At 33.6% G+C, this 125,701-nt stretch overlaps 9 protein-coding genes and 1 long non-coding RNA gene across 23 annotated transcripts; 3 read left to right on the forward strand and 7 right to left on the reverse strand.

Moving 5' to 3' along the window:
• The first annotated feature begins 2,317 nt into the window (after positions 1–2,317).
• LOC133293992 (LOB domain-containing protein 40-like) lies at positions 2,318–3,740 on the forward strand. Of its 3 annotated transcripts, XM_061492648.1 has the most exons (4): positions 2,318–2,658; positions 2,763–2,994; positions 3,142–3,232; positions 3,332–3,740. In XM_061492648.1, exons 1-4 carry the CDS (start codon positions 2,469–2,471, stop codon positions 3,515–3,517), a joined length of 699 nt encoding a protein of 232 aa, XP_061348632.1. In that variant the 5' UTR covers positions 2,318–2,468; the 3' UTR covers positions 3,518–3,740. The 3 variants fall into 3 exon arrangements, with proteins under 3 accessions (XP_061348632.1, XP_061348626.1, XP_061348618.1); XM_061492642.1 differs by having other exon boundaries at positions 2,763–3,079; positions 3,173–3,740; XM_061492634.1 differs by having other exon boundaries at positions 2,763–3,740.
• A 16,202-nt stretch (positions 3,741–19,942) lies between these two features.
• LOC133294024 (cytokinin hydroxylase-like) lies at positions 19,943–23,685 on the reverse strand. The gene is made up of 5 exons (XM_061492672.1): positions 23,400–23,685; positions 23,077–23,303; positions 22,715–22,956; positions 22,167–22,545; positions 19,943–20,839 (listed from the first exon to the last, which is right to left on the reverse strand). Exons 1-5 carry the CDS (start codon positions 23,677–23,679, stop codon positions 20,420–20,422), a joined length of 1,548 nt encoding a protein of 515 aa, XP_061348656.1. The 5' UTR covers positions 23,680–23,685; the 3' UTR covers positions 19,943–20,419.
• A 16,384-nt stretch (positions 23,686–40,069) lies between these two features.
• On the reverse strand, positions 40,070–44,857 carry LOC133293905 (uncharacterized). Of its 2 annotated transcripts, none has more exons than XR_009749125.1 (4): positions 44,761–44,857; positions 41,108–41,189; positions 40,581–40,688; positions 40,070–40,472 (listed from the first exon to the last, which is right to left on the reverse strand). It is a non-coding gene; the product is annotated as an uncharacterized LOC133293905 (long non-coding RNA). The 2 variants fall into 2 exon arrangements; XR_009749126.1 differs by having other exon boundaries at positions 40,566–40,688.
• A 3,355-nt stretch (positions 44,858–48,212) lies between these two features.
• LOC133293851 (ubiquitin receptor RAD23d-like) lies at positions 48,213–54,802 on the forward strand. Of its 3 annotated transcripts, none has more exons than XM_061492477.1 (12): positions 48,213–48,376; positions 48,559–48,720; positions 49,340–49,393; positions 49,988–50,067; positions 50,173–50,220; positions 50,490–50,667; positions 50,978–51,118; positions 51,291–51,350; positions 52,186–52,233; positions 52,335–52,438; positions 52,984–53,052; positions 54,382–54,802. In XM_061492477.1, exons 1-12 carry the CDS (start codon positions 48,311–48,313, stop codon positions 54,500–54,502), a joined length of 1,131 nt encoding a protein of 376 aa, XP_061348461.1. In that variant the 5' UTR covers positions 48,213–48,310; the 3' UTR covers positions 54,503–54,802. The 3 variants fall into 3 exon arrangements, with proteins under 3 accessions (XP_061348461.1, XP_061348469.1, XP_061348454.1); XM_061492485.1 differs by lacking the exon at positions 50,173–50,220 and adding an exon at positions 50,114–50,127 and having other exon boundaries at positions 49,340–49,403; positions 49,992–50,059; positions 50,502–50,667; positions 52,974–53,052; positions 54,382–54,801; XM_061492470.1 differs by having other exon boundaries at positions 52,974–53,052; positions 54,382–54,796.
• Positions 54,803–58,439: 3,637 nt separating this feature from the next.
• LOC133294008 (UPF0329 protein ECU05_1680/ECU11_0050) lies at positions 58,440–59,750 on the reverse strand. Its single transcript, XM_061492654.1, has 2 exons — positions 59,292–59,750; positions 58,440–59,028 (listed from the first exon to the last, which is right to left on the reverse strand). Exons 1-2 carry the CDS (start codon positions 59,673–59,675, stop codon positions 58,858–58,860), a joined length of 555 nt encoding a protein of 184 aa, XP_061348638.1. The 5' UTR covers positions 59,676–59,750; the 3' UTR covers positions 58,440–58,857.
• A 1,335-nt stretch (positions 59,751–61,085) lies between these two features.
• On the forward strand, positions 61,086–62,828 carry LOC133294033 (uncharacterized). The gene is made up of 5 exons (XM_061492683.1): positions 61,086–61,253; positions 61,347–61,450; positions 61,585–61,756; positions 61,837–61,959; positions 62,052–62,828. Exons 1-5 carry the CDS (start codon positions 61,086–61,088, stop codon positions 62,826–62,828), a joined length of 1,344 nt encoding a protein of 447 aa, XP_061348667.1.
• On the reverse strand, positions 62,459–64,531 carry LOC133293938 (small ribosomal subunit protein cS23-like). 3 transcript variants are annotated; one of them, XM_061492580.1, is made up of 3 exons: positions 64,247–64,531; positions 63,670–63,959; positions 62,459–62,697 (listed from the first exon to the last, which is right to left on the reverse strand). In XM_061492580.1, the coding sequence occupies exons 1-2, from the start codon at positions 64,481–64,483 to the stop codon at positions 63,678–63,680; spliced, it is 519 nt and encodes a 172-aa protein (XP_061348564.1). In that variant the 5' UTR covers positions 64,484–64,531; the 3' UTR covers positions 62,459–62,697; positions 63,670–63,677. The 3 variants fall into 3 exon arrangements, with proteins under 3 accessions (XP_061348564.1, XP_061348555.1, XP_061348547.1); XM_061492571.1 differs by having other exon boundaries at positions 62,459–62,706; XM_061492563.1 differs by lacking the exon at positions 62,459–62,697 and having other exon boundaries at positions 63,491–63,959.
• Positions 64,532–66,181: 1,650 nt separating this feature from the next.
• Positions 66,182–67,875, reverse strand: LOC133294015 (uncharacterized). The gene is made up of 2 exons (XM_061492662.1): positions 67,761–67,875; positions 66,182–66,735 (listed from the first exon to the last, which is right to left on the reverse strand). Exon 2 carries the CDS (start codon positions 66,733–66,735, stop codon positions 66,538–66,540), a length of 198 nt encoding a protein of 65 aa, XP_061348646.1. The 5' UTR covers positions 67,761–67,875; the 3' UTR covers positions 66,182–66,537.
• A 1,683-nt stretch (positions 67,876–69,558) lies between these two features.
• LOC133293956 (NADPH-dependent diflavin oxidoreductase 1) lies at positions 69,559–77,093 on the reverse strand. Of its 5 annotated transcripts, XM_061492605.1 has the most exons (13): positions 76,825–77,093; positions 76,606–76,683; positions 76,390–76,494; positions 75,908–75,999; position 75,722; positions 74,990–75,200; positions 74,649–74,746; positions 74,101–74,175; positions 73,786–73,905; positions 73,303–73,425; positions 71,564–71,683; positions 70,357–70,573; positions 69,559–70,260 (listed from the first exon to the last, which is right to left on the reverse strand). In XM_061492605.1, exons 1-13 carry the CDS (start codon positions 76,966–76,968, stop codon positions 69,731–69,733), a joined length of 1,914 nt encoding a protein of 637 aa, XP_061348589.1. In that variant the 5' UTR covers positions 76,969–77,093; the 3' UTR covers positions 69,559–69,730. The 5 variants fall into 5 exon arrangements, with proteins under 5 accessions (XP_061348589.1, XP_061348583.1, XP_061348575.1 ...); XM_061492599.1 differs by lacking the exon at position 75,722 and having other exon boundaries at positions 73,795–73,905; positions 74,990–75,174; XM_061492591.1 differs by lacking the exon at position 75,722 and having other exon boundaries at positions 74,990–75,174.
• Positions 77,094–85,162: 8,069 nt separating this feature from the next.
• LOC133293870 (protein SWEETIE-like) lies at positions 85,163–121,215 on the reverse strand. Of its 3 annotated transcripts, none has more exons than XM_061492507.1 (39): positions 121,126–121,215; positions 120,949–121,017; positions 119,941–120,066; positions 116,785–116,888; positions 116,068–116,200; positions 115,596–115,702; positions 113,875–113,985; positions 113,622–113,789; positions 110,870–110,956; positions 108,195–108,288; positions 106,235–106,303; positions 106,024–106,146; positions 105,875–105,943; positions 105,655–105,759; positions 105,133–105,221; positions 102,754–102,910; positions 101,969–102,118; positions 101,073–101,122; positions 100,841–100,940; positions 100,702–100,758; positions 100,550–100,617; positions 100,184–100,277; positions 95,242–95,447; positions 94,891–95,035; positions 94,701–94,769; positions 92,382–92,438; positions 92,041–92,127; positions 91,693–91,821; positions 91,399–91,602; positions 90,816–91,280; positions 89,463–89,528; positions 89,155–89,252; positions 88,954–89,053; positions 88,623–88,767; positions 88,013–88,317; positions 87,798–87,932; positions 87,507–87,674; positions 87,308–87,433; positions 85,163–87,083 (listed from the first exon to the last, which is right to left on the reverse strand). In XM_061492507.1, the coding sequence occupies exons 1-39, from the start codon at positions 121,177–121,179 to the stop codon at positions 85,416–85,418; spliced, it is 6,357 nt and encodes a 2,118-aa protein (XP_061348491.1). In that variant the 5' UTR covers positions 121,180–121,215; the 3' UTR covers positions 85,163–85,415. The 3 variants fall into 3 exon arrangements, with proteins under 3 accessions (XP_061348491.1, XP_061348487.1, XP_061348480.1); XM_061492503.1 differs by having other exon boundaries at positions 87,507–87,671; positions 88,013–88,320; XM_061492496.1 differs by having other exon boundaries at positions 88,013–88,320.
• Positions 121,216–125,701: the final 4,486 nt, after the last annotated feature.

Raw genomic sequence — 125,701 nt, forward strand, 5'->3', positions numbered from 1 at the left:
GACAGTCAAATTTTGGGAACGGAGCTCCTTCCCAATCCCATGTTTTTGTTGCAATTTTTTGCAAACAGCTTGGCTGTTAAACAAAGTACTTTCCTTTCTTTCAAGCTATAAGCTATTAGCATTTAGCAGTCGCCCCCGTTCCAGTTTGCATTATTTGAAAATATATATGGTCACATTTTAACCTTTTAATTTGCAAATTTGTGATTAAATAACAAAAATCCAAGTCAGAGTCTTTCCCACTCGACCTACCTTGGGGGTCAACAATGTGGGACTCTGACCATGTTGTCACATTTTTTCAAAAAATTACCTAAAAGGTTACATATATTGCAAACTTTTGCCAAAATGCTACATATTATAGGCAACGAATTTGGTGATTTATCATTTCGTGACACTTGACATAAAATTTTAAAATTTTTATTATAAAACTTTAAAAAGTCTTAATTTTTACCTTTGGAGTTCGAATAAGTACTTTTATTTTATTTTATAGAACTTTTCGAGATCCTTGAGTTGACAATTAATCAAAGAAGATTTGGTCAATTTTTTTTTTCTAAAAAATACTTTATTGTATCTCGTTTGATACAATTTATCTATGTGAATAATTTTATTTAATTTATATTTTTATTTTAACTCTACAATACTAAAAAAAATAATTTTTCAGTGCGTAAAAATCAAAAAGATAAATAAAATTAAAAAAATATAAAATTTGATCATCCGAGCTAGAAGTAATAATTTTCTAAAAATAAATTAACTTTTTGAACAATATAAATTTATCTCGTTCTGCTACATGGCAATTGAAACTCGGAATTTGTCACCATGTCAATTTGACAAAGTTTTGCATTAACGTGACTTTCAAGTAATTTTAACGTCCCTACCAATGTTGCTGTTGTCTGTTGATCATTAAGGTATGAGAGAATCGCGTAAAACTGTTAACGATGCAATGCAAACTAGCACTTACCTAAAGATGTAAAACTATTGCTTATGTTACTTGTCATCTTCGTCAGCTGACATAATTATCTCAATATTTATATCGATAACTTCGAACAATAATTCAATAGATCACGCAAAAAGGAACCAATAAGCTGTGTATAGAATTTTGGGCTCTAAATTTAATAAAATATACATTGAATACAATATAAACTGAAAAAAATTAAAATTATAAAAAGTATGCATATTAATTTAAAACAATTTAAAATATTAAAAAGAAACCACCATCAAGACAATGGATGATTTCTAGTTTAATATATAAAAGCGAATCATCCATTATACAATTTTACTTATTTATGGTGGTAGTCAAAAATTAATATTTAGGTAAGAATTGAATTTTTTTTTATATATACATATAAGATAAATCAAATGTATACGAAAAGTTATTTAAGAAGAAGACAAAAAGAATGCCAATTGGTTTGGGAAAATGTGTACGAAAAATAGTAGGCGCTAGTTAGATCGAATTTTGCTATATATTTCAATATATATTCTTTTTTTTTTAAATTTTAAACAAAAAATATAAAACTAGTATATCAATATTGACGCGTAATTAACATTTTCCTAGTACCTGATTAGTGATTTGATTAGAACTAAATCTAACTCACCGCCCACACTTCTCTTTCTCCACCAAAACCATTGGCTTTTACCCTTTTTTTTCTCTTTCATAAGCGCGCCCACAGTCCTAACACCAAAACCGGAAACCAGTCTCCAGTTTTTCTCACAAAAACCACTTTCCATCCAATTCCCGAAAACCAGGAGCTTTTCCCATTTATTTGTTTTTTAATTTATAAAATTCGGAAAACCGCTTCCGAGTGGAGACAGTGGATTCTTACTCCACAATATGTGGCGATTCGACCGCACTCTGTCACCTTATCGTGCCCGCCACGCGCCCCATTCTGCTCTCCTCTATTTTTGTACCCGTATGCATGTACCTCACCCACTGCTCCTCTTACCCTCACTTTGTCCATTGGCAATGGTAGATTCCGTAATATACGAGTTCTTCAGAGGGCAATTTCGAAGGCACCAAAACCAAGACGCCCTCACGAATTGCATGAGATGAGACAGTGGTGGGTTAGTGGCTTTTAAGGGTAATCCCACGTCAGCTACGCCCCAATGGCAGAGGGATGAGTGTCCCTATGATTGGGAATTTGAGTCCACGCGCTTATCATGAGAGTGGGTTTTTAATTTTTTTAACGTGAAAAAAGTGGTTTGTTTACTTCTTCGAACCTCAACCTCCTTGAATGTGGAAACCATGGTTTGTGTTTATAATACTAAGTACTATAAAACAAGTCTTTTAAGAAACAGCTGCCAGAAAATCCAGTGGCTCATTCTCTCTCTCTCTTTCTCTCACCTCCAACAAATATATATCCTTCTTTCCCCCATTAACCTTTGATCACAATATTCTCTCCTACATCTTCGCCTTCTACCAAATTTCTCATCTTTCTTTTCCTATCTCTCGGATTCTCAATTGGGTCTTTAAAAAAATGCGGATGAGTTGCAATGGATGCAGGGTACTCAGAAAAGGTTGCAGTGAGAATTGCAGCATAAGACCTTGTTTGCAGTGGATCAAGAGCCCAGAATCTCAAGCCAATGCTACTGTGTTTCTTGCTAAGTTCTATGGTCGTGCTGGCCTCATGAACCTCGTCAACGCTGGCCCAGAGCATCTTCGTCCAGGTTTTGCACCATTTTCTCTCATTTTCTCTTCCTCTTTTAATTTTCTCGGGAACCAAACAGCAAGTTAGTATTAAAGTTTAATTTTTTTTCTTGTTCTGTTGCAGCGATTTTTCGTTCGTTGCTATACGAAGCATGCGGTCGAATAGTGAACCCGATTTACGGTTCGGTGGGTCTGTTGTGGTCAGGGAGCTGGCAGCTCTGTCAAGCCGCCGTTGAAGCCGTCTTGAGAGGCGCGCCGATCACCCCGATTACATCTGAAGCCGCCGCAAGCGGCCGGGGCCCACCGCTGAAAGCCTACGACATACGCCACGTTTCGAAGGACGAGAACTCCGCCGCGTCAAATGAAACTCAGCAACGAGTCAAGACTCGGTCCCGCGTCAAGCGAACTCTCGGCGTCGCTAAGCCGAAATCCAGCGAACATGTGGACAACAATATCGGAACCGGGTTGGGTTCGGGTGAACCGGATGGTGGTCGGATCACGAGTGGATGGACCGGTTGTTGCGCTACGGAAGAGGTGTTGAACCGGTCGGCGAGTCACGAGTCGTCGCTCAGCCACCAGTCGGAGGCGGCGAATGCGGTGGAGGGTGAGAGCAAAGAGAGTGAAAGCATGGTTTCGGTGGAGACAGCGGAGACTTCGATCCTCTTCCGAGATGAACCGGAGTCGAACCCAAAGAGCGGTGAACGAACCGATGAGATTGGCGATCATGTTGGTTTAGAGCTGACGCTTGGGTTCGAACCGGCATCACGTGCGCATCACGTGGTTCCTGTTAAGAAGAGGAGGATAGGATTAAATCATTATGGTGGTTCGGCTGAGAATGAGTCATGCAAGATGGAGCTGAGGCTTGAATACCCGGCTTGAGGGGTTTGAATAACCGGCTCGACTCAGTTTTGACTTAATCGGCTTTCTGTGACTTGTACAAGAGATCCGAACCGTTTGGTTGTTTTTTTTCTTTTTTATAACATTTTGTAGTTTTTTTAATTTATTTATTTTTGCTTTGTTGGCTGTGAATGCGATGCTGTACAAACTACAAACATGGATGGTACGTAGAGGAAAAGGTACAATTTCAAAATTGAAAGCATCAAGTTGTTACCGAGAGGGATGGCAACCTTTGTTGGTATATATGTAAGGTGGATTTTGAAAAGATGAATAATAAATCTTCATAAAAATATGAAAAATAAATAAATTAAAAGAGCCGTGTATATTTCAATAGGTTTTATAAGATTTATGTCGTAGAAAAAGTGACTATCTCATGTTATAGAGATTTGTTTTTCGTATCTTAGTTTTTTTTTTCTTGCTTCAAAACATGCGGGTCTTACAAAATATTACACCTGTAAGAATTTTTTTTTTTTTTTTTTCATATTGCATGATGAATGCAAACCTCTATTTCAATATTTTTCAATTTTGAAGTTATAGCACACGTATAACTGCTTATTACTTTTGAGAAATAATTGTCTTTTTCCTTAAAAGTTTATTAAAATCTGAAACTTTTTCTATAAATAAGCAAATTTAAATGGGTTTGTTTTTTCCACGGTCAATGTAGATAACTTATCTACAGTGAGTCCAAAACGACGATATTATTTTGAGGCGGAAATCAAGGTATTTTTGTAATTATAATTTATTTCAGGTTATAATAATATGAGGTTGTTTTGAGACCGAACGTTGAAACATTAAAGCCAATTTAAATAAGAATTTATCCTTTTCGTTGCTTTGGCTTTTGGAAAATGATAATTGAACCGTATGTGAAATGTTATATTTACGAAGACCTTATTGTTATCCAGAAGGAAGAAAAAGAAAGAGAAAAATAGCGAAGATGAATAATACATAAGAAACATGCATGATAAGACGACAGGTCTGCATTTGTGTGTGTGCTGTGGGGGCCTGAGTGTTTAAGGATTTAGGGGGTGTACCCTTTATATGTGATCTGTATTGTGACGACAATACTGTTTTCAGGAATGGGACGTGGTGATGTCTCACGTGCGATGTTCGAGATGTACACTTAGCTAGGAGAGAGGCCCAATTGAATAATATAAAATCATGTAGTTAGGCCATTAATTCTTTAATTGTTGGGCATGGGAGCTTAGGAGCTATTGGGCTGGAAAAACCTACACATTGCAAGTGTAATATTTTTTATTATAAAAAGCTAACATTGGTAACTTTAGTGAAGATTTACAATGAAATTACACATCGGTTATAAATAAATAAATAAATAAAAATTCAGATTGGAACACAATTTATACTATTTTTATGATGTAAAGAACCAATTCAACCCAAAAGCTTAAGCTGGTGGGTGAGGACTTTTTTAATAATTTTATATATCTCAACCCTCACACGAGAGTCCGCTGGGTTTGAAGGGTGGACAATGCACAGGTCCACCTACCTGTGCGAACAAAGAAATTTCACTTGAAAGAAAGTGGGAGGCGGCGAGGATCGAATCCGGTACATGAGGCTCTGATACTATGTAAAGAACCAATTCAACTCAAAAGCTTAAGCTGGTGGGTGAGGACCTTTTTTAATAGTTTTATATATCAGAGTCATTAAATATATAATCTTTTTGCAAATATATAAGAGTATGACTGCCTACATGGATTATTCTCACCCTTACCTTCACTAATTGAGGTTTAACTGGGAGTAATTTTTTTATTAGGTTTTTGTAGTCTTATAAGTTCATTTAGTTTTAGATGGAGAGATTTCATGTCTGACTTCAATCTCACATTTTAATCCTTAAGATTCCAAAATGTATCTTGGGAGAGACAGGATTGCTTTGAGGTGAACCGTGAAGGACGATTGATAAATGCCATTCCCTGTTTTTTGTTAGATCAGGTATCTATTTCTTTATTTGTATCTGTCAAGATTGTTGTCTTTATATTCTAATAGCATATTATGTTGTATGAGAAGAGTGGACAAGAATTACCTACTTACTGCTTGCTTTTTAGTGTTTAGAAGTCCATACAGTCATACATAATTTGTGATGCTAGGCTTTGGTACTGTAAAACTTATTCCAGTGAGTTGGGAACGTTGCACTTTTTCACTATTATATTTTCATGATTATTAAGCATAATATAAGTTCTTATGTTTGTCTAGGGATCGCAACCAAGTTTAAGATTTCATTAGGGGTGGCTCTGAGAGGGATAACTTGCATTAAGTATATTGGATTTCAGGGTTTTAACCGTTTAAGAGTTGCTACTTAGTTTGTTCTGGACTCGAGTCATATCTTATATCTTATAATTTTTTAAAATTTGTTATATTTCCATGTCTGTGTTATATTATCTCTCCTTCTTAGTTGGCTTGCCGTGTGTTGAGTCTGATGCTAGGAAGAATAAAATGGACTTCACTGCTCTCAGTGTTTTTGTCTGCAATCACCTGTTGGAACTCATATCTCATATGATAATGGATTTGTGATATCTCTTCCAAGGTGTAACGAAATTTGAATGTCCATTCCTATTTCAGCCTGGACCATTCAGTTCGAATTATTTTGTAAGAAATTTTAAAGGAAATGCAATTATAGATATTTGGATTAAGCACACTTTTCATGTCACATATTCAAAGCCCATTACATTATATGAGAAAGATTTGGACCCAACCAAGCCTAACCTAAGACATGAACTAGTTCTTCAATTTCTCAATGTAAAGTTTTAGAAGTTTATCACACAGTGAACATAACACAGATTAATTGAAGGTACGATTTTGCTTTTTGTTGATTTTAAAGTTTTGACTTATGTCACTTAATTTTTTTTTTTTTTGATACAAAAACAAAGTATGATTGCATAATTGTTTAAGTTACATTGAGTCCTAAACCACTTAAATATGATTTTAGAAATCATTGTTTTAGTATATATGTAAATGTTGCAAAGTTTTTCAACACAACAATTGTGTAAATATGTGAAGACAGTTTAAATTTTATACACCGATAACATCAAAATTCAACTCACCAGTCTGTAGACCATGCTTATACAAATGTTGTGTATAAGTTGATATGGTACCGCATAATTGCTCGAACAATTAGAGGGTGGGGAAGGTTTAAATAAAGGTTTTAGATTCATATTGTAGAAGTAAATATTATTGATATCAAATAGCTGGCCTTTCAACCCCTTTGGGCTTGTCAAATTTACTAGAATATGGTCGTTATAAAAGTATGTTTTAATAGTTTTCAAAAAAAAAAAAAGTATGTTTTAACAAAGGTTTTTTTCTTTTTCATCCTATACTACTCTTTTCCGATTAAATTTTGGAAATTGCTACTGATTTGTGAATCAGTGGATAGTATTAACTTATACCAGTTAAGTCTAATTTTTTTTTATTATTAGTCATTAATTTGTTGAAGATTTAAGTACGATCATTCGATCAACAATTAATATAAAAAAATAACAAGCTCAATTCAAAAGTTTAACTATTGAAAATCATAAAAAGTGCATAATAGGAAAAAGAATTGATAAACCACGATATGAAACTCGGTCCGACTCGGAATCTAACGACTTGGTCTCATGATCGGTTCGGGTCAAGTATTGAATCGGTTATACATCGAACATGGTCAAATCCGATCAAAACCCGACCAAAATCAGACAAAATCGGCCAAACTCGGTCGGATCATGCTCTTTTTAAAAAATATTTATCAAAAAACTAAAATTGTTTCATCTTGGCAGAAACAATGTTTAAATTTTTTGTGTAATTTTATTTGCTAGTATACTCTTCTACAATGACCTTAAATTTCAGCTTCCAATACTGAAGTAATTTGCGAAACAATAAATTAAGAGAATGTGATATATATCATTTTAATATAGATAAATTTAAAAAATACGAGTTCAATGTCATTGAAAGGTATGCTTATAGAGAGATCAGTGGCGGAGCCACTCCTATGCCAGCAGGTGCCTTGGCACCTGCTTGGTTTTACAAATTTTTATTTATAATATGTAAATATATAATTAATTATAATTAACAAAGATTAAATTTATAATTTGGCACCACCTAAATAAATATAATTATATTTATGTTTTTCAATCATAAAAATAAAACCCAATACCTAAATCTTTTTACCTGACCCATAAATTAAAATCACTTTCAAAGTCCTAATTTGTGACTTACAATTGCAATCAGATTTCTCTCTCTTGCTCCTTTTTTCATCTGACTTGTTGCACAACTTGCTAGCTCTGCGAGACTTCGATTGAAATAGCAATGGCTTACGAAATGAAAAGATGGAAGAATCAAACAAAAATATATTTTGTAAATAGAAAAGTAAAATGAAGGAGAATCCCTTTGACTCTAAATGTTGTCTGTATGCTTTAATTTATAGTTAATATCTCAATTATAAAGTGAAATTTATAGAAAAGTATTAGACAATGCTTGGTTCATTACTTATCATGCTATGGGAGAAAAGTGAAATTCTTATGTTTGAAATGCTTACCCAAAAGGTTAGTGTCTTTTTATATGTTTGTTTTGATATATAATCATTTAGAAAAATATTTCTGCACTTAATGTATATAAGTTATCTGCATTTACTCTCAAAATAACGTCGTTTTGGGATTGAAAAATTAAAAAATTATAATTATAAAGACTATAATAATCATAGAATAAAATAAAATTACAAAAACACCATGATTTTCGTCCCAAAACGACGTCGTATTGGGCTTACTGCAGATAACTTATCTACAACGACGGCAGAAAAAGAGAACCCATAATCATTAACGATTGTTCATTTGAATTTTCACTGTTATCTGATATTATTTAATACATAATTTAAATAACTACGCTAAAATTCATAATAATAATTTTTTATTAATTTGTATAATTACGATAAATATCTTGATAATTTAATATGTTAAAATTTTTTGGCACCACCTAAACTTTTGGTCTGGCTCCGCCACTGAGAGAGATTCTAACTTACAATTTAAATTGACATAGTAATAACGTGCATTTTCATTTATTTGTACTTAATGAATTTGTAAAAGTGTGATTGGATAATTTTTGAACTTATTTAGTGAATCTTGTTTAACTCATTTTAGATATGAAGAATATAATTAAATTTATATGTTCATATTTATATATATCCAGGTCAATTGATCTGACCAATGACCCACTGGTTTGATCAATGATATAATAACCCAATACTCCAATATGGTCGATGCTAGAGTCAAGTTTAATAAGAATGTGATAAACGGCTTAAACACACATTCTTATTTTCTAAAATGAAAAATGAAAAATAAAAACACATTCTTATCCTTACAATACGGTGGCGTTATATAGAATGACGTCACTTGATTGACAACACACTAGTTCCATTTGGTACAGAGAGAAAGTACAACTTGGTAATGAACCCGTGTTGTAATAGAAATAGAATGTCACTTGGGCACACATGGTCCAAGTCTTACTCTCATCGCCAACAGTGAAGTGCTCATCCACTTTGCCCACTTTATGCAAATTGGTGCCAACCCCTGTTGACGAGTATCATAATTTCTTGTTTGTCTCATCATAATGTTTATCGGGTTAACTTTTCTTCAGCAGAAGCAGAAAAAATCCCCCGCCATTTTTACAAAAAAATAAAATGAAAAAGGGTCCCATTAAAAAGAAGTGGATCCCCCATAATAAAATTATTTTAAAAAATTATACTATATACTATTGCTAGTACATAGTTCGTGGCAAACAAAAAATTCTACGGAGACTGCAGAAATGATTTTCTAAATGATGATATTACATTTTCCATTTTATCCATTGAAGGATATTGGGGTGGTCACTAGCATGTTTTTGGGTTACTAAGTGGCTTGTCAATTCAATGCAAGTTTATCAAACACACTCATCCACGGGCAATACCTTACCATCTTTTCTGAGTCGTCACTTCTATAAATCTGAGTGCTCCAACCATGTCTATCAGAACCAACCCAACAACTTGCCTGCTTCATCGGTATATGTTTCAGAAGTTTTCTGTTGGATGCTTACTATACATGTAACAATTTTCTCTCTTGTTTTTTTTTTTTTAATAAAGAAATTATATTTTGTTGTTTTCTCCCACCATTCTCATTTTCTTTCATTTTTTTTAATTACCATATATTGTATCACATTTTTAATTTGAATGTAGCAATGGCAAAACCCAAAAAAATCAGTGGTTAACAATGCATTTTCTGACTAATGAAAGTCTTCCACAAACGCATTACAAAATGTTGTTGTTTCCAATACCATGCTTCAGTCAAGCACTAAACGGCACACGGCAAGATAATTGGACCCTCTAATAGTATTATCTACCATTAACGAGGTTAATTGGAAAGCAAATCGCCTAAGATCCGATATGATAAGAGCAAGTTTCTCCAAATCAATTATTATGCAATGCATAATTTATTATTATTTTTCCAAATTGGCTTGCAAACTTTTATTCTTAATATTTTGGCCGACTCATTTGGAGTAATTTTTGTTGAAAATTGAGAGTCAGAAGAGAGAAATGGAGATATAAGACCATTAAACTGTAATCTTCCATATAATAAAAAAGTCAACTCAGTACAATTCTGTGCCCATCAATTCGTACCGACACCAATTACTGTTTAACAAATAGATTAGGGGTGTTTGGTAGAGGAGAAATATTTTTTTACTAGGTAAATAGAATTCCTGGGAAAATTGTAGACTGACCAAATCGAGCCAAGCCGGACTGAGGCACGCGCATATAGGGGACCAATGGCCACCTAACTCATCTCTCTTCCACAAAATGTGTAGTGCCCCAAGGGACAATCTAAAGAGTGTGAGGGAAAAGCTTATATACCTTTTCACTTCTTAGTAGTTGTCCAAGTATACGAGACTTCTTAGTTTATCACTCACACATCCTTTGATATTCCCTTTTTTTTTTTTTCTTTTAAACTACTTCTTATTTATAACCCATGGGATTTTATACATACATTCTAACATTTGATTAGTCAAGAGAGATATTGGTCTGGCCACACATGTTCGAAATGAATATGCAGCACGATGAGCTTTGATGCAGGTTACTCTAGCAGGATTAATGTACTTGTGCTTGAAATCTTTGCTTGGCTGGTACAAACGAGGGATGTACTTGCAAGATGATGTAAATCTTTACGCGTTTGAGATGGATTCCAAATAGAGTTGATGGTATTAATGAAAAATACAATTAAATTGCATAAAAGTAATAACAAACATAGAAAGAACAAAAGGGAAAATTTCACTCCAAGACAACAACCTAGCTTCCCTATTTCCTCTTTTTTGTGTGTGGATATTTCTATTTCCTCTAATTCTCCATCCTAATTCCCGAATTATAAATATCAATCAGCATAAAGAAAACTCACCCTAAACATCTATATATAACTAATTCCTTACTAATAGGCTTGAATACTTTATTAAAGGCCCATCACAAGGCACCCCGACACTCAAGTTAGTGTATTTGACCAATGAGCTTAAATTATACCGGAGGATGATTATATTTGAGCATTGAGCTTTCCTTATATAGTGATGACATGACCTGCTTATGCCACCTTAATATGGCGGCATTTAATTCCATTGGTGGGTTAAGTGGCTTTTGCATTTTAACTCGTTTGTAAGATGCTTATTTGTGAACTGTGTTTTTTAGATTTAGTTGAAACCATGTTCCTGTCATTCAGTCATTGGCAGTTGAGGAGAACCTGAAACTTTGTATTGCTGGGGTTATAATTGTATATTTGCGGGATTATGTATACGCGAGATGAACACGTTTTCTTATCACTTACACCTTTATTATTGGGCCTAAATGGGTTGGATCCTCTGTGTCGGTTAATATAAGTCTAGATAAACAACCATATTACAAAAATATGTAGAAATTTCTTAGGACCAATATTCAGAGAAGTGGCAAGAATTCATGTTAATTTGGCGTTTCCCAGCACTTAGCTTATATAGTCCCATCATTGACCTCTTTTTTAGGGTCAAGCCATATGTGCTCCATGAAAGCTGTGTGGCATTTAAAAGTCAATGGATGTGATAACGGAAGGATTGCACCCCATATGATGCATGAGGAGGATTGATAAATGCTCTAAAAAGCAAGTCTATACGTATAGATGGGCTAGAGATCATGTGCACCATTTATACGGAACAGAACCATATTCATCATATTTTTTTTCTTTGGATAATGAAATTTCAGTATGCGTGGCCAAGCTTTTTGAATTGTATGGCATGGTAGCTGAAAAGTGAAAACTATACGAAATGCTCTAGCAGGTCACGTTACACTCAGTTACCCTCAGAGTCACAATAAAATCAAAATTTGCTAGGAATACTAACATAAATGCCATTATTGGACCATAGAACACCAAAATTTGCTAGCAATACCTACATGACCTTTCACTTTTTTTCTGATGCCATTATGAACTAAAGATTTCTATGCTATCTAGCTTTCATACCTATTTCGGAGATGGTGGAAATAACGACAACGATCAAACATTTGAGAGATTTTGGATTTAGAGGAAACCTTAATGACAAAGAATTCCAAACTCCAAGGAAAACTACACTTGCTTTTATTCTTATGTTTGGTTTTCTTCACACATGCCATACTTACTTGGTTCGGTATTTTATGAAGGAGCATAAGTGCCTCCCAGTAGATACACCTTTAGTTGAAGTAGAAACAAGTGACACTCACGCGATATTAACCATAGAATAGGGGTACGTGGAATAAATATTATTAGGTGTTTATATATATATATATATATATATATATATATATATATATATATATATATATATATATATATATATATATAATTGATGAGATGTGATATTATGCCTATTTCTTTTCTATTTCTACCCCACTTATCTTTTTCTAACATTATTATATCATAATTATAAAAAAAAGAAAAAAGATAAAATTTAGTTGAGATTTAAATCTAACTGTGTTGGAGAAAAATAATTAGGATAGGCATGGAAAAAAGTAAGTATAATATCCTACCCTTTTATAATTTAGTATAAGTGCTATACTAAACTTTCGGTGGGAGTCTTTAAAATATTTTCTTTATCAGGGTTCCAACCTTAATTATGCAATCAATGACAGAATAGAAAAACATTTTTCTATGTAGGTTAGTACAAAACAATTGGTTTATGTTAGTTATTTTTTCACACAAATGCAGAGTGGACTAAATAAGGATGCCTCGAGTTATCTAGCTAGGCCTATATATAAATTATTTCGTGAAATTATCTATTTGTTTGTTTGTTTGTTTATTTATTTAGGGAATCCAATACATTATTGTGTATATATTTGTCAAGAATTAACTTTTTTAAAAGTTTATGTTGTTAACCAAAAGTAGGAAATACGATGTTATGTCTATATTTTTTTTATGTCTATTCTATTTATTTGTATCCACATTAATAGATTACAATCTCAATTAATAGTAAAAGAAAAGGGAAAATGTGAAGGTCAATTGAGATTGTGAAGTAACTATGTATATAAAAATAGGTAGAATATGCATAAAATGAATTGTAGATACTAGATATAATATCATGTCCTGTAAAAGTCAATGAATAACTTTTTATGTTATATCTTTAACCATGATAAAAATCTGATCACCGATTTATATCTGTAACGATACCATACTAATACATGTATTTGATAAAAGCTGTGTAGGACACTACATTCATTTGATATTATAGACTTAGCGGGTAGGAGACCTTCGCGCGAAGGCGATTGCCCCCTAGGGGGAGGGGGGGCTACCAAGGAGGGTTCCCTGTTGGGAAACATTGATGTCCAAGCTGACTGTTTGACAATTTGTTAAAAAAAATAAAAATAAATTAAATAAAATAAAGAAGAAAATGAAAATCTCTGATTTATTTATTCAACTATGTGCTCTGTGTGATATATTCATGTACAATAATTAAGGGCTTAACATGGATCCTATAATTTATTAAATCTTACTTTTGAACATCACTAATGGAGATGCATACTTAATTGTTGGTGTGAAAATCCATCCAACAAAGGATGATTTTCCGATTTAGTTGCGCATGTGATTCTACGAAGTCAGAAGTTTCTATGATTACGTTCAATATAATTGATTAAGATATATACCTTAACGGACAATAGCCGTTGAAAGCAGCTAAAAGTAAATTGGTTAGACTCATTTTGATAATGTTTTTTAATTAATATAAATTTTTATGTAAAACTCATCATTAATTAATCAATTAATTTTAAAGGAAATGCCAGTTAAAAAGTAGTCATGCGTGAAAATCAAGAAATAATTTAATTGTTTTTAAGAAGAAAAAAATTTCTTGTTTTCCATCCTTCATTATTTATTACATTACTTGTAACATTAAAAATATTATTAAAGTATGAAACAATTTAAATAGTAACAATTTTTTTCTTCTTAATTTTAAAATATCTAAGAATTTCTTTTGAAAATCAGTGTATATGGCCCATGGGAAGCCTAAAAGGTGTTCCCGTACCGCACAGTGGCACGCAAGATTGCGAGGATGATTCACGTAATCACATTCAACTATGCATCACCATGCGTATAATTATCAAATAAGCATAATCACTTTATTGATTTTACAGCACTAATCCAATCTATTATTGCCCAAAACTCAATGAAGATCAACACCTCTTTCAATCATTATCTTTCAACTCTAGCAGATTGGTTGGTGAGATTTGCTGGGATTTTCTCCTGCGTCAGTCAAAGAAGATATGTATTGTATATATATTAAGGAGTGAGTAACATTTCTTGCACATTAATTTTTTATGCAAAAGTTATTCTGTACCTCAGAATTAAATTAACATAATTAAAAAGAATTTAGAAATATCACAATCCTTAGCATTTGATCAATTTGTAAATTCTCATTATAATTATTTAACTGTCGCATCATTCTCTTTTGCTTTTTAGACATTTTGCCTAAATTAGTTCAACATATATATTATTGTAACACGAGGTTATATTTATAAATTTTTTATTTATAAACTTTTATAAAGTTTAGTATGTATTACCCGTAGTATATAGTATAGATTGTAAATAACAAATTTATAAATAAAAAGTTTATAAATATAACCTCACTCTTGTAATATTTTGTCTAAAATGGTTCTAGTTATTATTAGATATGACTCATACTTCCTATTCAGACGAGGACTCTAGTTGACGGGGTCAACAGAAAGTCAACTGGAGTCCCTCTCTTTGACGACTCATTGTTGATTTATTATATTTTATCTTTTTCTTAACAGTTTGGGGTTGAGCTTATGAATAACTATTATTTTTCAATTTTAAATCCTGTTTATATTTCTTTGTAAATCGAGTGACTTGTAAGTTGTAACGAGTGACAGTGAGATAAATATAGTACAAACAGACTGGACATAACTTACATTGGATGAATCGAGATAAATTTCAGTATGAATTTATCTTCCTTTTCTCTTTTCTATTTTTTCGATTTGTGCGATTTGTACGTGTGGATTTCCAACCGTTATTTAGAATTTTGATTGATGAATTTAAAGTATATGATTCATAATCAACCACAAATATCTTGCGGTAAGAACAGACTAAATGCTTGAGCAATAATGTTGAGTAATAATCATGGGATCTAGCTTAAAAATAAAACAATCCATTCCTAGCTATATGAGTTTTAAATTTTTTTTAGAGTGAGATAATTTTATATGTATTATCTTTTTTCTTAAAATATACGACTTCATTGTTGTTTAGTACATTTAAAAAAAATAAAATCACATTATCAATTACTTTCTATTTTTGTTACATTAAAAATATTTTTGTAACAAAATAATTTTATGAGTTTGTGAGTTATTATGGACGAAGATTATATTAATTAGATGACCTTAAAATAAAGTATGAAACTTCTACAAAATCATTTGTGACAACAAATCAAATATTAGCATTGCACATAATCTAATCCAACATGACATGACAAATTTATTTAGAGGGAATGTTGTAAACATAAAATGAATAATTATATAACTATTGTAATTTTTTACTTTTTGCATTTTATAAAATAGATTCGTGACATATTAAGGTGAATTTATTTTTTACTTGTTTATTTAGGACTCAGTCTTTATTAAAAATGTAATACTGACGTCCAATTATATATTATAATACTTTGTACAAGAATAATTAAGTACATGTTACAACCTGAGTAACTTAAATCGATGGCAGATAATAAAGATTGAAGAGTTTTCCAAATTTAAACACCACTATATCTATTATTGCACGCCATATATAGCTTTTGTCCTTAATTTCGCATATAATGAGAAATCCAATCTTCAAGAAAGACTTTCAATAAAATATTAATGGAACTAACGCGCGTACAAGGACTTCATGATACACAAGTATTCCAACGGTATAAACGTATAAACAGGTAGTTCAATGTGCAATTATAGAATTTTCTCTGATGACTGATCGAGAATGTGATATTTAATAGCACAGACGACTCTGAGATAGTTTTTTAATCATGAAATGCTATTGACTTTATGCATATTCGAGTGGAGCAAAATATAAAACCCCTCTTATATTTGAGATTCTTGAGTGAAATATGATTTTCTTCTAGAAGAAACATAAAACGATGAATCATCTCTTTCCATATAGCTAATGAAAACTTTGGCAATTGGCTTCTTTCTCATTGATTTTGATTTATAATCCACTACTCCAATTGAAACATAACTCTTATTTTGTCTTATACCTATGCCATAATATTGCTTATGCAATGGTTCATTTCATATCAAGAAGAAACCAAAATAGAAGTCAGATAGCATGATTATAATTATTAAATCACTTTCTGTTTCCATATGAAGCATAAACCAAATTTGTAGTTTAGAATTAAATCACCACACATATAATTGTCCTAAGCATGTTTAAGTTAGGGACTATATGTTAAAAGACAAAGTGGTCGAACGAGGCATTGATTAGATAATAATAATGATCAACCACCTAATCAAGCAAGCATGTAACTGAGGAAAGACAGAGTTTGGATTTATATATGAATTCAAATATTCTGATCAGAAGAAACAATGTGCGTGGGCATGTGGATCAATTTGTTTCCTTTGTCCTTTTGAACTGTGAGGCACTATATGGGTCAGTACAGAATGCTACATTATTTAGTGAATTTCTTAAGGTTTTGTTGTAATGAAAGTGTGGGAGGAAGATGATGTGGTGGTGGGGTTGATATTAATGGTGGAGCGTGATTTGATATCTTATAGCAATTTGATCATAAACAAATTACATCAAACCAATATTCATATTTAAAAGTAGAGACTTATCATCTTACTTTGACTCCACATGCCTTTGTTAGAAGAGCCAAATGATGCTAGTGTCATTTGATGTAAAAAAAATTCCTACCAATCATCGAGTCAATCATTTAAAAAAAAAAAAACTGTGACTAAAATCCATAATCCCACAAAATGATTTCAACTAATTAATTAGAATATAGAGTTACCTTAATAATACACATTAAGGAAATAATAGTGCTTTTTGAATTGAGTGTATGGTCGGGATGATATTTGATAAGGAGTTATGTAACTGGGAATCTGGGATCAGAATGAACTCAGGTTACTTACTAATAATATAAGGTTATATATCTTATAAGAGAGAAAAACATAAAATAAAATTAATAAACCAAATATAATAAAGACAAATGTAAGATAAAATTTCCATGTGTTTTTTTTATGTTGCTCTCTCCAATAAAAACATAACATGTATATTCTTTTTTAATTGCATTTTCTTCCTATTTCAAGTCTTTATTGTTCCATGTAAAAAGAATATGGGGAAAACACTTCTCCTTTCACAGGAGAAGTGTATTCTTATGCCATAGATACATAATTATTTTTTTGTTTAGTTTTTTATTTTATTTAAAAAAAAAATGATGGGTCCCATTATAGTTTGTTGTCTGAGGGAGAAGGGAAATCATTCCCGTCGCTAGAGAGCCTCAAAGCCCAAAGAATATACATATTATCTTTTGATTATTAGATAACACTATAAAAAGTACATGTGGAATTTTATCCAAAATGTTTTATATAAATAATAAGGGATTAATGTTTTTCATGTTGTAGGAGATAAAATTATTTCGTACACACACATAAAACTGTGTGAAACCCATGTGGGGCTATGAGAAAAGAAGAGAGAGAAAAAGAAAATATGGGTCCCGTACATTTTTATGTGTGTATAAGAGATAAAATTATCTCCTATAATATAAGAAACATTAATCTCAAATAATAATGAGTTTTTCTATAATTATTTTTAAGAAAATAATTTTCTTATGTTGTAAGAAAAGAGTTATCTCATATAGTATAAATAAAGTTACAAGTGAGACACAAGTGTAAGAGGAGAGAGAAAAAATAGAAATGAGACCCATTCCTCTTTTATGTGTTTGTAAACAAATTATTTTTCTTAAACAATATAATATAAAAAAAGTAGGGGAATGATCCATTTATAAACTTTTTTACAAATTACACTAAGTATGATTGGTCATATACTCTTGATTTAAATATGACCAGTCATATTTGTTGGGAACTCGGTTCCCTCAAATCGGCTCAGGGGCCTTTATGCGGAAGTCAATCAACAAGATCCTCGATCTCGGATCTCGGGCCTGAATTTCACCAGGTCGGGCAGCGCAGCGAAAAATCAAAACGCAAAACAGGAGAGAGAAGGAAGGAGAGAGAGAGAGAGAACAAAAACAATTTTAACGTGGGAAAACCTTCTCCAACGAAGAAGTAAAAACCCACGGGACCTAGTCCAGATCAAAAATCCACTATGAAAATAATGGTTACAAATAATCAGAATCACCAATGTGGTGGTTAACTCAACCTCTCCAACAATGGTGATAATCAAACCTCCCTAGAGATGTTTCACTCAAACTCTCTCTAGAGATATCTCAAATACAAAGCATAAAGCTTTGCTCTCAAATCTCAAACAATTTTTCTTTCAAATATCAAATCTCTCTCTTAATCTCTCTAAACTAGCCTCCACCCACAACTAATAAATATACAGAGGAGGTGAGATCTAGGGTTTAGGGTTTTTAAGAAACCCCTCAATGGGCTTGGGCTTAGCATTGAAGGAGGAAGCCCAACAATATTTAGTGTAGTTTGTAAATAAAAAATTTGTAAATATAATCTTCTCGAAAAATTATAACCCTTATTTTTATGTCATGATATAAGTAGGGGTGTCAATATAGGTTTTGACACGCGGTGGACCCGCAACACGACACGAAAATTTGTGTTCGGATTGACTCGTAAAATAATTCGTGTTGGAAAAAAGTGACACGCAAAAAATTCGTGTCGTGTTCATGTTTATGAATTCGTGTTCGTGTCGACCTGTATTTTTTTTAATTATTTTATTTTTATTTTTTAAATTTTTTTATTTTCGATATTTTTTTATTTTTGATATATTTTTTATCAATTATCGTTTTGACCCTTATTTTGCGTGTTATTCGGGTCGTGTCGTGTCAACCCGCAAAAAATTCGTGTCGTGTCAGTGTTGAAAATTTTGACACGAATAAAAATTCGTGTCGTGTTCGTGTTGATGTATTTGTGTCGTGTCAAATTCGTGTCGTGTCAACCCATTTTGACACCCCTAGATATAAGACGAAAGCATGTGATGAGCCAACCTCTTGGCCTTGTTGGGCTAGGTGGGCTTCTTTGGGATGAATGCAGTTCAAGTCCCAAGCTAGAACTCGGCAATCGATAACTTTAAGCAAACTAAGTCAGCTTGGTGAATCCTTACCATACCACGTGTTAAGACAAGAACTGGAGTCTCTAACTCTAACCCATATAAAACGTTTTTGCATGCTTCCTATATTTTAAATATGTACACAATTTATTAGATGTCAAACAGTGTCTGCAAGAAATGATGGTTGCAATAAAAGAATGATAAAAACCAAGTAGTGGGAGAAGCAGAATCGAGGTTTGGTGGAAGCAGATGATAAGGTGGCTTAGAAAACAACCTCTTTAAAGCTCCAAAATGGAGATACTGACCCTACATTAGTTTTTGTCACAAGCAAGTTGGCTTATTTTGTATTGAGGAAAGTAGAGCACTTAGTTAAATCATCTTATTAGAAAGAGAAAATCATTATAAGAATCAAACAATTATTCTAAAGTCTCAAGGGTCATCGATCAAAGCTAAAAAAGAAGCCCCTTTGTACTCATCACATGCTACTTGGATCATTTTTAATCTCTATGGGCGTATGTTTAAAAGCTTATCTTATACAGCTCCTCCAATTTCTTTATAACTTGTGTTACATCTGAGTGCCAGTTTTTGACCTACTAAACTCAATTTATGTATTGTCGAGATAAATTTGTACTTTCATTCGAGTTTTTAATTTACATATCCTCATCCTTGCAATCATTATTTCATCTCTTATCTCTCCATTGTAAAAAAGTTGAAAATGAAATAAAAAATTACTAAAATATGCTCATCAAGATCAAGATGATCACAACTTACAACTCGCTCTCCGCGTCATAAAAGACAAAAACTTTCTCAAACTCTCAAATCTCCATATTTGACAATGACCCACTCATGTGAAAAATCCAGAATACAACCGGTGTAGGTGTGATTAGTCAATAGAAGTGCGCCACGTCAGCTGCTTTTGTACTGGAGAGAGAAAAAAAAGTAACTTTTATAATTTACATTATATACTACAGGTAGTACATAATGTAAATTACAAAAATAACACTTAATTTAGTATCACCGTGGTACTGAAAGTGCGCCACGTCAGCTGCTTTTGTAGAGAGAGAAAAAAAGTAACTTTTATAATTTACATTATATACTCCAGGTAGTACATAATGTAAATTACAAAAATAATACTTAATTTAGTATTACCGTGATACTGAAAGTGCGCTCCTACTCATGGCTCCAAGGGCTTCAAACAAACTTGAACCCCATGCTTGGGCTTAATTGTGAGTACAACCACAGGGGCATGACGGTAATTCTCAGAAATGGTGAAGCTAAACTTAGAAATCAACATGGCTAATATAATCTTAGCTTCCATTAAGGCAAATGCTTGTCCAACACAATTTCTTGGGCCCAAAGCAAATGGTAAAAAACGGCCAGGAATAAATGACTTTGAAGTAAACCTCTCTGGGTTGAACTCATTTGCATCTTTACCCCATAGTTTTTCACTATGATGAATAGCCAGCACAGGTATCCAAATTGATAACCCTTCAGGGATATAAAGGTCACCCAATACTATGTCTTCAAAGGCCATTCTAGGAAGCACAGATGCTGGGGGATACAGCCTCATTGACTCGTTGATTACCATATGCAACTGCAAAATCAAATAACAACTTTGGTTATAGCTCAATTAATATTATTGTGTTGGCCACGGTAATCAAATAACAACCTCTGACCATCTTTTGGAAAATCTAGCATTTTAGTATAATAATTACGGGATCTATTAATCTCATGTTGCATGAGATAATTATCTCATGTTGCATGCAACAGAAATAAAATTGTGGGGTCTAATACTTTTTAAAAATAAATAAATAGTGGACTCCATTATTTTATCTCTGTTGTATTTATCTCATGCAACATGAAATAATTATTTTCCAATAATTACTACTGTACTCTATCAATAGAAGAAAAACTGAAATTTTTGAAGTGGCTAGTCATGAACCTTGCCACTGACAGTAGAATAGGGTCAATTTATTTTCTTTTTGGTATTTTTTTCCAAGAAAAATGCAAATGTAACGCAAAGACTGAAACTATATGTGTGAATTTTTCCTTTTTGTTTTCTAAAATGTATGGCTGTAACGTTATTTCGAAAATGAATTAATAGCTTTTAACTTTTGTGCACTTGGACACTCTGAAAAAGAAAGATGACCATTATTAATATTATTTAAAACAAGACCGTCAACCGGCGCACGAGTGCTAAGATAATCGGTAAATAAATTATTCTTTGTTTGTTTCTTTGTACAGAGATATCTTAGTTAGACTAAAATATTTATAAACTGTCCTTTCTAAACATCGTGCTAATAATAACTTAAAAGCCTAGGATCTTTAGATTAATTAGGCTTTTGGCCAAGAATCTATAGCTTAAATTTATACAACACTAGTTATTAATAGAAAAAAACTGTTGATTGTATAATTTTTATATGAGATTAATACTTCTCAAGTTATAAGAAATAATTTTATCTCTTGTAGACACATAAAAATGTGTGGAGCCATATAACAAGAAGAGAGAAAAAAAAATCATGAATCTCGCGTACTTTTATATGTGTGTATAACATGAAAAACATTATTACATTTTTATATGTAATTGTACTAAATTGTATGGACCATTCTATTTGAGTTTAATGACCGAATTAAAGTTTTCCTAAAACTGATTCCGGCAGAGTAGTATTTGACTAATAAAAGTAAACTCTATGAAAAATAGAAATACAAATTTGACCAACTTGCCGCTTCCCAATCCCCTGAAAATTAGCCTAAAGTGACTTTATGCTAAGCAAAATACAAAATGGTTTTCACCTTCATCATAGGGAAGAAGAGGGTTTAAAGAGATAGTAAATAAAATGTGAAGTAAATCAAGAGAATTTTAATTTTTTATTTATTTAAAGAAGAAGAAAAAAAAAAAGGTAATTTAATTTGTGACTTACAAGAGTGAGCTTGGAGAGTTGATCCACAGAGGGAATTCCCCCATTGCAGACCCTTTTGACCTCAGCCCTGACTTTGTGTTGCCAAGAAGGATTAGTGGCTAATAACATAACTGTCCAAGTGAGTAATAAGGCTGTGGTTTCATGTCCAGTAAAGAAAAATGTTTTGCATTCATCCATCACTAATTGCAGATTTAAGCTATTTCCATTCCCTTTTTTCTTCTCCATCTCATTCAGTAGCATACCCAACAAATCATTCCCATATGAATTACTTCTACCAATCTCCACACAATCTTTCCTGCTTTGTATTATCTCCATCAACAGAGTCTCCACCTCTATCTTTAAAGACTTTATCTCTCTGTTATACTTGCTTGGAAAAAACCTATACACACACACAAATTGAATCATAAATGACAAAATCAAATAAAATAATCCACTGATGATAGTTAAAACATTGACATTTTTTATAACACACATAACATATAATAGAATCACACAAATAATTAAGAAAAGGGTGATTTAGAAAAAGAATTGTAAAATCACATACATACCTGCTTCCAGGAAAGCAAAGATGACGACTTGCTTGTGCACAACGACTCTGAAGCAGTGTGAGGAGATGGAATATTTTCTTTCCCTTTTGATAGCTTGTACCAAACTCAGTTCTAGCAACAATATCTGCAGCGAGTTTAGTCATATACTGCCCAATCTCAACCTCAGTTTGGCCACACTCCAACGCATTTTGTAGTGATTGAAGCATCTCCTTAGTGCATTCAACCATATTCCCAGCATAGCTCTGAATCAAATTTTTTTTTTAGACCAACCAATTACTACCCAAACAATCTTTGATAGCCAAGATTTTAAAAGTTCTAAAAACAGTAACACAATTTTTTATAGTTATGAATAAATAAAATACCTTAAGTCTGTCTCCCATGAATGCAGGGGCAACGATGTGACGTTGGTGGTACCAATCTCCACCATTTGCCATCAAAAGTCCTTGACCAATGAAATGTTTTGAACCTTGTCTTTGCTGCCATGATTTCCCAGATACCATACTGTATTTTGAAAGAAACTCTTTGATCAATTCAGTCTCTGCTAGGCACAACCTTGGCTCTGTACCATTCCAATATAGAAACCTCTTTCCTGAAAGAATCAAATTAACATGTTCAATTAAGGTAAACTATGAGGAAAAAAAAAAAAAAGAGATTGAGATATGCATATATGCATGTATGTGCATACCGTATTGACTGGACCAGACAAGAAAATGTGGCATAAGACGACCAACAATGTCATGGCTTATGGTTTTCATTTCTTGGGAAGTTGCTTTTGAGACAAGGGAAGCTATGTCTAAGATGTTACCAGTGAAGAACCGAGGTTTTGGGCCACGCACACCTTGCATCTCCATGATCTTCTTGATGCGTAGTGGAGTGAACAAGTAACATGAGAGGTTGTCATAGACAAGTTTAAATAGCAGAGTCAAGAGTATGGCCAAAAGGGTTGTTAAGATCACCATAGCCATGGTGGTATAAATATTAGGTTGAGAAGTGAAGGTGGCTATTGTGTAAGTAAGATTATAACAGGGTATAATCTTCTAGAGTGATATCGGATGGGAATTTGATGCGCGACTACACCTATATATATAGTGGGAATTTTATGGGGATACCCTTTTAAATAGGTAGTGAATCGTACAGTTTGGTTTTCTATATGATATTCATTACCTATGTATGTCTATGATACACAACATATTATGTTAAATTTATCGCGAAAAATTTTTTGTGTCTATTTCTCTCTTCGTATATTAACTATGTGAATTTTCAAAAAGAAAGAAAAATAAAAAAATTTCAAGTAGCAAGTTCATATAAAACTTTATCATGAGATCAACTACTTTGTTGTAGTTTAGGGGAATTCATTCATTCAACTATCTTTCTATGGGAGTTGGTATGTTACAAACTTGAACTTTTTTAGAAGTCTTTGGTCTTTTATGATACGCAAATTCACATGAAAATATCCTTTAACGGGGCGTTTGGTAGAAGAATTATTTTTTATATCCAGGAATCATGATTTTTAAAAATATGATGAGAAAATGAGTTTTCTGAGAATGTTACCAAAAAGTTGTTTGGTAGACTAACATATTCCCGAGAATATTGAGTTAATTTTCTTATGCTATGTTTAGTTGTATTAAATTTTCCTTTGTCATAGAAATCCTAAAATACCACCTCCTGGATAGTATTCCTGGATGATATTTTTAAAAAAAAATTACACACAAAATAAAATTCCAGGAAAATCAGATTCTCGAGAAAATTTTAAAAATTCTGTACCAAACGATGTATTCCTATTTATCCAACCAAAAAATCTCAGAAAAACAAAAAAAATCGTGCTACCAAACGGCCCTAAGCGTTCAAGAAAAAACGGCTGTGCATTTCCCTTGAAAATAAAGGACGGTGTAGTGTGTACAGAGAAATGAGAAAATCTTAAAGGGCCCAAGAATATTGCACATATTCAATGAGATCAAAATAACATGTGACGATGTATCCAAAAAAATTAACATGTGACGAAAAAAAGTTGAACATATAGTTATGAATTAATTCCTAAGTGAAATCTTGATTGCCAAGGTATAATACTATAGGATTATGTAATTATAGGGGTATATGAGCCAACTTACCCACCTTGTCTAACCCGTTTCGCCGCGAGTTCCATTTATAAGCACTTAAATTATGATTGATCTTTTAATTTACATAAATTGTGGGTTGACGGGTTAATTCACAAGCTGTAACTCATTTATGTTGCTTTACATGTGATACTTTTTTTTACATATATGATATATTTGAGAATAAAAAATGAATTTGTACATATAAATTAATTTTAAAATAAAATTTCGATTGCTGAATATAATACTATGAGGTCAATATTTAAAAATCTTTTTAATATAACACACTGCCACTATCAGCACCAGCCAATTTTTTAAAATATAACACACAATGCTCTCGTCAAAGAGGGGATCACCACCTCTTCATGTTTCCTACTTTGTGTTTTTAAATCCTGCTGATTTAGCTGCAAGGGGTTGTTCATTCCATTGAATTACCATTTATTGAAATAATAAAAATATGATTATTTATTTATAAATATTATCTTTCAAATTATTAACATCAAGGATAAAATTTTAAAATAATTAATATGTATTTACAAATGACAGATAAAAAAGAATAATTTCCTATATCAAAAGTCATAAAAAAAAAACAGAGGATATATATAGTATTGTTGTTATTTAGGGCACATTAATTTGGTGCGCACAATAGGATAAGATCTGATAGAATAAAACTTAATTGTATAAAATCAAATTAAATTTTAATATTATCAAACGTTTGATACGATATTATATAAGATAATATATTGTATAAGATATCATCCAGTGTTTCATAATGCACTGCATAATACTAGATAGGATAAAAATAAATATTTTGACAAAAGTAATCTTTAATAAAGTATTTATATAATTCTTCCAAATATGTCATTTAATATTAATTTTTATAAAAATTTGTTGATCAGAGTGTCCAAAAAAAATATTAATTTTTATAAAAATAAAAATTTCCAATATTATAAAAATTAATATATTGAAAAATTATTTTTTATTTTAATATATTAATTCATAAGAATTACACTTGTCAACGATCTAATACATCAACCCCTCATCATGCTTAATCTCATTCATTTAGACCTGATTAAGTTATATATCTAATGTATAAGCTTATACTATACGATAGTCACACCAAATAAGTAAAAATCTCATAATGTATAGTATAAACTTATATTATCAGACGTTATACATCACACCAAATAGGCCTTAAAACAATAAGATTTAAATGAAAGAGTAAAAACATTTTATGTCTTGAGAACTTAAAAGTATTTACTATTGTTGAGATATATAGTCCCACATTGGTTGTATATGCAACTAATGTGGAGTTTATAAGACCTTGGGCACTCCCACCCTTTGAGTTAACTTTTGGGGTGGTGTATCCCAAGGTTCTTTACATGATATCAGAGCCTCGCCGTCCCACACTTTCTCTTGTGGAGTTTCTTAGCACAGGTCCCACTAGGGGTGTAAATGGGTTGGGTCGGGCTTTGCCCTTCATGGCCCAAGCCTACGTAAAAAAAAATTCAACCTATCTGGCCTACTGGTCTATTAAAGGCTTTATTTGTAGGCCAAGTCCGGCCCATTTTTTAAAATAAGAAAGCCTGACATGACCTACAGGCCTTGTTGGCCTTCCACTGTAGATACTAAGCGAAAAAAATAATTGTATAGAGGAAAGAAAGTTCCATTCATGCATGCACTAGTACTTCTCATAAAAAAAATGACAAACAAGAAAGAGTCAACATAATACCCCAGCTCTAGAATGTATATCATAGAAGAATAAAGTCAAGGAAATGGGAAAAATAAGAAAAATACAATTACTGGATGCTGAAATAAAGTCTACAAGAGAATATCATTCATCTAAAATTCTTTAAATCACCATCAAGACAAGGAAAAAAAGAGTATTATTGAAAGATCTTCATCAGTAACATCATAATCCAGCAAGGTACCCATTGCTCGATGGTATTAAGCTGCAACAACATGTAAAATTTGGAGACATTAGACAAGTTTTCCTTTCATAAAATAAAATAGCACAAAAAGTAAGAGATATTGGTATTTGGTACTTTGCGTCTTTGCCACATAAAATAAATATTATTTTATTATTTTATTTTAATAAATTAAATAGACCAGCCTACAAGGCTGTAGGCCGGGCTTGACAAAATTGGCCTATGGCCTATTTGTTAAAAAAACTTTTTTATAAACCTAAGCCTACTCTACTTTTCTGAAAGACGGGGCTTGAGCTGGGCTCAATGTAGGCCGGCCGTAGGCTGGGCTTGGCTGGGCCAGCCTGACCTATTTACACCCCTAGGTCCCACATTGGTTGTATGTGCAACTAATGTGGAGTTTATAAGGCCTTGGGCACTCCCACCCTTTGAGCTAACTTTTGAGGTGATGTACAAATTTATACTATACGATAGTCACATCAAATAACTAAAAATCTCATAATGTATAATATAAACTTATATTATCAGACCTTATATATCACACCAAATAGGCCTTAAAACAATAACATTTAAATGAAAGAGTAAAAACATTTTATGTCTTGAGAACTTAAAAGTATTTACTACTTTTTAATAATTGGGAAGAAGATCATTAAAAAGATTTATTCGGGAATAATCATATATTTCTTCTAAAATATTTTCTATTAATTATAAAAAGAAGTATTAAATTAAAAAATCAATATACATAATATCTCAATAATAAAAAAAAAATATTTTCTTCATTATATGATTAAAAAACAATTGTTAAAAAAAAACTAGTAGGAAGATGTAAAATCTCTATATTCAAAAGATATAGAATTATTCTTTCAATTTCCATTTCTTATTATTTGTTTTTTTGGTAAGCTCATTTTCCATTTCTTAACCAATAGATATCACAAACTCTTTCAATTCTATTTTTTTTTTGGAAACTGATCCTAATTATATCTTTGAGGGAAATCAGAACCCCTGGTATCCCCATGAGTTCGACTCTTTGAGCCACCTATGGGACTAATCCAGAGTTCGGGTGTGAGTTCAAGGATTACGGTACTTATGCCCCTCCTCCAGATGTTGTTGGTGGAATTTGAACCGAGATCTTCTCCCACCACTCAGTCTCATGCTACCAACTGAGCCACCACAGTTGGGTCAATTCTACCTTTTCTTTGTAGGCGTAGGTGAGTACCAGAGTCTGCATTGTAAAATATAATTATAATCCCTTATCGATGTTCACTTATCAACTCCACACAGAAATATTACGGGAACGGGACTTTCTCTAGATAGGACGGCGCATCGTGGTAGCCAAGAGCCTCCTCCAAACGTCCTTAAAATTAAATACTATATATTCAAGCTTTTTTTAAAAAAACAAAACAAAACCTTTTTAAAGATGATTCCACCCAAACTAGGTTTTTCTTGATTGTGTGGAAAACTATGCCTCTATATGGCCGAAAATAATAGGGACTCTGTTGTGTGAACTTCGAGAATTTCAATGAATCAATTCTCACCTCCAACAGAAAATTAGTGCAATCCATGGTTTTGAGTTTTCAACAACAAAACTCTAAATAATAGCTTTTTCCTTTGTTTTTGCATAACTTTTTTTTTTTTGGTAGACAATTTTTGCATAACTTAAACCATGGTTAAAAAAGGATAGTAATTTTAGTATATTTTGTGATGATAATAGTCGTCATTTAATTTTAAAAGTCGTCACTAAAATAGCTTTTGATAATATTCTTCAAGTTACTTTCAAATCAATAATATTATTTTTAGAATATTACTAAATAGTTGTGACAAAAATATCATTGATATTTGTAAATAATAACAATAAAAAGTAAGTATAAATGCACACAAACACAATAACACCAATGATTTAGTTGTTATTATTAGTTATTTATATTGAAAATATATTGACAATATTACTCTAAAAGTACTAACCAATTTTTCATCACGTACTGCTATCAATTATGTCCAATGATTAATAATTTTGTCATTGAAAATTATTTGAAATAATGACGATTGCCTAATTAGATATTTGTAAAATGAATTAATATTATTAATAATAATGATTATTGTCATTATAAATTATTATTAGTATGATAACTTAAAACTGTTAAAATCGTATTTGTAGTGTCTTAATATATAATGTTGTCACAATTACTATTTTTTAATAATTTATATAAAATTCTGTCATTAATATACTGAAATTTGAAATTGACTTAAATCTCTCATGTGATCATATTATTTGATCACAATCACTCATTTAAGAGTCATACACTTTTCTCTATCTTATGTCATCGTCAATCAGTGGGTATGATCAAATAATATGATTACATGACCATTTTTTTAAATAAAAAGATCCAAATCCAATAAATACATAAGAAAAGTACCGATTGTATAGACATTCACGACAACCAATGATGTGAAGAAAATATGCTCTATGATGTACAACATGACACGAGAAAGTAAAATTTTGAAAGTGCTTTTAAAAAGTGAAAGACAAGCAATGAAAAGTGTTTGATCGTTTCTTTCACCCAATGAGAGATAAGTAATTAAGTACTACTATTTATCAGATTCAACCTGCCAACATATCTCGCAGGTTTTTTCTTGGTCTGCTACTCTTTCCAATCAATGTGAAAAGCTAGTTTTTTAGTTGTATACAAAAAAGAGTGTGGTTAGTAGTGCATATTCACTCTATCTGTCAAATTTGTCTACAATTTGATGTTATATTGATTGATAATCTATTTTCTTTTTATAATCATAAAAAATTTGTACAGATTGTCATGTCAGATCTCATAGTTTTTTTTTTTTTAAAGGAGAAAAGTATTTAAGTTCTAACTTTGTTGGTAAAGGAAAAAAGGTCAGTATTAGGTAACAGTTATTAATTATGACCAAATGCTAAAAATAAATAACACATTAGTTAATAGAAAATATATTTTTTATGTTGTATGAGACAAAATTATTTGATGCACGTATGAAAAAGTGGATGAAATTCACTTTTTTGTTTTCTCTCTTCTTCTTAGTGAATCTCATTTACTTTTTCGTATGTATATGAGATAAAAAATTTTATGAAACATGAAAAATATATTCCTCTTAATTAATTTACTGTGTTCTCCCAAATATCAGTTGGGTGAAAAAATAAGATTATACCTCATTCAAAAAAATATCTGTACAGGCTTATTCCTCCTAACAAAAAGTGCAATAACTTGAAAAGGCATAAATTAGGGTGTGTTTGGTACAGGAGAAATTTTTTGGTGACCGGGAATCATGATTAATGGGAATTCAGTAGAAATTGAGTTTACTTGAAATCTTACGAAAGATGTGTTTGGTTCGCCAAAATATTACCGGGAATATGGGGTAAAAATTACTGATTCCATATTTGGTTTAGAACGAAATATGACTTGGAATATGAGGTTATTTTACAAAAATAACCCCAAACTATTTTTACTTTTGTAATTGATAGATTGGGTCTAGATTTTTATGTGTATTGGGGTATTTTTGTCTCAAAATTTATTATTGTGCTTTCCCTTTACTTGGTATTTTGATTGGTATTCCGAATTACCATATTATTTTTGGTAATCTGAATAGTGACTTTTCTTTATAAATCAAATTACCGGTAATCCTTGGATATCCGGGAATCGTAATTTATTCCTTCTACCAAACGTGGTAATTACATTTACCAAAGAAGGATTACCGGTAATCCTCTCCAAAAACTTGAACCAAACACCCAGTGGCGGACCCAGAATTTATTGTTTATGTCCGCACATTTAGTGATGGGGTTCGAAGGCAGTACCCCTGAAATTTTTTTTTAAATAAAATTTTAAATGCATTAATATATATATATATATATATATATATATATATATATATATAAATAAGAAAAAAAATTCAACTTAACATAAAACATTATTTCCAACACATTTTTTTTGTCAAGCTGATTTGTTGTATGACATCATAAAATATCTAATAAAATATATGTCATCTTATTCTATCCTAGTGTATTTCATTCCATTCTTTATTTTATATCTAACCAAAATCTAATCTAACCAATATCATACTTTACTACTATAAAGGGCCGACCCAGTTCAAATACCCATTTCGTGAGTGTCTGGGGAAGGGAATACTCTAGGCAGTCTTTCCCCTGCTTTTTGCAGAGAGGCTGATTCAAACCCGCGACCTGACACACCACGGCAAGCAAGCTTACCGCTGAGCCAAACCGGCCTTTCATCATACTTTACTACTATACTTAAAAAATAAAAAATCTGAAATTCATGTCCGCAAGTGCGGACACCTGCTAGCAAGCAGGTCCGCCTCTGCAAACACCCCCTTAAGGTAAACAACAAAAATTTGATGGTAAAAACAATAAATAGGTCAATAGGGTCCCTAAGACAGGCTAGCTTATTGGGGTAGTAGCACTCTTTCAGTCTCAGATATTTGTAATTTTAAGCACTACATCTACATGTTATGCTTTTCTGAATAGGCTAGCTAGAACTACAGTTCAAAACTAGCAGAGCTTTCCACCTTGCTGCTATGCTCATGTGCTTCTTTCCGATGGCTTTACAACTCATGATCGACTACCCTGTATTCTGCTAAGTTTTATTTATGGACTTTATTAATCTCATGCAATAGAAGAGAATTCTCTCATGTAATAAAGATAATCATGTGTGGAACCCATCCACTATAGAAAAAGAAAAAAAAAAATAACACGAAAATCGATGTATGTGTAGGAGAGAAAAATTCTCTCCTACGACATAAAAGTATATTTTCCCTTTATTTATTCTATCTTATGCAAGCTGAAGTTTATTGAAGAAAAAAAAAACTGTTTTGTGAAGAATACCCGCAAAACTTAATAAATGTAAGATTCTTTGTCTTTTTTGAGTAAAGACTTTTTGCCGTCCGATTAGTTGTGTGTATACAGGGATTCCTGTGTAATATTATAGATATGGCTGTCTTGCTGCTTGTTAAGACATAAAATCTATATATATATATATAAAATAATTAATATATTCTCATCCTGTGCTTTAAGATTTGGGTTGAAGTGACATTCGTTATAGTACATTTTAGAGCTGGAGTGATCAAAAAGTTATGAGCTCGATTCTCTCACCGCACACTTTCAGATAAAATTAAGAAAATAACAAAGTAAACAAAAAAATGGACTCATACAGCATAAATTAAATAAAAAAAGCCTCTTATCACTGCTTTGTTGCGTTCTTAGAAGAACCAAAAGAAAAAAAAGCAATGGAAAGGCCTTGGAATACCTTGCTTCAAATTTTTCTTTTGCCTTGGTACAATTGTAAGCATGATACAAAGATTGATTAAATGGCTAATAAAGAGAAGGTTAACAAATATCTAATTAATCTGAATGCTATTGGTGAATTTTGATTATTATATATGGAATATTCCATTTATTGACAATCACTGAATAATTTAAAAAATGTGCTTTCATCTTCAAGTCAAGTGTTTACATTGGAATAATTGGATCTTAACATCCAGTTAGAGAAATAAATGCAAATTTTATTATGCAACATTCTCAAAATATATATGTTATAGAACTCGCGTGTTATATTTAAAATTATCTATGTTATCTCTCCGAAACACTTTTCTGTTATTTAACGACAAAAGAGAATCCAGATATTCTTCACAGTAGACATATCCTTCACCTTAGAAATTTCTCGTGGCATCAAAGGCATTTCCACAAGGCATAATAACTACCACCCTTAAAAAGTTGATACGCAGCGGAGAAAAATGCATTTGAAAGGACATATATGATTCTAAAAGCAAACTACTAGAAAGTCAGTAAAGTTGAATATATTACGATTAAACTAGTCATACGTGAACAAATCTTATAGAGGAAAAAAAAAAAAAAAAACAGAAATGTGAAAGCTTTTGGAATTCTAATGATGCAAAAAGGAGGTGTAAAAGGCTTTTTATATTAAGAATTTTTTTTTTGAGGTATTCTTGTGAGTTCATCGTTTCACGACTAGTCTGATTCCAGGCGGTTTTCGGGATTAAGACTTTAAATCTTTCCCAAAGACGATATTGAAGAGGATCGAACATATACTCTCACCTCCACCTGTTCAGTAATTCTTTGGCACCAACTGAGCTACCATCATGGATCTAAAATATTTAATAGTTGTCAATTAAACATATCCTTTATACTAAACTAAAATTTAATCACTTATAATTAACATTAGTGTAGATAGATTGACAAAGAAGATTTAGAGGCTATATGATTTTTTTTAGAATTAATCCAACTCTAATTACCTTTTTAAGGTGAGTTGGCTTTCTCGATATTCCCACAAGCTTCAACTCTTTGAGCTAGCAACGAGACTAATCTGGTATGCAAAGCGGGTCAAAAATAAAGATATTTAAACATTTTTCAAAGGTGACATGTGGTAATCAAACAGAGGCAGAACATGGGGGCTAGAGTCCCCCCTTCCTCAACCAAAATAAAAATTTGAGAAAAAAATAAACATTAGGAAGTTAGAACAAGGGCATCGTGCCAGAGGCAGCATAAAGTGTGTTATTGAGTTTAGTTGTTGAGTTCAAGCGCTCTATTTTCCCCTCTGCCGCCCCCCCTCCCCTCCTTTTTATGTGCCATCCAACTCCACTCTTCTCTGACTCCAACTACAAGTCTGTTGTTGAGTTCCAATCATGGTTGGTGTTTGATTTTTCGCCCCTCACAGGAAAAAAACCTGAGTCCGCCACTGAATTGAACCAAATCCTTTTTCTTTCCGTTTAGGGCCCGTTTGAATGAGCTTTTTTTAGTCAAAAGTTACTTTTTTTTTCTTTCTGTTTAGGGCCCGTTTGAATGAGCTTTTTTTAGTCAAAAGTTACTTTTTTTAAAAAAAAAAAAACACTTCTATTGTAAAGTGCAATTGGATGCCTGATTTTAAAAAAATCAGAAATCATAAAATAAGCCAATTTTTCAGAAGCTAAAAATTTTAGCTTCTCAAAAAAGTAAAAGTCAAAAGTCAATTTTTTTCAAAAATAAATATTATTTTAAAAATCTAAATAATTTTAACTTTTATAAAAAGTACTTTTAAAATAAGCCGGGCATAAAAATAGCTTTTTTTAGAAGGACATCCAAAGACACTCTTACTCTCCTTTACTATCTGGAGGTGGCAATATGCATGGGTAGAGATCGGCGGATCAACCCGGGACGGGTTGGGTTGAGGTTTTCAACCCACCAACCCACTTCAATCCGTTCCGCCTAGAAGTGGGTCAAAACAGGTTTAATCCGCTGGGTTATAATTTTTTTTATTTTATAATTAGGTAGTATTTCATTTGTCATTAAATTTTTGTGATATACAATTTTGTTTTTTTATCTTAGTACTTCCTAGAAAAAATAAAGAATAACAATTTTATTTATGACAAATGTTATCTATATATATGGAGACAAATGAGTTCGTAAAGAATGTTTGACAAATATTAATATATATTTAAGATTGAGACTGAAAAAAATTAAGAGAAATGTGAAATAAACTAAAATAATATTAAAAATTCATAAAATATAATTTATTTTTGAATTTTATTAATTAATTTTTTTAATTTACGGGTTGATGGATTGACCAGCCAACCCGCCAACTCACCATAAAACGGGATGAGTTTATTTTTTCAACTCATATTTAATGACGGGTCAACCCGACCCAGCTTATTTTTGACGAGTTGATAACGGGACAGAGCAGGTCACCCCAAATTATCATCCCTATTACTATCAACTAATTACTACCTTTGGTAGATGCTATATGAATTTTGTTAGAAGACAAGCGTTAAAATGTAGTTTTTGGAGGGGGGAAATGTCTTGTAAACTGTGTTTCTCTCCACTGCTTTCGGCAAAAAGGTTATCTACACTTCCCAAGATGCCTTGACATTTTGTGTGAAACCGCATAGATAAAGAGAGAACTTTTTTCCCCCCGGTTAATTGAAGTTACATAATAGGGAATATTGTTTTATGCCAAGTCTAGAGCCTTTTTATGCCAAAAATAATAGGGATTATTTTTTCTTATTTAACACATAAAAAAGGGGAGAAATTTACTTATTTTTTTTCTCTTTTTTTCTTTTCAGTGGATCCATCCATTTTTTTATATGTTGTATAAAAGAAATTATTTCATGCAATTATCCCATAAAAATAACATATCACTCCCTCGTATTCTAATGAAATTTAAACATTCCACAATATTATTTTTTCTTTCTTTATTCCATAACCTTAATTACTATTTTGTAATAATGTCAAGTATCTCACAACCCGGTCAGGGAAAGAACTTGCACAGATTTGAATAAGACTAATCTCAAGTTGAGTAACATGACAATTATTTTCAAAGGTCATCTCTAGGATTCAAACCCATATTCTTTTGAAAATTTGTCTATATTGGGACTCATATTGCCATTTAAGCCAACCCTCAAGGTGTTAACAATATTATCCTTTATACCAGAAAAACATGTAGCTGTACACATCTAAAAAAGAAATAAAGTAATCTAGCTACGGAGCCAAAGGCCAAAGAACAATACTGCATGACAAGATCGTTTCATGTCTAAGGTACCCTTTCTCTTTTCTTAAGTATATTTAAAGCAGATGAATGAATTTCACCACAGAACAATATTGCATGGACACCAAATTGATTATCCCAGCTCTAATTAAGCCTCTAACATATATTTTTTTTATTATTATTATTGGTTTTGATATCATATATTATTAATTACTTTAAATATTAAGATTTCGCGTTGCAAAACTTAAAGCAGTGAGAATCAAGGTAGTCAAAATCAGGATTTTACCTAAAATCGGAAAATGAATAAAAAATCGTAAGTCGTAAAATCGTAATACAAATCGTAGATTTTACCTGCACTCTAAAATTAAATTTTTATATATATATGCTTAAGTATAATTTTTTTTTAAGAAAACTAGACTACTTGCCACCATCCTTATACATTTGCATACAATTGTCACACTCTAAGGGTCTAAGCTAATAAATCATTCAAGTTATTATCATCGAAGACATTCTGTTTCACATGATCTTCAACTACATCATTCAAAATTGTCTTCATCTAAATGTTCATCATGAGATAAAGTTCCTTTATTTTCCACAATCCATTCATCTTCGGATAAAACATCAACAATGTCATATTCAACAATTTTACTAACTTGCTTAACATCATTCTAATAGTTAAAATCGGGATTTAAATCTTAAAATCGGGACTTAAGTAAATGTCTAAATCGGAATTTTATATTGGAAAGGATTTTAAGTGAAATCTAAATCGTTTTAGCAAAAAAAAATCGTTAAAATCAAGATTTTAAGATTTAAATCTAGATTTTAACTACTATGGTGAGAATGCTTCTTTGTTTTTTGAAAATGGAGTAACAAGAGAATGCTGATACTATTATAAAATTGGCCAAAGCCTTCATTTGAAGCAATCCACGACTAATAATAATCTCACTGTATTGCACATGATCAGAGAAGTCAACGTGAAGAACATTTTCGTATACTTCGAATTGCTTTTGAATGCACCGAGTCTTCTAATTTCTTTGAGGCTAGCTAGCTAGGCCCATATACCCAAGTGGATTAAGAATCCCAACCGAAAGCTTAACGACATAAGAGTCCTTGGTATTAAAGATTAACAACTTAATCAAGGCTTGCAAATGTGATTATAAAAAAAGGGTAATCAGAATCCAGTATCCAAGAATCAAGACAATTTTGGCTTTGGATATGTTCTATCAAGATGCATGCACTAACAAACGGTGGTGATTGGCATGACGGTGCCTGAAAAATATCCGTAATTATAGTAAATTCGAACAATAAGAAAGGTAGTTAAAAGAAAGGTAAAAAAAAAAGGTATAATTATTAGATATGGTTGTAGTTTGAAAACTGGTTTCTTATAAAATGCATTTAGTCATCCTTGGCGGAAAGGGCTTAAATAGAATCAAAACGTGGTAATGATTAAAATACAAGTTTTTGATCATGGCATAAAAGTGAGAAGTTGTTTTTGACTGGATGTGTGTGGAAAAGGGTAGGGGACATATTCCCATGTGGGAATTGTCAGTCCTTAATAATAGTAGTGGTTCGATCCTGACCGTACATCACGATGATAGTCGTACGTCTAAGATGGGGACATATCCGAGAAAGCATGCACAATCTCTTGGTGTATATTTTGTTTCTTAATTTCCTTTCCTTCTTCTTTTTTTCCATCATTGAAATGGAAAGACACAAAGCGTAACTTCTTTTTCTCATGGACATATAAAGTGTCTTAAATTGAACATACGGGAGTTCTTTTTCATGAGGAAAGAAAGACTAAATAGACCCCCTTTTATTCCAAGCCAAAGAAATTTCATGGGACCCTGCTATCTGATTCTTGCTACCTCTTTTATTAGGGACATACCTACTGGCTACTATTCGACACATTTAAGGTTAAATCAGAAGCGACATGATAATTCATCATGATATGAGTAGGACTAATTAAACCACACAATACTTGTTTTACATGCAGATTCATAATCTAGTATCTACATGTGATACTCATTAATATTGATTATTTTGTATTTGTGAATTGTGATGTATGCAAGGTATATATCTTGGTCTTAGGAGCTGGTTTGTTACCAATTTGCAAATGGTTGATATGGTATGAAAATTTCTTGCACTCAGTGGCTCCATGCACTGATGCACACCTTACAAATCAAACTTAAACTGTACGTGGAAGGCGCCACCGTATATTATACTTTACTATAGTCATTCTTATAACGTCAAAGGTGGAAATCATTCAAGCGTAGTAACTGATTGGCTAAAAGGGAAAGCTACGCCACTGCTATTCGTAAACATTTTTTGGTATGTCATATTGCTTTACATCTTACAGGTTATGAGTTTGGAATAGAAGGATTTTGACGTGCTTGGTATCAAGTTTGAAATACTCAACATGCTATCTTCAGTTTAGTAAACCCTAAAGATAATGTAAGCTATTAGACTCCAGTTCATATGGATTCAAATAACTATATTTTCATTTATTAGGCTTGTATATGAATATATTATTAGATTATATTATTAATATATTTAACATATAATATATATTTGGAATAAAACCCCACTTTTCAAGAATTTTACCTCCATGAATTAAGAATGATCCATTTGCATGTTTCTTCCTCATATACATGTTTAATATCAAACGAGTTCTGATAACATTTTTTAAATGATATCTATTAAGTGCATATATTGCAAAAAAAATTAAAAAAAAATTGGCAAAATTTTCAAAAATAAGTTAATCTAAATACACACTAATATTTTATTAGTAGTGTATTATATTTAAGAATAAAATGAATATTTAATAAATACTTAATAACTAAATCTAAATACTATATCATCAATTTCCGTAATCTAGGGAAACCTGTCGATAAAGCAGGTAAATGATGAATTATTGGTCAAAGGTTTAAACAAGGAAGAGAGATGTCATAATGGTACCAACATGAACAGTGATGTAGCTGGACAAGTATGAGCCATGAATATTTGTCCCCCAACCCGAGCAAACAAGATAAGTGTTGGGTGTAATACTGTAGCGCACTTTGTGCCATAAGAAAAGGGTTAGGTCCAAATTCCAACATGAACATGAACATGAGCCAGTTCTATTTACCGAACGAGTCTCTCACAACTTTTAACCAGCACACCAACCTTATTATACTACAACTTTTGGATCCAAAAAGCCTTACCTACCGACATCAAGGTTGGCATCCAATTGGAGAATGTTATAAGCTGGTGTTTGGTTCCGGAATTTTTTTGAAATTTTCGAGAAAATGATAGTGGACATATTTGGCAACTCGGTTCTTTCAACTCGGTTCACAAATTTTTTTGCGGAAGTCAGTCAACAAAATTCTGTATCTCGGATCTCGACAATATTACTTCTGCCTGAACTTCACCAGATCGAGCAGCGCAATATAAATATAAATTTTTTTAAAAAATATTTGATTTTTGACTTTTGTTTCTTTTATAAGCTAAAACTTTTATCTTCCAAAAACAAGTAATTTTTTAATTTTTTTTATAGCTTATCGTTTTTTATTAAAGCTAAGTACTTTATAGTGGGAAGGTTTTTCCTCCCCTAAAAAACACAGCTTTTGAAAGAAAAAAACTCATTCAAGTGGGCCTAATTAAAAACATCAATTGATACATGCTTTCTTTTATAGCTTAGAGTTTTCTGCTTGTTTTTTCAAAGTAATGTACCACTTTGACGAGTATTTCCCACGTTAGTGCTCCAAAAACGAAAGCAAGTTATATAAACTTGAAAACAAGTTAAGAGACTTGTACAGTACCGTCATATATTATGTTTTCAGGTAAGTTTTGTTATGATACGTGACACAAATTATTTTTTTTCCTATTGTAAAAATGAAATCTGAGCTGTAAACTGTAGGATGTATTACAGCTAGAGCATGAAATTGTTAAGAAATTAGGACCATGTACATAATGGAAAAAAGAAAAATAATTCCACTACTCAACTGGCTTAATGAACGCGGGTGATCATCAATGATTAAGCTATTGGTGTTGATTCGAAATGGAGAAATTAAAATGTCAATCCATTTTTTCAGTGGGAGATGAAAGATGAACCCCTTATGACAAAAACTTGCATACCACATTCCTACTCTCTTGTTTCAATCTAATTGCGTAATTGAGATTTCTTTCATTTGAATCTTGATGTTAGTTGCAAATAAAGTGGACAAGATGAAAAATGAATAATTTCAAGTGGGGAAGTATCCGTTTATAATTTTTTTTTTTTATAAATTTTTGCAAATTATATTATGTATTCCTAGAAGTACATAGTGTAACCTAGTGTATTTTCTTGATACATAACTTAATTTATAAGAGTTTATAAAAAAAGTTTGTAAATATAATGTAACTTAGAACAGTTAAAAATAATAGAAGGATTCTGTGGTGCTCTAAACATTAAGAGCGTATTATCTGGTTAATGAATCACATACACGACTGAGACTAACATATATCGTTAGCTTTTATTGATATTACCGTTGTTCCACTGACCACACCAAGAAAATGTGATCAGCATTGAAAAAGAGTCGTACCTAACAAAAGTGTAGTCAGGAGAAGGAACTGTGACACCACACAATAAGTCAATCAGTCATTCCTGGAACAAGATATGTTCGAAAAATGTGGCTAGTACCATAGAAACCTCCAAAATTGTAACATCTCCACTACTGCATTGTAAGGGTAGTTTAGATTAAGGGCTAGCATGGTTCCATTGAATATAGAAAAGCCAACCAAACCAATAATATGATTTGATTTTCTGAATCAAATTGGTTTATTTTTTGTTAAACATTATAAGCACTAGTATTGGAAGGGTAATAGTACAACTACGAGAGCTCTCTATGCAAGAGTAACTCTGAACTCTCAAGAACATTAGACAACCCAGTGGTGTTCTTTCAAACATAGATACTTTGAATTCTCTCTAAAATTTTCAATCACAAGTTTCTGTCTCAATGTGGGCATATGTACTTAAAAAAATCCTTCAATTTATGGATTTAGCAGAAGGATCTGAGGACTGAAGGATCAAGCTTTCCTTGAATGTTACAGAAAAGACAGGTAATGCTGGATCAAGTAAAAGCTGCAAACCCAGATTACTTCTTCATTATAACCATGTCCTGTCTTCTATATTACAAATCTGCTCAAATTCAGTTTTTCTCACCAACCAACTATTCCAAATTGAACAATAAAGGAAGGAAGTTGAGCCACCCTGGAAATTTATATTATCAAATAAGCCAGTGAGAAATGAATCATTTGAAAGTAGAGCAAAATACTGAACAGTAATTCAAACTTTGTCAATTACTGAAAAGCAAATTACTGTTATAAACATCTCTGATTTCATCTCTGCCTTAGCCTTTTGGTATTTTTTCTTAGTCTTTGATGCTGAAACTTTCAGCAACAAATCTTGCTGCAAAGAATTGGATACCTGGATAAAGAATGTGACAGAGGATGATAAGTGGGAATTAATTAAAGCGGATTAAAATAGCATACCATATTGTTCTTTGATGATCTATTGCATCAGAATTCCAGTTTTCTTCTCTAATTTGGAAATTCTTTTTTAGACTAAAGTTTCAGATTCAGACGCCAAATTCATTATTCTGTCAGCAGCTAGTTGACATGTCAGGCTACAGTGGAATCTAGGACTTACTGAATTTCAGTTACATTATTGTTCAAGATTTATCATTTGAGTTGTTTCCTTTTCTGACGTCAATATCAATAATTTATTATGAAGTACGTTGTTTCAGCTTGCCTAGGCTTGTCTCTCCTGCTGGACCAACTTGAAGCCAGAAGCATACAAAGAATTCAACTCATCAAACTTGCTCAGAAAGTGCAAGATTTTTTTACCTAAATTTACAAAACATGCAGCCAAGGCCTGAGTAAATCTTCAAGATCTTTGATTTCCTGAAGTTCAAAGTCTTTTGAGTTCCTGAAATGATATGTCAAGCAGTGATCTCAACATTAAACAATTAAAGATATCAGCATTGTATCTGGTGATTGAACGCAGATCACAATTATTCTTGAGATCCCTTTAATAAAAGATACTTAACCTTGGACAGAGAAAGGAATCACCAAAGAGTTTCCTAGTTATCTTTTTACATATTTGAGAAAACATAAGCAACAACATCTAGGAATAGGAACCAAACAAATAATAGGGAGCCTTAAACTTCAACTTCACCGCTCTGGAAATCAGACACAGCCTTAAACTTTAACTTCACTGCTCCAGATAGACTCATACAAATACTCCACAAAGCCTCATGCTAATCTTTGAACAATGAAAACACAATGACAATTATGTAAAAAGAATGCAAAAATTCCATTCACCTTTATACCATACAAATATGACCTGAGGAAACAAAATAAGCAATTAAAGGCATTCTGCAATTTTTTTTTTTCTAATGCATGGTCAGCCTCAAAGATTTCTTAGGTTTAGTATTCTGCACTGGGAGAGAAAGTAAAATTATTTCTCTGGTAAAATGAAACCCTAAGGACTATATATAGCAATGTGTGAGCAATCCTCTCCCTAGATTGTGCTCACATAGGCAAGCTTTAATATCAAAATGCAACTGGCATTAAAAGCAGGCTTTATACTTTTAATGGTTGTCTCAGTTGCAGATCTGAGTGGAAGAGAAGTGAACCTCAAAGAATAAAGGTAAAATTTTATTGCTATTTCTCATATTGGAAAAAAATAACAGTAGGAAATTTTCCCATGTGACTTCTCCTTGAAAGTCAACACACTTGAACCAAGGTCTTGAAGAATAGGGAATTTGGCTAAAAAAAGAAAATACTTCAAGACAGAACAAGAAAAATTTGAAGTTCAAACAATGGATAACATGAAATTAGAGATACTTCAAAATTGTATGGAACTACGTAAAACCACAAGCTGGCTGCATACTGTTAAACATATTCTAATCATTTAATCATATTCTCAACCTGCAGTGCATTTATCAAATACTAAAATCATACTTAATATTGCCCAAACTGTTTAGCAGTAGACATGGGATGAATAGTCATCTTAAGTATTCTGTGACAAGAATTTGGCTCCTAGGTTCTTTGGTTTGTTGTATTCCCAATGAACTACTTGTGTATCATTCTTACTTACAGATGGGCTTCAAGATCTTAAGGGCAAACTGCTAATGAAAGATATTCATTAACCAGTTTTAGGGGGAGTGTTATAACAGTCCCACATTGGTTACATTTGTAATTATTGTAAATTATTTTGCTATTAGGATATATTATTACAGGGAAGGTTACACTTATCACATTTTCTTCTTAGCACCAATCTTGTTATCGTTGGATCAAAATCAAATCAACAGTTACAAAATAACATCAAGGGAGAGCCATTGATTTGATTTTGATCCGACGATATCCTATGCCTATTATTATTACTGCAGATTGAGATTTATTTTAGGAAAATAATTATTTAGTTTTCCATGTATATTGTAATGTAGTGTACAGTTTTTTACTCATCCAGGAACAATATTCAGATTTCACTCATTCAAGTATTATTTATCCACAAAACTACCCAGCCCAAAATCTCCTTCCTGTTTTAACAAAATGCAAACCTGGAGTAAATCATCCCTTTTAGAATATCTAAAACCTGACCATATCCATAAGAGATCTCCTATAATCTTCTCAATTTTCTCCATCACCACTCTGGGAACTTAAGCAAGGACAAACAAAGTACACGAATACTCTACAAACAAGCCTGGATAAGTGTGGCACACCTTCCTACAAAAAGGTATTTCCCCTTCAATTTATAAGTTTTCAAGAAATGTTCAGAAAAACAAGGTCCCAAAAAAAAAATGGACTGAGGATTTCCACCCAAAGGCACCTAAGTAGTTGACAGGCGACTCTAAGATCTCACAACCAACCAAATTAGCTAAATTGACATCTGCCTCAACATTTAAACCTGTCAAGCAATTCTTGCCATATTAATGCACTAAGCCAAAACAACCTCAAAAACTTGCAAAAGGGTCAACACATTCAAGAAGACATCCTTGCCCCCAAGCAAAGGCCCTTTAATTGAAACTCCCACATATTCAGAACCCACCAAAAGCCCTTTAATAGAAACTCCACTTGTTAAGAACTCATTGATGCACTTACAGTTGGCCAATTACACATGAATTATGATTTGTTTGGCAAGAAAACTTTTATTATGACTTAAGATCATAGTTGTCAATAGCAGTTAGCGGCCGGTAGCGGCCGACCCCGAAAATGGTATAGCGTTATAGCGGGTAGCGGTATTGCCGCTATGGTGAAGTATTAATTCCACATATATTATACTAACAATCAAGAAACGAGGCAACACCGCTTTTAGTATTAATGCTCAAACATAAGAAGTCACACAAAATCAAACACATAATTCCACAATCAATGTCAAATACAAGGAACATAAAAGAAGAATCCAAAACTAAACACAAATGAACAATAAAATTGTCAAATAGTCAAGTACAAGAAGTGAACTAATGAAGAAAATCATCATCATCTCCGGATTCTCCATCAAATTCCAACATGGGAGTGGTGTAGCGGTGTCGCGGGTAACGGTATTGCCGCTACGCTACGCTGCTACCTTCCGCTACGGCCAATGTCACGTAGCGTCGCGGTTTGTAGCGGCTAACCGCGGCTACCCGCTACAGTAGCGGTTTAGCGGCGCTACGGGCCGCTACTGACAACCTAGCTTAAGATATAATATTTAGGACGTGTTTTAAATGATTTAATTATGATTATTTATTTATTTTAATGTTAATTACCGTTATATTTATTTTAGATATTTTTCTTATTTTTAGGACTTTAGATTTTGAATTTTGAATTTTGGATCATTTTATAATTAATCTATAAAAGAGTGCTTATGACCCTTATTTGGGAGTTGAATTTTATTATTTTGATCATTAAAAATTGAAAATTGGATGATTATTCTTTTATCATATCATAATTTTCTGTTTAGCCATTTTTCTACGAGTTTTCGGCATCACTCACCAAAGGCATTTACCTAAGAGATGGTGAATAAAGCATGTGCAAAATATGCACTAATGACTAATCTACAAAAGAGTACATAGCAACAGGCAACAGTTGCCATATCCCAGGAAGGTGAAGGGGGGAAATATGCATGAAAAGGTGACTTCAGATTCAGTTCATGATTTTCTTAGCTTATATCAGCCATAGCTGCTTGATCCATTACTGCTATTTGTTATTTTCCTGGCAACTGTATGGTTCTGTCATCTAAAGACCATATTCAACTACACAACCAATAGAATTCATTGCCTCTTACTTATTGTAATTCACAGAACAAAATACCAAATTCACAAAGTCGTCAAGATTGATCTTGTAAAACATTTACAAATTTCATTTGATTCAAGCAAGTGTAGAGGTACATAAGGGTCAAATTCAGGACATAAAAATTAACTAACAAATTACAAGAATGGACCAAGCAGAAAATCTAGAAATAATAAAACTGATGAACGATAAGGTGTATGCAATGCAAGACGAAGGAGATTAACCTGTTTATGATCCAGAGCTACACAGTACAGAACACAAGGAACAAGATATTTCCCAGAGAGGACAGAAGAAACAGCATCAGTAGCAAAGTCTAAGCTGATGCAGTAGCAAAGGGAAAGAAAGAGATAAAAAATATCGCAAAGTATTTTTGGGTACTCAATAAAAATAACGGGCTTATTTTAATTGCTTAAAAAAAATAAATTAATTTGTGGCCCCACTAAAATTTAGAATAGACTCAGTTAATTAAAATTGTATTTCTCTTAAATTCAAAAAAGATTACGTTAATTCTTCAAAAGGGCTAACATAAGTTTATTTTGAATTTCAGATGGATCCTCGAGGGACTTAAGTCTTTTTTTGAATTTGGAATCACAAGTTGACTGTTTTTTTAAGTATTTAAATTGGATCCGTGATATTTATTAAAGAAAAAAAACACTTTACTCTTTACAAAAATACAATTATTTCTGATTTTTCTTTTCTTAAAATTGTTTTGTAAAATAATTAATGAAATAAGTATATTTTGTTTTTTTTTTATTTTAAAAATTAAAATACAAAATAAAAATAACTCAGATATATTATTTAAATTTAATTCTGAAAACTTGTCCGGCAGGCAGGTTCAAGGGGAGCTCGTGGCAGGAATCACCACCAATGGGCTAAACTAGACCAACCACATCAAGTCAATCCAATACTATGTTACAACTCAAAACCTTAAGGGCATGTTTGGTGCATAGTATAGGATAAAGCCTGATAGTATAAGGCCTGATTGTAGAAGACATGATTGAATTTTAATACTATCCAACGTTTGACACGGTATTGTATGAAATAATATATTATATAAAATAATGTCATCTAGTGTTTGGTAATGTACTGTATAATACTATATATGATAAAAATAAATATTTTTAATAAAAATATCTTTTAATAATGAATTCATATAATTCTTCAAAAAATATCATATGATATTAATTTTAATAAAAATTTATTGATCAGTGTTTCCAAAATATAAATTAATTTTTATAAAAATAAAAATATTCAATATTTTAAAAATTAATATATTGAAAAATTAATTTTTATTTTAATAGATTAATATTAAAATAATATATTAATTTTTGAGAATTACATTGGTCAACGATTTTAATACATCAATCTCTTATCAGGCCTTATCCCTCACCCGTAGGTCGGATTAAGTTATATATTGTTTTGATGTATTAAGGGATTGTGCTGTATAAGCTTATACTATACGATAGTTACACTAAACAACTGAAAATGTCATAACGTATAGTATAAGCTTATACTATCATGCCTTATACGTCACACCAAACAGATCCTAAGGCATTGAATTCATGAGTCTATCCATTTATATACACATCGTCTAGGCCATTATCAACCAATTTGAATCATCCTTGAATACTCCAACAACACACATCGTACGCTCATATTTCGACAGATGAGATTAATGATTGAATCAATTATCCATCATAAAATAAGTAAACCTTTTCGTAGTATCTTCTTATACTCGTGTCGCATTTTTTATCTTTAATTTTGCATATATTTGTATAAATTGAAGGAGAGGACAGGTATATTCTTTGCTGGTTGTTTTGTACTTCTCTTATAGCTTGTTTAATAGCTTTTTACAAAATAAGTACATTCCTTCCGAAACGAGAAAGGAATTTGAAATTTTTTTATTCAGAAGAAAAAATAATAAAATTTTTCCCGTGCTCAAGCTGAAATAAATATTAAATACCCTTCTCAATTATCTAGTCTAGGAATGAAGTGAATTTGGGAGATTAATCACCCGAGTTATACACAAACTAGTTGGAAAACCACCAAATTGATACAAAAAAATTGTTATTTCAACATTTTATATTTGTTTAGAGAGAAATGTTATGTTTAGAAACTTTTACCAACTCAACTATGTATTTCGAAGAATACACGCTTAGATGTGTATTTCTCAGAATACATAGTGTAGTTTGTAAAAAAAATATATAAATATAATTATTCTCTTCTTTATAATTTATTTATAATGAATTATTATAAAAAAATTTACATTTAAAAATATAGTTATCAATATCGTATGATACAGGACACGATACGTGTATTATACGATATGAAAATTAAATCAAAATTTATAATTTATAATATAAAAAATAAAGATTTGATTTATAATTTAAATTAATATATATATATATATAACTCCGCCTGTGTGTGCTTGCTTGCATGGTCTGTCCGAAGTCAGGATAAAGGAGGATGGTTCGCGTCAGGTATAGCGAACCAGTCACAAAAAGTAGTTATATTTATGAGATAAACCCTTATACTCCTTTCGTATCTTTTATTTGGATTCATCTACTACCGACCCCAATTATTTTAGGATAAATGTGTTGTTGATATTGATGTTGATGTTGAAATATTATTAATAAGAAAAAAATAAAGAAATAATTTGTGATTTAAACTCAAAAATCAATTAAAAAATTTATATTAATAAAGGGTATAATTAAATACATATTTTAATATGTATTTTTAAATTACTTTTTATTATATTTCTGTATCTTATAATTTGATAAGATTCACGATACAAAACACAAAAAATGAGCCAAATAATACACAATACATATTGTGATTCAAGAGTTTAAAAAATTCACATTTTGATGGAAGATTTACCTAATACCACCTCCCACCCAAGAAGTTAGTATGATAATTAAATAGACAAAATTATCGGGATAAAAAGTAATGGGCACTATCATAAATAAATAAAAATGATAATTTCACAGAAGAAAAATATTTTGTGAAAAAAATTTGGTATAAAAATTGACATACAGATAGATAAATGTGTTTAGTATTGTAGGTAATTATTATGTACTTCTTATATAATTATTAGTATAATTAAATTCATTAAATAACAGTGAAAAATTTACATTTACAATATATCAAAATACGGTTTTATATTTGAATTTTAAATTTTCTATAGTAATTTTTCAAATATTTTTATTTAAAAAAACATTTAATCAACTATTAATTAATACAAATTTAACAATAATAAACCTGAGTAGAAGAAAAAGAATAATATCTATCTAATAATATATTTCAAAACCTAACGCATTCAACAGAATTTCTATACGAGTGGATTTTCCTATATCTTATTTAATATGAAATAATTACGTAGAAATATTAAAATCATATAAAAATGAATTAATAATAATAAAAAATATTAAAATAAATAATTATAAAATCGTCACGGAGAATAAATTATGTATCTTTTAAAATAACCGAAGTTTAACCCCATCCAACTCCCGTTCGAAAGCGCGCAGAGTACCAATGGTTTAGGCCACGTGGCATTACATGGGGTTGATAGAGCCCCTCAAACTGTGGTCGTGTCCGCACTGGATAAGTCCCTGTGTTCTATCTGTGCCTATATAAGCGGAAGGGGGAGAGTAGTGCCTCAAATTCCAAACTTGTGCTGACTTTGTTACTGTGCTTTTCCTCCACAAGAAGCAAAACACTTCTTTTCCTTCCGCCGCGTACGGTGGCTACCGGTGATTGGAGAATCGAAACGGAAATATGAAGATTAACGTCAAGACTCTCAAGGGGACTCACTTTGAGATCGAAGTGAAACCACAAGACACGGTAATGCTCTATCACTCTTATTGGGATTGAACATTTTTTTTTAGGTTTTTGTTTTGTTGTAATTTTCTCTTTGGAGGAGTTTGTTGAATTGAAGGTTTGCATTTTGTGTAAAATGTAACTGAATATTTGAATTATTATTATTATTTTTTGAAAAATTAATTAATTAATTAATAAATTATTAGGTTGCTGATGTGAAGAAAAACATAGAGGTAGTTCAAGGTGTGGATGTTTACCCTGCTGCACAGCAAATGCTTATTCATAAGGGAAAAGTGCTTAAAGATGCCACAACCCTGGAAGAAAATGAAGTTGCTGAGAATAGTTTGATGGTGATCATGTTATCCAAGGTGATGATTTTATTTGGGTACCTAGCGATAGATTGTTTCTCTCCTCTTACCTTTTTGAATTTATTGGGGAATATAAAGCATTGATACTTCAGAAATGTCTGCCGCAAAGGTTTCGCACGCCAACGGAGTTCTTAGCTTGCATCCTTTATTTTATCCACTTTTTGATAATTTATATGTTTGTTTTATGCCACATTATGTGCGTCCTACGTTTTTAAGAAATGCCTTATCTTGTAAAAGTTTTTGATTTTGCGCTTATTGCGTGGTAGAAGGTGGAAACTCATTTCAATTTGCTTCCCAAGTTCCCAAAAGTTATAGATCGACCTGCAAATGAGCTACACTCCATTTTCAACCTTCCTGCATTTTTTTTTTTGGTGGCAAGAGTGTGTGAAACTTGTCGTGTGATAGTCCTCAATCACTATTGTTTTGTTGAAATTGTACCATTTGAAGAGGTGGTGATGGATGCATTGAAAATAAAAAGTGCTGATATGCCTTTCCTAGTTTCCTTCCATTCAAAAGAGGGAGAACAAAAGAAATAGAGGGCATGTTTTAAAATTGCTAATTTTTAGTGTTGTTTTCATTGGCTTACTGCTAAACATTTGTTGTGGTCTTTCCATTTCAGAATAAGGTATCATCAAGTGGAGCCTCAACTGCTTCACCTGCACCCTCAAACCTGGTAAGTACAAGTTTATATTTAAGATTTTTCTTCTTATTTATATATTTATTTTATTGCTTGCACTTTGTCGGGGAGTCTTGGGCACCGGGGTTTGTCCTTTTTTATTGCCTGCACTTTCATATGTTTAAGTTGACTTGTTAGAACTTAACCCTTCCTTGATGAAGTTTTTTATAAAACTTAGAGCTTGATGCCTTTACTGTCTCTGCAGTTGGATGAATGTTAATGATTTGAAGTATTATTCTTTCAACTAATCCTCTCAATGTCCATATGTGTATACATGCTTGTGTTGGCATTTTTGTCTAGTCTTATTATCCAGTCTTCATTTAATAGTGATTATTTTTATAATCTTTGTGTTGAGCATCTATATAGAAGAGCATGTAATAATATGTTTGATTCTCCAGATATTGGTTGGGGATTGTTTCTTTTGTCAAAAATGTCAGTGACATGTAAAAACTCCATATTTTTGAAAAAAATTATAATGTCCTCATAATAGTCAATTTTGCATGATTTTTAACATTTTGTTTTTGTTGATCACGGTAAAGTCTCTTTTCTCTGATTTTCTTGTTTCCTTTTATTTGCTACTTACATGTTTAGGCAGCCCAACCTGCAAGTTCTTTGCCTCCAACTTCATCAACATCTTCAGCATCTCAACCTCCTGCTTCGACTGTAGGACAGTGAGTTCATATTTATTTTCCCTGCCTCTAAGTTTCAGCATGATAGAATGTTCTTTTTGAGTTATCACGTGATTTTATTTTTATTTTTTTTCACTTTGTTTTCAGGGGAGAATCCAATTCTGAGCAAAGTCCTGTTATTACTCCTCCCACTACGTTAGTATCTGGCATTTTCTCATCTCATGGGATTTAACAATTTTTACTTTTTTTTCTGTACTTAAATATAGTTGATAAGTTGTAGCAACGTTAAAGCCACAGCTGCTGCAGCTCTCCTACTTTGTAAATAATGTATTATTGTTATCACTGCATAATATCTTATTCTTGGTCATTTGTTTCTTTTACACTGAATAGTATAAAACTTGATGTATTCTTTATTGGTGCTATCTGTTGTCATTGTGTGAACTTACATACAGTTTTTATTGCAGTGCAGTGCCCAGCATCTATGGCCAAGCAGGGTCAGATGTCATTGCTGGAAATAATTTAGAATCAACTATTCAACAGATTCTAGAAATGGGAGGAGGAAGTTGGGATCGGGATACTGTTATCCGTGCTCTTCGTGCTGCATTTAACAATCCTGAAAGAGCTGTTGAATATCTCTATTCTGTAAGTGTCTGCATAGACCATGGCTTCTTTCTCATATCAAAGTATGGATGTTTTGGCTGTTAATTGGTAGCTTGTTATCTACTCGATGCTTCCTTTAGAGACTCCACTGCTACCCACTTCATTTTATATATAATAATATTTTTTATTTTATTGAAATTTGGAGTTAACTTCAGTGGTTATAGTTTTGTATTAACTTCTTAAAATTAGGAATTGTAGAATGTAATTGTATATGGATAATACAGTTTTGTTTACATTGAGCTAATTTTTTTTTTCTTTTTTATCTAAAATTGATGTAAAATTTATCTGTTAGGGCATTCCTGAACAAGCTGATGTCCCGGCAGTTGCTAGATCCCCCACCATTGGGCAGGAAGCAAACCCTTTAGTCCAGGCTCTGCAACCAGCTCTACCTACTAGTGGGCCTAACACCAACCCGCTCAACCTGTTCCCCGAGGTATATACCTTCCCACGCAGTAAAATTTTAACAACATTGCCTCCCATGGAGGGCCTTAATTCTGGACTCGCTCCGAACAAAATTGCTTTCGTGGAGGATACTTGTGGTTTATCCAAAAAAATTTTTAACAACATTGGTGGGAAAAAAGATAATGACAATATTTTTGAATCAGGGCATTCCCGATGGTGCAAATGATGCGGGGGACTTGGATTTCTTGCGGAACAGTCAGCAGGTAGTTTAATTTTGTTTTCTATACGGGAGCTAGGTTTGCTTTTAGTTTTATGTACGAGTAAATTATACTCCACTACCTTGTGGTTTGTTTAAAAAAAAAAAAAACTCCGAACTTGATCTAGATTTACACTCCTCCCCATTTTTTTTATCTTTGACTAATTATTGACTAAACTCCGTTTTGAAAACAAAAATCTCTTATTTCTTAATTGTTAAATTATTATATATTATGATAAAACTATTTTAAAGATATATATATATTCGTATGAATTTTTGTTTATAACATTAAGTTAGCTTTTTAAGGTAAAAACAAAAATTATGAAGAAGATATAATTCATTTGTGTATTTATTTTACTCATATAAATAAGATATACTATAATTATTATAAAACAAATTATTATTTTTATCTCTTTTTGTGTTATTTATTTAGTCCCTTATCTTAATAACTTCAAAATTTGAAAATATTACTTTTTTTTATTTTTTGTGTTTTTTAAAATTTTCTTCATTTACTTATTATTTTTCCCCCAGCATTTTTAAATTATATAAACTTGTTTAAAAACATACAAAATATATAATATTGATCAAAATATTATGACTGAGCAAACTAGAAATATGGCAAATGAGTAAGTATTTAAATATAAATAATAAATGATTTTTCCTTTTTGAAAATACTTAATGGTGTTTAGTCGAAAGTTAGGTAAAAATAAAACTATGGGGTGGAATATAATTTTTTATTAAGTTTGGAATTTGCTATCATTTTGACAATCTTCAAGATAATGGAATGTAATTTATTCTTTATTTATGTATCCATCTAAAAGTCCTCTTCTTTAAAATTTCAGTTCCAAGCCTTGAGAGCGATGGTGCAAGCAAACCCCCAAATTTTACAGGTATTACTGGTAGTGGTACTAGTATATCCAGTTACTACAATTGGCAATTTGGACCTCACCCAATTAAAAAACATAATAAATAACTTTTTTTCCCATGGCAGCCCATGCTTCAGGAACTGGGAAAACAAAATCCCCACCTAATGCAGCTCATCCAAGAGCATCAAGCTGACTTCTTACGCCTTATAAATGAACCTGAAGGAGAAGAGTAAGATGACTATTTTAAGTTGGTTACATTTTCATTTTAGATTGTATGGACTTTTCAATGAGCTCTGAATTTACTGCATACCTTTCTATTGACAGAGAAAGTAATTCAGAATTGTATTTGTATGATGAATGTTTAGTAGAAAACTCTTGAATAAAATGAGTTCATAAAGAATTCACACGCACAAACCGACAAACAGATAAATAGGGCCACATATGTGTTCTATGACCTTAATTATAGTTGGAAAGGATAAAAATAAACCAGCTATTAATGCAGTGGAGACATAATATCTGGATATATGGGAATTCATCATTAAATTAGTGTTCATTTGTGTGAGATTGATTTTGACTCACACTCAAAGGATCTTAATCCTATAGGGGAGAGATAATGCAAATATTGTTGGTTTGATACTTTGAGGGTTTTGGAAAATTATGATGTTAAGACCCATGATGAGAGAGGGAGGGGATAAGGTTATAGGTATTGACTTTATATAAGACTTTTGGATGCTCATGCTGTTTTGTTGTAATTGTATGACTAGGAACCTACAGAGTCAGTTGGCTTCTGAGATGCCTCAAGCCATCACCATCACCCCTGAGGAGCATGATGCCATTCAACGGGTGAGCTACTGACTATACTTTTCATTCAGTTGCTCTAAATGTGACTTATTGTTATTTTGCTGTATTGGCTTGATGATGACATTCTTGGTATTGTCACCTAGTTGTTGAATTGTCAATAAAATAACCGTAGCCCATAGGAGTTTATGAAAGTTCTTCAATATTTGAAACTTGCATGTCATTCTCATAAAAATAGTCAAGATATAGAGAACAGATCCATTTGATGCATCAGAAAGCATTTGTGCTTTATGCCTTAGGACCAGGAAGTGCTGATTGCATACGTGCCTCCTTCATGCTTTATGCCCTGCTTATGCTTCACTTGGGTTCTAAATGTCTGTTACCTTCTGTTTACTTGTTTATTTAGAGGATAAGAAAATGAGAAACCAAATTATCTCGATGCATTCATTTTTATACGGATTTTTTTATTATCTAGAATTCTAGAAGAGGCATCCACAATGTTAGTGTAAAGCAAAAATCCGACTTTACTTTTAGTATGACAATTTTCTCTCATTTTAAATCTAAAACTAAATATAAACAGACTTCCAACTACACTATATAAGAAAAAAATAAAATAAAAGTTCATTAAAATTAGTAATTATTTTGTCATGACAATTTTCTCCTCCTTTTTTAGTCACAGTAAATAAAATATGGGGCCTTTAGGAAAGATAATAATACATTCATCCCAAGCATATCTTACACAGCAACAAGTATGCAAAATAATAAATAGTTTACAATATAAAAATGTGATTAGGAGAGAAAATATGGTGAAAGAAGCAAAAGGAAGATATGGATAGTAGAGAGGGAATGTGGAGTGCATTTATGTTGAACAGTTATATTGTATTTCATTTTAATTATTCAATAAATATTTTATTCCAATGTCTTTTATTATTAATGTAACAATATGCAAATGAAATCAGGATATTTTGAAATTTTGGGGATGAAAGGTCAACGAAAAACAATGAAGTGTTTTCTTATGCACTTCCAGGTTTTGGATCTATATATTTTGCCAAATTAGATGTCACTTCAGTTTGTTGCATCTGGCTTAACCTGTTTGACTTCATTTCTGTTCATGATAGAGGATGTTTTGGTATAGATTTTTTCATGCATCCTTTCTGATCCAGAAGGCTGGTTACTGGTGTTTGTACTTTTGATTTGTCCTGCTTGTATTTTATCTTTGTTCCTGTTACTCCTCTTTTAATTATTATGATGAAAACCTACATGGAAATTTTGTCGTGAATGGAACAAATAGAAGCACTATATGTTGTGCATAACCATGATATACCCCACCTCCCTTCCAAAAAACATAGATAACTGACCAGGATATTTTGACAGCTTGAAGACATGGGATTTGATCGAGATCTTGTGTTGGAGGTGTTCTTTGCATGCAATAAAAACGAGGATTTGGCAGCCAACTATCTATTGGATCACCAGAATGAATTTGAGGACTAGTTAAAATTGTAATTCATCGGGCATTTTTCTGTGCTGGTTCTTCTGTGTTATTTGTTTGTCTTCTGAATACTTTGGAGAAGTGCCGTAGTTAATATTTGTATACCTTTGAACCATAGCAGCTATAGATTGTTTAACACCATTAACTAGAAAACAGAATCGTGTTGGGAAAAGAAGGTTACTTAATTTTTCTCTGGCCATACATTTTCAGATTTTTATTTTATTTTATTTCATGGTTTATTATTTACGTTTTTCTTTTTGGGTGAAAGAGAAGGTAGAAATTTCAAAACCTTCAATCAAATGGTTATGTCGTTTTAATCTGTAGAAAGGAATAAAAAGCATTGATTATTGGAACATTTTAGGTGTTGAATTGTCTCTTTCCCCAGGTGAATTATCATGTTGTTCATCCATATCCAATAACATACATTACAAAAGAAATAAATCATGCGTCCATTAAAGAGAGCATACTCATTTGATTTACGACATCAATAGCTTTGTTTCAAAACAGTCGAAAAGGGTAAAATGGTTGCTGTGAGATAACGGGAGTGGATCTTCTCATGTGAAAAAATAGTTATGTAATTAAGTTATTTGATCACAATCATTCATTGATGATGAGATAAGAGAGAGAAAAATGTATAATTTTTAAATAAGTGATTGTAATCAAATAACATAATCATTTGATTATTTTTTCACACGAGAGAATCTATTTTCTCAAATAGCTAGTCTCTCCTTGGTATCGGTCTCTGGAACATTTTTGTGCATGTCAGATTTTGGCATGAAACTAGCTCTGGGGTACGAGCCTGCTTATCATGCTCCGGGAGCTTCTACTCTATTTCTAAAAATAGAAAAAAAAAATGGATTGAGATGGAATTTTGAAAAAAGATAAGGGCATAAATGAAAAAAAAAAACTTTTCTTTTTTAGAAAAGGATCTGGAATAGTTTTGTGCTCGTGAAGCACATTAGAAAAATCCATGGGGCACACGTTTGATAAGCAACGAGAAATTGGAGTTAAGCAATAATCTGTTTGTTGACAACATTCTGAGTTTATCACCCTCGTTACATTTAGATTATCAAGACCGCATGATTATTGAATTTGTATCAGAGAGATTTGAAATTTTGAGCTTTAAGTAGGGTTGAATTGGGATTAAATCGGAGTTCTGTTACATAAACCTATATATATATATATATATATATATATATATATATATATATATAGGCTTTTTGACTCTTTTACCCCTCATTAATTAATTAATAATCATTTTGCCCTTTAGGTGGTGTTTGGTTTCATTTTTTTCAACATTTTCCTATGCAAATGAAGTAAGGTTTTTAGAAAGCCAACGTTTGTTTCAACAAATTATGATCAAATCTCCATCCATGTAATTTGCATGGCTTTTTCAACTTTGCCTGAGAAAGAAAGGTATCGACACTGTGTAGAAAGCGTATTTGAGGGTGGTTTTTTTTGAAAACGCGAGTAAAGCACTGTTGACACACTTTGAGGACACCCATTATACCCTCCTCGATGATTAATAATGTTACACACAACAGAGAGCAGAACTTTTTCATCCATTGTATATCTGTGACAATAATTAATATTCAGCACTTATATATATATATATATATATATATATATATATATATATATATGGAAACAAAGTCCACTGCTCAATAGTGATTTTGTGAACAAGCATTTTTATTCCAAGAATAAAATAAATTATTTCATCTCACTACATTTTCACCTGCATTCTATTGCATCGTGTAGGAGACAAGCTTTTCCTCTTCTTGTAGTGACTCGTGAATCCTTTTTAAGTCTGTTTCCGAATTTAATTAAAGTTCTTTTTGGTTATAATTAATATTAGCAAACAATGGGTGATTTAATGAACGTATTTAAGATAAAAGCTTACACATATATAAACTTCTGTGACAATTGGAAATAAGTTAGGCACAGTCTCTTAACATTATAAGAAGTTCAAACGTACATTCATATTGTACAGAATGCTCTTAAATTCATTTTAGACTGCACTCGTCATACTAAACGTACAAGGTTATTTTCGTAATGTTGTATTATTTTCCCCATCTATATTTTACAAAAAGCAAAACATAGATTTTATAAAAGTTACCTAATTTATCCAGTAAATTTTTTTCCAACCAAACAACTTTTTTTACATTTTCCTACCAAACTCACTTTTCAACCATTTCCCTAGTAATCACATTTTCCTATTATTTTTAAAAATTTATCCTCAACCAAACGCCCCCTTATTGAAAACTATCTACCAATATGTTCCTCTTTAATCGATTAAATGGTCAAAACTGACAAAAAATTGTTGACTTGAAGATTTAATCAATTAAATCTTCAACGTAATCGATTAAATTTTCCTCTTTATCAGAAGGACAAACTTATGTATGTGAGATTTAATCGATTAAAGAGGGAGATTTAATCGATTAAATCTTCGAGTAAACCATTTTTGCCTATTTTGGCCATTTAATCGATTAAATATTTGGTTTAATCGATTAAAGAAGGGCAGATTGGTAGATAGTTCTGAGTAAGGGACAAAATAATTATTAATTAATTAATGAAGGGCAAAAGGGTGAAAAAGCATATATATATATATATATATATATATATATATATATATATATATATATATATAATGTGTAAAAAATAAACTAAAGAGAATATTAAAATGTATATCTAACATAAATAAAGTAATATATTAGTAAATAAGTATTAAACTAAAGCTATTACTCTAATACTAATATGATTTTTTAACTTACATTAGTCTTATATTGAATAAGTAAAAGGAAAGGTAAAAAATTTCATCTTATGCCAGCCCTACTCGTGGAACAAGTAAAAGGGAAAGAGCTAAAGCTTTTAATTATAAATAGATGTCAAATTCTTATTACATTACAAATTGTTATTTGTCTAAATTGAATAAATTAAAAGGAAAAATGTTAAATTTTGGTTGTATATTAGGAAAAAATAATCAGCATGGCAAAATTGTTTTAAAAATTTTATTCAAATAAATTATAAAAAAAGAAGAGAAAGACCTTTTCAACCGTATGAACCGGGTTGACCGGTTGATAACCAGTTCTTCAAAATATATATTTTTTTATCAATTTTTAGAAATTCGATTTTACAGGTTGCTTAGAGCAGTCAGGAATAGTGATACCATTTCTCCTGATTCGGCTCTAAAAATTGTTATTAAGCTGACTTCTCTTGCTTTGATGAACCGAATATAGTTAATATAAAGAGCAGATCGTAAAGTAGTTCATACTCTCTTTTTTACCTGTAATTTGAACATTTTACAAAACATGAGAGAAAGAAAAAAGTTATATACTATAAAAAATTTATTATTTCAAAAACTTCAAAAACAGTGACAGTATATAGTACATAAAAGACTTTAGCTAGAATGTAGAAATAGTACATTTTAAAGGCTCGGTCATCACCCGCTTAAAATCACCTCACAAAAAGAAGAGTCGCATTGTGCCTGGGCTCTCTGAAAATTTAAAGGTCTAAGTTATTCTATGAATGGTTCAGCTCAAATCCCCAGAATCTCCCACACCTGTTTTGTTAGGCAATGAAGACATGGGAAGACAAACTTGATTTTTTATAGAGCATAGTCTCAGCTTTCTTCCTTTTCTTTTCTTTCTATTTTCTTTTGTTGCATTCAGGTATACCAAACTACATGTTTAGGGATTAGGGAGGAGTAATATGGAGAAAGTCAACTGACACACAACAACATACTCAATAATCTGCATTTCAGAGTCACAGAATGTTTCTCTTTTATTTTTCTTGATTACAAGGAGGGCAAGGTCCAAAACTAAGCACTTGTACCTTTCTCTTTTTAGTTAATTTACGAGGATTTAAATTTTAAATTCATAAGCATACTAAACATTTTTGATTACCCGGGCTTTGCAAGTTCACTGATAATACATGTTACGTTTAAAAATCATTAACCAACCAAACTATGTGAATAAAGGAATGTCTGAAATTACACAAGCTAAACAAAGAACTGGTTCGATATGTTTCTAATCAGAAGGTTGTATCTGGATCAAATCCAATCACCACTCGCTTGAAATCTTTCTACCAAAGTCACTTATTAAAAGAAAGCAGCATTGTTTGCACTTGAGCATGCAATCTAGTTAAGTTAGTACTTCTTTCAAAATTCCCAATACTAACCAGCATAAGACTTATTTTCATACATTATTATCATGCAACTTGTATAGACCAGCAGGGCTAAAGCATAAATGTGATACTCTGAATGAAAGAACTATTTTTATGAGGTTGCTTTGAACAAAAGACTAGATTCCACTAACCAGATAAAACAGACCCCAACCCCATACAAATGTGGAACTGCAAGAGGCTCAAAGTTGTGTTGTAGCAACAATGGATTCCAGTATTTTCTTCTCGAGATCAGTTTCATCAACCCACATGGAACTTTGTCGACGCAATAACTCTTTCTTCTCTACCTTCTTCTCATCATGCTTTTTGACTTTCATCTTCCAGTTCTCTAGTTTCTCAGCTCTTTCTTTTAACTGAACCACCAAAAAAAAAAGGAAAAAATCAAACAATGACAACAAGCTGAAAATTTAGACTGAATGTAAGAAATTTAACCGAAAAAAAAAAAACTTAATCAAAAAGTTTCTTTCAAACGCATATTAAATATTAGTTCGGATTACACAATTTAATAAAAAAAATTACATTTTTAAAAATTAGTGTAATTAAGCCAAATCCAAATCCTTCTTCAAACAACAATTGGGGATGTTAGAGAGAGAGAGAGAGAGAAACATAAACATACAAGGGTTTCTCGAAATTGTTGTTCGACGATGTTGCGTTCTTGTGCTCTGAGTTGTGCAGCTTGAGCCTTGAGTTTCTTGCGCTCTTCGTTGGCGACTCTGAGGGCTTCCCTGCGAGCGTCGTCTTTGCGCTGTTTCTCCAATTTCATCAACTCCATCTCTGCCATGTACTCCTTTCGAACCTCCGTCATCTGCTTCGCGTACTCCCTACGCAGACGCGCCAGCTTCTTCTCCGCTTCCTTAGGGTCGCTCGGCGCCTCCCAACTCCCCACGAACGAGGTCGGTGATAGGAACTTGTGGTTCTCACGGTGGTTGTTGTGGTGCGAAGCCCTTGCCAATGTGGCCAATGAGCGTGTGCTTGAACGAAAACGGAACAAGGGAGCCATTGTTGCTGTGAAAATTGGAAACCCTAATCGTTATCGTTATTTCACAAAGGAATGCTGACACAACACAAGGGTGTGTTTGGTTAGATGGAAATGGGTAAAGAAAACATAAAAAAGGTTATTGAATGATAGAATTAGAATCGGTTTTTTTTTTTTTTTTTTTTTTGTTTAAAAAGCTCACAAGCCTTCGGTTCAGAATCATTTATATTCCTATGATTTTTTTTTATTACATATGCTCTTGTGTTTTGTAAAAAATAAAAAATCACAAGAGTATATATGATAAAAAAATATACTCTTTTACAAATCACAGGGACATATGTGATAAAAAAAATTACAATGACATAAGTGATTCTGAAGCAAATCACATAGGCATTGATAAACTTTTTAGTTTTTTTTTTAGAAAAATTATATTCTCGTGATGAATGAGATTCATCTCTTACGTCATAATCACATAAAAAGACGTGTCTTTCTTTTTTTTCTTTTTTTTTTAAAAAAAATTGGTGAGCTCCACCTTTTTTGTTTCAAGATAATTTTCTTTTACTTTATGAGAGAAGTAAAATTCTTATTTTTATTATTATTTTAAAAATTTGACCCCATATTATTTTTTTTTTATTGTTATTTAGTCGTTGTTCCTATTTTTTACCAACTCAAGTGTGCAATTAAATTAGTTTATTTTTTTATATGATTTTCTTAAAGAAATGAGAATGAATTTTCTCATGTATTATTTGACATGATTATATTATATAACCATGATGAAATATGTGACAAAAAAATTAAAATATAAAATGACAAAATCATTCCATTAATATAACCATAAACAATTTCCAGGTTTTTAAGGTTTTTCCATGATGATGGCTGTGGCAGCCACATGAGAAAATGCTATTAATACGCGCCTCAAATTTTCAACTCTTGGTGAACAAATGGTGGCTTACCGAACCAATTCTTTCCTATAACTTCTTCAACCAAATAAGATAAAATAAATTATTTACAAAACACAAAAGGATAACAATATAAGGTTTTTGACCATTCAAACTAGTTGCAAGAATCCTACTTGACATCCCGGCGGTGACCTTTTCATAGCCCCCATGCCAATAAAGTAATAGGTCTTTCTTGAAGCTAACAATGGAAATTGTCTTAGTTTCTGGTCTTTATGAAAGCAGATAAGAGCTACCCTTCCTTGGGTGAGGCCAGTTCAACACAAAGGATGAATTCTCATAGTCATATTTAAGGTACTGGGGGAAGGTTTCATTTATAAGTGACAGGCAAACATTAACATATTGAATAAATCATATTTAAACTCTTGTGGTTTTCTTATATAAGGGTCTCCGATCATTGCCTTCCCCTTGTGGATACATACAAATTCCATTCATAACTTAAGGTCATCATCTACAGAATCAGGATATAATTGAAAATATGGGTCTGCTTGGAAAAAGCTTCACTTCCAAATTGAAAACAATCACCACACTTGCTGTTTCTAGGATTGTTATCTTGAAGAACCAACACAAAGTTCGAGCCTCCTATGCCCGGTCTGATGTTGCTCAACTCTTGAATCTTGGTAACCATGACCATGCTCTACTTCGTGTAAGTACAAACATTTACTTCTCACACACACTTTGTCTCTCCCTCTCTCTCTCTTACAAGCGAACATTAAATTTATCCTCTGCTGACTAACAGGTGGAGCAATGGATAACTGAGCTAAACATGTTGGACTTGTTTGTTATGATAGAGAATTATTGCAATTTCCTGAGAGAAAAAGCTGAATTACTTGAAAAGAACAAGTTAGTTTTCTTCTCCTCAGTTCTATGTTAGTTGAGTGAATCTTGGGCACCAAACTTAAGTGGTGATTAATTGTTTAATAAAACATATTTTAATATCCTAGTTTAATTAGATTTTTATTTAAATGTTTACATAGGGAGTGCCCCGATGAGCTCAAGGAAGCAACATCCAGCCTTATCTTTGCATCCTCAAGGTGTGGAGAATTTCCAGAGCTGCGCAAAATACAAGAGATTTTCACATCAAAATTTGGGAAAGAATTTGCAGAACATGCTGTCGAGTTGCACACAAATAATAGAGTGAACTCTAAGGTGCTGATTTGATCTCTTTACACCTCAATTCAAGATAATCATCCCATTATTCTGATAACTTTTCTTTTTGGCTTATCTAGATGATACAAAAGCTTTCCCCAAGACGCCCGGCCATGGAAATCAGAATGAAAGCACTAAAGCACATAGCTACAGAAGTTGGAGTTACTTTGCATTTGGAACAGGACCCCATATTGATAACTGCGGTAAGAAAATCATGTCCCACAAAGAAATAGCAACATGCCCTAATTGAATTGTGACATTTCATAGTGAAACAAATTCTCTTCTACTATTGCAGAATAAGTTGAACGTTGACCGAAGGCAGGAGGAACTGGGAACCAGGAAATGGGGTAGTGTTGATGATCCTAGGCATAAAGAAAATACCAAAGATGATCCTGATAAAATAATCCAGGATGTGGATTTATCTGATAGGAACGAGGAAAAGAAGAGATACAAGGATACAGCTGCTGCTGCTGCTGAAGAAGCTTTGGAATCAGAATCTTTTGGGATTGAAGTCAGTAAACACTCAAATCATAGAGTTGCACTCGGCAAGGTGAATGTGCATCCCATGGTGAGCTCAAGTTCTAAAAATGGGGATGAAGGCATTTCAATGAGCAACCATGGTTTTGATCTTAAAGAATTGGAAGGGAGAGAAATCAAAAAACAATTTACATGTGAAGAATCTCATTTAAGTCAAAATCCAAGAGATGATACAAAAACCTCAGGGAATACAGAGTTAGTTTCCAAGGAACACGTGGAGGAACATACAAATAGACGAGGCAACATGCTTGGTGAGTTAGGCTCAGCCAAGAGCTTCCTAATTGATAATAATGATCACAACAGTTCTGATGTAGCAACAGCACAGGAACACTTGAGTGAAGAAACAGCCCACACTTCTTACCATGCTATAAGATGGAATCCACAGAGGTCTCAAGCTGATCCTGCTGTAAATCCTGTAGTAAGAAAACCAGTGATGGAAAGCACAGGTCGAACATATTTTCAAAAGGAGATACATACGCATGATGAACATGTTGACCGGAAGATGTCAATGAGGACCAAATCAGCACAAAGATGAACAAAAAACTTTATGTTACTGTGACCCCGCCCCCCACACAAAAAAAAAAAAAAACTTTCCTTTCTTATTGTTTCTTCAAATGTGAACAAAACGCAAAACTAAAAAAAAATGTAGAAATTTAAGTACGAGAATATGTAAAAACCAATCCAGATCCCAACGACAACATTTTGAAGGCAATTCTGTTGCCATATATGGTTTCCCTCAAGTGTAATACCAATGTGACAATTTAGCTTCCCTTAAGTCCTCAACCTTGTTCTCCTTATGAATGTCAGACTTACAAACCAGAAAGGCAAAATGTTGATAACAGAAGTTGATATAGGACGAAAACGTAATGTTCAAGGGGCAAACCACTACTTATTTGTGTGAACTTTTAAGATGACAGTTCATGGTAGGTTTTAAGTTTACCCCAACAATGGTGAAAATCAGGATAACCAGTGATACCAAATAATCACAAACCTAGATTATGGCTGCTTGCAAATGGGAGCTAGCTGTAACATGGTTCAGTGCAAGCAACAAACTTGTATAAAATCTACAGATAAGTAAGTGCTTGATCTGAAAATAAGTAATTTAGATATAAATGAAAAAATAAAGCACTGACACAATCACCAAGAGGCCTGCTACCAAGCTTTTGCCACTTAGAAAGTTCAGTGACAAAACTAAGATACACAAAAAAGTAATGATTCACCTAAAAATAATGTCCCATTTGTCTGGTATACATAGCAAGAAAAAAAGCTCGACTGCAAATGCATTACAACAGAAGAACCATAACATTAAAAGGGAAACATCCTATTGACACACAACATCCTCCACGAAAGCAAAAAAAAAGTTTGAAATATCATACAATTGAGCTTAGGACAAGTTGCCACCACTCTGCTGCCACAAATTGATGATGTCAGTAGCTTGATTGAGAAGAATGATCATCTGCTTCTGAGATATCCAAGGCTTGCTCTCAAGTAACTCCTTGAGCTCTTCCCAAGCATCTTTCCTAGGCCAGAAGTAATAAGGGCTGAGAGGAATGGTGCCATGCCCAGGTATCATTTGGTCAAGTGCAATACCAATGTTCTTCTCCATCCAAATGAACTTCAACACAAGTCTTGGCTTCTCTGTTGGCTTCACAACCACTCCAAGCTTCTAAATCACAACAACAATTTAAAAAAATTAAAATAAAGCATACATAAGAAAATAATATTAAAAAAAAAATTTAATAGAGAAATGAAAGCATTTTCAAGATTTAAAATGGCACATCCTGAAATTTCTGCACCCCTTTTAAATATTCTCATTGGAATTACAAGAACATAGATACTTTCCAATTCATCAGAACAAATAGGTGAACCATTGGAGCAAACAAAAACATAAAAAAAAAAAAAAAAAAAAAAAAAGTGAAAAAACAAGGAAAGAGAGATAAAGGGTGATTGAACCTCAGTCTGGGGAAGGGGAGGGGGAGGAGGAGGGGATTCAGAAGAAGGGGCATCTTCAGCAACAGCAGCAGAAGCTGAAAGCCTAAAACTTGTGGGTGTTGCTTTCAATAAGTGTGAGGAGGAGAAGGGCTTTGGGTTTGTGAAGAGTGATGCTTTAATGGGTCGAAGAGATGGAAAAGTTAAAGGCTTCAGATTCAGAGTAGGAACCATGTTTGGCTGAATTGCCATCGTTAACATGTTTGTTGCCAACCACACTCAGACAAAGTAGAATTTTGTTAATGTGAACTGAGCAACTCAACAATTGGAAATGGAGATAAGGATGCTCCGTTATATGGACCCGCCCCGACACGCATTCAATCGGGTGCCCGATTATTTTGTTGGGATTTTGTTTATTTTTTTTTTTTTTTTAAACTTAAACCCTTTTTTTAATATTGTTAGAACTAGGAATGGAAATGGACCAGATGGCCCGGGCTCGACCTATTATATATAATAAAATGGGATAGATTCAATTTTTTCTATTTAAAAACAGCTTATATACTTTCTTTTACATACCGGCCCTATGACATATTATTTATTTTAAATAAAATAAACAAATTATTATTTTAATAATTTTGAAAGATAATGTAATATTATTTTAAGAAGAATGTTATACTTACAACTTATTTTTGTTAACAACCACATCTTAACCATTGACTTCCATCAATTTAACGGTTATAATTTATTAGGTCACACTTATTAATTAATTATTAATTTCAAATAAATTATAACCGTCAGATTGACGAAAATTAACGGTTAAGATGTGGTTGCAAGAGATTGTAAACGAAAATATGTTATAAGTATACTCTTTTTCTCTTATTTTAATTATTTTTTAATTATTGAATGTGTAATATGCTTAAACAAGCTAATAGACCTAGACCAAAGCTTTTGTTTTTTAAATATAGGCCAAACCAGACTTATACTCTGGACCTACACAAGGCTAACAGATCAAGACACGGTGAAAATATTTTATATAGACATGACTTATTTAAGTCAAAGTCCAACCCAACTTTTTTACATGAACCTATGATTTCAAGTAAAATACCCAAATCCTTCTTTAATAGACCAAACCTAGCTACTTTAAAACTCGAAATCTAAGTGTTATATTTCAATTGTATATGAGAACTCATCTTAGTAATAATTTTATTATTTAAATGAGTTTTAAAATCAAACTTAAGAGCTAAGACTACACGTACCAAAAACTAATAATTATTTAACGTAATATAATACATTTATCTATTTCACGATGGATGTTTAGATACCAAAACTTTAATTCACGGTTAAAAATTTAATAGTTATTGGTTATATTCAGTGAATTTTATCAACTTAGACTTTATCTCATGAGCCTTTAATTACTCCCTTGATGGTTCGCATCATCCCTGTATTTTAATATCGTGCAATTTACCCAACAAAATTTATTGGTAGAGCTTAAAAGCCCTTTCTATGATTCTCTAACAGACTAACACTATCTAAATAGATTACGGTCTCTACAAATCATCCACCTCCGGCAAATTAGAAAAAACTGCTTTTCTGGTTACTCCATAATTGCTGAAGCAATCTCTTCATTTAGCTAAAGCTCCACAACCGAATAATAGTATGGCTTTTGGTTTTGAACCTTATAAATATGATTTGGACTAGAGTTACAGTAAAGAAACTTTAGCCTAAATTATAATTTGGGATTTCCCTAACGGCAAACCAAACACATTAATATTGGTAGATTTAGACTAGAGTGACAGTCTGACATATAATACAATGAAATAATTTGATTAAGTATAAGCAAAATAATGAAAGAATTTCGACTCAACGAAAATCAAAATGAATGGAATTTAATGGACTTTAGTATAATCAAAATTCAACCTTAAAATCAAGCAATTTTAGAATAGAAATAGTTTCAACCTTAATAATTAATATATAGCAAAAATAGAACCAGTGTATATGATTTACATTTTATTTTTGCAATGGCATTCAGCCATAACTCAAGTAGCAGCTTTTCTTACACTTATCATGATCCCAGATTTGTGTTAACATCAAAGTATCTAAATGAGGCAAAAAAAGAAAAAGAAAAAAAGAACTCAAATATAGTTTGCCTACCATTCAGTTATTGTACATAAAGCAGGTTGAAACTTATTAACTACAAGATTCAATATCATTTTTTTAATATTCTCATGCTAAGAAGAAAGCCTGCATCCCAAACCAAAATGGTGAATACACCCAAAGTACTGTTTTTGTTCCACAAGCAATCAGCTTTAGACCTTCTATGGCATGCCTGCGTCACCCTCTTTCTTGCTCTTGGCAGCTTCAAACTTATCTATTGCTACCTGTAGTTCATCAGTACCACCAACAGCTCTCATGGTGTAGAAGTACGCCCCAAAGACAAAAGCTGTCAAACCCCCAGCAACTACCAAATTCTTTGCCTTGGGTGGAAGGCTCCTATATCCCGAAAGTCCAGCCATCTTGGTGAATGAGGAAAGATTTGAAAAAACAACAAAAAAAAGTTAGCACAATTTCACAATTAGGCTCAAGATCATGGTAGTTAAAATCGGGATTTTACCAAAAATCGGAAGGAGGATAAAAAATCGTAAATCGTAAAATCCTAACGTAGAAAAAATCGTAAAAGCGTTTGGAATTTTAATGAAATCGTTTTGATTGAAAAAAATCGTAAAATCGTAAAATCGCAGATTTAAATCGGGATTTTAACTACCATGCTCAAGATGATGCAAGTGCAGAAAATGAAGAAATTATTCCATTGTCCTAATAAGGTAAAAGTGACACGAAACCAAGAAAAATACAAGCACAAAAAAAAAAGGGCAATGGGACATCTAAACAGATATCATTCTTTGACGAATGGTTTTTTAGTAGTCATATCCTTGCTACCTTTATACAAGCCAAATCCCATCAGCTCTATTAGACTGTGTAGCTTAAAAACTAGTTTCATGTCATGCACACATGGAAATTCAGCAAATAGTGCAAGTGATTGACCTATGAACAAATAACAGTAGTACTCAAAACATGAGAAGAAAACTTATAAATCAATTCATAAACGACAAGACAACAATAGCTAATGCAAATAAAACAGAATTAATCAGAAGTATATCTTCATAATCATAACCCAACTTCTCTGATTGTTGTATTTCATTTCATTTTTCAAAACTTATAATACGCAAACAAAGCAACCATGTCAGCCCAAGATACCATGTCCTCACTCACAACCTTAACATTTTCACAAACAGAACGAGGGCACTCCCAACAAACAAACCCTAAACCCCAAATTCAAAGAAACTGCAATTGTAGTACTTGTTATTAAGAAGTAGGTATGTTGAGTGCTAAAGCTACTGCTACTGCTACTGCTAGGAATAAAATAAAAACCTTTCAATTCATTAATCATTATCATGTTGCAATGATAGGATAACATAAAATCTAACAATTCAAAATTTTAAGAATCGAAGATATGAACCAAACAAAACAAAATCCGCCTTACTTTACTATTTTCCACGAACTACTGAGTCGACAGCTACGGTAGAGTCAGATCGACCAAATTCACCTCTCTGCACCCTTTGGCGCTGTATCCCTGTGTTTGTTTATATAACAATTTCTTTCTTTGTTTAATTCTGATAAGTGCAAATTATTATTTAATTTTGTTTTAGTATGTTTTTTAAAAAGTTGAAATTTTTATGATAATAATGTATTTATACATAATTAAATTGTAACGTAAAAAAAAAATTATTTATTATAAATATATTAAAGGAAAATGATATTTATACCAAAATAAAATAAAAAAGGGCAATAACTACATTTAGAATTGTTATTTTTTTTTTTGGTAAACACATTTAGAATTGTTATTAACTCTATTTGTCTTGTATAGTTATTCAATAATTTGATTTTTTATTATAAAATATAAAAGTTAAATTATAGAAGATAGGAGAATTTATTTCCATTCCATTTGGCAGAATGGAAATTGAGTTAAATGAAATGAATTTATTCTCTTACACTCGATTTTAATTTCTCTTTTACATATTGAGGAGAGTGATTATTAATTAACATTCATTTTAATTGCTAAATATATAAGCGATATTAATTTTGTCTCTAAATATAGAAGCAATATTAATCTGTTTTGACAAATAAAGTAAATGTCAATTTAATCGCTCAATTATGAAAACTAACATTTAAATTGAATTTTTTTATATAAATGACTTGATGGCTGTATTAAAACTTTTATTAATATTCTTGTAGTTCTCAAATAAATAAATAACTTGGTACAAGTAAAAAAAAATTTATCAGAAAAACATGATTACTAGGGATCTGCAAGAAAAATGAGTTAGGTAGGAAAGTTAAAAAAAAATTGTTTGGTTAGAAAAAATATTACTAGAAAAATTGAGTGAAATTCCCTAAAATCTATATTTAGTTGAAGATAAAATATTGATGGGAAACCATGCTGAAATTACAAAATAAGCCTATACAAAATAATCCCAATGAGAATTAGTGTTGAAGTCATCAAGTTAAAGGGTTATTCAGCCTTTTTCAAAGGATAATTTTGGCACCTCCTATGTTCACCTTTTACACTTAGTTGGGTATCACCCAAATACCACCGTTGAATAAGGATTTGTGCACAGTATTTTTGGTCAAATTTTGCATACAAAGTTCAATTATTGGGGAAATAGGATAGCTAGGCAAATTTTTTAATAACTTCTATCAAATATGGACAAACTACTTATTCACTTTCAGATGTCTAGCAATGTTTCAAGATAACTTGTACCAAATACAAGTGCATTTTCATGGTACTACATTGAAATATGACCTTTTCATTGTACAACTATAAATCCCATTTTCGTTGGCCTTGTGCATATGGAATCATCTCCGTTGGTCAGGGAAAAATATATATAAATATTTAAACGAATTAGTATTTATCCTTTTAAAATACATAGAATTGTGTCATTTTAAATAAATAAAAAAATATACAATGAATATTATAGGGGGGGAAATGGGATTTTTTTTAATTTAAATTTTAAATAAAAAATACTAATTTTAACTAAAATAACCATCCTTTAAAATAACAAGCATTTTTTTCCATATATAAATCATGAAATGAAATGATAAGCTCATTGCCTTAAATCATAGGTGATAATAATCATTATAAGAAATAATTATTCAATGAAATATCTTTTGAAACTGTAATCCGTGAGATCAAACGTTTGGACAAGGTTATAGGAGGAATGCAAAAGGCACTACTTAATTGAGCGAGGAGTCCAAGGAAAAATGAATAAAAAAAAAATCAGGGAAAGTTACCTATTATTGGCAATAAATACATTACCAAAGGTCCAATTTTACAACAAAAAATATGCATCAATCTGATCCAAGCCACCAATACTAGACCTCGAGAAATTATAATATTATTGGATCTTCTTGACACCTATTAAACCTCACACTAAAATTCAGGAATTCAAGGCTTTCCTAAGACCATGCCTCAATATGAAATTTACCACACTTTTCTAATGTCCTAATCCACCTAACTGCAGCTTCCCTTGAAACCCCATTTTCTTTAGATACAATGTCCTCAAAAGCTGATGTAACATCTGCAGGCATTTTGGTTGAAGAACCTGCTATATAAACAGCAGCCCCCTCAGCTAGTAGGTTCCAAATCCTTTGGCTTTGTTCCCTCATCTTATGTTGAACATAAACCTTCTGGGGCTGGTCTCTTGAGAAAGCAACATAGAAACCTCCACCCTTTGCTTCTGAAAGCACCCCATTGATCTCTGAATGAGTCAACCAGAAATCTCTGTACAAAAAGTCAACATCTTCATTCCGGCAGCCAAAGAAGAAAATGATTGGAGCAGTGGGATGAGTTTTACTTTGCACTGCTCTTTCCTCCACAAATCCACGAAAGGGTGCACAACCCGTCCCGGGTCCAACGAGTATGAGGGGAAGTGATAGTGATGGTGTTGGAAGGGAACCTTTACTGAACCAGGCTGGAATATAGATGGCTGTTTAAAACAAAAAAATTAAGCACACAAACAGGTGAACTGGTGGTTACTTTCACTAAAATAAAGTGCAAGAAGTGGCTTATTTTGTGTACATACCATCTCGGGGATCTAACGCAGCTAGCCATGAGGAGCATAGTCCTTCTCTGTTCCTCTTGTAAGGTGTTGTCCAGGAAACCACATTCACAGTCAAGTGCACTTGATTGGGGTGAGCTAATTGAGAAGAAGATATGGAGAATGCTCTTGTTTTCAGTGGAGGAACCAATTGGACTAGCCATTCAAATGGCATTTGTACAGAAGGAAAATCCTCTAACACCTTTTTTTTTTTCCAACAAAGAGAATTTATGCATAAGTTTGATTCCATGAAACAGACAAGAAAACAAAAGCAGACAATCAAGGAATATCTAACAATTGTTAATTGGAAGCTAAATTAAACAACTATCATTCATTTAGGAGGCTATCTTACCCTCTTCCTTTCTACTCCCCTTCCAATGAAACTTATTTTATTATTCAAGAAGAAAAACATAATATGATCATTTAAATATAAAATAAAATCCCAGAACTGCGACAAATTTTGGAACCTACTTCTACATTCCTCATGTAACAAATCAAGCCCCTTTGTTAAAATTTTCCTTTAACTTCTTTTTCCTTCTTTCCTAAACAATTGTGCCAAATAAAAATCTACAGAAATAATGTATTTAGCTCAAACTATTAGTACTCTCGTATTAATATAGAAATACCAATACCTTTTAAGAAAATAGATAAAAAATTGATTTTGAAGACAAAAAAATATAATAGCCAACATGTCTTGATCAGTTTTAGCATATTTCATGCCAAAGAAAAAGAAGTCATATGACCAACATTGAATAAAATAATTTTTTTTTATTAATTTAATTCATATACACCAATTAACTTGAAATCAGGGCCAAAATTTTGGGACTAAAACTGTAGTCTAATGATTTCCTTTATCATAAGATTTTAACCCTTATTAAAAAGTAATGTCTTATTTCACTAATCTTGGTAGACAATATCTATATGCTCCCATTATGTCTATTTTTGCATAACATTTGAGTCATTAAGAACCACCCAACTCATCCATTATAGTTTCTTCATTTCTTTTCTATTCATGCACCAATTTTAGCTTGTCTTAATTTCAAAACACAGCCCTTGAGCATTCTCCACTTTCTTGCAAACCAAACAAAGCTGCTTAACACATCAGGGAAAAAAGAAAAGAATTCAGGGCATAAAAGTAACGAAGTGACTATCAAAGCAAAATCATGTATTATGTACAGCTCATTGACCTTACCTCAAGAACAGTTCTCCTTTCCTTCTGGTTGTATTGGTACAAGTCATCTCTTCCTTCAGGTGAAGCAAAATACTTGAGTCTTTCCCTCTCATGTTCAGCTGTTGCAAAAAAACTCATAACCTGGAACATCAAATTATTCCTACGTTAGCTTTTAATACACGAAGTTACAGGCATGTAAAAAAGCATGTTTGTAAGACTCAATTCATGCAGAAGCTCAAAAATATCCAGAATGACATCCACTTTTATTGCGCTTCTTTCCTCTGTCTCAATATTTAAGAAATTATCACGTTCCTATAAAATGATTCAATCATGAGAATCTTTTAATTAATTTATCATGTCTTTGAGGGCAAGCCTTGGAGTTGGAGCAACAATAAGGTAGCTCCTTAAAATTGAATGGTCACGGGTTAGAGTATGGGAACAGCCTCTTTGCAAAAATGCAAGGGTAAAATTGCGTACAATTGACCCTCACCCCTACCCTCGTAAGTCGGAGAGCCTTGTGCATTGGGGGTTTTCCCTTTCTGCCTTTCTCTCTGTACAATGATAATCTCTTTATACAGTATGATTAATTACTCTTGAGTGATTCTCATGTACTTTACGATTGTTTCAACCATGCTGCTATTATGACTTAGAATGTAGTCCTTATTATGATTTGCTTCGGGTGTAAATTACAACTTTCCCAAAAAAGTTGATTATTTTTAGTCATGGAACAAAATAGGCTAGAAATAGTTTTTTTTATACAATCGGTTCATGTTTCTATTCCAGAGAATGAATCAGTAGCCCAAGAACACAAATTGATAGAACTTAATTTTTTATTATTTTTTTTTTTTTTTTGCTTTTTTGTTCTCTGCCACACTATTTATTAAATGCATACATCGTAGGATGTTTTATTAGGATTAAATACATATTATTTGTTAAATACATATTCTCTCTCAGTGGAAATAAAAATAAATTGTGTTATCAACACATTTTTTTGCTCAAAAACTCTTCCTAAGCACATAAATAAATAAAAAATATTTCTTTCTAGAAATAGGTTCCCTCAAAATAAACACACCCTTCTAATTCCCATAAATCTTTGTTATTATGACCCTTCAAAATGGCCTTCACATTTTCCCATTCCTCCAACAAATTGTTCTTTGGGTCCTTCTATAATTCTTCATGATCTTAATTTGTAAGTCCAAAACCAATCTCAGACTAAGTAATGAAGGTTCAAACTCAATATCAGGTTCATTCTCACCCTAGATGTTTTAGAAGAGGTATGTACAAATACAATGCTAATAAAAACTTAGGTGAAGAATATTTCATTAGTGAGACTCATTCTCCCAGGGGTGGTATCAGTTGTTTATCACTAATCAAATGTAGTTCAAAGAAGACATTTGTCATACTTTTATTGCAATGACCTTTAACAGGTTGAATTATTAGAAAGAACAACTGAAATATGATAAACAATAAAAAGAAGAGACAAGAGTAATTGAGATTTTAGATAACACTGGGAAATTTAACAGCTAGATGTTTATCAACATTACTCAGCCCATTGTGTGGGTCTCTGTTAGATTCCACAATGCAACCAACTTGAGCATTTTATTAACTCATTAAATCCTCACAACCAAGATGAAAAAATTCAAATAAAAAAGAAGGGAAAGAACATAAAATAAAAGAAAGAGGGAAACATTGAATTCAATTAGGTAATTCTCTTTTAAAACGACATAATAAAAGGACAGTCAAAACATACTGCATCTTGCCTCAAAGAAATACCGCCGAGGGGAAGCTGAAGCGACATCCATTGTAAATTCCACAAAAGTTCTTAATTTTAAAGGGACTCTAGAGCCATGTGCAATGTGATCGTCCATTTCTATAGGACTAACCTGAAATTAAGGGATCTCTTAGAAGAAAAATTTACACAAACACATCAAAGAAAAATATTAATTTAATAAAAAATGGCAATGGGGTTGAAGGCATGCACAAAAGCAAAGCACAAGCAGACATGAGCAACTATATGTTTCTACTATTTCCATAAAGAAAACTATTCAGTGAGAACATGACTTCTAAAACACTGGAAGCATTAAGCAATGGTACAAAAACCTTATGGCTTGTTTCCTTTATTTCTAAATCACATTGAGAAGAGTTCATTTTAGCTGATTAAATGTGTCAAACAATGAGGAAGCATAGTGTGAATTCAATGTTGAGCAAGGTCGAAGAACCACATTAATATTAACTAATCTTACAAGACTCACGGTGATGAATGAATCAGGATCCAAATTACAACGTCGTATGAAAGCATCAACTGCAGCCAAATCTTGACCAGGTAGAATTTCGAGGACATCACCAGTATCATAATCAAAAGCCTGAGGAACCCATAATGCATCTTTTAATTCAAATGAGGAAGATAAATAGCTGTGTAGCTATTTTACAACATGATGTAAAAATAGAATCTGAAGCAAAGTAATCTGTTCTTAATATGTAACCTCATACCAAAAAAAATGAATTCAAGTTTATACATCTATGTACAGCAAGGTTAAAGAAGACAAAAGATAGCTTACAAGTGAAACAAATTCAAATTCAAAATGACGAACATCTTTTCCACAGTTTGATCTGGTCAAAGGAAGATTCTTCACCTGCTCGATCAGAATCAAGTTAACCGAGGCATGCAACAGAGAGTAGATGACTTGGTAAAAGATGAATAAATATATTGAATATTGTTAGATATAATTCACCCCACAGCTTAAACTTTTGGAAGAGTTGGTTTATGATAAATATATAAAGTTAGAGCCCCTATATATATATATATATTCAATTCAAACTGCTCATACACACTTTTCTAGATTGATACAGAAATAACATTCCCTTTGTTACTCTTAATTGATATAAACCACTACAATGCTACAGATCAAATGTCTTATTCTTTACTCCAAAGGAGCTGATGAATTGATCTATCTACCATATAGGTTGGCCAGTGCAATGCATAGAAATAGATGGACAATGCACAGCGCCTTGTCATTGATCATGCTACCAAGTACTGGCAATCAGCAGAATGAGCATATTCAAAAATGGTTTACAACTAACAAAGATATAGTGTCTTATACAATACCATTTTAAGAAAGCAGCCCGGCCTACTTCTGTCAGAAGATGATTTTCCAGAATGCATTGAACGAGCACTCCCAATTTGAATATCAAGACACGTTAAATCTGAAAGAATCACATATGTAATAAAGTAATAAAAGCAAAGGGTTCTACCTATTTTGTGCTAGTTCGTTATTTAATATGTAAAGTCTTATTATCTAAGCATTTGATATGCATCCTATTCAATATAGGTGGTAAATTGTAAACAATAAAAGCAAAATACGTGCAAAGACTTCCATGATGCCAAAAACTAATTACTAAGGAAACATTGCAAGTCAACCAAGAATTTAATGACTTTGGTTGAGATACCTGAGGTAGTAGAAGAATGTGACTCAGCATTTTCAATGTTGTGATATGTGATTTTGACTTTTGGTTGATCAATCAATAATGTATCTTGAATCAAAACATCAGGTCCATTTGGTAAGAATTCTGGTTTAATCATGTTTAACATTCTCCACAGAGAAGACATCCAAGGATCCAGAGAACCTTCATAGCTACAAATAATTATACCATCTTTAGTCTTTTAAAAAATAATTGTGCATTACAATGAACAAAGAGGACAAGAAAAATTTTGATTAAAAAAAAAAATAATTTAATAAACAAAGATCAACTACACAGCACAAGGAATTCATTGAGTATAACAGAGCTCTCCATAGCAGGTAGTAACAAGCTCTAATACAGAAATCGTAAAGGTAGATTCATATCTTCCAAAGAACTTTACTCAATCAACCTATGTTTTTGCCATTGTAACCTTATAAGTTAAAGAATGCAGACAAACAATAGCAGTCACATCAGAGACAAAGGTATTCATTGAATATTTGAATATATATATTTTTTGTTTTATTGGTGTTAGTGGCAGACAACAGAGACCAAACCCCATATTTTGGCATTATAAATAGTATAGATGTTTCAAACCCTTTTAGTTTCACAGATCACATCATATATAGATATTAGCATTTTACATTTTTACTCCCATGCTTAGATAATATGTTTTCTACTAAAGGAAGCATTTATCAAAGAAAAGAAGAGAAGTATTCTCACACTTGAATGAATATCAACCAATAATAATAATAATAGAAAAGAATTGAATACTAAATTAGTACATTCTTGATAAATCAATAACCCAATCAAATCAAAGCTTTTCATATTCCACAAGCATAAAGGTATATATGTTTCAACTAAATCAAGCAAAACTTTCTTAATTGACAACATGATCCATAACCATACCCTGAAGGGTGTTGATCATCTCCCAAGCCTCTTTCTATTATAGCTGTTCCTCCAAGGTCCATTAATCTTTTGTCCAGCTTCTTTGCAACAAACTACAATGGTTCACACGTGAGGGTTTATACAAAGCATCAAAGTAGAGAAAATAAAGATACTTCAAAGACAGTAAAAATGGCTTCCATCAAAATTGTGCAGTTACTAAGTTATTTTCAATATCACCCAGTGTCTATTTTGCTCGTAATGATTCAGCATCAAGATATACATAGTCAACAAACGATGCAGCATTAATGAGCATTGCAATACTATGAAGCACCAACTCCGACATGACGTTTTCAATACGTTCTCGATACGACCGTTAATTCGTCGATACGATACAATAAGTTTCCGATACGCGTATCGGATACATTGGAAAAAAAAAAATTGGAGTATCGATGCTGCATAGTTGCAATACTTTATCTAACGAATAAAACAAACATAATAGTTACATTGTACTTCTGATAACCAGAATCACCCAAACCAAAAACAGCATAGAGAATCCCCTTCAGCCAATGCTGGTTTAGGTTTCTCTGAAGAAGATACCTCCAAAAGACCTGCATAGGCAAAAGAAGAATCAGTAAAATAAACGGTTAAAAAAAAAAAAAACCTCAAATCATGCCACAAAAAGTAACTAGATAGAATATAAAAGACCCTTTAAAAGTAACCTTCATGGAATCAGGTGTATCACCCTGGCCTGTGGTAGAAACCACAAAAATCACAGCCTCCTCCCGTGGTAACAAACTCTGTACATAGCAATCAACATTACGTTTTCAACTTTCAATTCAAAAGAACACTTTTGCAAAACCCAACAGTGCAAAACACCAGAAAAAAAGAAAGAAAATGAAATCACACATAAAAGTTCCATTTAAAAGAGGAACACAGACAGGATCATATTGATCGAGAGAGAGAAGGTTGATGGGGCAGCCTCTTCGTTCAGCTTCGCGAGCAAGACGTTCAGCTGCATCCAATGCATTTCCTGTCTGAGTTGCATACAGTATAAGCATCTTACGGTGGTGTTGAATTTGCATGCCTCTCACCTTCAAAAACTCAAAAGCTTCAAACTTTTTATAAGGGTTTTGGACAAAATGATTTGCAAATTGATCACAACGTGGTGGGGTGAGGGGAGAAAGAATATGCAGCGATGGTTTTAACTTTTAAGAAACTGGACCGAACTCAATTCATGAAACTTTGGGGACATGGTTTTAAGGAAAAAGGATTTTATTTTGTTTTGTTTTGTTAGAATATATAAAAAAAAAAAAAAAAAGAATTTTTGTGTGTGAATACAATATTAAAAATGTTCAAATAAAAAAATGATATTGAAATTGTTTTATAAGTTAAAAAAATTCTTTTTAAATAGGGGTAGAATATTATAATAATCAACTAGTATTACTACAAATATTACTACCAATCATTTTCACCGTTAGATCGATTATATGGATCTAACGGTTATATTTATTTTCATCTTTGTATAGTTATTATTCATATTAAATAAGAGAAATCATAATCATATAAATGTGGAAATAAATATAAAGTATTAAATTTGAGGAATCATAACCATACAAAGATGAAAATAAATATAACCGTTGGATCAATATGATCGATCTAACGATAAAATTGATTGGTAATAACACTAGTTAGCTGTTACAATATCTTATCCCTTTTAAATAAAAGTAATATTTTGATTTTTTGTTATGATTTTTTTTTTTTAAGTCGGTACTCCCTTCAAACAATAATAAACTGAGAAGAGTTTTTGTTTATTTTTTGAAAATTCCTCGTCCCAACGGCGGTAAATATATAATATATAAAAAGAGAAAGAGAGTGAGAGAGGGAGTTGGTGGGATAATCAATTTGGAGTATAGATAAAGGGAAATTTGTTTCTTATACAATACATAAAAAAAATGGGTAAATTTTTTTTTTTTTTTTTTAACGAGTTCCATTCATTTTTTGTGAATTATATGAAGTAAAGCATAGAAAAATCAAGCCCATAGACAAAAGGGAAGATGCTGCGTTCAAACTTCAAAGCTGAGAATAAGAGAGACAGCGGATTAAGGATGTCAAGAGTTAAAAGGATAGACAATTACGGATTTATCACTGTGCGCGACTGATGCACAGTTGAAACCAGTGTTATAAGAACCGGACTGGACCGGTCGGTTCGAACCGAAAATCGATAAACCGATCAGGTGACCGATCTGGGTAGAGTGATGGATCGAACATGCAAACAATTCGGTGTGAACCGGCCGATTTTACCAAAATTGGTGACTCATCGGGTCAAAAATAGAACAGAAAAAGAAAAGAAGGGAAAGTGTCGCCGGGATGGGGGAGATGACTTGGCTGAGGATGGGATCCACCAGGAAAAGGTCACATGGCGTATAGATGTCTTGCCAGAGATCCTGGTCGGTATAGAGGCAACGGAGGCGAGCATTGCAGCAACGAAGCGGACGATGGTGATGCTTAAGGCCATGGCAACAATGATAAAGAAGAAGAGTGCTTACCCGGAAAAGAAAAAAAAAAGGAGTAGATAAACAGTGGCAACAGAGTGAAAAGAACGAAGCGTGTGAAACAGAAATATAATGGGTTTCTTGGGAAGTGATATGCACATATTGCATTTACTATGGTGTTGAATGGTAATTTGCGGAGCCATTGCATTTGAAACATGATATATTTTTTTTCTTGGAATACGAAGCGTGGGTTTCTTGGGAAGTGGTATGTACAGATTGTATTTATTGTTGTCTTGAATGAGTAGTTTGCTAAGCCATTGCATTTGAAACATGATATTTTTTTTCTTGTTGTACGAAGCGTGATATGTATTATTAATAAAGTTTAAATATTTAAAATTTGTATTAATTTTTACTGTATTTAAATGTATTATAATTTTTTAATATAAATTATAAATTTATATATATTTATCGGGTCATGCAATTGAACCAGTGGCTCACTGGTTGAACTAATGACCCAGTGACCCGGTACCTTGACCGGGTCAATAATCGGGCCGATTTTAATAACACTGGTCGAAACAAAGACCAAATATGATTTGTGCTCTTAGCAAGCCCAAAACGAAAATGAAAGATGTTCAACCGAACAACGCATTGTGTCCTTGATTATATAAAAAAATATCACTTTGCCCCTGTATCAAAATATTTCACCTATTTGTCTCTATTTGATCGTTGACCGTGCAATATACTCGAATACATGACCCATATATTCGAGTATATTGTGTGGAACGACAAATACCCGTGTACAATATCTTAATACTCGAGTATTGTTCGTCATCTGAATTTTCTTAACATTTACTCGAGTATAGGACCCAAATACTCGAGTATTTATCGTCCGCACCTTATACTCAAGAGTATATAGGTCATGCACTCGAGTAAATGAGAACAAATTTCTTATGGAAATTTTTCAATGTGTAATTCTCAAAAAGTTATATAGAATCAAAAAATATTATGATTTTGTGATAGAATCAAAAAGTTATATAGAATCAAAATTTTGTATTGTCAATAGGTTTTGTGATACCCACAAAGCTCCTCCTCAGGTTACTGGAGTCAAGTCTAATATTATGAGTATATGACTATAGAAACTTGATTGATCCAAAAAATCTCATGGAAAAAAATTTAATCGTAAAACTTCAGGAATACCACATTTTTTGGATCTAACAAGTTTTGTGGGAATCACAAAACCTATTGGCATCACAAAATTTTGAATGTTTTAGAGTAAATTTTCGGAAGGCCATAACTTTTGACTCGGGTGTCCGAATTAGGTGCTTTTTTGCACCAAAAAATTTCACGCTTGGAGATTTGGTAAAAAAAAAAATGCTTTTTTGTGCCCCATTTGGCATATTTTATCTTTGTGAAATTGTTATTTAAATTTTCATTCAAACAGTACAAATAATCCTCTGGAAATTTTCCAACGTGTAGCTGTCGAAAAATTATATGGAATAAAAAAAAGCACCAAATTCGGACACCTAAGTCAAAAAATATGGTCTTTCAAAGATTTATGGAAAAAAAAATTCATAAGATTTTTTGGATTAAACAAGTTTCTATAGTCATATACTCATATTATTGGACTTGACTCGAGTAACCTGAGGAGGAGTTTTGTGGTTATTACAAAACCTATTGGCATTACAAAATTTTAGAAATTTTAGAGTAAAACTTTTGAAAGCCATAACTTTTGACTCGGGTGATCGACTCAGGTGCTTTTTTTTATTCCACATAACTTTTCGAGAGCTACGCGTTGGAAAATCCCCGCAGAAAATTTGGTCTCATTTACTCGAGTACATGAACCATATATTCGAGTATATTACATGGAACAACAAATACTTGAGTATCTAGGTCCTATACTAGAGTATAAACTCATGACACTTGATTTGCTCGAGTATGAAGGTCACGTACTCGAGTATGAAGGCCGGTCAAACGTCTAACAGGGGCATATTGGTGTTATGTTTAGTGAAAATGTCATATTTTTGAAACAGTTTAAAAAGGGGAGAAATTGGTATTTTTTATGTAATCACAATGGTAAAAAAGTCCAGACAATAGGCGTCGTTAAGATTCCGCCTGACTTGTTGAAAAAAATAGGATCATTTCTTATAGGCTCATTGAGAATGATTCTGATCTAGTTCATGGGGCATCGAATATTGTCATCGACGACCTGATTTTTGGCTTGTTCCCGATAATTTGCCCATCCGGGGAGCAACTGAAGCCAACAACCTCGCTATGCATCTCGATGTTGTTCAAGTCGATGAATTAGAACTCGTTGTACCAACGAGGCATTGTGGCACATCCCAAGAACAAGGTCATGAACAACACATATTTTCTGTTGAGGAAGCGAAGTTCGGTGAGGTTGTACCAAGATGCACATTGTCTCAATGAGACTGTACCAGAGATTAAGCTTGATGGTGGAAAGGTTTTTAGGCACGAGAAATGTTGGGAAAATATCGGTTATGCTATATTTGAGGCTCACCACATAGTGTATTTTATGGGTTGGTCAATTTATCACAAGATGAATCTTGTTAGGGAGCCAATTAGGCATTCGCCATAAGGTGGAGATTTGACGCTTTGTGAGTTCAAGTACATATATGAATAAGGGGTGCGAGTTCTGTTACTTGTTTGGGATGATAAGACTTCACATGATAAGTTCTTCTTCAAGACGGTGAGGGTTTATTAGTCCTAGGCATTTATTTTAGTATTCTTTGCTTTTGTGATAATTTCAATTAGTTGCTAATTGGTGTTTTTGGTGCGAGCTGGAGTAATGCAGACTCATGGTGAGGAAACGAGGAAGTTTTTTAAACATTCTTTTACGTGTGTTCTAGACCTCGCTATGCTAGCAGCAAGATGAGCTTCTTAAACCAACATGCAAGTATTGAAGCAACAAACTTGATACACTTTCCTGCATAATATAACCAGGAGATATGATTCTTTATGAGCTAATTTTGAGTGGAGTCAAAAGAGTTATCCCCTGTGTTTTGTGGCCCAATCTCTAAATCGTGGGTGTGTTTCTTTGTAGATGCAAAATGGAACATAAGAAATAGATCTCCTCATAGGACTGTTTCTCTATTTAAAGTTTACAAATAAATGTCCGTTTATTCTGTGCCCCCCTTTGCTTTTTACATTATCATTCTTCATCTTTGCTAAATGATCTCCCGTTTATTGAGAGAATTGGCGTAGTAAAGTTGTTTATGATGTGGTATAACACATGTTGTTGGAAGTGTCTTCGCACACCACCAAAAATGTGATATTGTGGACACAGAGGTTGCTGGAAATTATCGAAAGATAATTGCTTTTGTAGGAGGTCTTGATTTATGCGATGGTCGCTATGACACACCTGACCATTGACTTTTTCATGATCTTGACACTGTAATTTCTGGTGATGTCCACAATCCTACTTTTCCTGTAAGTTCTCAGCCTAATTGGACATATTAATTTGTTAAGTGTTGCATTTATTTGTTCCATTTTGTCAAGACTCAGGATAATCCTATTTAAACTATTTTAATAAAATCTTTTTTGGGGATATTATCCATTATGCCTTCATCAAACCCCTAACTAACTAGATTTAAGGATTACACTTTTTAGAGTGTGTGATAAGTTCTTTATTATCCATGATTTGGCTGCCACGTTTATCGCAGCTTCTGAATAGAATTCATATTATGTAATATTATTGATAATGACTTAGTAAAACCCCTAAGTTACATAGTTGAATTCGAGGGATACATCATTTGATTGTATCAAAAAGCTATTTAGAGACTCATTATACTCACCTAGTGTATTGAAATTTTTTAAAGTTATTTATATTTTGTAATATTTTCCATAATGTCTTAGTAAAGAACCAATGTTATAGGATTGTAAGAGCTACACCATTGCTATCATTGGGTTTGTTACCATAACTTAAGACTCTCACCAGGTGATGGATGCCTAGCCCACCGGAGCTCTACCCGAATAAGAAAAAATTATTTTGCCAAAGATTTTTCTTTATGTCATACGGTCACCAGGTGATGGATGCCTAGCCCACAAGAGCTCAGCTTGAATCTTCCTTGGCTCTCAGGTTAACTTAGGTTATGCCTTCACATCATTATTCTAAGTACCAGATTATGTTTCTTAAGTGTCAAATTCTGAGTTGGAATTTTGTTTAGAGTAACCTAATTGAGTTATTTGCATCCAAATAACATTCTAGAAGAATCTAAAATTTATTGGACTTGGTCTGATTATTGAATACCAAGGAACCAATAGTAACTGTTAGCTTCAAATATCTAATTCCTTTTGTTATTTTGTCCCTTGTGATCTTATTTGCATGACCAAGTTAAAGATTGGTACAAGTTTTTATGTCTTATTTCAAGTAGAATTAGTTTATCGTCGGCCCTACGTAGAATTAGTCGGGACCTGAGAGGCGATGGTTTACCCCGTGGTGGATGCCAGTGGTTCGAATCTGCTTATCTCTAACTCGTGAACTTAGTCGATACAAAGTTATATGATAACACCCAATTTTTTTGATTCGGCGGTTTGATCTATACTATGATTTTTCATTCATGGACGTTGATAAGATCATTTCATCTAGTAGCACCTTAGGATGGGGCATAGTCTTCTAGTGAAGGCCGAGGTTCAAATGAGGAAAGACTTATGGTGGATACCTAGGCACCCAGAGATGAGGAGGGGCGTAGTAAGCAACGAAATGCTTTGGGGAGTTGAAAATAAGCGTAGATCCGAGGATTCCCGAATTGGTCAACCTCTCGAACTGCTACTGAATCCACGGGAAGACAAGAGACAACATGGCGAACTGAAACATCTTAGCAGCCAGAGGAAAAGAAAGCAAAAACGATTCCCATAGTAGCGACGAGCGAAATAGAAGTAGCCTAAATCGTGAAAATGGGTTGTAGGAGAGCTATACAAGCGTCGTGCTGCCAGGCGAAGCAGTGGAGTGCTGCACCCTAGATGGCGAGAGTCTAGTAGCCAAAAGCATCACTAGCTTACGCTCTGACCCGAGTAGCATGGGACACATGGAATCCCATGTGAATCAAAAAGGACCACCTTGCAAGGCTAAATACTCCTGGGTGACTGATAGTAAAGCAGTATTGTGAGGGAAGGGTGAAAAGAACCCCTATTGGGGAATGAAATAGAACATGAAACCGTAATCTCCCAAGCAGTGGAAGGAGCCCAGCCCATGGCTCTGACCGGGTGCCTTTTTAAGAATGAGCTAGCGACTCTTAGGCAGTGGCTTGGTTAAGGGAAACCACCGGAGCCGTAGCGAAAACGAGCCTTCATAGGGCAATTGTTACTGCTTATGGACTCGAACCTGGGTGATTGATCCATGACCAGGATTAAAGCTTGGATGAAACTAAGCGAAGGTCCGAACCGACTATGACAAAATAAAATTATTTTTTAACAATTATTTTTGGGGGGAGGGGGATTAGAATTGCCTTTTTCTGGTTATCCTCGAGATCGACTTTCATTTTTTTTATCCTATTTTTAAATAACTCAAAAGAAAGACGAACAAATTGAAAACTAATTTTTTTCTAGTTTTAAATAAAAGAACAAAATTGTTTCTAAATGTCTCAAAAGCAATAACAAAATGGATGATAAAAAATATGCAAAAGTATTCTAGTTCTAAATGAAAAAAAGAAAACAACTCCCGAATTACTTATTTATACTTAAATTAAAAAAAAAACATGAATTGATTGAAAGCAAAAAGATTCTACAATCACTAAGAATAATTCGCTTATTTACGAATCACCCATGCCAATTCAATCCATTAATTGGACAATTGTTCATTGACAGATCTCAATATTAACCGTAAAACTTCGGAAGGTCATAATTTTTGATTCGGGTGTCCGAATCATATGCTTTTTTTGATTCCACATAACTTTTTGAGAGCTACAAGTTAAAAATTTCCAGTAGAAAAATTGATCTTATTTACTCGAATACATGACCCATATACTCGAGTATTTGCGTGGAACAGCAAATACTCGAATATTTAGATCTTATACTCGAGTATAAACTCATAATACTTGATTTACTCGAGTACGAAGGTCACATACTCGAGTATGAAGGCTAGTCAACAGTTAGACATAGACAAATTGATGTTATATTTAGAGAAAATGTCATATTTTTGAAATAGTTTACAAACGGAGACAAAATGATTTTTTTTAATGTAATTATGGGCACATTGATCGGTTGAAAAGCCGAGAAACGGATCACCCAGCTATGGGTTGAATTCAATTATTGATATCAAGCGATGTAATAGAACAAGATGCAAATAGCATGATGATACTTCAACGGAAGTAGGGCAGAGCGTCCTAAAAAGCATGGAGGCTACTTTATTTATAACTTTGTTAAATAAAGAAAATCATTTCTAATAATGATTTAATCTCCTTACCTTGATAACAAGGAATATGTTATTAGGGTGGGAAAAATTGACCATTCGAAGTCAACACATTTTACTAAGGCTCTTTCTTCGTTGAACCCCATTCTTAAATAAGTTCATTTTGCAAAACTGCTCCTCTCATTATTGTTTAGTTCTTTTGCAAAAGTGCATGTACTCCACGCTTATGCTTGGGAGTTGAAAAGATTGATTTGGTACGGTATTGCGAGCATATGGAGAGAGGGGATTGTACTAATCAAACCATATTTTCTACAATAATCCTAAATGGCTAATTTTTGCCTAACAGATATTCATATTTACAACTAATAACAATTCACTATTTATATTCTGTAGTAAATTACGAAAAGGAGTTGGCTATCATAGAACTATATAGCTTTGGGAATTAGAAACCCGACGTAAGAACAAAACAAGTCAACCTGACCAACGATTGTGAGGTTATAAAAATAATAGTAGATGCAACAAATAATACATTAGGTTGGAATGGAAAAAATGGCTCTAATGGATGATAGAGCTTTACAATGCTTCAAAATAAGATATTTTTATGCGATTTTCATGCAATGGGAGTAATAATTGCTACATCTTACGACGCCCTTCAATTGACAAATATATCTTACTCTTTATGGTCTTCAGCAAATGGTTCTAATTTTGTACTAGTATGTTCACTTTCTACTGGACTTCCAGACATTCCTTGCTGCGGTTCATGACTCTTGTTTTCATTTCTACTGTTTTTCTTAGCATTTTCATCACATCTGTTAAACTGTTCATTATTACCTGATTCACAAAAACCCTGTTTAAGTGTCAGGGAATCTGATACTACTTGTTCAGGCATCTGTACTAAATCTTCTTTAATCGACCCTTCAGCTTCTACCTCAGGTTTATGATCACAAGAAACTAGATTATTTCCTGTGATTGATGTCGCCTCTTCTTGCAGCCCAGAGCTTTGCAACTCTTCCTCCATCTCTTGATGGTCATTATCATGAGGATTGTTAGAACCATGATAACTTCGATCATGTTTCTCTTCAACAGCCTCCAGACATTCATCATCTTTCAGATCCTTTCCACTATTGGTGGATTTGGAAATAGAACATTCTTGAAACTCCACATTTCCAACAGAACAGTCCATATCTGACGTCTCCTCTTCTTGAAGCCCAGAGCTTTGCAGTCCTTCCTCCATCTCTTGATGCTCATTATCATGAGGCTTGTTAGAACCACGATTATTTTGATCATGTTTCTCTTCCACAGCTTCCAGACTTTCATCACCTTTCAGCTCAACAGAACCGCCCATATCTGATGTCACCTCTTCTTGAAGCCCAGAGCTTTGCAGTCCTTCCTCCATCTCTTGATGCTCATTATCATGAGGCTTGTTAGGACCACGATTAGTTTGATCATGTTTCTCTTTGACAGCTTCCAGACATTCATCACCTTTCAGCTCAACAGAACTGCCCATATCTGATGTCAACTCTTCTTGAAGCCCAGAGCTTTGCATTCCTTCCTCCATCTCTTGATTCTCATTATCATGAGGCTTGTTAGAACCACAATTAGTTTGATCATGTTTCTCTTCCACAGCTTCCAGACATTCATCACCTTTCAGCTCAACAGAACTGCCCATATCTGATGTCAACTCTTCTTGAAGCCCAGAGCTTTGCATTCCTTCCTCCATCTCTTGATTCTCATTATCATGAGGCTTGTTAGAACCACAATTAGTTTGATCATGTTTCTCTTCCACAGCTTCCAGACATTCATCACCTTTCAGCTCAACAGAACCGCCTATATCTGATATCGCCTCTTCTTGAAGCCCAGAGCTTTGCCGTCCTTCCTCCATCTCTTGATGCTCATTATCATGAGGCTCGTTAGCACAACAATTAGTTTGATCATGTTTCTCTTCGGCAGCCTCCAGGCATTCACCACCTTTCTGCTCCTTTCCACTATTGATGGATTTGGGAATAGAGTATTCTTGAGACTCAACACCTCCAACAGAACCGTCCATATCTGATGATCTTTCAACATGGCTAAGATCTTTGCTTTCAGAAACATACTCTGCTTTTGATTCATCATCATCCTCATTTTTAGAGACAGGAAAAGACTGAAAAGCATCCCAATCATCTTCACTGACTTCATCTTCTTCCTTGTTATTTTCATCTCTTTGCATCACAGCAGCTGACGATGCAGAATGTTTCTCTTCAGTTCCTCCTGATGGCTTCGGTAATTTTATGTCCAAAACTGGTACTTTTAGTTCTGTTGGATTTTTATCATGTGTTACAGAAGCTCGGATTACACCCTGCATGTAGTGGAGCAACAGCAGTAAGCAACAGAAATTATGATTGGAGCTTATTATTTCTATGGACAGAAAGGAATTTGGCATTTCCAAATTATAATCTCCATCATGGCCTTTCAGGTGGTCAACTAGTAGTTGTAGAAAATCACAAAAGAATATGCTAGTTGAGCAAAATAACTGTCAATAATCAGTCTGCATACATGCATATTAGTAACACAGAAAAGTACCTGAAGCTGCTGGCGGTGCATAGGAGGTATTGATAGTAAAACATCCTTGAAATGAATTGCTGATGAAGGGATTTGAGCAAGGCGTGAAACAAGCTTAATGGCTGTGCTTCTTAAATCACTGACTTCCTGTATTTGCATGATCAAAATAACGTATAAACAAATTAATAAGAGCTAACTTCAGCAATTTTGTTTATATTACCTGAGAGAACCCATCTCCTGTTGACAAGAAAATCATGACAATGGCCTCCAGAAGCAGGTGCATAAAACTTCTCTGGCAGTCATTACCTTTTGACTGGGTTTGTAAAAGCACCATGAGACTCAAGCATTCACTAACAATGGTTACCGAGTCTCTTGTTATAGTATTCTGCTATCAATAGAAAAATAGAATCCTTTAGCTACAGTGAATTGCAAAATGCAATAAGCAAATAATATGAACTAATGATAATATTAACAACATTAATGGCAAGACAAGTGCAAGTGTTGCGTATACCTTCAACATTTTGTGGATCAAAGTGAAAATATCGGTAATTAGCTCCCCAGCAAGAAACATTAAGAAAGAAGTATCTTCTGCATTTACAACTTTCTGTATCCTGGCTTTAAGAAATTGCAAGCCTATTACTTGAACCTGTCAAGAAGAAACTTGTGTCATTTGTATTTCTTTCTGGGTAAAAGCCATGGTGTGATATTTCCTACATATTCATTTACCTGAATATTTGAATCACTAAGTACAGTTTGCATGCATCGAATGCAGTATCTCAGTGCACTAACACAAATAGAGTTGCTTCCATCACAATCTTCAACATATTTAATTTCAAGAGCCAGTTTGGCAATTGAAATAATTTGTTCAAGAGCAAATGCAAGCTTTGTATGTATTAGCTTGCGTTGGTTGAAACTTTTAACCTCCTGCAAATGGAATCCCTCAATGCAATCCTTAGTCAGAGCAGCAACTATGCTCAGACAAGTCCGGAACACTTCTCTTAGTGGTAGAATGCTACCATCAAGCTCAGCCTCTTCTACAAAATAAAAATGAGTAAAGATCCATAGTTGTGATGTTGAAGGAATTAAAGTTGATGTTGGCTCCTATATTGGTAGCTTGATGCTGAGTTTCAACTCAAATATCTCAAACCTTTGCGGTACTCAAATTGGTTTATCCACAAAAGTATTGTAACATTACATCCATTAAATAAAAACTAGCAAAAATGCTTAAGAGCAGAAACAATGAGGAAATACATGTCAAATATAAATATTCAAACTAGCAATTCACAAGAGGCAAGGATGAATTTGGACAAAAGTAGTTCCAATTAAAAAGGCTTACCATCAATGATTCTCTTTAATAAAGGGCTTGTACAGTTGACCATGTCAATGGCTTCTGATAAGCACACTTCAGTTGAAGCCTCTCTAATGCACTCGTAGCCAATTAAAACTAATGCCAGAACCACTGATTTTGAATGCTTAAGCATCTTAAGTAATCATTATAAGAACAAATCAGCAATGAAGTTCATTTTTGAGAATGAATATGACAAAAGACAAATTTAAGATAAAAATGTTGCACAAAGATTTCCAAGGAAATGGAATTATAAATATTGACAAAAAGATATTGGCTCAGATGGAAATCAGTTACCCAGTACCACACACAACAGACACACCTTGGTCTCAATGCGGTTAATCACTGCCTTTACTGTGCTACATAGTGTATGTATCACATTTACATCGTAGTTCGGAAGAGACGCTGAAATTGTGTCAGTGCTGGACAACAGAAATACAGGAACTATTTAGGGAAGTATACATACATACATCCATACACACACACACACACATTTAATTATCAGTCACGGGAAATTAATTACCTCCGAAACACTTTAAAAAGGTAGCCTAAACAAAGTTCCATTGCTATCAAAGCAAAATTTTCAGTATTAAAATTTTCTGGTGGGCAATTCTGTGCAACCTGTAGGGAAAACAATTGAAACTTGAACTTCGCATGTCTCAAAAAAAGTGGCCAAAGCATCAAACAGCTAACTATATTAACATGCCACTCAAGAACAAATCCTGCCTTAACAGGAATAGAGTGCTGTAAGTGTTATCATAATTTACACCAAAAAGGAGAAAAATATAATGCAGAGTCACAATCCTGAAATCAGTTTATCTTAATGTCTACCTGTGATAAAATAGATATCGCGAGACTATTCCAAGCATTATCCATGTATGTGGAATATGAAAGAATCTGCATCCATTGAACAATATAAGAAATGTAAGAATAATCCTTATGACCATTCCATATATAATATGCATTTAACCATGGCAAAGGAATTATCATGAATGAAAATAGATGGGATAGCTAGGAACCTAGAAAAGGATTTTGAGTTTTCATAGAGAGATAGATGAGGAAAAAAAGAGAAATGAAAAGAGAAAGAATAATGTACTGAATTGCAAACAGAGACCTAAGGAGAGAATTCTCCTCCCAAGAGTTTTTCCTTCACAAATGATTTCACCTTTCTACAACATAGCTAATGCTCAGTTCCCAAATGATAACAAATCAAGATGTCCACTCTTCTACCCTCTCTTCCTATTCAACCTAATTCCCTACCTCTACAACTTTAGCCGCCTAATTATTCTAACCAACTACTCTGTGGCCACATCAAGGACTCTTCTACACTCCAATCTCCTTATACACAGTAGTGGAGGTAAGTCATCAATCCTTTCTTCCTTTAAACAGTCAAACATTCTACACTGAACCAGTAAAAACGCAAAAAAAGGGGAAAAAGTATCAATCATATATGTCATACAGACAGTAGATTTAAAAAGTTCTAGGTCATCCAAATTCAATGCTATTCATGTGGCTCTAAGATATTGCAGTTCCAAAATGTGTTGTAATTGTATACATGGAAGAAAACTGAAGTTAATATTTCACCAGGAATAACTCATTATCAATTCATAAATACAATTGAACATCCAATGTGCATGTGAAGAATATTTGCAAATTTTGTGTGTTAAGCACTATCTCTCTTAAAACTTAGGTGGTTAAGTGGAGTACCTGGATGATTTTATATATCTAACACCCCCCTCTTTTCATGCAAGATCCCTAAGGGCTTAAAGCATGGACCATGCATAGGCCTACTTTACCTTGTGTAGATGGTAAAGAATTGAGCTATTTACCACTTGGCCATAGAAGTCCAGATACCATATGAAGGACCAAATCTCATTAGAGCATAAACTACTAGGTGGAGGCACACGAATGGTTTTATGTTTCGACACTATCCAATATAATACTTATTTAAATAACAAAGGCTCAAAAAATCCCTGCTATATATGAATTTATAAAAAAAGGAATATGATATCATGTGTCCAAACGAAATTCAATAGATAAGAACAAGGAAATGTCATTTAAATTAAATATCTGTTATCTTAATAGACATGATTAAGACTACTGAGTACTGACTACATCCACTACAAACAATAAATGTTATCTTGGAGGTGTATGCCAAAGAATCCCGTAAGAAATAACACCCACCTGCAGCAGTTCTTGGCATATATCCATGGTAAGCAATCCCGTTCCAAAAAATCTTTCAGTAGCAAGATATTGAAACATAGGTAGTACAATTTCATATAATTTCAAGCCTGAGGGTTTCACTTCATTATTTGGCAAGTTCCCACCATGCTTAGCATTAACGAAGGCCAGCTGTATAATTGGTCTGCAAAGGATAGGATGTTGTGACTGAAACAGACCAAGAAGGGAAAAGCCCCACAGGAACTTAAAATCTTCACACTTCAATTCAACCATGCTGCATTGACATGTAGAGACACTGTCTTTTTGGTTGTTTTCGACTGGGGCTTTGGGGCAATCATTTACTTCAGAATTCACAGGAACTGCATCAAGTGCAAGTGCTTGCAAAATTACAGGCCAAGATTCATCTAAGCAGGGATGCAACTTTGAAGAAACAATAGGTGATTGGAGTCCATCAAGGAAAAGATTCCACTACAAGAAAGGTGCAACTAGAATGAGAAGGCAACCATGAAGATATTAACAGTTTCATATGGATCCAGCTATCATCTCCCCACTCAAGAATATCTAGTAAGTTCATATTCAGGCTTACCTTCCTCTTTGGGCCCAGGCACAAGCATATATAACTATAATCCTTTAATGTATGGATCCAGTACTTCCCCAGAATACTTGAGCTCTTTTGGAACAATGGTAATAATGCCAGGTACTCATCTGGTACTCCATCTTGGTGCTTCCTCATGGATGCATATATATAACACTTGAGCGAAGCATGAGCAGCCAGAAGTCGTATTTTGATCTAAAATATAATTAAAAAATATGACAAAAGAGCTAGAGATAAAAGTATCTGAAAATTTAACATGTACGCATAACGATTAGAATCACATGCCTTGCTTGTTACCCATTCTGCAAATGAAGGATAATAAATGTTCTCAAAGTCATTCAATGGGCGTGAAATTAATGAGAATATGCGCCTGACCACCACTTGATCTCCACTGATTATTCCACTAGTCAGTATCTGAAATTTCCACATATTACTGAGTTGAATTACGTCTAATTCCATACTAGGAACTTCACAAAAATATTTCAAACTTCCAAAGAAGTAACTTGAGATATGTTTAAGAGCTCAAATCCCACAATTTGATCCACAGAAGTACTTTTGAGGGATTTCCAAACATGCAAATAAATCAATTTCAAAGGAAAAAAGGAAATGGAGAGAAGGGTGAAGCTTTTCAACCTTGGTAGCCAAGTGCAAGCCTGCCTCCAATAAGCTAGGACTAGAAGATGTGTCCAAGGTGGTGCGAACTGCAGAGACTAGCTGGGCCTATATTTAGAACAGTTTCAGTCATTCCAAGCAATTCACAAAACTCAGAATCGACATGACTATAAAAAAATGAAGCATTAGTTTTATAGGACCTATTAACAAATAGGCATGTGTGTAAATTAAATGATCCTAAAAAAAAAAAGCATCCTTAGTTAACATAAAAGAATTGAGATCGTCGTGTAAACAATTTTTTTTTGGTTGCGGGGTGTTTGGGGGGTGGGGTGGGGGAGATTGAAACAAATCTTGTCAAATACCTGATACTGTTCTAGGAGAAGATGCCCAGGAAGCTCAGGGTCAGCTACTTTTTCAAACTGTTAATCCAAATTCACATATAAGAACAAATTAAAAAGACAAGACCAGTTGAGAGATGATAAGATTCACCACACAGTAACACACAGCACAATATTAAGCAGAGAATAAACACTAATTAGCATTTTCCAACATGAACTCCAAATAATTAATAAAAATAAAGTGATTGAGCTCTTCATCATTTGGACAAACATTGCATTTTCACATAGTAAACATTGATCAAATTAGCCCCAATTGCTTAGATAGAAAAAGACATGTGTGTGTCAGTGTGGGGATAAAAGAAGAAAAAATATTAGAGAGAAGAAAAAAAGATTTCAAAGAAAATAGGAGGATGAGATATAATTAAAGGTAACAGTGCATACGAGAAACAATGCTGGCAAACATGTAAATGGTGTCTAGATTTATTTTATATACTTATTTAACATTGTACATACTAGCCCAAATCATGTAATTGCGCTTTATCATATACTTATGTAAGGGTATAAATGGGTCAGACGGTCTATCACGACCTACGGTCCAGCTAACTTTAGGCAGGTCATGCCTAGTATATTCGGTAAAATAGAATAGGCTCAGGCCTAAAAAAATAGTTTTTAGTAAATAGGCAATAGGCCTACTTTCACAAGGTCTGGCTTACAAGTCTATAGGTTAACTGTATCATATTATTTATTTTAATTAAATAAATAAAATAGTTTTCTGAATAATTTTAATTAGTAAAGTGATATTATTTCATTTATCTTTTCTAATTCTTGATAGGTATTGAAGGCTTGATAGGCTAATAAGCCTAGGCTAAGCCTTTTTATTTTTAAATATAAGCCAGACTATGCCTATAATTTAGCTTACACCAATCTAATAGACCAGAATATTTTACATAGGTCCAGCCTATTTAAACCAAATCCTAGCCTGACCTAGCCCATTTACCTCCCTATAAGTTGTTGTCGATTGCCAGTGGATCATCTTAAGGCTTGTCTGGTGGCAAAAGGGCATACACATATTTTTGGATAGTGTAAAGAACCAATTTAACCAAAAGCTTAAGCTTTTGGATAAGGCTACATTAATGGTTTTATAGATCTCTAACATGCCCACTCACACGAGATCCCACTGGACTTGAAGGGTATATAATACAAAGGCTCACCTACATGTGCTAAGAAACTCCACAAACTTGATTAATTATTAATTAAATGGGAGACGGAGAGGATCGAACCCATGTAAAGAACCAATTCAACCAAAAGCTTAAGCTTTTGGGTGAGGCTACATTAGTGGTTTTATAGATCTTTAACAGATGAGATTATGAGGAAACCTTCACCCCATTGGTGAAAATGACATGTTTGCCTCTTTCTGTGTATGGCCGCTATACGCCACTAGGCACTTTATCAATTGTGTATAAAGAATGGCTTACTCCATGGTGATTTGTCTAAAAAAAGTCTTTATGGAGAAACCTCCTGGATTTGATACCTAGGGGGAGTCTTATGGACTAGTTTGTCATCTATGCAAATCTTTGTATGGTCTCAAACAATTTCCAAGGGTTTGGTTTGACAGATTTAGCATTAAAGTTCAACAGTTTGTTATGACTTGGAATAAGGTTGACCTCTCAATTTTTTAATTCCATTCAATCAAAGGGTGTATTTATTTGATTGTGATACATTAAAGGATCTCCAAGAAAAGATCTTATTTATGAAGATAAAGGTCATACTCGGGTTATTGGATACTCATATGCTAATTGAGTAGGTCTCTCTACTGATAGGAAATCCAATTCTGGGTATTGTGTATTCATCGGGGAATAATTTGATTCCTTCAAAAAGGTAAGAAACCAAATGTCTCATGTTCCCTCCTTTAACACACAGAAAAAACAAAACAAGTCTTCAATACAATAAGGCTTTATAATGCCTTCGTTTATCGGTTAGGAAGGCTTAGTCAAAGATACCATAGACTGAACACTATACAGATACGAAGTGAGAAGAATTCATGAAGATACGAAGCATTTCACTCGAGCCAAATAGTCAAATACAACAAAGAGAAGCATATTTAGCAGACAACCCCAAAGCCTCTCCCAAAGTTCTACCACATCCCCTGAAGCTTATAACGAGCTGTTCTTATAGAAAAAGAAATTAAAAAAAAAGGAAAAGGGAAGAAAAAGGAAAAACTGCTAATTAGCTCTAGGAAAACACTTCATTTTAGTACCATATATTTTCTGCATTGAAGTTATCAAAAAGGAAGAGAAGGGGGAGAAAAGACAGAACCATCATATTTCCCAGAGACCATCTTACCTTGTCCACAATGGTGCCAAGAAGACACACGCCTACTGGCTGCATGTTCTCAAATTGAATCGTGCTTATCTGGTATGGGACAAAAATGAGAGAGGACAACGTGATGGATTTCTAATACAACTTTAACATTTAATACAAGTGCAAAAGGTAAATCGTTCATTGCTAAAATATTCTAATAGGTAAGCAGCACCTGATAAGCAAGTGATATTAACTCTTGCAAGTGGAGAACTAGCCAATCACACTTGGCCTGTCCACTTCCATGTTCTTTCCTTGCCAAAAAGAGGTCAAAATGTGCAGGATTTCCTCCTACAGCATCTGGTAGATGGCTTAAACATCTGCAATAATAATATTACAGAAAGATACAAAACAGATTCTTTAATTGGAAAAAAAGATGAGCCTCGAAGAATGAGGATAACAGGGGGTGAAATTATACTTAAATTTGAAATAAGGCAACTTTATTAATGTTCCAGAAACATGTAAATGTATGTAAGTTCAATATATTTACAGTGAAGCTTAAGTTACACAACTGAGAAATACATACTCAGCAGCAAAAAGTCTGGTTCGATATCTGAGGTACTTCTCTCTATTAGCAGAACCTATGGAAGCTTGAAACTTGTAACTCTGCACGCTGTTGGAGCTAGAAACCATATTTTCGTCATCCCCAAGGTTCAACCTTGTATCACCATCTGAGTTATCATTTGCTGCAACATTATTATTTTCGACGTTCCTCATTGACGTCGCAAGGACCTGTGATAATCCCATTAAACCATTGAAGGGTATGTAAACAGTTAAAGAAAGTATAATGAATGGAGAAAGTGTTGACCCAAAAATCAAGGGTAATTAATTGGGGGATTGATTCTAGGTGATTGATTGGAGTTTCTTTTGAGGGATAATTGATAAACAGCATAGGCTTTAAATATTCCTCTAGCATCTATTAAAAATTAAGGTATAAAATGGGGACAATTTATGACATCTAACTTTTCAACATGGTATCAAAGTACTACCATAGACAGTTTCAGCTATATATTATTGTTTACTATCATTTTTCTCTCTTAAAGTTTAGTAGCCCAAGTAGTTTACAATTTAACCGTCATAGTTCTTTTAGCTGCATCAAAGATTGGACAATACTGTTGAGATATATAGTCCCACATTGGTAGTATGTGCAACTAATGTGGAGTTTATAAGGCCTTGGGCACTCCCATCCTTTGAGCTAGCTTTTGGGGTGGTGTATCCCAAGGTTCTTTACATGGTATCAGAGCCTCGTGTCCCGGGTTCGATCCTCGCCGCCCCCCACTTTCTTTCAAGTGGAATTTCTTTGTTCACACAGGTAAGTGGGCCTGTGCATTGTCCACCCTTCTAGCCCAGTGGGCTCTTGTGTGAGGGGGTGTGTTGAGATATATAAAACCATTAATGTAGCCTCACCCAACAGCTTAAGCTTTTGGGTTGAATTGGTTCTTTTCATGGTATCAGAGCCTCGTCGCCCCCCAATTTCTCTTGTGGCGTTTCTTAGCACAGGTAGGCTGGGCCTGTTGCATTGTCCACTCTTCAAGCCCAATGGGCTCTCGTGTGAGGGGGCGTGTTGAGATATATAGTCCCACATTGGTAGTATGTGCAACTAATGTGGAGTTTATAAGGCCTTGGGCACTCCCATCCTTTGAGCTAGCTTTTGGGGTGGTGTATCCCAAGGTTCTTTACAAATACCATTGTCATTAGAGGGTGGTTTGGTAAGAGGCCATTATGGCATTACATGGTATTTGATTGTGATTTGGTAAGGCGTGATTGTCTACTCTGGTATCGTAGGATAAAGGGAAGGTTGACTTGATCCATGTCCAGGTTGGGTACAAACCAAATGACCTAGTTTCTGTCTTGCTGTTGCTGTATGATCTTTGCTGGATCTGACACTTCCTGGAGATTCCTGGTGCAATTTGGTTCTTGTCTGGTGTGATAACTGAAACAACACGTGATGGGTAGTTTGGCTGGGCTGTGTGGATGTTTCTGCTGGGAAATTGCAAATTGCAACTGAATACTTTGGCAGTAGTAAGGGAGTTGAGTTTCTTGCTAGGTGATGTGAGAACTAGGTTTGTAAAAGACCATCTAGGAGAAGATTGAGGGGGTCACTGAGAGAAATGTTGAAGAAGTCTGGAAGCTGTGTTATGGATGTTTGTAGAATGTTGGGAAGTTCTAAGAAGGTTTACAGGGCTGTTGAGAAGAAAAAAACTAAGAATTTTAGGAGCTATCTGTGATGGATGTTTACAAAGATTTTGTTGTTTGACAAAGTGTCATGAACCAACTGTCTCTAATGTTTAAGCTGTTAGGTGAAGAAAGATTTTACATTACATCTCTAATATGTCCCTGCGTGCAAGAATACTTTGGGCTTGACATGTGGAGCATGTACATATTATACTGAAATTCAAATTTCTATTGGAAAAACGATAATGGCAAGGATTGAACGTTAGACCACACAGAGGCTTTAATATCATGTCATGAACCAACTACCTCAAAAGCTTAAGCTATTAGATGAAAATACATTATTGGTTTTATTACATCTCTAACTTAAAGGATTCGCTCTATGGAACCCACACGTCATTGGCCACTCAATTAAAAATGCCTCTTCATGGTGAGCTTCAAGAAGAGAATGTAAAATCACGGTTCATTGCCACTATATCTTAGTACTATTAAGGAAAAAGGACACAATCACATGGTTGACTACTATTAGAGAAATATAATATAAAACCATTAATGTAACCTTCATTTAATAGTTTACGTTTTTGGATTGAATTAGTTGCTTTACATGGTATCATAGTTTAACCTTCATTAATCCTCACCGCCTCTGTTCTATTAATAAATAATTAAATATTATGAAGTTTCTTAACACAAGTAGGTGGACTTATGTATTGTCCATTGTAGAGTTTCTTAGCACAAGTAGATAGACATGTTCATTGTCCATTTTTCAAGTCCAATGGGCTTTGGTGTAAAGGGACTTGTTAGAGAAATATAAAATAAAACCATTAATGTAACCTTCACTTAATAGCTTAAACTTTTTTGGGTTAAATTGGTCGCTTTAAAACTACACTGATGCAGATTGATCATTGATCAAGGTACTGGATTCTCACTTGGCTATGGTCTAGCAATAAGTTTCAATATGTAGTTTCCATGAAAGGATCAAACATATAAAAGTTCATTGTCATTTCATCCCCAATCTTGGCATAGTGCATTGCTACTAGCTTTGCCAACTCAACTGATCAACTAGCAAACAGTTTTTGCACTTTGGGCCCCTCAAATATGCCACATTTGAAACAAGCTAGTACATATAACTTATGTGATCTAGTGAAATAGTACACATGTTAGCAATATCTATGATGCATTCATGTGTCACTATACTACAGGCTATGCACAGCTCGTTTTCTCACTATAAATAACACACACTTATATGGGTTGAATCACTTGTGATCTTATTCATTTTCACGGGATAGCGTTCTCCATTGATCCTTCTTTCTCTTTCTCTCTATTTTACAAGCCAAATCCCGACATCTATCATATATCTCTATATCAAATAAATCCTTAGATAGCACTGTAAACCCCCCCCCCCCCCCCCCAAAAAAAAAAAAACAAAAATAAATAATAATAATAAATAAATAACAATAAAAATGATAGAAACTGAGATGCCTATGTCTATATGTCTGTTATGGATTATACAAGGCAGCAGCTCTTTCACTTTTCCACCTTTTAAATCTTCCTGATATGAGATCTGCATTTCTAAAATTTTTGCATGAAAAAACATTCAGATCTTCAATATGGATTTAGCACTACTTCCGTTAAAAACATTAGTTTTCATGTCTTCTTGTAGTAGAGTTTCTGGATGTAACATCCTGAGCGCTGACGAGGACGAGGAGTGATCGCCGGTGCAAAGAGGCACGGACAAGGAGCGGCTCTTGACAGGCTTCTAGCAGGGGATACATGAATGAATCGAATCGACATCCGAAAGAGAGGGATTCCAAAGACTATGCAGGTATGAGACTGCACATTTAAGGATAGCTTATAAGAATTAATTAGTACTACCTATACTAACAAGATGCATCTACTTTTCGATAGCCCGGAACGGAAGAACTCCATAGTTAAGCGTGCTTGACTTGGAGCAATTTTGGGATGGGTGACCTCATGGGAAGTTTTCCCAGGAAGTGTGCGAGTGAAGAAAAAGCACACTGAAAAGTCTCGTGTTAGTATGTGGGGATAGTCATTGATTCTTAAATCGGCCGAGCGTTACAAGTGGTATCAAAGCAAGGCCTCTCTTCCAGTACGGTGTGGTTCGAGGACGAACCAGGCAAAAGCTGGTAGGCATGTAACATCCCGAGCGCTGACGAGAGCGGGGAGTGATCGTCGGTGCAAAGAGGTACGGACAAGGAGCGGCTCCTGGCAGGCTTCTAGCGGGGGTTACATGAATGAATCGAATCGACACCCGAAAGAGAGGGATTCCAAAGACTATGCAGGTATGAGACTGCACGGTTGAGGATAGCTTATAAGAATTAATTGGTACTACCTATACTAACAAGATGCATCTACTTTTCGGTAGCCCGGAACGGAAGAACTCCATAGTTAAGCGTGCTTGACTTGGAGCAATTCTGGGATGGGTGACCTCCTGGGAAGTTTTCCCAGGAAATGTGCGAGTGAAGAAAAAGCACACTGAAAAGTCTCGTGTTAGTATGTGGGGATAGTCATTGATTCTTAAAGCGGCCGAGCATTACAAGTTCCCAAAGTAGTGTCTGGCAGGGTTTCCCGGGATACTAGTAGCAACTTTGAGAAGAGGTGTGCATACTAGGAAGAGATGTTTTGATTATTGCCAATTTGATTATTTGTGACTAGCAGGGTTTCCCGGGTCACAGGGTAGACTAGCAGGCTTTCCCAGGTTTACCATGTTTCTCTTCCCACTAAATGAACTTAATAAAGATAAATATTATATTATGGAATTGATATTAATTTGATTATTATTTTATTTGATTTTATTAATGTGGAATTGATATTGATTTAATCACTATTTGATTATATATATTGATATTTGATTTAATTTAATTATTAATTACATTTATTGTATTTTGATTGGGATTACCAGTTTTGCTGATTGTTTTTGTTTATTTGGCTGCAATGATCCTACGGGGGAGCAGAGTTTCAGTGAAACAGGTTCTGAAGGATGAGGGCTGACAATGGGCAGTGAGGATAACGACTATGATATTTCTAGTTAGTCATAAATATTATGTATCAAAATGTATTTGAATGTAATAGAGTTAGCCTTGCACTTGTCCCTGTACAGGTTTGGCGGTAACATTTCCCCAAATTAGATTTAGATGAGCTTCCGCAATATTTTTATTATCATAATTGTATAAACATGAATTTTGACAATTTATTTATTATAAGAATGTTTAATAAATTGTTAGAAATTTGAGGGTGAAGCATTAAGAAAATCCCACAATTTGAAATAGAAAACTTACCACTTTGCGACATACTGATATCCAATGTGAAGGACATGAAGGACATGACGCATAGAGTAATCGCATAATTGTTGTTTGAACTAAGTTACCAATTCTGCACAAATGAAAGGAGTAAAAACTAAGCAGTCTAAAAGCCAAATGCCAATAACTATGGCTGGCCATGGCCAATTTGTTAATAAAATATAAATGATAACTATGCTTGACCATGGCTAATGTACAAATACAAAGAAGAAATGCAAGAATCATTATCGACAAAAAAAAATTCTTCACCACTTCTGTGGTGAGGGATTTAAGCTTAACCCAAGAGCAAATCAGTAAAAAAAAGTAAGAGAGGAGTAAGAGAGCTCCTTTTTTTCATTTACATACTCAGTATCAGTTTCCTCATCCAGCATAAAGAATAAGTTATCTTCAATCTGCTCAACAATAACTGAAGCCTGCAAAGATTAAAATCAGCTCTCAGCACAAAAATCTGATGTTATATTTCTATATTGAAAATTCTACTGAGATAAGGAACCAACCGGATCTTTCTCAATTAGATGCCTTAAAGTAGACACAGCAAGATGCCGTAAAGTTGGCTGGATGAAGAAAAAGAGTAAGTAGAAAAGAAGAGTGAATAAAGCATTATTACCTATAATGAAAAATATACAGGAAAGATACCTGTCCTGATGACAAAGTAGAGAGAAGAGTCTGAACATGGGAGTGCACAGAAACGGCTTGTGGTGCGAAAAGAACAAGTTGTTGCGTAAAGCGTGCACTCCTGCAATATAACAAAAACTTCAGATAATGATCAATAAAGGCAACGGTCACAACCTTTGACTGAAAACCACTACTCCTAAAGGCCAAGAGGAAATGTAAATTATATGATAACCAGTGGAACTGAGAAACATACTCAAGCATTGTTGAAGTTTCTTGCCAGCAGCTTATCTCAGCAATGGCAGACTGGAAAGAAAAAACACTGCATGAAGTTTACATTGAAAAAGAAAAAAAAAAGAACAGAAAGCCCTAGGTTGTTTGAACAATTTTATATGATTGGCTTAAATTGTTTTGGTAGAATTAAAGAGGCTAAAATTTGATGGCAATATGCAATCTATGCCTCACGTTAGTGCCTACGATTGGAGCACCACTCTTGGAGCCTCCTTGTACAGACTTATACACTTGAATATACAATATATTTCAGATTCAATTTGGTATCAGAGCCTCGTGTCCTGGGTTCGATCGTCACCGCCCCCCACTTTCTTTCTAGTGGAATTTCTTTGCTCTCACAGGTAGGTGAGCCTGTGCATTGTCTACCCTTCAAGCCCAGTGGGCTCTCGTGTGAGGGAGCGTGTTGAGATATATAAAACCATTAATGTAGCCTCACCCAATAGCTTAAGCTTTTGAGTTGAATTGGTTCTTTACAGTATCTAAAAGGAAGTTTGTTTGACAAAGCAGCTGATTTCGTATAAGATTAGATGTTTGGCTTCTAATTGGTGTAAAGCCAATGGTATTTTACGGGAGTTTCCCAAACAGACATGCTGATGTTTTTTTTTAATATTTGTCATTTGTGTTTTCCTTCTAAGTTAAGGAGACCCTTTATCATCACATTCTTTGTAATTATCTTCTCCTTCTTAATGAGTTTAATCTCAACATCAACATCACTTTTATCCCAAACTACTTAGAGTCGACAATCAACGAACCCAAATAAAAAGCAAAAACAGAAAAAATTGAGAAAAAATATAAATAAAAAATAAATAAATATATTAATGAGTTTATTCTATTATAAAAAAAAAATCTAAACAAGCCCACCTTGGAGCGTGAGAAAAAAATGCTTCCTGGGGCAAGCTCAGGACCAAGAACAGTAACTATAGCATTTATAAGGCGGCCAACTCCCTGCTGAATGTTTACTAAACCATTCTCATCAGATAAGAGAATATCCATAGCAAGACCAAGGGTTGCCTGTGAAGAAAATTAGAGGAAATCATGTAATCTTTAATAAGATAATATTACACAACAAAATGGGGTATATCCATCTGATTAACAAATCAAAGCAGCAAGCAGTTTCCCTTCTTTCCTTAATTTTTTATCTTCGTTTTTTGGGTGCTAAAAGATAGGTCACTAGAAGTTGATACAAGATGGATGCAGGAAGCAGAAATAAAATCCTATCACATAAGCCAAGGCAGGTGGCAACTTAAAGTGTGGGGATATGCCTTAGCAACAAAACATGAAGCTAATACTCTCAATTCACTTAATTGCTAAAACATTGGCATCATTTTTCTCAGCCATGTCCATGTAAATGCTCATATATCATGAAAAGAATTTTATGTTGTGGAGAGACATGATTATTGGAATAATAATAATAATAATAATAATAATAATAATAAAAATGACTGAATGGCTCAGATAAATGAATTAGTGACATTTCATAGGACTGAGAGATAAGTTGGTTGGTCCTTAACAAATACTATGACATTAAAACAAGGGAAAAGCTCTTCATGCTGCAATTACGCTGTCAGACAGTATCAATTCTATTTGAGAGACATAAAATCAGAAATATATTGATCACAAGATGCTGACATTTGAAATGGGAATACCTGGACATGGGAAACAAAGGACAAGCCAGCAGCTTCAATAGTTAAAAGAAGCCCGTGCATAGACCAGATCTGCAGATTAGCTACCAAACTTTTAGCCAGTGAGGAGATAGAGCTCACTGTTGCAGGCACTAAAGTTGACAATGCAATTCCTCCTGCACTGCAGCCAAGACATATAAGATAAAAACTGTCACAATTTGCATAGAGAAAAAGATAATGTCGTAGACTTGGCACAGAGTGACTCATTATGAAAATAAATTGACTCTAGCAATAGGAAAAGGAAGTATAACCAACAGTCTTTCATATAAATTTGGAAAAGTCATTGGATCTACTCAGTCAAATATCTAAGCTGAGATTATAAATGTACATGAATAATGCAATTTAAAAGGGTTCAACCACCATGTAAGCCCTCCACTTTAACCAATGTGGATTCTTGTAGTTTAATCCTCTGATGAATTAAATATTTCTCGTGAACTGGAGCACATACTTTGTTAAGAAAATAGTGTATAGGTGTAAACTTCCTCATTTTTTCGCTAATTTTGTTCATATTAACCACTCTTTTCCTTTTATTATATCTCAATTACTAATCGAGTTAATTTACGTGATATAATTTACACAGTTCTTCTATCCCAATTTTTGTAGTGTTCAAGATTCTATTTTTATGGAACTTCCATTTTTTTGTAACTTCAAATTGTAGGGAATTTTCTGAATTTGAGCCCTTCTTGGGTACTACTCATTTGTCTTCTAACCTGGATAAAAGGTTTTGGACTTTGATCCCTTGACGGTCTCTTCGTGAAAATCCTTTTTCCAATTCCTCATTTTCTCTTTGAATAGGGCTACTTTTCTTCTTCATAAAACCTTTGGAAATCCAAAGCTACCTCAAAAGTAAAGTCATTTCTTTGGACTGAGGTGCTTCATAGAATTAATACTCATGAAATGCTGTAGGTTTGTAGGTCATATAAGGCTCAATTCCTGAATATGTGTGCAATGCATGGTGCTTGCTCAGTATTAGAGTAAAGTATAGGGGTATATTTGTAACAGCTGTCAAGGGTATATTTGTAATAGTCTAAGGTATATTTGTAATACTCAGAATCAGTTCCAAACTTATTCTTACATTGTCCTGATGCTATTTCTTTATGAAATTCCTTTTCTGAAATTTTGGTTAGCGTTGGGCGTGTCCTATTCTTAATGTCTTGGTCCTTCTAGAGGCTATTCATGTAAGTCGTTCTTTCATCTCTTAACTCATACTCCTACTAGACAGGGGTTCTTTCTTGACAAATTTATTTGGAAACCCAAACCTCCTTCTAAGGTTAAGGCTTTTGTCTGGACTGTGGTATTGAAGAGGATTAATACCAATGATTTGTTGCAGATTCAAAGACCTAAAACAGCCATCTCACCTAATATTCATGTTATGCATACGAAAAGTTTAGAATCAGTTACACATTTGTTCTTACAGTGCCAGTATGCTAGTTTCTTGTGGAATGGTCTGCATGGTGTTTGTGGAGAAAATTCCATTTGTCCTAACTCTTTAGTGACCTTCTTGACAATGAACGTTTTGAAGAAAAAAAGAGGTCAAGACTTTCTAGAGCTATGTTGCGTTTGTTGTTGTGCCTGCCTAAACTTATTTGGGGGGAAAATAGTAAAACAAGACTTAATTAAATGGGAAATAAATTGACATGCGGTTTGTCTTGAAACTGAGTGAAGGAAAACTATTAGCATTGGAGCATGATAGGTTTTTTTATATATTGTTATTTATTTTACATCTACTTATATTCTTATTTATTATTTCTTTTCCCTCAATTTGGTGTTTTTATTTGGTTTCATCAAATGTCAACCCCAACTAATTTGGGATAAAGGTGATGGTCAATTGTTCATGTTGATGTCTCTAGAAATGTTGTGGGGACAAAAAGTGTTTTTAGCTTCCCGTGCAGGGCTAAAGGCCTTTTAAGGGGATTGCCATTTCAGATTTGCATAGAGATAGGGCTGCCCTTGTGCATCTTTAATCTTGTGTTCTGTTTCTTTAATGTCATTGTAATTTTTGTTCGTGTGGAGGATTTCTTATCCTCCTCCTCCCTTTGTATCTCTCTTCTTCCTTACTCATATTCTCTCTCTTTTTTTTAAAAAAAAATCCCCATTTAATCACCCTTGATATTTAGATCAACATATTCACAAACTCAGCATGATAGTTTCAGTACTCTTAAAACTAGTCAAATGTTGATCCTCTATATTGTAAAGAAGATTTTATTCCAAAAAAACAGACATACAGAGTTCAAACAAATTAAAACCCATCAGCGGTTCAGAATGAAAAGAAAATATCTTGGAGGGATTAAAAAACTGATAAAACAAACATGCAAACTATTAGCTGGCATAGTAATAAATGACCTGCGATGAATGCAGCCAAGCGCCAATGCAATTGATCCAGCATAGTTGGAATCGGTTGCTCCATTTAGGTCACCAAGTAGTGATCTAGTCTGCTTGCCACCATCATTGGTGAAAAGCACAATCAGAAATGAAAACATTACATAGCATGGACAAAATTTAGATATATATTATAGACACACACAGGATTTCGCTCCTCTGAAGTGAGGAGTGCACTTTAGAGGAAAAAGCACAGAATTATAAATGCTGATTGGAAAATAAAGGGAATGGATTTTAACAACTTCATCGTGTGTTATACAAGTGCATGTATTTTATCACAATCTCAGCCATAGATTTTCCAATCAACAGTTATGATTCAGCACTTTTCTCTTTAATGTGCATCCCTCCCTTAGAGAAGCCAAATTACACACACACACACACACACACACACACACATATATATAGGAGGTTTCTAATAAATAAATCAAAGTACAACAGAACAGTGAGGAATAGCATGAAACTTGAAAAACAGACTGAAAAACTTGCCATTCTTGCAGTGAATATATCATTTCCAAATCGAGCTAAATATCCAAGTCCTTCTGACGCTGCTCTACGCTGTGATGCACAAATGTCTCCCTCCGCCAAAATACTCTTCCATTCAAATTCCACAAACATCAAGTGATGACATTCAAACAAAAAAGAAAAGAAAAGGAACAACAAGTAGAGTTAACAAATAATTGAATATATATATTAAAAGATTTCCTACCTGAAAAATAGATTGTGCCAAACCCAGAATCTCTTGTCCTAATGTTTGGGGTCGAAACGAAAGCAAAGTCTGGAAAAGATAATGAAATCATTATATTAGGTGAGATTCAACAAGATACTTGGATAATACCCATAGAAGGATAAAAGAACCTTAAAGCCTGCAAGTAAGCCCACACAAATATTGGTGATATTAGCTGCACGCCAGTGTTGTTTTTTCCCAGCTTTCAGACACTGCTCAATAATGCCAAGAAGGGACAGCATACCACCATTATCCTGAGATATAAAATACCAACCGATGTCAACAAGACAAACAACCAGTCTAGATTCTGCAACCATACACTGAGGCTGTGTGACAAACAACCTGAGAAGCAAATAAGATCCCCAAGAAAAGAAGCATCTGATTCACCAAACACTTGCTTATTGTCTCCGGCTTCAATGTTAAAATTAAGTTGTTAGTGAAGTACACATCCATCCAAAAGTAATAATAATAATAATAATAACTAAAACAAGATTGCATGGGAAAGGCAATATGAAATGAGTTGGATAAACAAATCAAAATTTATTTATAAAGCTAAGAAATTATTACTGCAGTTGTACAATAACAACAAAATCCTTTTCCCATTTGGTGGGGTCAACTATATACATCAAATGACGCCATTGTGTTCTATCCAAAAAAAAAAAAAAACTTGAAGCATTTCTCCATTTCATCCATCCAACCAGTGATAGACCCAAGATACCATGTTGGTATGATCCTCAATTTTAAATTCCAAGCCAGTGCTAGTGTGCCTCTTGCTGAACTTGCATCCTGTTGTTCCAAGGCTATGTCCACAACCCTAGTTTACCAATTATCCCCTCTCTCAACTCTCCCAGTATGACTGTATCATCCACAAAAAACATGCACTGAGGCACTGGCTCATGGATATGCTCAATAAGAACATCCAATACCAAGTTTAAGAGATAGGGGCTCAAAGTCAACTCATGGGCTGAGTTAAAAGTTACTTCTAATAACCGTTGAAATTAACCAATTTAGGGTAGTCCCCAACAATAGTAGGCATAGCCGAAGGAAACCAAACATATACAGTATGTATTTTACTAAACATCAAAATGTTAAGATTGCAAGCTAAGCATATTGGATAGACATATTCATGAGTTTACTTTTTAAGATAAAATACAAATACAAAGCAGTATAAATCATCCTTCTCGGCAAAGTAACACAAAACTTAGTACAGGAAATCATCTCAGGTCAGATCCTTTACTTTTATCCTAATATGATTTTCTCCTTGAGAATACTTTGGTTCAGTGTCACTCTGCTTTGACTACTCGGTATATCATTTCATTCACCAGAGTATTCTACAAGCTAATGTAAATACTTAAGAAACCTCCATTCCCTGGACATGGACAGCCATAATGCTCTTCAAAATTCCAAAGTGCCAACCTTAGTGACATTAACAGAGGAAATCAACAATCTCAGTGTCACTACTAATAAAACACATCATAAGGTTGTAATGCTTCGTGAGGTCATTGAAATTGTAAACAATAAAAAATGTCAATCTAAATAAGTGATGTAATCCAAATGACAGCTTTTATCTTAGAGGGAGTCTTAGATTTCAATAGGAACAGCTGGACAAAACCCAGTATAGTCTGTCATTCCCTAATTGAAATGGGAATGGGAAGAAAGTAAAGCTATGACTTAAAAATGAATCTACACTAACACAACTTCCCTTTCCTACTTGTTACATCCCCATCCTATTCCAAAAAGAAAACACACAAACGATTCATGCTTTATACATTTTGAAAAACAAGCAAACATATGAACATTCAGCATAATATTTTACTTTATATTTGTACAATAAACTTTCATAACGTAAGGCCTATACCAAAATCGAATGGCACAAATAATTTTCTAATTCCCAGCTTCTCCTTGATAATATTTCTGCTTTTGTTGTGATTTCAGAACCATCCAAAAGGTTGTTAGACAAAAATAAATTATTTTCCAATAATTACTTGATAATATATTAGAGTGCAGAGGGTGCATGCAACAATCACAAAGCTAACAAGGAGATCAAGAACCATAATGTTGACATATAAAACAAATAAGGTTTATTTAAAAATAAATAAGGGAGAATTACATTTTTAGGAATTCAGGAAAAAATATTTCCAATCCTAGAATAATTAAAGAGACAAAGGATTAGTTAGGTCAATATATTGTTAACTGATTAAATAATGTTTGGATATTGTTAACCAAACATGTTGATTGTTCCAAAATTGGGAAAAAAAAAATTGAGGAGTTCCTAAATTTTAAGTCTCCAAAGAAATAATACCTGAGGAAAGCTAGAAATTTCATTCTCCCATACACAAGGCATAAGGCCATCTTTTCCACCTTGAAAAGCTCGAAGCTCATCTTCAAACCAATCCCTTTTTTCATATAAATATACATGCAACACAAGTATGTTAGAAAACAGAGAAAGAAAAGAGAGAGGAACCTAAAAGGACCTCCCTAATTGTTTTCAAAATAATGCTGACCTATATAACATTCTATTTAATATCAGCCTCAACTATAATAAACATCCATAAATAGATAACGATTTATATAACTGATGACATCACTAAATTCTGTTCCCTAATATGAGCATCAGTTGCCCTTGCAAAAGAATAGAAGATGTCATATATTGAAACCCTATTGAATATACAACCTGGTATTTTGGTGCAGAACCATAAGAAATGGTTAACAGAGAGAGAAAGTGAGAATTCCAGGAACACAAATCTCCTTTTTATGTCAGAGTTGATAGATGGAGGCCTATAATGCTTTGGGATGCAATCAGTAACAGACGAAGAAACAGAGGAGTGAGAGAGAAGGGATACACAGAAGGGGGAAAAGATAGAGTAACAGATGTTTTATAAGTTCTCTTTTTATGTTTTTGGATAAAAATATTTTATTAAGAGAAAGAAGAAAAATGCATTGAAGCAGTAAAAAAACTCCCCCTGAAGCCAAGAATGAAAGAAAAGAGAGTATCAAGAGGCTTCACATGTCGAAAGTGTGTAAGGATACATTTTCCTAGTGGGTTTAAACCACTCCCTATTAAACCCTGACTAGTGAGGATAGTCCTTGTATGCAGTCTTACCCTTGTATATTTGCAAAGAAATTGTTGAGATATATAAAACCATTAATATAGCCTCACCCAATAGCTTAAGCTTTTGGGTTGAATTGGTTCTTTACATGGTATCAAAGCCTCGGAGTACCGGGTTCAATCCTCACCGCCCCCCACTTTCTTTCTAGTGGAATTTTTTTCTTCGCACAGGTAGGTGGGCCTGTGCATTGTCTACCCTTCAAGCCCAGTGGGCTCTCGTGTGAGGGGGCGTGTTGAGATATATAAAACCATTAATATAGTCTCACCCAATAGCTTAAGCTTTTGGGTTGAATTGGTTCTTTACAGAAATTATTTTTCGGATTCAAACTTGTAACCTTTCGGTCACACAGGAGCAGCTTTATTACTCCTCTAGCCTCACCCTCTAGACATTTTCCTAGTGGATGCTCTTGAAAAAACAAGTTTACCAGGAAATATCTATGTAACTAGGGGTGATAAACGAGCCAGGGGCCTTTGGCTCGGCTCGTGAAGGCCTGAGCTTACATGCCTAATATTGGTTGTTGAAACCAGGCTTGAACTTGTATAAAAGCTCGTTTAGTAAAAAGGCCTCAGGCTCCAATTCAAAAGCTCGGCCTTAGAGCCTCTCAGGCTGGCCTAGTATATTAATTTTTATTTTTATTTATATTTTTTATACTATTTGTAGTATCCCTCTTTCTCCTCTCAAATCATTTCACCCCTATTTTATTAGTTAAACAGACTTTTTGAATGATTTTGTTCTATATTATGCTGTTTGGATATACATTGAATTTATAAATATTTATGGAATTATAGTGTAGTTGATTGTATAATCTGTTTGGATAAATTTTTATTGTCTTATTTTTTTAACAGGCTAAATCAAGCTTTTATTTTTTGTAAATAAGGCAGGCCACAGGCCGATAATTATATTCATAACAGGTAACAGGCTTGGTAAGGCCGACACATTTAAACACAGGATTAGCCTTTTAAGACCAAAGCTCGGCTCAGCCCGTTAACACCCCTATATGTAACACATTATTTATCATTTTAAAATGAAAAGCAGCTCCCAAACTTAATCATTCCAACGAAAAAGAAACTGGGAAAATTTATGAACAAGATATCTCTGGTTATTAGGAATCAGGAATCAGAGAGAAAACAAGAAAATGATAGAAAAAGTGAAAGAAAATGTATAGAGAAAATGAGAGAATTGTATTCTCCAAAATATTCTGCAACTGAAAAACTAAACTGAACCTCCCAGGGTTCTGGTACACACAGTTAGCAGCTGAGCTAACTCCCTAACTAACTATGCCAGCTGGCAGCTGGTTAACTAACAGGTTAACTGACTGACAGAAACTAGGAGTTACTCGAGTGTTGTTATAGTACACTATCACTGGTAAAGAGAGGGTTGGCAGTCAGGTAAAACATTATTTAATAGCCTCCCAAGTATATCACGTGAACTACTTGAATCTGGTTCCTCTGTTAATCAAGAGTATGGAACTGGGCCACTGCAACAAAACTTTACGCACTCCAAACTTTTAATTTGCTCCAAATAACCAGAAAAGATTTAATTCCAGAAAATCAAGCCAGCCTCTTTAGAAAGCCAGTAATGATGATCAAGTGAAGAGAAAAATGTAGAGTAGAAACAGGCAAAAATAACTAAAGTATTCTAGTCTACCATGAACAACTTCAAAATAATCCAAAAGAGTTAATTGATAGAAGCTAACGTGATACATAATACAGTAAACTGTTCTTGCAATTTAATGGAGGACTTTATCATTTTGCAAATAAGATAAAAATCATTGTAATTTCATCTGACATCAAGGGTTCATTGTAATTTACTCTAATAATAAGAAGAGATACTACAATGCATAATTGTATGACAGCCAGATAGAGACCTTCCAGGAATCCATGGACCCAACCATGCATCTCTCTTGTCTAACAGCAACCTCAAGCACGAACTTTCTTCGCATTCTGAAGCAAACCTTTTTTAAACAAGAAATAACAAATACTCAGTTCAATCAATGAAGATTTGACAGTTAATCAATCAGTACATAAGTGAAGTAACAGCAAGAAAATCATTTCAACATTTATTTAGAACCAGCTTTCACTAAAGCATAACAATAAGATGCCACAATAAAGCAGAATTTTGATAGATACTATCATATGACTAAAGTCTATATGAGGAAAAATAAAGGGAAAGGCAGTGGATTAATGACTCACGTAAGCAAGAGAGGTGAAGTGGAAGGGAATATGCATGGGAGATTTCATGTAAGAGAAAGGTGGCGGGAGGGGAGAGAGAAGTAAGCAAGGTACGAATTCTGTTAGGGAAAATGTTTAAAAGGAGAGAGAGGGAAGGCAGGCAAGAATTGAGTAAGATATAGATGTTTTTGGGATATTCTGCCTAATTTAAATGAAAACCAAGGCATGCCATCTAGGAATATGATTTTTCCAAAGCTCTTTCATTTTGGCGGGATGAAATAAGGACAAAGGGGGCAAACAAGTTTTGCGTCATAGATGAGAGAGCTGCAACATTTCTAGGTGATTTGAATAAAAGAAAAAAGCTCGGCCATGTTTTATTCTTAAGCAGGAGAAGCTGATATGTTATGACGTCGTAAGCTGAAATCTGAATTACTGAAAGCTAGTATCCGTAGCAAGGGTGAAGTCGTAATATCATCACTCCTTCTTTGGTCGTTAATCAAAACAGTTCCTTCTCTTGCTTCTCTATGGTACCAAATTCTTCTTCTTTTTCACTTTGTTCGTAGTGTTTTTTCCCTCAAATGGAAGACAAAGTCAACAGGGAACTCAATCTTCTACAATCAACGCGTGTCGATTCCTCTCTACTACGACTGCTATCGACGGTGTCATCGTCGACAACGGAGGGCGGCGCTCCGTCGCTGAACCTGCAGCTATCTATCAGTGTGCAGCAGCCGATGGTGTTGATGTGAGAGGGAATGGAGGTGCTTAAGTGGCAAGAAGCTGAGCAAATCCGGCTGGCGGCAATGGAGAGGGCACAAGCGGAGAGGGTGAGGGAGCTGACACGGAGGGAGATGGAGATGGCCATTTGACCGTGTCCGACACGATCAAATTCGCATGTCAGATTGGTCAACGTGTCATGAATGTTGACCACGTGTAGAACACCGTGTCAGAGTGTCCGACATTGACACTTTAGGTTTTTTGAAATGTTGATGCTAGATAGGCTATCCTACCATGATGCTCTTCATTTTATTTATCTATTTTTGGTACATTACTATTAAAGACCAACTTACGTATGCTGGCCCTTTTATTGTGCAAAAAAGATTTTATATGTAGAATGGCTGTTATTTTATGGAAAAATAATTTTTATTTGATAGAAAAGAGGGAAAATGAAATTAGGGGGAGAATAAAATATCCTCCAAAGTGTTTGAGAGAATTTAATGACTTGTAGCAGGTTTTGTATGTTGCAAAAGGCTATTTCCCCATTTATGTGTTATGTGTGGTGCAAGTTCTGAACCAGTTCTTCATCACCTTTTATATTGTTCTGCAGCTGTTTCTCTTTGGATTTATTTGTTCGGCAGCTTTAGTGAATGTTGGGTGTGCTCTAGGTCCTCAGACTTCTTTTTTATGATAAGCTTTAATGGTTTTTGGCAGAAGTAAAGAGGCTAAAGTCTAATAGCAATGTGTGTTACAGATGAATTTCAGAATTACTTGAGGAAATCCTCAGCATGACTGATTATCTATATACATGATTTACAATCTCTAATATTAGAAACTAGGAAATTAGAAAAAGTCAAATCCTAATTATTTACAGAATATACAGCCCTTAAATAGGAGATAATTTCCCCAATCAGGAGATACTTTTCAACAATGTGCAATCTACACTCCAATTTGGTACATATCATTGGAGCATTACTCGTATCTTTACAGAGGTTTCAATGGCAGAATATTTGATTTGGGATAAGAATAGACATTTGGTATAAGAACCTGGTCTTTTTAAGGGTGTTGTAACTATTAGAATATAATATAAACCATTAAAGAGGCTCTCACCTAACAGCTTAAGCTTTTAGGTTGAATTGGTTCTTTACATGGTATCAGAGCCTCGGTATCCCAGATTCGATCCTCGCCGCCCCCAATTTTCTTTGTGGAATTACTTAGCACAGGTAGACTGGCCTGATGCATTATCCACCTTTCAAGCCCAATGGGCTCTATTGTGAGGGAGCGTGTTAGAGTATAATATAAACCATTAAAGAGACCTTCACCTAACAGCTTAAACTTTTGGGTTGAATTGGTTCTTTACAGTAACAAAAATGTTGAGGGATTGAGCAGCTTTGCTCCATCGATTTTTTATTTATTTTTTTGTTTTGCTCTTCGTTAAGGAGGATTCCTACCTCCAATGCATTGTAATTTCTTCTCTTCCTCATGAAATTACAATATTTTGTCAGAATATTTTTAAAAAAATCCTCCAAAACAGAAAATTCCTGAACACGGTGTCAATTAGCAAAACTAGAAAGAGAAAAGCATTGTAATGGCATTTTTACCAAACATACAACTTAGAGGACCACTACTTCCCAAACAAAAGAAAATTAGAACATCTTTTTCAATGTATCAACATATGATGTTCAACCCCAAGTCAAAATATTAAATGATACATAAATCCAATGTAAACACTACCTGAATGGAAATGTACATAATTGAATAATTTGAGGATGGTCACTTTCAAATGACACTGGATCAGGAAGAGATCGGTAAGCTATTAAAGTTCTGATGATGAAGATGTCCACTGCCGGCTTTACATGTGCTAGTTCCTTGGTTCTTAATGTTGATATGTATGTTAATGCACTGTTTTCAAAATAGGTTAGGAATTACTATCATATGTCAAATGAAGTTATAGCCATAAATGGAACAGAACAAGAACAAGTTATACCTACTAAGGTATACAAGAACTGGTTGAAGTAGAACTCCATCATTCACAACATTAGGAGATATAAAGCATTTTATAAATGCTGTGAGTGCATGAACAGCTGCAGACCATACACTACAAAATACAAGAGGAGAAAATGAATGACACATGAACAATCAAAACACATTATTATTATTATTCAAGACAGAACACTTCTAACAAAATAAAGTATGCTAAGAAACCTTTAACTTCTTTGAAATCTAAATGATTAGAAAATTTTAAATCCTCAATAGCTTCTCCTTTATCTTTACTCTGTCCAATTAACAATAGTAGTAAAATACTGAAGCTCTTTTCTTTTTCCTTTTTGATAATAGAATAATATATCAAGATAGAAAAAGGTAAAAAGCATGATGATCAGATGAAGAAAGTGATTCAAAAAATCCCCAAGCTAAAACCAATCCAGAAGGTAGAGAACAAGTCTATAAAAACAAAAAGTACACTGAAATCTGCGACCATAGCAAAACTCTGTATTGCCCTATTCTCCTTTCTACTCCCAAAACACTTGTAACAATAAAAAATGGACCTCCAAGTTAGGGCAATCATATTCATATTCAAAATTGTCTAAATAACCCAAACAGCTACTCCCCAAATTCCAAGATTCGGCTCAATCAAAAGTCATATTTTCAGTAAAACTACTTAAGAGTAAGGACTTTTTAAACACACTCTCCTTAAGTTAACTTAGGGTCATGTTTGATTGTGTTCTTTTTTTTAAAAAAAAAAAAACTATTTTGTAGAGTAATCAATAAAATGGGGTATTTTGTATTTTTTTTGTTTTGAAAGTTCAAAATCAAAACATAAAACAAAAACAACTTAAATATGTTCTCTAAATTTGATTCTAAAAACTAAAAAGTATATATCATTTTAAGAATTATTTTTACAAAACTGGCATTATCAAAAAAGTTTTTTTTTATTCTGAAAATTAAAATTATTTTTGAAAACAGAATTCAAACAGATACTTAGATTCTCCTCTACCAATTTTAATCAGACAACCTTCCATTTGATCCATTATTATCACCAGACCCGTATTTATCTCATCTCACATGACTAAAACACCATAGGCGAGATTCTTTCACCTTGTCCTCAATAGTCATTACTCTAATTTTCTCCCAATCTTATCTTTCTTTTTTTTGGGTGAGGGGGATACAATTATCTTATCTTTTTAGCTTATGAAGGCTAAAAATTTAGGGTTTTAGATTTTATTTATTTATTTTTCTAGTGTTCAGATGGCTCTTGATACAATGTTAGAGATTGAAACATTGTGGAAGCCGTACACAATGTAGGTCCTGCCCTATAAATTTACAAACTACAAGGAGGGTTTCAGTACAATGCAGTACAAGTAGTAAAATTAAAGGACTGAAAGACCCTCCAGCAATACAAGTAGTAAAATTAAAGGACTGAAACGACCCTCCAGCAATTCTAACTTAACACCTACCTTGCTAGCTAACTAACTCTAATCAAATAGGTAGAACTAAAGCTTGCGGCTCCTAAAGATTTTAGGTCAAGATCTTCCACTAGGGAAGGAAATTGAAAAATAATTTACAAGAATACTCACCAGATGGATGAAGAATTCAACTAATAGGAGCAAAAATAAGATAATCTAAAACAATTTAACCACAGAAAATATACAGGATCATGATAACCATTGCATGACCCATAAAGATTAATCACACTTCAGATGTACTTACTAAATTCTTGACATTAAATCTTCAGTTTTCTTAATTTCATTTTCTGGATTCTCAGCAAAGAGAGTAGCCCATAAGGCAAGAATATCAAAGACATCCTCTTCAAGCTCCTGCAGGCAAAAAAAAAAGTGAATATTACCTAAAACAATTCTAGGGCACATCACAAATTCTGACCCCAATTAATTTTCAAGTTTAAAATTAACAAATCTTATGAAACATGCATAGGAATTTCCTATCATAATTTTTCAATAGGATAGATAGCTATAGATGATGTAGAAAGGCATGAAAAGAATTGAAAATACTAAGGCTTGTTGTTTAGGCAGTCACTAAGACTGACTCCCTTGAATACCTAATTCGTTTCCTCAACATTTTAATGAAATACTAAGGCTTAATTTATGTAATGCTGATAACAAATATTTTCACATGCTTTCCTTTATCATTTATTTTTTTGGTTTCATTATTCATAACTTTATACCTCCTTTGGTAAAGAAGCCAATAAAGATGATAAAAGCAACCATCCAGCTTCTTTTTCAACTGTGGCTGCCACAGGATTGCGACTATGTTCTGTCAGCATTTTCTTTGAAACTCCAAACACTAATCTGGGAAGCCTGCTTATAGCACATTACTACTTATTAGTACACCATATCAAGCAAGTATTAAACTTCATAAATGACAATTTTAGTTTTATCTAGCATAATGACCACAGGGAAACTAAGAAGGCAAATTACAATAGGTATTGACCGAGCAAGACACTTTAATCCATGTCAAAGATGAAAGCTACAAGAACAGATCATGTAACAGCACTGGATTACCCATGATGCCCTTCCATGGGAGACAACAATAAACAGAAGAACTAAAAAGATATAAAGAAAGAAGGGTGATTGACATTTATATCAAGTATCATATAGCCAACATAAAAAGTACAAAACTACAAAGTACAATGAGTCTTTGAATCAGGTCTTACACCTACTTATATACAATTTAGATTTTATCTTTCAAATCATTGCATACCTCGTCATCTAAATTAAATCAGGTGTTAATCCACTTCCATGCAAAGGGATTGGGTATTTCGAAATTCAAGACTTAGTCACACAATATAAATAGGGAAAATAATTCATCAATTTGGCATAAAAAGAAACGCAACTTATCCAGGTATTGAAAAAAAATTGAGGGGAGAGTGAAGATAAATTACCTTGCTGGGTAACCAAGAGGTAATTTTGGTGAAATAGACACTAAAGCTGCCAAGACAGTAGCCTGTCCATGCAAAGAATCGAGCTCAAACTGTAAATTGCTTCCCTGCAGACAATGTATACACTGTCAATTCATAAAATGAATAACTATAAAAGAGCCACTAGTTGAAGATATCTTGTTTTTTAATCTCACACGCAAAAAGTTAATACTCAATTGAAATTTTTAATGTATAACCATTTGAATACAAACTTATTCTTGTTTACTTTCAATAAATTAACTCTACAAGACTTATGTAATAATTAATTATATTTCAATGGTTGGAGTGATCAAAATCAATATCTATAGTTACTACGTGGTATAACTCTACTAAGTTACCCCAGTGCCAATCATCTCCACCCATATCAGAAATGAAAAATCCCTCCAAACAACATGAGCAAAACACCAATGTGAACCCACAGCACCATCTTATCCTATAGCATATGCAGGTGCAACAATATGCCCTTGAATATGCAGGCTTTCTGCTTCTCATTAACTGCATGCTACCACAAAACTAGTCTCCTCATTCTTAACAAAACCGTTAAAATGTAAGGGCAAACAGTGTTCAGCAAGAACTCCAAACTAGATATGCACATAACACATATCCACAGAAATATGTATTAGGCCTACAAGTCTGCAACATATCATTTGGATTTAAACTACTTTGTGCAGCAAACCTTGAAAGGAGCTTTAGATTTCCAAATGGACTTGCAGAAAGAAAGAAGTCATTATCAGGAAAATAACTGAAATAAGTAAGAAACTGAAAATAGGAGATACAAGAAAACACACCAAAAGAAAAACATTCCAAACTATCCAATCTTGATTGGAGGAAATATGGAAAGAATCTAGTACAAACAGCTACCGTGGTTATCCCCTTTTACATGAAAGTGCCCCAATATGAGAATGATAAGGTTCCAACCAGTGATCAAGAAATTACAGAGTTTAACCAAGAGTTTGAATGATGACACCAAAGCTGATATTATTGATATTAAGTAACAGCAGTACAATGTAACAATTAAACTGAGAATCACAGGGAAACAAATGGCTGTTACAAGGATTAACACCTAGATACAGAAGTGGTAAACGTTACAATGAAACTGGAAATTACTAAACAATGGTGTAGAGCGATTGGAGAGGCTATTCTCTCTCCCAAACCCAAATCTCAGCTAAGATTCTAGATGCCTTCACTACCCTGCTCCCTTGCTCTTTTAAATCACCAACCATTCTGTTCGAATCTGTTATGACAGATGCAACAACCTAGCTGAGTCAGCATTGGGGACCCACCTTTTCCTCCCTTTATCCCTCTTGTACACTTTCAGGGGCTGAATCGCATCAGAGAACCAAATAAAAGCAGATAGTTAGGCTATCTCCCTTTAATCCATTAGTGTTTTTTTTGGATAAAATATAACAATCCAATTATGTGGTTTACACTACCTGCTTTTGTACAACACACCAAACGCAGCCTAAAGGTACTTTATAATTATCCATTCACATGTAAGTCCAGAAACCAACCCCAACATTTTATTTTCCATATGAAATAAGTTCTAATGATATAGCAAAATAAGAAATACAAACATCCTCCTCATCGGACAAACAAGAAGAAAGACTCAGGAAGCAAAAAGGTTACATGGACATGGAAGCCCTCCAATTTCTTTGAATGCTTACAGGTAAACACCCAAAGATTACCCAAGAGCTGAACACGAGAGAAGCCATAAAAGAACCCTATCCGATAACAAAGACAAAGAAATATATTTTTTTCTTGAAGATGAGCATGAACATCCGACTAAATGCACCAGATAGATGTAACTATAGCACCTCTACCCAACCTCATATATTAGTCTTACACCCAGACTAGTTTTTACCATCCTGCATCAGCTAAACATAACATAGCTGTCAAAAGTTCCTACTTTTTTACCTTGGCAAGAAATCTCCAAATATCAGACAGTTAGAAAGACTGCATCTTTCGACATTGTAATTAACATATAATCATTGACAAATGCAACGTAGATCTTGAAAAATAGTAATAATTAGAAAGAATGCATGAAGATGAAGACAACAAGTATAGGTGTTCACTAGAAAAGAAACAAAGACCATATTAAGCATCTACAAGAAACCAAATCCAAAAAAAAAGGCTGAATTCTAATAAAGTTCATATTAATATTGTTAGAGAAATATAATATAAAACCATTAATATGAGATTCATCTAACAGTTTAAACTTTTGGGTTGAACTGGCGCTTTAAATTGTATCAAAGCTTCTATGACCAATTAGCCACAAGTTTTATCCTCACCACCCACATTCTATTAATAAATAATTAAATATTGTGAAGTTTCTTAGGACAGGATGATGGATCTATGCATTGCCACCCTTCAAGCCCAATGGGCTCTTGTGCAAAGGGGTGTGTTAGATAAATATAACATAAAATCATTAATATCATCTTTACCTAACAAAAGCTTTTGGGCTGAATTGACACTTTACACATAAATTTGGGTGATTAAGGATTATAACTACATATTCTATGACCACAACAAAATCCTATATAATCGAAGCATATAAAGCCTGCAATACTGGTATTTTTTTCCTACTCAACACATGGTCTCTTTAAGTGGGTGGCCCTAGAAGATATGTAAAGGGATTGGAGAGCTATATTCTTTTAACATGTGTTGAAAACAAACTAATCAGCTAGCTACAGCTAAGATAGTAGAGGTAGCTTGCCGATCTCCGCTAATATTCAGTCAATACATAACAGCCATTGTCCAAAAACAGCTAAGAACAGACAATTGACATAAAGGAGCAGGAACCTACTACTTCACCGGAAGTTCCTACTGCTCTAAGTTAAAGCGCTAACATGAATACCAAACCACTAAGAGTATAAGAATTAGCATAATGGAAGAAGGGAACTGGATTTTTATTATCATAACAGGCTCCATTCAGCTGCCTGAGTAAATTTAGTTATCAACACATTTGTATATCTTTTTTATGTATCTCCTATGTGCCTCAGCTGAGGATTCCTCATCCTCCTCTTCTGTTGTACTCTTGTATTAATTTTAATAAAACTTTTTTATCAATAGTAATAAAGGAAGCGATAAAATGTAGATTATCACAAAATTGATGAATTTTACCTTTTCAAAAGAAACACTCTCTCTTAAAGCAGTAAGATTGGTCACCCCGTATGAAGTTAAACCACCAACACAAGTTGGATCAACTTCAGCCAATGAACGTAATGCCAAAGCAGCCTCAATCCGAACCTAACAATATATATATTTCATACAGATATTACAAAGAGACAAGAAAAAAAGTATAATTATGCTGTAATTCCATGTTCAGCACAAACATGGCTTAGACCAAAAGGTTTTCAAATTTGATAAAGGCATGCAATAAATTAATGCCAAACCTTTTTTAGAAATCTCAAATGCTTCTAGAATCACAACACTTACTTATTAAAAGTGCGGAAACTCAAAACTCCCAACAGTTGGATTAATATCAACTGTCAAGGAGCCATTCATCTCAATATGTTTTGATTATGTAGGGTTACAATCCACAGTTGATTTTATTTATATCTTTAATGAACACATGCAATCCCAAAAAGTAACTAGAGTTTAAATTCCTTGGTCTTAAATTTGATTAACTTTTAAAGATAACGAAAGCAAAAAGAAATCAAACTCTGAACTCTTGGTCAAAGAATCTTTGATATCATGGGTAGGGCCAAGAGTGATTTTTATTTATATCTCTAACATCATTCAACCACCAACCTAATAAAATTAGGTCCACCAGCCCCTCTTCCAATTTCCCTTAATTCCTTCTCCCTAATAAATTTTGTAAATTTTACAGCCATTGTGCAACATTACACGTTCCTAACATCAATAAAGAACTCGATTTTCATTTTGTATAATTGAAGAAAGGGACCCTGATTTGGCAAAAGAAGCTAAATTGAATTTCAAAGACCTCATCCTATCTGAATTTCATCCATTTTGTTTCCCTTAACATTTTCCATTAAGAAACTATTGCCAGAGTCATTTCACCCTTTTATTTTTCCATTCTACCCCAGAGAACAAGGAAAATGATATGTTGAATCAATATATATAGAAATAATATATGCTTCTAATAAGCAAAAAAATTCATGAACTTACCAGCTTCGAAGAATGCGACACTGCTGCAACTACAGTGTTGTCAAGAACTTCCTTAAATTCAGATGGGACCTACAAATGTACATATCAAAATAAGCACACCTTGAAACATTCCAGCCGTACTTACTAATAGCACGTAAATTTCATTACCTAATAGAAACATAAGCAGTTATGCCTTACCTCACCCAGTGTTTTTAGAGTATATGACAGTGTACGTAAGGCTGCCACTTTCATGGAAGGACCAGCTTCTGGTGACTGAAGCTATAACTTGCCAAAATGTGGGGAAAGAAAAGGAGTAAATTAATCAGGACTCATCATTCAGATGACATCAAAGCTGAAATACACAAAACACGAAAAATATATGGCAACCACTGATTGAATTTAAAAGAACTGCACCTGCTCTCCTAGAAAAATCAAGAAGCTCCTCTGAGTGGGTTCAGTCATTTGATCTGTTACACCAACACGAAGGACATAAAGAACACATGCCTGCAGCAAGAAATAAGACACTTGTCACCATTTACAATGCAGAAAATTCTAAAACCTTGAATCTTGTTTATAGCAAAGCAGCAAATGGATAGTTAACAAACCAGTTCTGCCGCAGACAACCCAAATTTGAAACTACTTAAAAGATGCATCACAAATTGAGGCAAGAACAACTATTCTACCCCAAAGATGAAGGTATTTATGGAAATGACTGGCTGAAAATTCTAGCAGCTTACTCTAACCAAATGCACAATGTCTGCAAAAGATTACAAGTGCACCAATATTTGTGACTAGCAGAAGCCATTATTTTAAAACAACTACCCCCCAAGATTATTTAGCTTTTACAACAGTTTATTTTCACAAGTTTCAGTTTCTAATTTATGAAAATAAGCCCAAAACAGTATATTAGTTTCAAAAGCCATTTCAATAAGTTCATCCAAACATGACCGAAATGCTTCATAAGCACTATTGCAATAGATAAGCTGGAAAAAAATTCTTCCAAACCGGACCTGATTGCCTAAATATAAAATAAACAAAAAAAAAATTGGCTTAAAAAAATGGCTCTCTCATATTCTTTCTCCACTCCTATCACCACCATTTATCTCAATAAATTTGCTTTTGAAAACAAATTGCCAGCAAAAAGTCAAATAATAACAACATATTGAAAAAATACCAATGCATGGGCATCAACAGAAGCTTCAGCACGGAGCATTTCCATAACTTGCAATGCAAAATTTTGAAGCTTACTATCTGGATGCAGATATTTTATACGAATGACCTGCAAGAAAGAAATTACCAGATAATGGAAATAACAACCTGAACAAGCACACGAATTTCAATTTTCTAGTGATCCATAACTGATATAGAAGCTACAAAACTACAAAAGGGAAATATCTGCAAATACATAAAAGAATATAAATCAATAGCCAAAAGACTTTTTCAAAGCCGCAAAGACAACCTCATCCCGTAATGAAGATAAAAAATAAAAATAAAAAAAATAAAACTATCTCTAGCTAGAATCTACATTTCTACTCCAGACAAATGCACCAAACGCCAGCAAAATGAGAACTTCCATAAAGCCTCAATTCATACTCCATATCCCTCCCAACCTCAATAACTAGTACAAGAAGTGGCCTGCAGTGTCTGGGCAAACCCACAGCTCATCTATGATAGGAAAAAACTTTTTGAAAAGCAGCTAGAATACCTAAATGTAGAATATTCTAGAGTCTTTTACTTATTATTAGCTACTAGTCTCTTTGAGTAGTGTGATGCCTCTTCGGTTACTGTGTATTTTCTTTATTACTTCAACTCCTTAACTACCTTGTAATCTGTATATAAAGAACTCTTTGGGTGTCAATCAATATATGAAAAATACATTTCAGTCTTATATTACAACATGGTATCAAGAGCAGGTTATCCTATGGTCTTCTTGTAAACCTCCGTCGTTTCTTTTTCCATTTTTTTTTTTCACTGTTCCTCTACTATAACTCAGAAACCATATCTGGACCCCTCCAATCACGAAACCAAGACCACCACTGGACTCATAAGCCATTTCCGAGTTGACCCACATCAGCCCCGTCGCCGGACCGTCAGCCACGCGCCGCCACAGCAGATCAGCCTCGCCGGCGCGTATGAGCCACGCGCCGCCCTGCCGACTTCCGTTTGTCACGCGGCTTTCACAGAACTGCTCGCCTAGCTTCCCTCTTCCTGTTCTGAGGGTTTAAATCACGATTGGAGCACTTTTCTTGCTGGGTCCAGTTGTTTCCTCTTCGTTATCAAAGTCAATAGGCGTGACCTGTTGCTCTCCTTCTTTTTAGAACGATAAGTTGAAAATAATGAGGCTGAGAATAAGCATTCTGGCAAATCATCCGGTAGTGTTTCCGGTGTCTCTCCTCTTCCCTGTTCTTCGTCTTCCGGAAACAACCCAGCTATACAGATTACTAACCACCGTTTAAACGGTAAGAATTATGTGCAATGGCATCAATCTGTCAAGCTGTTTATCCAAGCAAAAGGGAAAATGGGGTATCTTGATGGAAAAAAGGAAAAACCCGAAGCTGATGAACCTGATTATGATAAATGGATGACTGAAAATGCCTTGGTCATGACCTGGTTGACTAACTCCATGGATCCTGATATCAGTCAAACTTATTTGTTTCTTGATACGGCTCAGGAAATTTGGGATGCCGTTAAAGAATATTATTCTGACCTGGGCAATGCTTCTCAGGCTTTTGAACTCAACACCAAGGTAAGAGAGTTACATCAAGAGGGGATGTCTGTTACTGAATACTTTCTTGCTTTAAAAACTCTGCGGCAGGAGTTGGATCTTTATGATGCAGCAGATCTTCAAGGTTTAGAAGCTAATGCAAGGTTTAAAAGTTACTTAGAGAAAAGACGTCTCTAGGATTTTCTTGTTGGCCTTAATCGTGATCTTGACGATGTTTGTGGAAGGATATTGGGGCAGAACCCGTTACCTTCCATTGCAGCTGCTTTTTCTGTGGTACGACGGGAGGAACTTCGCCGAAAGGTAATGTTGGGAGACAAGAACTCTAAATCCTCCGATGTATCTGCCTTAGTAGCAAAACATACTCCTCGTCCCCCTAGTGATGCAAAACGTTCTGACCGATGGTGTTCTCATTGCAATAAGAGTAGTCACACTCGCAAAAAATATTGGGAAATTCATGGAAAACCACCAAACTGGAAAACAAAGGGGTTGAACAAGAGTCGTGCGTATCAAATCTCTTCTGATGATAAGGGTGAGGAGTCTCGTGCCTCTCCAAAGTCCGATGGTGTATTCATCCCTAAAGCTCAGTATGAGCAATTCCAGAAGGTGATGGCCCAATCTGCTGAGGCAACTAGTCATGTTGTTCAACAAGGTATGGCATTCCATGTTGATCGTAGTAGTCGTCGGATTCTTGATTCAGGAGCTTCTGATCATATGACAGGTAATGCATCCTTGTTTTGTTCTTATACCCCTTATTATCACCCGTCACGAATAAGAACTGCCGATGGTAGTTTCTCCAATATTGCGGGAAAGGGATCCATTAAGCTCTCTGAACATATTACTCTGAATTTTGTCCTTCATGTCCCTTCTCTTACTTGTAACCTTATCTCTATTAGTAAACTTTCCTCTGAATTGCATTGTGTTGCTAAATTCTCTGCCAAAACCTGTGTTTTTCAGGAACATGATTCGGGACTGATGATTGGCAATGCTAGAGAGGAAGAAGGGCTTTACTATTTTGAAGAAGATTCTCCTGAAAAGAGATTTTTTGCAAATCACTCTTGATGTTTATCAGACGATTATAATGATGTTTTGTTGTGGCATCGTCGTTTAGGACACCCAAATTTCTTTTATCTTCAAAAGCTGTTTCCAAACTTATTTATCAATAAAAAATCAAGTTCCTTTTTTTGTGATGATTGTCAGTTTGCAAAACACTCTCGTGTTTTCTTATTCCCTCAAGGATTATCATGTTTCGTCTCCATTTACATTGATCCATAGTGATATTTGGGGGGCAGCTCGTGAAAAAAATATATCTGGAACTCGTTGGTTTATTACTTTCATTGATGATCACTCTAGAGTATACTGGGTATATCTTCTAAAGGATAAGTCTGAAGCAGCAGTCACTTTTAAAAACTTTCATGCTATGGTACAAATTCAATTCCAGACCTCTATCCAAATCCTGCGAACTGACAACGGTACTGAATATTTTAATTCTGTTCTTGGTGATTACCTAACCAAGCAAGGTATTATCCATCAAAGTTCTTGTCCTAACACCCCTCAACAAAATGGGGTGGCTGAAAGAAAAAATAGACATCTCATTGAAGTTGTTAGAGCCCTCTTGTTTACGATGCATGTCCCTAAATACCTGTGGGGGGAGGCTGTCTTGACTGCCTCATATCTCATCAATCGGATGCCCTCTCGTGTCCTGAATTTTCATTCTCCCATTCTTGCCTTACCCGCGTTTTTCCCTCCTTTCGGGCTCTCTCTTCCCTTCCTTTAAAGTTGTTTGGCTCTGTGGTTTTTGTTCATATTCCTCCACATCAAAGGTCCAAACTTGACCCTAAGTCTGTTAAATGTGTCTTAAAAAGGTTACAAGTGCTACTCACCTTCTCTTCGAAAGGTCTTTGTTTCTATAGATGTTACTTTTTATGAAACACAATCATTTTTTCTCTTGACTTCTCTTCAGGGGGAGTCTATTGGTGTAAATGAAGACAAGTCTTGGATTCCAAATAATTCTACTGTCTTACCTTTACCCTTGGAAACATCTGTTGTTTC

Source organism: Gastrolobium bilobum, unplaced genomic scaffold (assembly GCF_033153095.1).
Source record: "Gastrolobium bilobum isolate Gb01-03AN ecotype WA unplaced genomic scaffold, APGP_CSIRO_Gbil_v1 utg115563, whole genome shotgun sequence".
In the NCBI taxonomy this organism is placed as follows: domain Eukaryota; kingdom Viridiplantae; phylum Streptophyta; class Magnoliopsida; order Fabales; family Fabaceae; genus Gastrolobium; species Gastrolobium bilobum.

Bases quoted from the DNA above. Each gene is read 5' to 3' on its own strand.
- LOC133293992 (XM_061492634.1), top strand. From the start codon at position 2,469: ATGCGGATGAGTTGCAATGGATGCAGGGTACTCAGAAAAGGTTGCAGT. The intron at 2,659-2,762 runs GTTTTGCACCAT...GTTCTGTTGCAG, and splicing joins CCCAGAGCATCTTCGTCCAG to CGATTTTTCGTTCGTTGCTA.
- LOC133294024 (XM_061492672.1), bottom strand. From the start codon at position 23,679: ATGGCTATGGTGATCTTAACAACCCTTTTGGCCATACTCTTGACTCTG. The intron at 23,304-23,399 runs GTATGCACATAC...TGATTCTTTCAG, and splicing joins TGTCTGGTCCAGTCAATACG to GAAAGAGGTTTCTATATTGG. The intron at 20,840-22,166 runs GTAAGTCACAAA...TTGATTTTGCAG, and splicing joins AACTCTCCAAGCTCACTCTT to TTGCATATGGTAATCAACGA.
- LOC133293851 (XM_061492470.1), top strand. From the start codon at position 48,311: ATGAAGATTAACGTCAAGACTCTCAAGGGGACTCACTTTGAGATCGAA. The intron at 48,721-49,339 runs GTGATGATTTTA...TTTCCATTTCAG, and splicing joins TGGTGATCATGTTATCCAAG to AATAAGGTATCATCAAGTGG. The intron at 50,068-50,172 runs GTGAGTTCATAT...CTTTGTTTTCAG, and splicing joins CCTGCTTCGACTGTAGGACA to GGGAGAATCCAATTCTGAGC.
- LOC133294008 (XM_061492654.1), bottom strand. From the start codon at position 59,675: ATGGCTCCCTTGTTCCGTTTTCGTTCAAGCACACGCTCATTGGCCACA. The intron at 59,029-59,291 runs GTATGTTTATGT...TTGGTGGTTCAG, and splicing joins AACAATTTCGAGAAACCCTT to TTAAAAGAAAGAGCTGAGAA.
- LOC133294033 (XM_061492683.1), top strand. From the start codon at position 61,086: ATGGGTCTGCTTGGAAAAAGCTTCACTTCCAAATTGAAAACAATCACC. The intron at 61,254-61,346 runs GTAAGTACAAAC...GCTGACTAACAG, and splicing joins ATGACCATGCTCTACTTCGT to GTGGAGCAATGGATAACTGA. The intron at 61,757-61,836 runs GTGCTGATTTGA...TGGCTTATCTAG, and splicing joins ATAATAGAGTGAACTCTAAG to ATGATACAAAAGCTTTCCCC.
- LOC133293938 (XM_061492580.1), bottom strand. From the start codon at position 64,483: ATGTTAACGATGGCAATTCAGCCAAACATGGTTCCTACTCTGAATCTG. The intron at 63,960-64,246 runs GTTCAATCACCC...GTTGTGATTTAG, and splicing joins CTCCCCTTCCCCAGACTGAG to AAGCTTGGAGTGGTTGTGAA.
- LOC133294015 (XM_061492662.1), bottom strand. From the start codon at position 66,735: ATGGCTGGACTTTCGGGATATAGGAGCCTTCCACCCAAGGCAAAGAAT.
- LOC133293956 (XM_061492605.1), bottom strand. From the start codon at position 76,968: ATGCAAATTCAACACCACCGTAAGATGCTTATACTGTATGCAACTCAG. The intron at 73,426-73,785 runs GTAAGATTAGTT...CCTTAATTTCAG, and splicing joins CATTCATCACCGTGAGTCTT to GTTAGTCCTATAGAAATGGA. The intron at 70,574-71,563 runs GTAAGGTCAATG...AAAAAAAAAAAG, and splicing joins AAAGGAGAACTGTTCTTGAG to GTGTTAGAGGATTTTCCTTC.
- LOC133293870 (XM_061492496.1), bottom strand. From the start codon at position 121,179: ATGAAAGTGGCAGCCTTACGTACACTGTCATATACTCTAAAAACACTG. The intron at 113,986-115,595 runs GTAAGTACATCT...TGTATTTTGTAG, and splicing joins GATTTAATGTCAAGAATTTA to TGTATGGTCTGCAGCTGTTC. The intron at 95,036-95,241 runs GTATGTATTTCT...TTATTATTGCAG, and splicing joins ACCAGACTTTTTGCTGCTGA to ATGTTTAAGCCATCTACCAG.